At 34.0% G+C, this 115,272-nt stretch overlaps 1 protein-coding gene across 6 annotated transcripts; it reads left to right on the forward strand.

Annotated features, from left to right (window-relative positions):
• Positions 1 to 4,427: 4,427 nt before the first annotated feature.
• Positions 4,428 to 72,955, forward strand: LOC118198548 (putative G protein-coupled receptor Mth-like 2). 6 transcript variants are annotated; one of them, XM_085823819.1, is made up of 3 exons: positions 4,428 to 4,652; positions 11,219 to 14,705; positions 69,959 to 72,955. In XM_085823819.1, exon 3 carries the CDS (start codon positions 70,077 to 70,079, stop codon positions 71,418 to 71,420), a length of 1,344 nt encoding a protein of 447 aa, XP_085679945.1. In that variant the 5' UTR covers positions 4,428 to 4,652; positions 11,219 to 14,705; positions 69,959 to 70,076; the 3' UTR covers positions 71,421 to 72,955. The 6 variants fall into 6 exon arrangements, with proteins under 6 accessions (XP_085679945.1, XP_035226143.1, XP_035226157.1 ...); XM_035370252.2 differs by lacking the exon at positions 11,219 to 14,705 and adding an exon at positions 27,232 to 27,385; XM_035370254.2 differs by lacking the exons at positions 4,428 to 4,652; positions 11,219 to 14,705 and adding exons at positions 23,917 to 24,167; positions 27,232 to 27,385.
• The last annotated feature ends 42,317 nt before the right edge of the window (positions 72,956 to 115,272 follow it).

Raw genomic sequence — 115,272 nt, forward strand, 5'->3', positions numbered from 1 at the left:
TCTTCATTATGCCACCTATGTGTTTCGCCATCAACATTATAACGTCCTTTTCACCTTTTTATTAGTATTTTCATTGAAGAGTAAAGCAATTTTCTCGTGCACTACAAAGTATCACATGACCCTTACAAAATGTAAATAAAGAAAAGCTCATTAACTTTAAATAATACAAAGAAATCAAAGAAAATTCTTTACAGTATTTAAACTAAGAGTCAGCAAGATCATTAATTCAAGGTACGCCGAAGGCAGAGAAATAAATTCATGATATTTCGGTGGTCGGTTAATTGGAATTAACTGACTGAAATTAATTTTAATGTAGACATAATTAAGCAAAGGACAATCAAAACGTAAGTGGAAGAATTTTTGCCGAATGTCGAGATTATAATAGAACAAACAAGAAGACGTCAACTTAAAGCTTTCATGATAAACATTAAAATTCCGATGCCCAGACAAAAATTGCGGAACATTATAGTTGAGCAGTAAGTCCTTATTTTTCAGCCTTTCAGAGATAATAGGAAAAAAAAGCTTTTTGTTTTTTGTTTTTCCCTTATCAGAACTGATATAATTCCTTGTGCAGTTATTTAAGCTTTGAATATTTTTAATGTTTAATTTTGTGATATTTAATCAACATTAATGTTTTTCTGAGTTGCATTCTTGGCAAGCCAGTCAATTCTCTCCTTTTCATATATCCTCACGTTCCCACGACCGAATGTGAAAAACACGGAAATGATTTTTATCTAGTTGATCCTCGAGAGACTTCTGTAGTATATTAACAATAATATCATTACATGACGAGGTATTTTTAGCGATTTCAAAGAAAAGAAAGAATTAGTGGAAATTAAGTAACTGGAAACATGCCTATCCTGACTAAGTATCCATTTAATTATAAAACTAATACATAGAAGTTCAGAAATATATACAGTACTTTCATTCCTATTACGAAACTGGTGATTCTCAATTTTCAACACCATCTTCATAGATGGAACATAAGCAAAACCTACTCTGCCTCCAATTTTACTAGCACACAACACAGAATGAATTTCCATTAATATCCATGCTATCCAAAATTTGTACGGGTTACTAATTCAGAAGTCAAGCAACAAAAATCAGCGTTATATTTTCAAATTTTCACAGGACTCGTTTCGATGGTTTTACCGAACCACCATCCTCAGCTGCAAAAGCGCAAAATTTTGCAAATTAATTTTGAAGAATAACCAAATTATATAATATAAAATGTCATTATACATTTTAAAGAATTTAGACATATATAATGTAGAAATAATTAAGCCAAATTAAAAAAGAATGAGAAAAACACTAAATATAGAATAAACATTAAATAAATTTAGAAAATGTAAAATGTAGACTAAATATAAATATTAAAGATATACTAAAAGTAAATAATAAATGAAATAATATATTAACAATCTTATATTTAATAATCTTTTAACTAATAGTTATGAGAAAATAAGTATTATAATTAATAATAAGAAATTATAATATTTATAAAATGAAATGCAGCAGACAATTCCTTGAAGACACGCAACTCAAACACAAAGAAAATAACAGTCTAAATCTTTATAAGCAAAAGAAATAATTTCCCCGCAGAGAGAAAATTCATCATGCTACGCAATGAGAGGAAATCAAAAGAGTGATATGAAAATTACATGTATTATGCTTTACTGAATGCAACATGCTGAAGAATCGATGAAAAAAATATTTAATTTAAGGCATTGGGAACACACTGTTTTTAAAAAGTCGAACGTTTTTTAAGTTCAAATTGAAATATAAGTATCTTATACTCTGCGGAATGACACGAGTCTGACGTTTCGGAGACAAAAATGTTTTATTTCTAGCAATATTGCCACTTTTCACTTTTAAATCGCAGTTAGTTAATCAAAATTCCTTAAACTCTTATAAAATATGAAATTGGTGGTTCTAAGCGCCAGTATTTTTCTACAAATGAGGAACTTAAATGTATATATGCATACGTAAATACATACATAGTTTTCAGAATTTAGTAATATAGACAATATAGATTCTCCTTTATTTAATAAGAGAAGTTTAGAGATTATTACGATAGTGGTATTCCCATATTTACACAAATACTTTAAATTTCAAGTGTGTGCACCTTCGAATGGTTGTATTCTAAAGTTGAACTCCGCTGAACTACCTTAAATGGGTAGGGAGTTTGGTTTCCTGTAGACAATGGTTCTCAGTATCTAATCCGAAAAGAAAAATGAATTATCTCTTAAAAGCGTGTAAAAATCAAATGATAAATCCCTCCCAAGAAGCTTATTAGCATTGTCACATTTACCAAAAGAAGTGAACTATGGATCTAATTCTAAAGAAAATCATACAAAGATTAAATCAGAATTATTTACGCGTAGCGTTGATTGTTCTTTCCAATTTCACTACATGATAATATTACACGATAAAATTGCTTAGTATTAATACCATTGTTGTGATCCATCCCTCGAAGTACTTCTTTACAAATATGATTAATTATTTTGTTCTGGATCTGGATTGCCATCTCAGACCCAGAGGTCCTGGTTCGAGTCCCGGCGAGGGCATTGCTCAGTTTTCATAGCTTCTGCTTAAAATTACCTAATTACTCTACAATAAAAGTCTAGTAAACAGAAGGTTTTGGTATATTAATAGGCCACAATTAATTGCAAATATTACTTACATTTTACCCTAACCAAAGGTGATATCATAAATGGCTCATTCACAACAAAATGTTTGAAGTTGCTAAAGGTTGTCATGACTGAAGCTTAGGAACAACCCTTATAGGCCAAAACAGAAAAGAAAACCAGTAAAACTGAGATAGGATAGGGGTTGGCACTGATGTGAATTTTATTTCAGTGGGGTATGACTCAGCAAAATAACATGATGTAAGGTCACACTAAAAAAAAAAAAAAAATTGTTCGGCAAAATTCAGTTTAATGAAGAAATGCAGGGTTAAAAACTAATAATAATTAATTTTGTTAAAGAAGCCATGCAATAGGATTTTTTTTATATATAAAATGAAGGAGACCAAAATATATACAGAATTTTTTTTTTACAATTTATTTACAGAATATACAGATGTTTGAACCCAACAAAATATATTTTCTTACCTTCCTTAACAGTTTCAGATAAGCTTATCATAACGTGTTAGTTTAAACATTAAATCTGCGACAGATTTTCTAAGAAAAGGATAAATAAATTGTGCTGGTATTATTTGTTTAGAAGTGACTTTATTAAATTTACTATAGTTGTTATGTGCAATTGAGGTACATTTTCCACTTACTTATTTTTATTGAAAACATTTCTGGAAATAAAGTTGGAAATTGCAATAGACTGTTGTAAATTTCTTGTAAGGGAAGAGTAGTATACAAGTTCTCAAAATGATAACAGTTAGTTTCTAGTTCTTTAATAATGGAAATAATAGAAAAGTTATTATTAATGCTCCAACAAAACTTATGTTATTTTTTTGCAGAGATAAAAATCAAATCATTAACCTTTTCAAACATTTGGGCAAATAAGAAGTCAAAGTGCATTTTATAACTTTCAGTTCCATTGGAAATATATCTGAATTTAAGTAGTGTTTCGTGAAATCTAGGAAGAGCATAGAGAATAGAAAATTTATTGTTTTCAGTAGGAATTGAAATTCTAAGCTTGTGATGAAAAGCTTTAAGCTTGTTTATAATGGAGATATCTTTTTCGGAAGTTTTTGTTTTTAATTATGCTTGAGCTAAAGTAATGGATTGACTGAGTTCTGTAACTACTAGTTGGCTGTAATACGTTTTTCAAATAATACTAAACTTATCACTTGCCTTATCTATTTTCGTGACAGCAAATGTCTGCAGAGCTTGGATTTTGTGTTTAATTTTGTCTCTATTTAATTGCCTGAAAATTTCATCTTATTCATCTGGACCTTTACTTTGTTAAAACTTCTGCTTTCCGTTATATGAATATAGTAGATTAAGTTCTATATTGTTTTGATAATAAATTCATTGAAGTTTTTTTCAATATTATTATTAAGCCGGTGAAAATTTTTAACGTTGTAGACTGACCTTAGTTCCTAATTTCATGAGTTCTCTTCATGAGTAATCCAGTGGCTTAAAATGTTTTGATATTTAAAATTAAAGAGGTTATTGCTAAATTAAATTATAAAGCCAATTCATATATTTTTATCTCTTAATTACTCATTTTTAATTTGGGTCTCTCTACTCTAAAAACAGTAAAAACGTTTTTGAACAGGGTCATTTCTAGATCAATCTGTGTTACAAGGCTTGCATATGACGTGGGTTGATTCGGATTTGATGACGCGACGCTAATTCGGAAGCTGAACTAAAAATTTCGAAAACTGAAACCTTTCTCGTAATGAGCAACCTAAACCAAAACCATCTTTTGCAAGTTTCCCTGTAGATTTCCTGTTAAGAGGCTATTTCCCTCTGCTGTCTTCTTATCGGAACAGTATCAAAAACGTAAAAGTTCTTGAATGGGCACGATTAGAGTACTAAGTAAATTCTAGCTGCAAATTTCAATTGAAATAAAGTTGAATATGTAATCTTACTCAGCTGCCAAGTTTCTTCTTCAATATTAATCTACGTTCTACGCCATCAAACTTTTTTTGCCATCACATATATGTACCCACTCACTTGCCCGGCTCGGTGAGTTCTGTTCTTCTTTTTTTTTTCTTATGTGTTCGTGTTCTTATGTTCTGGTTAAAGTTTTTATGTCTTTAGTTAATCTGCATGCAATAGTTGTAAAATTATCTAAAATGGAAAAGTGTGGAAGCGCTAGCCCTAACGGGGCGGCTATTTGTTTAACATTTGAAACTCTTAGTAGTAGAGTGAATGAAGTCAGGTGGTGTATCAAATTCAGTGTGTTTTCTTTCAATGTGACCAAAAGTTAACTTTAACTTTTTGTTCACTGACAATTTTGCCTTTCTGCCCTTTGGCCTAATTACATGTTTTTGCATAGAAACTTTAATTTTAATTGTAAAAAAAAATTAACTTTTGTAACTGTTTTTAATGATATTTGGTGTTTTAGGCTTTACGGTATTTTACAACTTTAAAGAAGATGTTTCGAATTTTCATGAATTTTTGCCTTGCGACGAAGTGAGGACTAAATTGTTTGAATGTAAAATATCTCTCCAATGAAATAAGTTTAAATGAAATGCAGCCAAAAATATGTATAATTTAATAGGTTGTACAAAGAAGTCACGTGGTGTACAAATCAGATTTTTTATCATTGCATTTAGATATATTTGTATTGCCATTGCTTAATTTTATATATGTCCGTAATAAAAACAAAAATTTAATTTACTATCTTACCGTTCTAAAAATTTACTATTATTATTGTTTGTTAGATATCTTTTTTTTTTTTTTTTTTTTTCAAAATGAATATTTGAATTTTAAAAATGAATATTTTAGATTTTTATTAATTCATTTAAATATGTTTCCATTTTCATCGCTTAATTTTATATATATTCGTAATAATAACAAATGTCAGCATAAATGAAAAAGAATTTCCATCATAAGCTGTTCTACTTTATATGAAAGATAATTATCTTCATAAACTAATGTATGTAGTCTTTTATTAGCATACATTAGTGATATAGGAGATGACAACAGCTGATTTTTATTTATATTTACTTCCTTGTACGAGGTAAAGGATGTATTGTAATCGCAAAAAATTAAGGCTATCATATATCATCTGAAATATCCATTTTGATCATTCCCGAATCCATTCAGACGGTTTTTTATTCTTGAAGTCTGTACGTACGGATAAAATAAAGGACCCGTTTTTCCAAAAGAGATTATAAAATGGATTCAAAAAGGATTTTTTCGTGACGACTGTACGTACGTACGTATGCATGCATGTATGTGAGTATGTATATATATGCATCGCTCACAACTGCGTAACTCAAAACAGATTAGCTGCAGAACGCTGAAATTTTGCATATGGGACGGCTATAACATTTATATATGCACTTCTCTTTTTATTGCAGTAGGCAGTACCAAACATATACTTATAAAATATTAATTTTTTTAATTATTAGAAATTCATATATGAAAGTTAAAAAAATATATAAATCAGCTTTTTAATTCAATTTAGCAATAGGCATTTACTAAATCGTGGAACAACTGCTATTGTTAGTGGTAATAGATGTTCGGGGTAATGATTTCCGCATGCTCAATAACTTTAAATTAGGTGAAATTTAATAGAAAATTCATCTTTTCATTATAATGTGTTAGCAAAATAAATATAATTCTCCTAATGCTTTGCTTCATTATATAGCAACTTTAACAAAGTATTACGAATTGTGACTCTTTATATTCCTCAAATTAAATCATTTAAAGATAAAGAAATGAAGTTCATTAACTTAATACGAAAACTGTTCTTAACTGAATTTATATCTTTTCTTATAACTGAAAGTTCCAGAAACGGGAACTGGGTAAACCTCTATGATTTTACTGCATTTGAAAACTTGAGTTAAAGTTCTGCAGACCCTTCTAGACAGATAGCGAGTTATCGCTACATCTTAAAAAACACACAAAAACAAGTTTAAATAAACATTTTGATTTATTTTTAAGTTGAATTTAAAGGCAGACAAAATGTCACCATTTGTGGTAATTTAATAAGAACAAACAATTAACTTCAAACGTTCACAATGTAGTCTAACTCTACACATTAAACAAAATAAGAATAAGCCGGCTCAGATATTTTACCGGCGCGTATTTAAAATAAGTCTAATGAGAATGCTAAGCCAGAATATCACTTCGATGTCCCGCGCGTTGACTTCTTTAAGCGTGTCTCGGGATATTTCAGTAAATTACGGAGATTTAAACTTTACTCTTTAATAATAGTAGGAAGAGTAAGACTCTGTTGATTTGTTTTTACGATCCTTCCTGTAAAAATAACTGACTAAATGGCCCTAAAACATAAAACATTTGTTTCTATAGCCTACAGGAAAAGGTTATATAGCGTATTGAAATTATTAATAAAATACACCGAAATAAACACCATTTTAATGGTAAGTGCTATATTTCATCAGAAAAAGTAGCAAGTACAATATATATTGCCAAAAAACATTAAAATATGATTTTTTTCCAAAAGAAAGTGCTTTATTCATCGTCGCAGACTAATATTATACTAAGCAAACTGATAAGAAAGCAGTTAAATAGAATTTTAAATTAATACATTTACGTTATATTAATTGCAACCTCATATTTATCAGTATTATATTACTTTATGAGAATCTACGTCTTTACTTTTTAAGTATAATATTAAAAGGTCTGGATAAGGATTGTCTTAAACTATTTTTCTTTACAAAAGTTCTTAAACTATTTTTCTTAATTTACGTATATGAAAATCCCCATATGAACTAAGCTGAATATTTAGAATGCACGTATCTTTGAATAAGACACGATTATTTTTTTCAACATTTAATTTTTTTTTGACATCTTCAAAATTTTGCGAAACATGTTATCAACTAGATGAGATTGCTAGAAGCTCTCTGCTTAAATACAAACGAAGCTATTTTGCATTTTTCTGAGGAATACAGAAAGGAGAATTTAAAGTGAAGGCTTAAGTCATAATAAATGATTAATTAGCATAACATAATTTAAAAATCTATTGATAAGAAAAATGTAGTACCAAATATACCACGAAGTGTTTGTAGAATCGCGAGTTCTCAGGTGTGATATCATTCCACTCTGCTCATTCGTTTACTTTTGAGATAAAAAATAAACACGTAACAAACCTGAAAACTTTATCTCTCTTTCAAATGGTATATCCAATTAATGCCATCTATAATGCAATTCAATGTTGTAATTTATAATATGTTTAATAAATAATGCAATTTAATGTTGTAATTTATAATGTGTTTAATAAATAATGTAAATAAATGTTTGCACCAATAGCGTAAAAGATGTTTTTTTTTTTTTTTTTTTTTTTTTTTACGTTTTTCACTAATAGCATGAAAGATAACACTATACATGGCACATTTCGATGTAAAATAATTGCCTGTGATAGCGAAACAACGAATCTGATATAATTTTAAAGAAGTGATAAAACTAAATAAGCAGTTTCTGTGTATGTTTATCTTGTCTCGGGGTGACTCTGTTTCTGTAGGGTGAAAGTGAAGAATTCTATCCATGGCACTTTCAGTCTTTCGTATTGTTTAAAAGTCCTAATATAAATTTAGTATACTCTAGAAGATTTTGAAGACTTCTCTGCCCCATTGGTTATTTTATTGTAATTAATTTATTTTTAATTTGTCATTTTTACTCTTAATTAGATACTGTTTTCTGTAAAACTGTATCCTATGACTGGTTCAATTTAATGGACATGATATGCAGCTTAGGGTTACAATGGCTGACAGACGCAACTTTGATCCAGAAATAAACTCTTGACGTTTGTCTTTCATGTGGGACAGTATGCTGTAAATGTTCGTGACCGATCTGACCAGATTATAGGATTTATTAGATATTTCGTAATATTTAACCTATTGTAAAAATGGAAAACTTTTAATGAGCTTAAAAATGTAGAGAATATTTCTGGAAATACGCTTAATGATTGAAAACATACCAACAATAAGTTACAGAATATGCTAATTTATTTTTCTTCATTAATTTATATTTTGGACCCTAAAAATTCTGTTGTTATATTAAAAGTTTTAATTGAAACTATCAGTTTTTTTTATCGAGACATCCTTTAGTAAAATGTTAAAAATAATTCTTTAATGTTTGTGGTCGTTACGCTCAGGAAATTTCATGTTGCCATGGCAGTGTTACCAGTATAAAATCCGACGTTCTATAGTATACCTAGGCATCTTATAGAATGCCGAAAACTGGCTTGCCATGTATGAAACGATAAAACACTTCCCACATTACCCAGATATTCTATAGAATGCCAAATGACAATCCGGCAAAATATGAAATAAATCGCCACATTATATAAATTGCCTACGGAAAGTAATGATAATTCGAGCAATATATTGGCAGGTGTAATGAGTGACACAGAGGATAATTTGTATTTAATTGGAGCTTCTGAAAGAATTTTAAAACAACTATATACGAGATCATATCAGTTCATTTTATGTTGAAGAATTGAAGACATTCCTGACCTCGAAATTTCTCTCAAGTACGTTTCAGTTGCTATGTCCAGTTGAAATGCCTAAGGATTCACAAGTGTAATGTGTAAAACAAAGTCCCAAAATATGGAATGTCTGTGTGTGAAAAAAATGATGAAAGGCTTTCAAAATGTCATTCAAGCTTATCATGTGGCAACAAATAGGTTAATTTTTAATTCCTTAATTTTTATATAAAAATTTTGTTTTCCTTAATTACAGAGGCATTCATTTTGTCTCGTACAAGTTTCATTTTTCTTTGTGTATTTTTAATAAAAACAATTTAAGGACACTCATTCGTTATTTTTTCAAAATAACATTTGTATTTTCGAGAAATGAATATCTTTTGAATAATAGCCTTATCATTACCATTATCTTTTTTTCATTATTTGCCTAAAGAGCATTTGTCAGTCAAAATGCCTAGGAATTATATAGAATGTCTAGATAAAGTATGTAATAATTCTCATATTTTGATGTTTTGATTAAATGTCCCAGGCATTCTATAAAATGCCTATGTACTCCATAGAAAGACTGCGTTTCATACTTTGCCGAAAACATAATTTGCGGGGGCAGAATTTCATTATACAAGTAAAATCTCTCTTAAATCAATAGGATCTCACCAATTTCCGATAAGAGATTATTTCGCATAATTGAATATATTCCCAGAACATGCCTGTTCATGTTTTATGATGCCTAGTGTAGAAAATGCAGCCTGTAAAGTCTGTTAGTTGTATTTTTAGATCTGTTGGTCAGTTTTGAATAATTAGTATCAATAATCGTATACATTATTTAAAATTAATAAAACTAAACACATTTTAAAATATACGTATATATTATATATAAATATATCATAAAATATATATCATTCATATATATTATACATATATATCATTTCGCTACGAAATCAAATTTCGTAGAGTGATGACATATAACTTTGACAGTCTCTCTGCTTATGAGACAGTCACCGTAGCTTTAAATATTTGCTGTGTATATTATGAAGCTTCATAACATAAAGTACTGGCATAGATGAACCTTGTTCGGCTAATCTTATGTTACAATATTTCGTCAACTTCCCTCGTAACTCCTGTTTTGGCAATGTGATCATCTTCATTTCCTCCCTCTTCCTCATCTTTTTCCTTTCCTGGTACACTTCCGATTATTTCACATTGACAGAGTGTGGCGGAAAGAAATTTATTATATTCATCCAAGCCTGCATTTCCTCTTCACTAACACTAATCTTCTTCGAACAAGTACCTAAATCCAAAATATTGATCACGGGCCCCGGATGTGTTTTAAAACCAAGACAATCTTCGTCATTCTCATCTCTGAATGTGATCATAGGCTACGATTTATACTAACACAAACGCTCTTTACATCTTTAATGTTCTTTACATCTTTCCAAGCAAGCGCTAAAATTGGGGCCTGTCAGTTTTACTGCTTCGGAAAATCATGCACACTACTTTCTGAGTTCACACATCATATCACGAAAAAGGATTAGTAGTTCATCTTTATATTCTGGATAATTTATTGGATAAGGCTTGCTACGTTGGGCAGGAGAAGTCTAACACAAATGTTTTCCACATCTATGTCTTCCGATCATTAGTCCATTATGTACTGTATTTTTCTTTTAGCCCTAACTTTTGGGTGGATTTAAGTTCAGGCCTTCAAATGTACCATTATTTTGATATTGGCAGTTAGATGTCTGCCGGTTATGAGGGATGTTACTGTACCAATCACAATTAATTCTTATGGAAATAGACTAAAATATTTGCTGTAGGTTGCGGCAATAAAAAAGACAACCCAAAATATAGAGCTATTTGTTTCCCAGAATGCATCTGGTACTCATTTGTTTCATATTATAAGGTATTTCTCCCACTTCCCTAGCGTGCCTTTATGGTGTAACGGTAGCAAGCTGGGCCGGTATCCAGAGTCCGTGGTTCGATTCCCGACGAAGGTGGTTGTTAATTTATCATCTCTCCAGCTTAATAGCTTACTTAATGTCTCTACAATATAATCTATGTATATTTACATTTTGATGAATCATTTCATAATTTATTGATAAATTATGAATTTTATTTAATAATACCTTCATTTTTGCAGGTTTTAATGGTTAAGGACGGATAATTCGCTGCCCTTCCACACAGCTTTCTGATATACTGTGCTTCTGCAAGTTCTATATTTTGTTAATTGACGATTTAGTTTCTGATTAAGTGTAAAAATGAATAATAATTTCATAATAGCATACTCAAACATTCAGCTCTTCACTGAAGTTGCAGCCAAGAAGGATAATGGCTTCATTCATCGCATCATCAGATTCTTCTGAATGTAAAAATATTGAAAGTTTCAGAACTCAACAATTAGAAATAAAGCATTGCAGAAAGATTGAGTCAATAAATCATTGAGAAAAATATCACCCGCCAGCGACCTAGATCTCTTACGCTTCAGTGAGGAATTCTTGAATTGTACACATACCATGATCAAGCCTGACTGTTATGAATTATTAGCTAACGGATGTTTACGTTCCTTTATACTATTTCATAAACTTAAACATTACTGACTATTTAATTATAGTAAATGGAATACTCTTCATATACTCACTATATTCTGATGAAAATTAAAAATGTTTTAGCTGTCAAAAGTTATGTCTCAAAAGTTCTGTCAAAAGTCTTACTAATAATATTAAGAATTTTCTAACAGTGAAGAACTAGTTACCCCAACCTCTGATATTTTAAAATTGTCTATAGGCCAAGAAATAATTACACCAACTTTTAACAGTTTTAAATTTTCAGGCAATCAAGAAATAGTTACATCTACCATCGAGAGCTTAAAATTATTCAGCGGTCAAGAAATAATCATTCCTATCTTTGACAGTTTACAATTTTAAAAGCGATCACGAAATAATTTCATGCATTGGTTTTGCTATTTTAGTAGTTTTCATTCTTCTTCATATCATTATGTTCACATTCCTAAAAAAAATTAAGGAATTTACCGGGGTACTGTTTCTTATCCCTTTGCATTGCTTTGCTGATGGCCTATGGAGGCAGCTTTATCCAATATGGTTTGGCTGACTGATCCGAGTGTTCTGTTGTTGAGATGACGGTGTTTAACTTTTATCTAGCATCGTTCTCTTGGATGGATGTTATATCCTATAATGTGTGGCGACCATTAAGAAAGGCACACCATCTAAATTACGATTTATGATTAACAAATCAAAGGAAGTATGTTTTGCTTTATATTTCATCTTTTGTTGGGGAATCTCTCTACTGATTATGCTAATTGCATTTACTGAAGTCAGAACAAGTGACAATACAGACTGATTTTCTTGATTGAAGTGCAGTGCGAAGACTGTAAAAATAAGCCAGATCTCTGGTTTTGTTTTTTAGGCCAATGAGACAGACTGTTGTTATGGATTTTATGCGACTTTTCCTTGAATTTGCATTTGCTACACAGATTATGTGATACTGTTACGCGATCTGCAGAATTCTGGAAGAGGCTTTTTAAATTTTATCTTTATTACGAAAACAAGGAAGGCCTATGAAAAGGCTGCTCGCAAGAATGATCTTTGCGTTAATGTGAGTCGTAGTGTCTATACAGTATTGATTTCTATAAAAGGTTTAGTAATTGAAAAATAATTAAATACCAGTGTTACTTTGCATATGGATTTAGTAATCTCTGCTAGATTGATACAAGGGAAACCGTGAAAAGATTTAGCACTTACGTTTACTGTAAGTGAGATACGAGATTCACTCTGAAATTTTCTTAATAGAGCTAAATGGCAAATGTTAAATTTACCAAATCTTAGGTGTGTTCAATGTAATCTTCTGCAACATAAATGAACTTTGTATGCGAATTTTTCAAAGATTAAATATCCATTTCTTTAATTGGGGGAAAAATATGCTTTTATAATTTCATCAGTCTCCTCGTCGAAATGAAAACGATGATTACGTAAATTTTGCTTTAGATAACAAAACAGCCAAAGATCTACATAACAATATCATTCACATAGGGTGAATGTTCACTCACTGATGAATTTTGTTCAAGAAATTCAGTTGTCAGTGTTGCTGAAAGAGAAGGTGCATTATCATGAGCCACTTCTTGAAAGATTTCTGGAAGATAGTGGTGGATCATTTAAGTGTAACTATTTTCTATCCCTCTAACTTGATGGCTCTGACCAGTCATTTACTTCTGAAGAAACGGCATACATTACGTTTTTCATTGCTCGTTGTATTTCACAATTGTATGTTAGGTGCCATCTTCAAAGACACATACTTCATTTTCTTGATGAGTTGGAAAGTCAAAAACAGTGTATATATTTTATCATCAGGTTAGGATTTTAGAAAAATGTGTTATGTCGCGAATTTTAATTATATTACTATTTGTTTTAAGTTATCATTATTCTACTATTTCTTTTGTTTGTACCCATGTGTATTCTAATCTGGTAAAAGTGTTTTCTTAAGTTGTTAGGGCTTTACTAAGCTCGTTATTCTTGAGACTGTAGTGTAAACATACAAGAAACGGTTGCAAGAGCCACCTGGTTTATGGCCTTTTACTGACAGTGGAAACAGTTAGGGTGTTGTGTTGTCACTTTCTTTGCTGATGGCCTTTTTACTAATGGCGTTGAAACGTAAATCGTCTTTCTCATACTCACTGCTTTCGCTATGTTATAGTTGCAATTTTGCTTACTTAAAGACAGTAAGCAGTGGGTTGTTGTAAGCTTAGGTAATGTATTTTTCTTATCGCTTAGTTTCTGCTTGTTAGCTGGGGGTTCATCTTACTTCCCACGTTAAGAGTACAGATGGTCAGGACAGCATTGTCCGGATTGCCTTGTTTTTGATTCGTTGTGGGGGTGTAATTTTCTCAGTTTAGATAAAGTAAAATTCTGGGATTGACGTGATTTAATTTAATGTAATTTTGTAAGCCTATGAACTTACGGAGACGGAGAGACCGAGATTTCCTGGGAGGCTGCACCATGTTAGAATTATTTTTCGAGCTAAAAGGAATAGGAGAAAAAGAGTGGGGGCTTGACCCCTTGCGAGTCATGCTCTCTCGAGCGACGTGAACCAGCGGGCTGTCATTATGGTTGTCGCGGATTCTGATTTAAGTGAATTTTGAGCACCCGCGATGTGAAAGAGAAAGAAAGATCGAGGGGCGTTTTGCCCTACTGCGGGCTTCCTGAGCAAGAGGGCTTGAGTTGCGTTTTTTCCCTTTGCTCTAGTGGATGCATTCTTCCCTGCGAGATGTTTAAAAGTTTTGTGTGAGGAAACATTTTTCCGAAACATTCAGCATAAAATGTTGATTCTCCGCTTCGATGATGCAAGTGATCGTGCTAAAAACTGGTGTATGTTCAGCTACCTGCTATTGAATTGAAAAATGATCCTTCTAAATTGGACTATTGATTCCCATCTAATAACAGATAAAGCGATTCCTGGCTGTTTGAAGAATTATTAGACTGTAGTTTCCACTCGTGACTCCTAATAATTTTAGACGCTTCTGAAAGGGTTGTGACAGAAGGAAAAATGGGCTTGGCTCATATCCCTGTGGACTGGACACTAGGGATCCTGCTACCAGGAAAAACTGTCTTCCATCTGTGAGTGAAATTTTTTTAAGATTATTTTCTCTCTTAGTTTTCCCAATGCCATGGTGGAACAGTTACTAATGATTTATCTACCTGCATATATTATCATTACTTATATAAATTAAATATAGCTAGTTAGTAATATTGAGAAGTGATTTATAATTTCAAGTTAAGGCCAGTTTTAGAAGGATTAAAATTTGTTTCACCTATTGAATTTGTGAGTTAGAAAAATGTTAATTTCTAATTAATGAGAACCATTTATTTGGAGAATTAAAAATATGTTACACCTTCTTAATTTGTGAAAAAAAAATTTGTTAATTATTGAAAGCTGTAATTTTGTGTGACATTATGTGTTACTTTTCATAGTAAAATATGTGGTAGGATTACTGATTAGTTATCCAATATTTAGTAATATAATATTATTCTAGAAATCAATAAATGTGTATGTTTAAAATTTAATTGCATTTTATTTTTAGCTTGTGTGTATATTTTTGGGGTGGTTTGTCATGTCTGTGTTTGAGCCGGGAGGCGTTTAAGAAACATGGAGCTTTTATTGAATTTGGATTATTGATTTTCCCTAGAAGGCTTCACAACGCACCCTGTTGTACTAACTCATTACCACTATACGATATGACTTATGACGAATGTGATTTTTTTTTTTTAGTTAGTTTTGCCTGGAACCATGTGTTAAATTGAGTCAAAGTTAAAAGTATTAAGAGTTTAAAACCCCTAAACACCTATAAAAGTAAAAAACACCTATAATTTTCAGTTATTTAACAAATGCGGTGTACACCATTAAGTAATTTTAGGGTTTCTTTACGTTCCGTGTTTTCATAGTCTGTTAATGTATGCGGGACTCAACAACAAACTGATTTTTTCATAGGGAATCCTTCGTGAATACTTTTATGTATAGCTGCGAATCAGATGATATGTGCCTCTGTATCATTTGTCAGATACAGCGATTATCACTGATGAAAATATTTTAGTATCCTCGACACATTTTCTGGAACAGCAGCTGTCAAAGGACATCCTGTATATTTTTCATCAGGGAGAAAATTTTGATCTCTACGAAATTTTGCAAACCATCTAAATACAGTGGCACGTGATGGAGCTTCATTTTCGTTTAATAAATGGAGACGTTAAAGACACGCACTTTCATTTAGGTGCACTTACAAATCATAGAAAATTATAGGGCAATAATGGTCGCGTCATCGCAGATTGCAGATATTGCCACAAATTGTGGTCTGCCGACATAAAAGATTTCAAATTTACATATCTAAGAAATAATTGTTTTTAGCATCTGTTGTCGGCCCTTGTCTGAATAATTTCAGGGATACCTAGGTGTTGTTGGTTTATTTTGAGGTTGGAAGAAAAATCAAGGATGCTCCAGACCTTCCAATTGCTAACAGGATGTGCTTCCAATTATACCAATGAGATAACCCGTGACAAAAATGAAAACATCTTACAAACTTAAAGTTTATTAGCACAAGGTGTGCTGTTAGTCTTTAGCCTCACGTTTTTGCCTATATCACTTCTCGAATAAAAGGATGCAGTCACCGTTATCGCCGTGTATTATTTTTAAAGACATAATGTAGCGAAAATCAAAAAATATATACCAACACTAAAAAATATACACTGGTGTGCAAAAATTAAGAACGAGACGGTTTTTTCAATATCACTTTGTACAAAAGCTTTCCAAATCAACACATTTAATACCGTAAGATCCCCAATACGTAAGGACATGAGTAATGTAAGCAACACTTACTAGAAGAGAAATCAGAGGGATAAAAAGAAGCTTTATTGAAAAAGTAGCATGGAGCGCAATGCGACTGAAGGCCGAAACATCCCTGTGATGGGTGTCCAGCAAGAAACATCCGGTCTTTAATAGGGGATATGATCTCCCCTGACTGCTAGGCAGGTTTCACAGCGTCTGCCCATGCTGAGAATGAGGGTGTCAATGAGTTGTTGAGGCATTGCTGCCCATTCGTCTTGCAGCGCCAATCGAAGCTCCAGAATCGTTACTGGTGGTAAGGTACGAGCTGCCAAGCGTCTGCCTAGAAACTCCCATACATTCTCGATGGGATTGAGATCCGGAGATCGTGCCGGCCAATCCATACGTTCAATATCCTCACTCTCTAAGAGCTGTTCGGCAGCTACTGTACGATGACATGGTGCATTGTCGTCCATGAAAAGGAACTGCGGACCCATAGCGCCTCTAAAAAGACTCACATATGGAAGAAGAATCTCGTTACAATAACGGGTCCCGTTGACTGAACCTGCGTCGAAGATGTGAAGGTCTGTACGACTACCAAGCATGATGCCTCGCCCAAATGAGAACACCGCCACCTCCATACCTGTCCCTTTCAATGATGTTCGAGGGATGATTGCGGCTTCCCCGCTCTCTCCAGATGAGTATGCGATGAGAATCGCTACTCAGACTGAATCTGCTCATCTGTAAAGAGTACTCCTCCCCATTCATTGTCTCTCCAATTCCGGTGTTCCCGGCACCACAGAGAATGCCTTCTCCAATGGGCAGGCGTTAGAGGTACACACCGTACAGAGCGTCGTGCAAACAGACCACCACCGTGCAGTCTTCTGGCCACGGTAAAACGCGATATCGGTCGTCCAGTCGCCTGTTTCGTGTGTCTAGCGATTTCTCCCGCTGTCTGCCGCCTGTTTCTTCTGGCCTGTAAGGCAATATACCGGTCATCTGCGGGTTTGGTTCCTCGTGGACGACCACTACTAAACCCCGAATAGCTGTTCCTGTAGTTTGAAATTGTCTACAAAGTCGTGAAACGATGCTGTGAGCAATTCCGAACTCTGCAGCCACACTTGTCACACTGCGGCCTTCCTCCAACTTCCCAATGATTCGACCTCGGGTAAAAGCATCCAGATGTCGTCTAACAGATTGATTATTCGCCATTTCTCGTTGAGGCAGCAACTCGGTGTGATTTTAAGTGCTATACGGCGTGCAATCTCTTTGCCAGAAATACTGATCTTACACCGACAACATGCTTTATACTACTCAGACACTCCCCCATTACGTCTACCTGCATATCTGCGCTTGTGCTACCGTACATCACCTTACTTAATCTCCTGATTGGTCTTTCTGTCCGCTCTGCCTCTCTGTTCAGCTGACATACTAATTTTTTGACTTAATTTTTGCACACCAGTGTATTTTGAAAATGGTATGATGTTCTTAATATTTTGTGATTTTGCTGTTGAACTTTACGTAGCGAAAGTATCAAGAAAGGAATAGTTAAAAATTGTTTTGTGAGCAAGAAAGAATACATGAGCAGATTGATAAACAGCGAGTTTAGCCAGAGCATAAAAAACGTTAACAAACCCTCTTGTGCGACGCTAAAATCTGAATTTTAAAATCTGGACTTTCTTTTCCTTTTTTCTTTTTTTTTTAAATTATTTCTACGCATATAATGAGAATGTGCATTATTCTTTTTACTTTTTAAATATAAGGTATTTAAACGTTTCCTTTTTAGACTAAAGCTTCATTTTATATTAAATTTAGTATGAACCAACTTATTAATAATTTTATTATAATGCTGGTATCTTACTGTGATATAATACAATCTCCAAAACACTTCGGGTTTTCAGTCTTATTACAGATCGGATCAGTAATTAATAAATTTATTAATTTACTTACTGTTTTCTTTACTACAGCTGATAATAAAAATAAATACACCATTATATTTTGTTTTGAAAATATGTGCTATGTATGTGTGTGTTTTAAATAAATAATATAATAATCAATCGCTGTTTCATTATACTTTTCTGACCTTATTCATAGCAGTTAGTTTATTTAATAGTAATAAGAGAATTCGTTTGTACGATACGGTATGCGAAATGTAATTCATAAATGCACATAGGTATCGCAAAACGTAAGAGGGCTATTGAACTTCTGGTAGTATTTTTTGTTTTTTCAAGTGACCTATACTGCCGACCAATTTACTCTACAAAATAAATAAAATATCGTGAATTTCTTGCGAAACTTTTCAGTTCAAAATTGGATCAAATACAAGTAGTGATGTCAATTTCAGTAGTCCTTGGCTGAAGAATTTGAAATTAATACAAGCAAATGCCTACTGAACATTACGAAACAAATGCGAAATAAAATGCAAATAACAGCTTTCAGATATTCAGCATTATATGAGCGCTAGCAACTCACTGGTCTTCCTCAGTTGCGATACCTATGTGTTCTTAAGAATTATGCTTACAGGAATATTGAAGGTGTGTGAGGGAATAGGTTTTGAAGGGAGAAGGCAAGGGTATTCTAAAATTATAATAATTTTATAATAAGGATTACGGAAAAAAAAAATGGTTAAGAGGCACTGGCATAGAAAATGTAGCAGAATGAATTGCTTTTATAAGCAAATCTCGCTGCTGCAGTTTTCAGCTTTGTTGTTGGCAATAAGTGGAAAGCTTCAGGATTGCAGGAATGAAACAATGACATGCTTTTCAATAGTTCTTATGTAAGAATTATAAGTATTCCCATTCCTTGCGTACCTTCGTGGTGTAGTGGTTCTGTATGCTGGGCCGGTATTCCAAAGGTCCGTGGTTTGATTCCCGGCGAAGGCGGTTGCTTATTTTTCTTCTCTCCGGCTTTTCCAGTTAACCTAATGTCTCTGCAGAATATGGTATATTTATGAACTATTTTTCCAACGATATTATATTGAGTTGACACGTAATAAACAAACAACAAAAATAAGACAGGAAAACAAAGCTAAGCAAATATTGTAACCAGTCTTGGAAACAGTAACTCACCAGACGCATGCGTCATCACCTTGTGTCGCGCCATGTTGTTATAATGACTATAGTATTCTCCACTCCGTCTATTTACAAAAGATGTAGATTTTAAAACAGAGCTGGAAAATTATTTAAAAACTAGCTGAGAAGAACAGGTGTTAGTTAACATTATATAACTGCTGGAGTATGTTTATAGTTTTAGAATTTTTCTCAGTATATATATATATTTAATTTATAAAACACTCACGTTTCATTTTGTATATATACTCTATTTCTGTTTTTAATTCGTATGGCTAGTTTTCAATAAAATGTATTTACTTTTGTCTCTGACTGTGATTTAAACTTAAGCGTTTAATGTATTTTCTTGTTAAATGTCACATTTTAATACTAAGGCTCTAAATTATTTCAAGCTGCATTTTTATTACTATACATTAAAAACAGTGGAAAATCTGAATACCTTTTTTGACACTTTAAAGTTCTAGTATTTCAAACAATAAGTTACCAATGCAGGCTTTTTTAGAAACCATAAGCGCCCCATACGTGTATTAGGGGTAGAGGAAATGCAAGAATATTACTACAGTAAGCTTTACCATTTAATAAAGTGTTCAAGGCTGGAATGACCAGACAGCTAAAAATAAATACACGCCCTTATAGAGCTCATAACAGGTGCGCAGAAGACAAAAGAATATTTATCATTATATATTTTTACGGGTTGAAATAAAAAATAACAACACCCTTCCTCGATGATTAAACCGTTACTTAACTTACTCTGCCTTGATATGCCTTCACTAAATTGACTAACTTTAAAATGTACTTCAAAATATATAGCATAATTCACCACTGTAAGAAATAAAACCATACTGTTTTACATTTTGATTCAAGACGTTTTATACTTTTTACACTTAGACTTTACTTATTTGAAATTTTAGGCATTTACTACATTTAGACCATTGGTAGTTCATAGACCTACCAATAGATGTTAGATCTGTGAGTTAAATATCTGAATAGAAGAGAACTGGTTGTTTTCCCTGGTTTCTGATAAAAAAATATAGCATAAATGCAAAGCCAGGTTTCTTTAAAAAGTCCTCCACTAAAACATCTTCATCGTGTTTTTTACAACAATTAATTCAAAGGAACGTGGTCTAGTTATAAGTAACACAAACACCTAGATGACATATCTTGTTTAATACATCATGAAATTACACTTTTAACATAACCTGAGATTCTGCCTAGAGATCATAAACCGTTTCAACCCTAACGGTTTAGTTAATAGGTCTTCAAGCATTTCTTCAAATGGGAGATATATAAGATCGTAATACTTATCCTTCACAAAATATCTTTTTTCTATATGTTTGGTACGCCCTTGTCTCTGTCTTTCTTTAACATTTTGATACAGTTTTGATTGTCCTTTGAAATAAAGCAAACAGTTTTTTGTCATCGTGGAAATCCTACAAAACTCTTGAAACATTCTTTTCTTCTTTTTCTAGACTTCTTTTCTTCGGTAAGAGTTTTAAATTTTATATCAGTTGATGCGGCCCAAGCGGGATAGTGATTAGCGACGCCGTACCGAAAGGCCCGGAGTCGAATTCCAAAGACAGCAAAGATATTTGTAAATATAGTATTTTTGCCGCATGGGGACACTCCAAATATGCTGGAAACCTTCTCCAGATGTTAATGGTTGGGGAAGAGACGTGAAAGATCTTCGGGACCGTGCCCCCTGAGGTGCACTGCTTCAAAATTGGGGGCGGAACTGAGCGAAGTCATACTGTTACGTGTATAGTGCCCATGGTTCTTGCCAACGACAGACGCCACCTTGCCACAACAAATTTCGTGCGCTTCTCTGATACCGGACAAGCGAGATTAATCACAACAATAACAACATATCAGTTATAAGAAGAATTCTGAAAGTATTTTTCTTCTCTACAATAGCAAATACCGCTATACTCGATTTCATATTATTCATATTACTGCTGATTTCATACTATTCATATTACTGCATTCATATTATATTTGAAAATCCAGTCTACCTTTATATTAAAAGACATTTTCTTTACTATCCTTTTCGGTCTTATATTCCGCTTTGCAGTTTATAACGGTTCTTATACCAGGAGCATTTTCCAATATATGTACGCAGTTAATATTTAAATCATTAATCTCTTCTTACACAGCTTGTTTCCACATTTTTACTGGCAATTGAATAACTTGTATGGCATGCTACGGGGTCCACTGCGTCTTCTAACTGTGTTGTGAATGAAATGATGTTGTACTTATCAGATAATATCATTCTGCTTTACCTAGTAAGTTAGTATTGTTCTATATTTTGAGACTTATCTTTATATCTTGAATTAACTTTAAGAGTATTTACAATTTCGACATCCTTCTGCTTTTCCGTGCAAAATAATTTTCATATATAAAGATCAAATCCTGACTGCTTTCTATAGTGTTGAAATCTATTAACTTTTCATTTTTTCTTTATATCCAACGATGATATAATTTAAAACATGTCATTTCATTTTTTCCCACTTCTCCTTCACTACATGCATATATGCTGGGGTACGAAATGCTTCTATATGTGTTTGTAAGGATTTCATCTGATGCTATTTTTTTATAAGGAGTAACATTATTTTTTTAAAAAGTTAGCAATCTAGTTTGCAGTCAAAGTTCCTTTCCCTCAGTACATGCTTGGAAGAATAATTTCCGTTGATTCTGCTCTTTAATGTACAATTCTTTCTTTCATCGACTTCATTTTGTTGAAGAGAGAAAGCAACAGTTTTTTTATCTATTATGCCATAATCCTTCAGCAGTTTTTCAAAACTTTTATTGACCTATATCCCTTTTTTATCATACTTCGTTTAATGAAGGCTATTTTCCTTTAAAAAATCCTCCACAAAAGCATCCTTTTTGTTGTGTAGATATTTGTCATATTCAAATAACTTAATATAACTTTGCCATATTCAAATAACATAATCTAACGTTAAAACCATAACTAATGGAAAAGATCTAAAATATGCATTCTGATTTTCAATGTATTTAAGAAATGTCGCTTTCTTTTTTCCCATGATTGCTTCTATCACCAGTATTTTGTGTAGCTTTCAACTTATTACTGGTTTTTCCCCAGTGACTTCAAAGTTTTTGCAGACATAAAAATAGAAGTTCAACATGTTAAAAACCCATGTATTCTGTTTTCAATAACTGCATCACAGATGTAACTCTCAATCAAAGTCAGTTCTTCTTCTGATGGACGACAGCATATGTATATGCGCCACTATCTGTTACATTAGAAAATTCACCTCAAAACCATTTTTTCTCTTCTGGCTTGTATCATAACCATAGTAAATGAACAAAGTCGTAAATGAACGATCGTAAATGAACAAGGTCAGTGAGCATTCAAACAATTGTCTTTCCGAAGATGTCAATCAAAGTCAGTTCGTTCGCTGATTCGAAAACCACATACGTAACGCATTCGTACCGCACTAATGAAAACGGAGTTTTACGAGTCAAGGACTCTGACATCACGTCGCTGATCGACCTTGGTCGAAAAGAGTAAACTTTGCACTATAGTAACCTTGGAAGAAAGGGTCGGTACGATCTTGAAGATGCCAAAACATTTTCAGTGATACATTATAGATGAAATGGCACCTTACTCAACAGAAAAATGACGAAAGTTTAAATACAGCCAACCAGTTCGCCAGAAACTGATCTGAGAATAAATGATTTTTGTTCGGTAACATTCCACTTGTAGGATATATGTCTTTGAATAAGAGTAATTTTGCTTTTAAAATTAATCTCAAATGAATAGTTTTTAAAAATTATTTACACTAAACCAAAACCATTGTTTATACTAGACCAAAAACTGTTTATACTAGACTAAAATAATTGTTTATATACTATTAACTATTTATTGACTTTTGTGTACCTCCACTAAATTCCACCTCGAATACAAAGCATAAAGTTTTCTTTTTATATACAAGTATATAGTAAGATGTATAAATGTAAAAATAATTATTTTCATTAAGGTTATTTAGTTAACTTTTTAAATTTGTTAAATGAAGGAATGCAATTAGTTGCATTTAAATCATTGACAGTCACGAATATCTTAAGTATTACCTCGAATTTCCTTTTAGTCACTTCCTCTGTGTATTCATCGGGTTAAAAGAATTAATTCGACCGTATTTCCGAAACGAATCATGAATAATGTTAGTAGCTATATAATAAATAATTTTGCGAAATTTCGCTACGCAAGAGAACCCGCTAACAGTTTCCTAACAGAACTCTGGTTTGACATGAAAAATACCTGTTACACGTGTGTTCATCGTGACTGAACTCCTAAAACGGAACGTTTCGTAATCAAAGTTTTTTTTTTTTTTTCCCGAAAAAGGGAAGAACGCACTGTACTTTTCATCTTTCTTTTGTGAAGAAGTGCTGATGTAACGGAGAAATGTAATTTAATTGCATTATTTTTTGATGATTAAGAAACCCGACTTTGGAATGGGTTATTAGAGCTTGTGAATGAAATTTCATCGGTTGGTTATCAACCAATATCTTGATTTCTTAGAAAAAGAAATCTAACCTCTCATTTAAAAGATGAAATCTAGACCTCTCAGAAAAGGAAAAAATCAATCGGATTAAAGACTAAATTAAAGATAAGTTTTATTATAGGGTATAACTTCTAAAAATTTGTTTTCATAGAAGAAAGGGTTTTTTCCCCAGGAGGTAAGTGTCATTTTATGACATTAATATTTATTCTATTGTTTAAAAGAAGCTTTTTAAGTGTTCAAATCAAATATTGGTCTCTTCTTTATGGGCCAATTTATAGGTCACCTTATGGAGTCTCATTCTTTTGGAAAACATACACTAAGTGAAGATTCTGAAAGACTTGAGCGAATTATTGCTATGTCGGGAATGCAGACATCGTAAGAACGGTGTAAAAGACCCTTTTATTCAGAACTCAAATAACTGAACAGAAGGCATTTCTTGTGCTTACAAAACCAGCCAGTCTTTATGGAGTAACTCAAAAGACTGAACTTCAAATGTAAGCTAACTCTTAATTTGACCAAAGGCTACAGAGAAGTAGTTACGGGTAAGTTGGTTTAAGCCAACAAGTCCAATTTCATTTATACTCAATTCAGTATTCATTCATCAACAATGAATGATTGTTAACATCAGCTCTGACTGGAAACTATCAAAAATTTAAAAGATATAAATTGATTGAAAATGAAGCCAAAGAAACCGCATCAATTGTAACAGATATTAGAGGTGAAGGAGTTTCATAACTGGAAGGAAGAGACGTCAAAGAATTGATCGATAAATGAAGAATGAAGTACTGGATGATCTTATAACATCAGCGGATAATGAAAGCAACGATAACGAAGAGGAAGATAAAGCACCTAGCGCTATTCATCACGAAACTTTTAAGGAGTTGCATTAGTCATTGTCTCACGCAAAAATCGCCAGCTTTTTAAAAAAATAATCTTACCGCGTTCTTATTAAACAATAATAAAAATCATTTTAATTAACATTTGCTTCATTTTCCCCGAGTTTAATAAGAAAGATATTTAAATTTGTTTAAATTATTCATATTTTCTTAATTTGATTTATACTTAATAAATTTCTCTTATAGAAAGCTAATCTTGCGGTATACGCAACGTATAATTGACGTAACCCTAGAGTTCGGCATGGTTATATTGTATATCATTGTAGCATGCTGTTTTTATAAGAAAAAAATTCGAATGCTGTATTGATCTGTTGGTCACTCAGTATAGAAATCAGGGCAAAGTTTTTATGAATTATAATCAGGGATATCAGACTTCCAAGATTTATTATAAATAGTTGGAGGATTGCGCTTCGGAGTGAAGGACATTCGAGATTTTTAAATTAGTGGTTGCGGAAGCAGAAGAGCGTTTTAATTTATACACATAATGAAGGCAAAACTTTCGAAAGCACAGTAAATGTTTTTATAGGCGCTTTCAAATAAAGTCACGTAATTTTTAAGGTTTTCAAGTGTAATTACGTTAACCATCTACATCTTCGCAACAAACTTGCTGCCGAATATACATGCACAATCTACTTTTCGGTACTTTGCGTGCTTTGTAGTCTAATTTTCTTGTTTTGCAATTTTTTTTTTCTGCTTGTGCAAAGTTTTGTTTATCATAGTTTGCTTTACAACGCTGAAGTCTCAGGCTATCTTAGTAGTGAAATAATTTTTTTTTTTAGAATGTTCTGGATTATCTTCCCTCAAATATGACAATTCTAGCTACAAAAAAAATCTGATGTGGGCACCATATGACTTTCTTGTACGGACATTAAATTATACACACTTTTTGCTGCACTTTATTTAATATTATTTTCATAAATTATTCTCACTTAATTAACCAACCTGTCAAGGCAAGTTGAAAATGGCATCAAAAATTGCAAATTTGTTAAAATCCAGATCAATTTTTGTCGTTCGGGAGTCAAACTTCTTGTTATTTTATTTTTTTTTCTTAACGAATATAAAACTTTCCCAAATGTAACCATAAGAAGCTAGAGAGTGCATTAAAAGTCATATTTCGTTATTTGTAGAATTTTTTTTTTTTTTTTTTTTTTTTTTTTTAATTTCTGGAAGTATGTGACTACGATCAACGCTTGCAAAAATAAAGGATGGGTAAGGATTTTTAAGGCCGGTTAATGTATATACGTTTATATACGTTTGGTACTGTCTGTTTCAATAAAAAAAAAAAAAAAAAAAAAAAAAAGAGAGGAGCACAACTAGATATCATAGCAGTTCCATATGGCAAAATTTCAACGTTCTACGACTAATCGTTTTTGAGTTATGCGAGATACATACACACATACATTATTACGTACGTACAGGCGTCACATAAAATTCCGTTCCAATCCATTTTAAAGCTATTTTATAAGCCGTTTTGGGGAAAACGCTCCTTTATTCTGACCGTATGCACAGACGCCATGCTAGAAAATCCGAAGTCGTTCAAACGGACTCGAGAACGGTCAAATTGGTTATTTCTGATGAAATACGGCACCCGAAACTTTTCGAGATTACAATACTTCCTTTACTTCGTACAAGGAAAAACAACAATTTTATTAACGGTACGCACAAAAGATATAAATCAAAATAAAGATAAAGAACAAGCAGGAAATAATCCTCACATAAAACAAGTTATAATATGCAAAAATACACGAATATTTCGCTCCATATTCCGTATAAAACACTGCTTCAAGGAATTCAATAACGTACTGTTAAGCAAAATAACGATGAAAACTTTTTCAAATATTTCTAATAAGTAATAAAGTAATAAAGCGATTTTAAGTCATATCTATTATTAATAATAAATCATTACTGTAATTGTAAAGTGTTTTTGTAATTTCAAAACAACGTAAAAAAAAAAGTACATTAGTGAGCTAAATTTACTTTATATCATTTTTAAATACCTATATTGAGGAAATACATTGACAGTTTTGTTTTTTAATATTATATATTCACATTAACATATGCTATAATCGTGTGCGGCTGGTATTCTAAAACGCGCAAATATTTTTAATGAGAAAATTTCCCTTATTTTGAGAACGGAAAGTTTTAGTCGTGTTAGCTTAATACGTGAAAACTTATATGTGTATATATATCACTGATGTTTATAAATAAGGCCTAATTAGAATCTAAGAGAATGATGAAGAGTATCTCTCAATGGGATTTGAGGCTACTAATACATTAAAATAGTCATAAATAATGCAATGTTGAGTTACTGAGTAACAATGAATTTGTTACATATTTTCATAGGAAATCCTTTGTTAAAGAGATCGGAAGTGTTTATCACGTGACAGGTTTTACCAGTATCGTTGCCAAGAAAAATGGGAGAGAGATACGCAACGCAATTGTGATAAGCAGAAGCTATTTTATGAGGCAAGAAAAGGCATTGATTATTTGCGAAAATGTAAGTTTTTATTGCTTTTTAATGGTTTGATACTGCATCTCCCATAATCTATGATGCTAACTTCAATGAATTTATACATATATAAGTGAAAAAAATCCGTACAACTTACAATGTGTATATATATATAAAAATCTTCCATAAAGTCCTAATCATATTTTACTTTTACTGTATTTCTAGAATAAGTTACATTTTAAATTCTAGATTTTTAGCTGATAGGGAACATTAGCGGAGACATTGGACTGTAGAATCTTTTCTGAAAGAGAATCTAGCATCTAAAGATTTTTAGCAGTAATATTACCTCATGCCAAAAATCTATCAGAAACTAAATATTACGGAATGAATTAAAAAATACAAACTAAAAATCTATACGTACCTATAAAATTCAACTACTGCATTGAAAAACAATAATAACAACAGAGAAAACCTTTTAGCTTTCGTCTTTTAATCCCTATTTTGTTGTTGTTTATAACTGATTTTAATTATATTTTGGAGATTCGGTCGTTTTAACTTAAGGAATCTCTCTCTCTCTCTCTCTTTTTTTTTTTTTTTTTTTTTTTGTTATTGTTTTTTGTTTATTCCTGGTGCTTTTCCTATTGTGTAATGTCCCAGACATCTATTTTGTAGGATTTTAAATAACTGATGAGCTATTTTTATGTTGAACCTCTTCTATCCTTCTTTTTTTTTTCTGCTCCAACAGATAACGCAAATACAACAAGTTCTAAGTTAGTCGTCAGAATCATAGGAAAGAGAGTTGGCTACCTCAAACTACCGTCTGAAACTATTTTGTTGTTGCCTACCTAGCGCTGTTTGATGACTTTGTCTTTGAGAGCGTAGCTAGTTTGTTAGATTTTAAATTTAAAATTCTGATTTGTAAATAATTTGAATCAGCCTTGCTTACTTATTAACGAAATTAGATCGTTGTTAACAACATTAACTTCCGCACGTGCAAGAAACGGAAATTAATTTTGTTAATGTTTCAGTTTTTTATAACTTCACGCTGAAACAGAAATAAAAATTTTAATTATTTATTGTTGTAAATTAATTAGTTTTTTGGGATTAAAAGGAATAATGACTGTGATAATTTGTCCTGTAGGCTAAGACAGTTTAGACTGAGTTTAACATAATAAGTCCAAACTGTTTAACCGAGTTTAACATAATAAGTTCAAACTGACTTTGACCTTTTTGCGAAAAACACGTACGAATTCTTGTTTAACTTTTTTGTGAAATCCCGTATAATGAGAACTACGAGTGTTTACACGTTTAAAGAAATTTTGTTCTGAAAATGGCGGCAAAGTGAAAATTCGTTTATAGATACACCTCTAAAAAATACATATGAATAGGTTTCTCTTAAGAGGCGTCCTCAAAGTCATTCTTTGGGTATGTAGCACTAGACAAGTGACATGCGATGAAGGCGGAAATCAAAGAAAGAAGAAGATATTTAATAGTTTGGCATTCTAGACGATTTTCCAGTCGCAGACTGTTGGCCGTCAGAAGGAAAAACGCTATTTAATTTTCATGCACGTTCTTGTAAGTTTTCTGAAATAGTCTGACGATAGACTTTTCTTGCTCTCCCATATTGTATGATGTCTAAGTTCCCTTGCAGCATGTCTCCCAAATTTGAGTACATAATGGTATGTTATTTTCCCACGTTATTATTACAATAATTATACGAATACGAAAGGTAGACTATATTGTCAATTATTTCCAAACGCTTTCTAAATAGCAGTTTACACTTCATATGAAAAAATATAGAACAAAATATAAATTAGGGATCGCATCATTAATAATTTTTGGTAACAGAAAAATGTCTGAGTGACTAAAACATAATTGCTAAAATATGTACTTTTCAAACGTAAATTAAAAAAATTAAATTACAACAATGGAAAAGGAATATGTATGAAATTACTAGATACTTCCAAATAAACAAATAAATAAAATTATAAAAAATTTTAAACTTTTAAATTACGATAAACTGAAGTTGCAAAAAGGAAACAGAGAATGAAACTTAATGCATGAGTTGGTGAGATCTGTAACTATCTTTAATGTTATTTCATTTGGTTTAAAACAACCACACTGTATATATATATATATATATATATATATATATATATTTTTCTTGTCCAAATATCTTAAGCTAAATAATTCCGTTCCAGTTTTCAAATGATTGAATTAAGATATAAATTTAAAATAGAAAGTGAAAATAGATAATAATGCTGCAGAATGAGTTGCTCAACAATTAATGAATAATACCATATTTCTTCAAGTATTTTCCCCTTAGCGTCAAGTTCTGAAAATTTTTAAAATATTCATATAATTTTCCCCTTTCTCAGTACGTTAGCTTTTATAAATTTTAAAATGGATTCGTACAGGCAATGATTTTTTTCCCCTCAGTAATAAAGGCAAGCCCTCACAAAAAACCTACGAAGGTCACGCCGAACCTTTCCCTTCTAACTGCTGAGTTTTATGGCAGCCTAGTATAAGAAACGACCCATCACAGAAATGACGAAATGATACGAAACACGAAATGACATTCAGTGTGCGATTTCGCTCAGCTGTAAATTCACCTTCTGTAATTATTTATGAAGAATTTGAGGTCTGAGGAGTAGCAAAGACAGCAGTGAGAAAGACCGAAATTCAATTGATAGGGAAGCAGATGTGAAAATATCTTATTAGATACGCTAATTTTAATATTGTTATGTATTCTGTAAAGGTATTTTGGTTTCTTTCAAAGAAGTACTGTCGTGATAACTACCTGCAGTTTATCCACGAACCTTCTCATTCATTTTTACCTAGTTCCAAAATGTAAGAAATTATTACATTCCGCTCAGTGTGATGTCACTGTATAAGGAGATAAGAAGCACATCCATACATCCAATCTGGCAACTGGAAGATAAGCTCAGAAGTTCGAATCCCAGCTAAGGCACAATTTATTTTCTTGTTTATGTGTTGCGGAAATTTTAATTGACTCTACGTAGGCACTCGACTTAAAAATGTGGTGAACGAGAAATCTGTCAGCACATGTGCTTAGTGGATTGATTTGAAATTATCGCATTTCCCCGTGCTTGCGATGTAGGTGGTCAGCACATCTAGTTAACAGAAGATCTGAGGTTCGAATCCAAGGATCTGATAGCAGACTTGACATATTCCCTTTCTTGTTTTAGTGCAGAATACGCCAACAGTACAATCTCTTATGAAAGCAATTACGAAGAACATGGAACCATCTATATTTTAACCGGCAGTGTTGCTGGAGAGCATTGGTTTGCATTTGTTAACGACAAACTTTGACGACAGTGGCACACTGAAAGCCTGTGCCCTTTATTGCTCTGGTACTTTTGAAGCCCAAACTCAAAAGCTTTCCGACCACGGCATGAAAACTCGAACAATAAGGCCAAAAATGCATTTCGGCCTTAAAAACCGCCTTTTCTGCTCAGTGAGTAAAACCTTCACAAGAGATACGGTCTTGTGGGGATAATGGCAATCTTTGAAAACATTTTGTTTTGATACTTACTTTGAAAACAAGAAAATTGTTATAAGAGATAAAAAAATATAACGTATTTAATTTAAAGGTGGCTAACAAGCAATATTGTAAACTGAAATCTCTTCAAATACTATTTTGTCTTATTTCCGGCACCTCTACGTGAGATCACATAAACAAGAATCAAGAAAAGTTCTGCTAGTAATCAAACATATTTTGTATTTCTCTAGAAAATTATTTGATGCGTGTTGTCCTATAACGAAAATGATCAAAATTTGCAATGGTATTATAGTATTTATAAACTAATACTACTTTTCTTCAAATTATTTTCACTATTAACAGGATCAGCAGTTCCAGAATCTTTCATTCTTTCATCCTATATGAAGCGACTCCATTGTAAAAACTAACAGCTATCGATACTCATGGTCTTTTGAATAAGACAGGGCCCAGGCACCTCACGAATATATGGATCGCATCCTACTAAAGTTCAGAATGTATCATTTGTTTGAAATGAAGGTATTAAATTAAATATAACGAGTCTGATAAAAGGTTTGGGAAATTATTTTTGTGTTTTATTATATATGCTTCTTATCCCGCTTCTTGTTTCATAGTGGCGCCATCTATTACGTATTAAATGAACTGTTGCAGCTTGAGTAACAGAAACTATTAAATTCTAGAAACGGAATGTCTGAATCCTGGAACCCTTTGAAATTGAAACAAATCTTTGCGCTTTTTCTTTGTCATTTGATTCTTTCCAGTGTAACCTGAAAATGTTTTAAACATTCTAATTTTAGTTTCACTAAAAACTGTGAGAAATCAATTTAATGAACAAATTCATTAAAAAAGTAATGTGACATTGGACCTGGATCTTCTTGTGCATATTCTGAATGCGTCCTTTGTTTTCCTTCATTGGCTGGATTTTTAATTTAATCATCAATTTTTAATGTTCATCTACTTTTTTTCATTATTAGTCCAAAGGGGCAATTTGCCCAGAATGACTATTAATTTCGTTTTGGCATTTTGCGTCGAAAACTTTAAAAGGCTATATCACTTTTGAAATCGTTGCCATAATTTACTACCGGCATGTCTTAAAGCAATTAATATAATGAAGAATCTGCATAAATGTAAGTATGTTTCTCGCATTGTGATAAAACAACGGTACCTAGAGCCATCAAAATTTGAATAAGGTAATCTTCCATAGAATATGGACATGTGGAAGCTCTAATTTGAATCTGAAATTTGTTTTATTATCGATTTCAGATTTAGTAACACTTCGACGAATTTTTGATTAAAAAAACTATACGATTTCAAAGCGAGCAATGGCAACACCGCAAGAAAAATAAATTTAAAAAAAAAAAAAAAAATTATCTCCAACGCGCGAGACACCGCCTCGGAAATTCTAAAGATATGTTCATTTTAAAATTAATTTGCGATATTGCTGTTGAACTGAATTTGGGGAAAGTGCAGAAGCGCTCACTGCTTGGCGCGTTTTTCAAAATCGCAAACTTGGCGCGCTCTCGCGTCTTGTCTCCTGGATTTGCAACCCCTCCAGAGTGTGTGTGTGTGTGTGTGTGTGATTATGGCAAAGCCTCGAGGGCTATCTGCCTAAGAGGAGGGATGCCTTCGTGGAGGACTTTCTAAGGGAAACTGGCTCGTATACACGTTACACATGGGGAAAACCACGAAAACGACCATGCAGCCAGCCCGTTCGCAGGATTCGAACCTCGGACCGAACTACCAGCGTTCAGCGATTTTACCGCTCGGCCGCTGGTGGGCACGCAACCCCTCCAGAAGACACTACGCAAGGCACGACATTTACAATGGCGAACAGATAAAATATATACAAAACAAAAGTTGAAGCAAAATTTTGAAAACTGAAAATCCTTTAAAAACAGCATAATAATTTTAAAAAACAAGCATGGTTAAGAAAACATGGTAAGCTTCAAAAACTTTAAATCGTTACAAAACCCTGAAGAATTAAAATACATTCATCTGAAAAAAAAAAAAAAAAAAATGGGGAATGTGCAGAATCACCCACTGCTTGACGCGTTTTTAAGAGTTGCACAAACTCGGTATCCATGTACACATGGACCTACTTTCACTTAAAAAGAACATCCCAGAATCGCACAAAAATGGCATTGCTCACACCTTTGACTTTATCCATGTACACATCGACCTATTTTCACTTAAAAAAAATCCCAGAATTGCACAAAAATGGCATTGTGCACTCTTTTGACTTTATCCATGTACACATCGACCTATTTTCACTTAAAAAGTCAAAGAAAATTGATAAAAATCCAATTCTCTTACTCTTGTAAAAAGCGCAAAACAAATAAGTGAGAAATTTTTAAAACTGGAAATCCTTTCAAAATAAATAAATAAATAAAAATAAAAAACTAATAACTTTCAAGACTAAAATCATTTCAAAAACATAGTAAGTTTAAAGAACATAAAATCCTTACAAAACCTTGAAAAATTAATACTTTCACTTCCAAAAAATTTTAAAATAAGAAAATCCAGTCCTGACAAAAACATAATTTTAAAAACTAAAAATAGCTTCAAAAACTTAGTAAGTTTTAAGCACTTAAAATAGTTACAAAACACTGAAAATTTAAAATACTTTCCCTTACCTGAAAAGGGGTAATCCACTCCGCTCAGCCGATGAACGAAAAGTAACGAATTTTCAAAATGTTCTCGAATTATTGTTTAAAATAACTGCCCCTCTACCATCTATTATCTTCTACAACAATCAGAAATTCTAAATTTTAAAATACATACTGAGCACTCGCGAAAATGCTCCGAATTTCGCGCTCAAAAGAAATTTTCAATTTAAAATACATACTAGGCATGCGCGAAAATGCTCTGAAATTCGCCTTCCAGAACGGCAAAATCGACTTGGATACCACATTTGGCGCACTTATCAATCTCGTAAAAAGCGCGAAACACAACGCGTCAAATAAGTGGACGATTCTGCACTTTACCCCTAAATTTTATAGTTTGAATACGTAGAACATGATATTTAATAAATAAAGGTAACACACAAAACATTAAAAAACTCCCCTTTGGACGTAATATAAAATCTGAAACCTTTCACATGTTTTGTCTTTTAATAATTTCAGAAAAACAAAGCAAAAATATTTGGGATAGAGGGGCTACTCGATAGGAGTAGAGTAATTATTAGAATTAAAACTATAGAAATATATTGCAAATACATTGCACACTGCAACTGTCAGTTTTTTGCTATAATCTAACGCTAAACTGCAACGATAATGTACATCTTATTGTTTGTGCTCTGTTACAAGCAAGGAAATCTTATTTTAAAATTGGGGGGGGGGCATTTGAATTCTGTTAATCTTGAAAAAAGATTAAGAAATTCGAAAGCACATTTTTAACCATTCGAATATGTCAAATCTTAAGTGAAGAAAGTTTCAAGTGATCTAATTTAAGTTTCTAAGAAGATTATTTTTATTGATGAATAACTGAAGCATTCTTTGAAAAAGGAATGCGGATTTTGCAATTTCAGGGAACATTTTAAATAATAATTCCCGTAATAAAAAATTCCAACAATATAATAATTGTAATAATTAATCATAATTATTATTATCGCAAAAATTGTATTATCTCAGTACTGTTAATTAATATTATTAGTATAAATATTAAATATATATACACTCTTAGACAAAAAAAAAAAAAAAAACCGGCGCACCAAGAAGGAGTTATCCGAATGGGACGAAAATCGGTAGAAGTGATGTACATGTACAAAAAAACAAATGGTTACAGCTTGAGAAACAATGGATGATTTATTGAAGTGATAGAGCTTCACAAAGTGAAAAAGTCAGTAACGCGTTTGTCCATCTCTGGCCCTTATGCAAACAGTTATTCAGCTTGGTATCGACAGATAGAGGTTACGAATGTCTTCCTGAGGGATACCAGAGTACACGGAATGAAATTCGTAAAGAAGTTATGACATGGAACCGTAATTTCTCCTCTTAAATATCCTGCCAGTTGCGCAGATCAGATACGCTGTAGCGACAACCGTTCATTCATTGGCAGCCAAAATGTAAAATTTTGCATTTTCCGTCGAAACCTGTATGCATATCAATTTGTGTCCAATTTGCTTTATATCTTCTCGGTGCATCGGTTTTTTTTTTTTTTTTTTTTTTTTTTGTTGTTGTTTAAGAGTATATATATATTTACAGGAATTCTAAATAAAAGTAATTATGAGTAAATTAAAAAGCCTATAACCTGCGCTAAAGATGCAAAGTAATAAACCAATAATTTATAATTAGAAAACTTTTTATGTACCATCTCCAAAGAACAGAAATTTAATGAAAACCATGAATTATTTAAAGATATATATATGTAGCTAAATAGATGGACAAATAGATGTATGAGATACTGCATTAATTATAATTATATTATTATTATTATTATTACAATTAATGCGATGATAATAATTCCGATATTAAATATAAATTGCTATAAATCTTTTTGATTGTTGCAGTCTGCAGAGCTTTCTTTTGTTGTGGAAGTACTACACTGGCCAACTGGCACTGGATGATCTATGGTTCGAATTCCAGCAAGGGCATATTTGATTTGTTACATTTCTGGCCCCAGAAAGCCTAACCGAAAATTTCTCCATGCCCTCATGGCCATTAAAATTCTAGCAATCGTGAGAGTGCGACATACTTAATTTCTTGGCTGGAAATTAAGATTCCGTGCTGAGTGTTGACCGCTGTTAACTCTTGAAATAATCATTGCCGCCGTACACTTGTTTTGCTGCCCTAATCGAAACAGTGGTTAGCTTTGCTATCTGCCCTGCTGATGAGCCCAAGTTCGAATTCTGGTGAATCTTAAATATTGTTTAATGTATAGTGTCTTTGCAGCATGAGAGCACTTAAAATACACGGCGAGCCCGAAGTTCTGTCAAGTAGTTTGGTGGTAAGAAAAGATGATTATAGGAACTTGGGTCAGTTCCCCATGGTTATTCCTCTAAATTGGGGCGAACTGGGGTAAAACTTATGTATAAGGTGCCCGCGCTCCTCGCCACCATAAAAATTTCGGTGACGTTTTCGGATGTTACTGGCAGACAAGATAAATCACAACGATACTTGGTCTAATTTAAAAAATTGATGGAAAAATATGAAGGAGGTCACCTTTTACAGGTTGCTGATGGTTATTCTCTTTATTGTAACATTTGTGAGTAACTGTAAAATAAAATATGAAGTTTGTAACCTTTCAACTCGATAAAAGCCGTTTAATTCCGTGGCAAAAACCAACGATTTTTTATTCTCGCAGCGTACTAAAGAGATTTTGCTAGAACAAGTTTTATTGTACATAGTAGTTGGTTGATTGGTAGGAAGACTTAGTCATGTGATATCCGTTAGGGAGCATTCCGCTTACGTAAGACGAAACTCTATCATGTAAAATCAAGGTAATCACCAACGTGAAGAATTAAGTTTTACCTGGTCTCTGAAGGGGAAAAAATGAAACACATACTTGAAGTAAGCGTTCTTTTAATTATAATTTTTTTAACTTCTTTAACAGCCCATTTTAAGCAGCAAATGCTTTCCTATTTAAATTTGCATGCAGTTATCTTAGTGACGTCTTGAAAAATTCATCATGTAGAAATAGAAATGTGCGTATATTGTTTTCTGACTACAATCGAGTCAGTCCCATTTTCCGATTTCAAAACGTTTTCGACAGCAGTTGTGAGTCTTTTCAAATCTGAAATTAAAAACTGTAGAATATTGTACGATAGATTCCCAACCTTTGTTTTCCTTCGAAACCCTTTTTAAAGGATGGTTTCCTTCATCAAATCCCTTATACTTTATTTATACTCTACAACATTCAGCAAATTCATAATATAAATAATTGCGCATATATAACTTAAAGATAATAATTAGGCTAAGAATTGAATAAAAAAATTGAAAGAAAAAGATTTATTAGATTTTATTATTATTATTATTTATGTTTACAGATAGAAACAAGTTTTCAAAAACAAAATTCTAGTTGCACGAAAGTTTGATTTTAATGAATATGAATGCTGCACTTAAGGTACTTCCGCAGTTTCTTTAATGTTTATAAAATTCCTTAAATTAATTCTTAAAACACTTCATTCAAAAATATTCAATTTGTTTCTTATTTTTCTGGTAAATTATTGATTTGACTAAAGCCTGCTTCCACTAGATAAGGAAAATAAAAAATCAACAATGTTGGTTCAATTATAAATTTTATTTTGGGGTATTTCTCTCGTATATGGCTTTTAAGTTTCAAAACATTAGCATACCGTTGTATTTGAGTAAGAATTTGTATGATATAGCTCTACAACACTAAATAATTATCAACTTTTGTAATAATATTTTTGTAATTAACGATGTCTTAATTATGCTGATCGCTTATCGGTCCATATTTTTGGCTTTTGAGTTTTCGTAACAGCTAGGAAGTCAATATGAATCCGCTGAGAACCTTTTCCTAGCACATAGTTTTCAGAACACTATTGGCTGATAGTTCCTTTTCGACGAACTCACTTCATGTTAAACATGGTGAAACTACGAATTTCCTTACAGATGGTCTCTTCCCCGACAAATGAACTCGAGAGCAACTACCAGTATTCAGTGGTCTTAGCCGCTACTAGAGGATTCATGTAAGAGCAACACTTTTTTTGCTCCTTGTCAAATACACGTTTTTAAAAGTAGAGGATGAAAATTTTATCCAATTTATTTTGAGTGCTGATGATTTTGAGTAGATGAAAATATTTATATATTTTCTTTCGAATAATACGAAAAATTCTTCCAAATATTTTTTATTTTTGAAGCAATGATCTCATCCCTATCTGATGCATATATACTTGTTAATTTATCATGATAAAACATGAGAGGGCTATCTTTTTAAAAGAGGTCTACCTTCGTAGAGGACTTTATAAGGGAATCTGGCCTGCATTCACGTTGCACTTTGGAAAAACCTAGAAACCACGCATATATCCTCCCCTTCCCCGCAATTCAAACTTAGGTCGAGAAATCAGTTTTCCACTACCGCTGGTGCATACGAAATAGTTTCCATTGAGAAATCTATGATTAGTGTATCTTGTTCAGGTATCTAATAATTTACCTACCACATTTTTGTAATAGTACTCCAGTTATATATATGACCAAAATAATATATGACCACTAGTAATATAATATAATGACGTAATATTACCTTTGATTAGAAAACTGCTGGCAAAAACGTTTTGCTCATTATTACTGTACCCATTTTAAGTTCAGTTTAATTATTGACCTAATAGTTATATAAAAATAAGCAAAAATAAACAATTACCTTTATTTTGTGGCATTTCAGTGAATGTACAACTAGTACGTATAAGAAATCTGAAACTAAAATTTTCATTTTGTAATTGTCATTTTTGTGCTAATACAGGCCAAAATGGACCAAAACCAAATGTAGAATTAAAAGATTTGTTGTTGTTGCTAATGCTTATTTGTCTGACTTATAGCCAGCCCAAGCCCACAAAATTTCTTGTGGCAAGTAGAGCAAGTTTACGCCGAGGATCTACCACTCCTCTTCCCCTCCCACCCGACTCTCGAGGCGACTTTCGGCTCACCGCATATTTAGAGTGCCCCCATGACCTATACATATACAAACATCCATAACTTCTCCGGGATTCGAACCCAGACTCTTTGGCACTGCTGTCAGCGAAGCTAACCACTAGACCGATTGGGCGGCATTAAACGAGTCAAAATAGTTTTTGTATTATGTGTTTATTCGGTGCTTAACGTATTATCCTGTGGACTGTCAAAGTTGGCTACCAGGGAGCCATAAAAGTTCGCGGAGATACCTCCAAGTGTGCTAATTTTTCCTACGGAATTTTGAAAGAATTAATACCCCTTTATTTAAAAAAACAATTAGTATTCAAACCGCTTCATTTTTGCGGTTTGTAAAAAAAGGCTTTCGCTGATTTCTTCTACTCTATTACGCCCTTTGATTTTAGAGGAAGTTTTGTTTATAACCCCGCAGGTAGTTCTTTCAATCTGTTATTACTTTCTTCAACCAAATTCAGCTGAACCATATCGTGTTCATTAATGTACAATTTTTTATGTTAGTATGTCATAACTTTGAAAACAAACGACTGCTTGCTGTTTTGTAGAAGGTAGATTATTAATTTTTTCAAAATGTAAGGAAAAAATTCAGCAATAACAACTACATTGTCAACTACATTGTGTTATTCAGCAATAACAACTACATTGTCTACATTGTCGTTCATAAAACGAAAATGTGGCTTAGAATCAATCGAATTACATCAAAAGAAAGTGCGGATGTTACGAGTGTGTTACATTATGCTTATACATAACTTAAGCTAAGTCGCACTGCTTGGCGACAGTATCACGTTCGATGGGATAATACATAAGTATCGTTTATTCCCTCAAGCTTTCTTAGATATATATCTACATAATTTTATATACATACATAGGTACTTCATTTCTTTGATAAAAAGTACTAGGTTTGCCTAATATCAGAACATCGACACATATTCGGTTAGCCTGTAGAGGTGTAGTTCCGATGCCAGTTGCACAGGACCATTTCATGTCGATTCCATATCGTACAGATACCGGTACTTCATACAAGCCAGCCACTGTTCGTAAAGACTGAAATCTTCATGAAAATGAGTGTATGTTTATGAAAATTAGTTTCTGACTAGTAAAAAGAAGCTTTCATAAAAATTCAGGAATTTTTCATGCTAGAGCACTACTATGCTAAGTAAAATTTTCATGTACTTCACGTCAGAACACCAAACTAAAACCGGATTTCTAAAGCGATGCTCCGACATAATCTTTACTAAGGTTTCCTTTTACAAGTCAGAAACTGATCTTTATAAGGAGGTGGTCACATTTATGAAGTTTTCTGCTTTTTCGAAGCGTAACCGACTAGCGAAAAAGATCAGTCAACTTTCTGACGAGACCCCGCATGAGAAATCCATGTAATATTCACTAAATTATTTATTTTCAACATTTGTTTTGCAATATCTGTTTGGATTTTACGCACACTTTAGAAAAAGAAGTAAATTAATTAATGTGACGAAGAAATTAGAAAAGGAATTTAAATACAGAGGCTGTTTACACATTTTTTAGAATAATTTCGACAAAGAGTTAAAAAAATTATTTGGGAATAAAATTTTCTGGCAATAGCTTAAAGCATACGTTTTTGCGCTTTAAAAAGAAAATATTCCTGTCCCATAATTCAAAAACATTGTATAATGCATGGAACTAAATTTCTAAATCAAAAGTAAACAACGTTATTAATAGGAAAGAGAAAACGTCAATGATCATTTCTACAAGGAAAAATGACCACGAATTCTCCAAAAATGTACGTACTGTATGTCTATTTATTATTAAGAGTGAAGAAAAAAATGTATAAAACTGGTTTTATCAATGTAAAAAACTGGTTCGAAGAAAGCGGTAAGCGGTTTATGATTGTCGCAAGATTCTTTTATAAAAGAAAATTAAAAATAAGCAGAGTGGGAAAATATTAAAATCAATTCAAGGTACTGTCAAGAGAAAGATTTATTTCCGATATTTATAGAAGAAATTTCTTATCGTTATCCTAATGAATTTCGAAGAGTGAAACTTTAGCAAGTTTCTAATGTTTCTAAAGTTAAATCGGTGGTAAGAACAGAAAATTCGCCTACGTATGAATCATTTACAAAGTCTTTAACTATAACTATAGAAATAATGAATAAAAAATAAACCGAAATTTATAAACAAAAGAAGCTAAAAACATGATGTTCACCAGCTTTTGCTCAGGCATGTGGCTCAACGCAGAACAATTTATAGAACCTGTATAAAACCTGTTTAAAGGTGTGACACCTGCTGAAACATGAGTTTATGTAAATGACTGCAACAAAAATGTCTATTTATTATTAAAAGTGAAGGGGGGGGAAATGCATAAAACTGGTTTTATCAATGTACAAAACTGGTTCGAAGAAAGCAGTAAGCGGTTTATGATTGTCGCTGGATTCTTTTATAAAAGAAAATAAAAAATAAGAAGAGTGGAAAAAATATTAAAATCAACGTACTGTCAAGAGAAAGATTTATTTCCGATATTTATAGAAGAAATTTCTTATCGTTATCCCAATGAATTTCGAAGAGTGAAACTTTATCAAGATAAAGCAAAAGTCATATCTCGAAAATGTCTATTTATTATTAAGAGTGAAGAAAAAAATGTATAAAACTGGTTTTATCAATGTAAAAAACTGGTTCGAAGAAAGCGGTAAGCGGTTTATGATTGTCGCAAGATTCTTTTATAAAAGAAAATTAAAAATAAGCAGAGTGGGAAAATATTAAAATCAATTCAACGTACTGTCAAGAGAAAGATTTATTTCCGATATTTATAGAAGAAATTTCTTATCGTTATCCTAATGAATTTCGAAGAGTGAAACTTTAGCAAGATAAAGCAAAAGTCATATCTCTACATTCCTTGAAAAAAAAAATGAAGCCAGGTATTGCGAGGGTACCTTTTCGACGTATTCCTGTGAAGTTCCTAGAACATTTCACTTATTTACGATGGAGCCGCTGGTCTCTTGAGAAGCTTGAAAAGAGATTGGAGCCATTGATATCTTGAAAAGCTTTCTAATCGCAAACCGAAAAACCCTTCTAGCATGGAAATCACGATACATACTTATAGTCTAGAAAAAAGGCTATCAAATCGACATTTTAAGATACAGTCTTTACATTTTAAGCATTTAAATAGCCCCGAAATCGTTTTAAAAATGTGCAGACACCCTCTATACTGAGGATACACGGAAACTTATTTCTTTATATTATGTTGCAGTAAAACACAATTTTGATTAGTTCTACTCCACGTTCTCATTAACACGATTAGCACTTACGAATAAGATGACTCTCAAATATATACGTATGTTGAGGTAAAAAACCTCAATGAAAAACCTTTGTGCAAGTTCTTTTACCAGTTTTGTTATTTTTAGGCAATTAATTTTCAGAATTCATCATATTCTTTTCCTACTCTTTTTCTTAAAAATAAATTAAATAAAATTCTAGCAAAACGCGTGCGACCTCTTTTTCATTTTGTTTCGCCAGTCTCTCCTGGGACGTCAGCATATCGGCTGAAAATTCCCACTGTTGAAATTGTTCATAATGCAAAGCCTATTAATGCGATGCTTAGAACAAAGTGTTTGTCAAATACATATACATCCTAAATATTTTTTCAGAGTGCATTTATAAGTTAGCCCAGAAACGCAGTCAACGAGCGTCTGATTGAGAATGGATGCTATAAAATTATTTGTTAGATTGTATTTTAAATTTAAAATGTAAATATTTAAATCATTTGCACCTGCTATTGTTTATGAATTATACTTTGAATTTAAATTTATGCGTACAATTTCTGTTGCTGCATATATTTCGAAAAAAAATTGTACATTTCAGTTGTATTAACTCTTACTTTGTACACCTTCTTTAATATATCTGGTATTTCGATACATGATGGGACCGTGAAAATAGACGAATAATAGAAAACTTTCCAGTGCTATTAAATACGGTAATCCAGTGATCTCAAAGTCCACCAGCGACCGAGGAGTTAAGTCGCTGAACGCTGTTAGTTCCAACCTGGGTTCGATCCAGGGGACCTAGCTGGCTGCATGGGCGTTTTCGTGGTTTTGCCCATCTGTAACGTTTATACGAGTCAGTTTCCCTTAGAGAGTCCTCCCCGAAGGCATCACTTCCCTAAGTCCATGCGTGCTTTGACATAATTAAATAAACTTAATCAGAAACCAGTGGTCTTAAATTCAAATTGCATGCAGGCACAATGCGTGTTCTGAAAACAGTTGATGCGCCTGAATCATAAAGAAAATAGGTATTTTTTTAATAATTTATTTTTTCAACTGAAAAAAAAATTACTGCATATTTTTCAAAGCATGTATGAATTGTTATAATAATGACACAAAGAAAAAATTTTAATTTATACTTACTTTCGGTCTGAAGTCTAAAGATTGGTATTTGGAAGATTGGTATTTCTGTTGGCTACACTTTGTAATTCAAATATACTAGATATTAAATTTTCAGGCTGAAATTTATTTAAATAATTCTAATACATTGAAGCAACCATTAAATAACTTACTTAAATTAAAAATAAACGATTTACAAAAACTTTCCAAGCCGGGCAAAATTTAAGATCAAATAATGACTAACTATTTTCTTTCTTTTATTTGCTGTATTTTTCTGAGGCGCATACAGAAGAAATACAGGGTTTGTCCTCGAAGTAACGAGTCCCAATTGACTGTGAAGCGGCTGTACAGCGCCGAGCGGTACTACCGGTGAAAAAGGAGTGGGAGGGTCCTTAAGCATTCCAGCGGTACGGGGCTTAGCTTATTCCAGCGGTACCGGGTTTCGTGCTCTCGGCAAGCCAGAAAGTGCTGCGGCGTGAACCACTGTGTAGTGACCTTGTCGTACTTACGATGGAAAAAATGTTTAGCAGTGTTAGAGCAAACGTTAGAACAGGGTCACCGTAGTCCGAAAGAAGCTCTAAGGGTCATGGAAATTGCATCCTGACAATCAGCCCTCTCACAACCCCTTTGTTGTGACGTTCTACCTGACCCGGATTGACGTAGCAACGGTTCTCCACTCACCTTACAGTCCTGACTTAGCCCCGGCGGAGTTCTTTTTATTCCCTTGATTGAAACGGGTGCTTAAAGGACATCATCTGGGCACTGTGGAGAACATCCAAGCAACCACGACGGCTGTTCTAACGGACATCCCGGCCTAGGACTTTCAAAAGGCATATACAGCATGGGCATAGCGCTGGCTAAAGTGTATGATGCGGAATGTATGTTTTTCGAGGAATATTAAGTTTTTGTATGTGTACGATCAATAAATTGTGAGAAAAAAAAATGAGGCTCGTTACTTTACGGACAAACTCTGTATATATTTGAAGGTAAATAACTATAAACATCTTTATTTCTTAACATCCAGTTGCAAAAACACACTGTGTTTCAGTTTTGATAAAGCTTGTAATCGTGATGAAAATTACTAGGAAGAATTTTCATATCGAATTGTAGATACTCATCGGCAATCATTTCTTAGACTTATTAATTTTCAACTTTGGTAAAGAACTGATCACACATAAATGTTCTGCCAAAGAAAGCGATTATTTTTATTGCAAAAAATCGGTATTCATCTTTCGACAAGTGCGAATAAAAATAAATCAGATTTATAGCTTGAATATCTTTGAATAAGATACACTATGTAAATTAAATATGTAGACTTTTTGGGGAGTTACTCGAGTTAATTTTTAGCAATGAAAATAATGTAAAATTGAATGTAAACTGAATCCTTTAAATCTTAAACTTTTTCTTTAAGTTCAAATTCTTATCATAATTAAGGCTACGTAATTTACAGGAAATGCATCCTCGGGCTGTATAAAATAGAGGGCAGGAAGTTTGAAACCACTGCGTAATCGACAATAAAAATCCATTTTAGCATTGCATGATATGGACAAAATAACCGTTGGGTTCCATTACAGCTGAGTTCATTTGATATGATGGTACAAGAAGTAAATCTTGTGGTGCAGTTTCCTTTACTAGTATGTGAAATTTTACATATTACTTGGTAAATTGCTCTTATGAACGTGATATCCTAGGATTACTTAATCTTATGTAATAACTTTTAACAGAAATCCGGTTTTCCTATAGCTATTTTTGACAGTGTAAGATTCAATTCTGAGTAAGGTAACTAAACACAAGAATTTATGATTTTATTTACATTTATTTCTAGTTACCATATATTCCTGAGTAGGACGTGCAATTTTAATACCAAAAAAAAAAAAAAAAAAAAAAAAAAAAAGATGGAAATTTACGAATATGCGTTATACGCCGGACGTAAAATGATACGTTTAAAAATAAGGAAAAGAAAAGCATACAAAAATTAGATTACTACATGTATTTAAATTTTGTTTACTTAAAAAAGAGTATACACTAATGAATTTAAAATTTTCGTTATCGGATAATTTTTAATGAACGTAGCATTTCGTTTACGAAAAGCATATTAATTATTGTGTTTTCATTCATTCAGAGAAAACATTTGACACCTAATTCCTCGAATTCATTCGGGACGAAAGAACATTCTTATCGTAAACCGTTTTTCCACACCCTAAAATAACATTCTTGTGCACACCTGCATTGAAAAGAGACCCACTCTCTATGCAGAATTACTCCTTCAAGCATTTCTCTCAAACACATATTGTTCTCTTTATCGCTTGTCAATTCAATACACCATTGTTCGAAACTCTGAGAAAAATCTTCCAATGAATGACTTCGAATGATAAGAAAGTGGGACATATATCTTTCTGGTTCCTCCTTAAAGAAAAGGGTGCGCGTTATATGGCAAATATATCTAAAAATTAAAAAATGTAGTTTGAAATTATAGGGTGCGTTATACGCCGGAATATACCGTACCTATTATTTTCCGTACAAAGTAGTACTATTTTTCCTTCCATTTAAGCGGGCCGATAACAGATTGTTGCATAAACGAATTTTCAGTGCTAATTAGTCAAATTTTTAACTTCCACTGGCCGACCATTTCTCATTTTTCATTTAACCATAACGTAACATCACCGAAAACATTATCCAGGGAGTACCGTACTGGGTAGACTGATAATAGATCTATAAGAAGGGGATAAACAAACATACACGCTTTGTCTAGGATCCGAATCCAGGCTCCTTACTTACTATGGCAGCCGGGACTGTTAGCCACCAAACAGAGTGGCAGTTCGCCTCAATTGAATTAATCTGATGCACAGACGAAGGCAACCTTCTACAGCGCTGATTTGTGAAAGTCATCAGCTAAGTTGTTCCCATACACGAGAAGGGCATATTTCGCTTTCAGTTCTTAATATGTTTATTTTATACGAGTGGTCGAAAATTCGGTATCGGCCGATTTAAAAGAAGGTTATCATATTTTTTTCAAAAACATTGCTCGTATTTTGCAGTAAAAGTGGTAGAATTTCGAATAATTTTCTGATGACTGATTTGCAAAGTTTGCTATTTCCTAAAAGGAAAAAAAAAGAAGGGGGGAAAAAAAAAAAAAAAAAAAAAAAGAAAGAAAAGATTCGAAGAAATTCCACAAGTTTGAATTAACTTTTTGTAGTGGCGCCATCTGTCGTCAATGAAATGAAATTCATGGAGATATGCAAGTAAAGTTGCCTGCCTTGTTATGTGACTGCGAATTAAAAATATCATATCATCAGTTTAATGAAAAGCATGCTTTATTTGATAGAAATTATACTTAACTTATCAATAACATCTAGATATAATACTCGATAGATACTGTAGGAAGAATATACTTCTTACAATAGCAATTATTTTGGTAGATTTTTCTGGTTTCATATTTTGCATAAGATCCGTTACTATATGTCTCTGTCTTTCTTTGAATCCTGTAATCATAAAATATAAATTATATTATTATAATTTTATATCATATATTTTATATTATTGTGTATTTCTAAGTAAGAATTATTTTGGCTTAAAATATTTAAATTATTTTCAAGTAATGCTGCTATGCATTTCAATTCCTTAATTGAAATGTATAACGGTTACGAAATAAATTTTCTTAATAAAACATAAACAACAATATGTAACATAGAGTGAACAATTTAATATGTAGAATTAAAAAAATATACTTTATGAAAAAATACTTTTGATTTTTTTTTAAAAAAAATTATTGATTAGTTAATTTTTTTAACATATAAAAGAGAATGCTGTTAGAAATCGGTTGTTTTATAATTAATCAATTAGCAGAGTCATTAAAGCTAAAAAAATAATTCCAGTTATTCTATGAAATGATATTGATTGAGATTTTATTGATATTTAGCTCCAGATTTCTAATGCACGATTAGGTAATTTTCATTTCTAACAAGTGAAATTAAATGCACTTTACATGAGCCTGCCTTCATTTTCATTCTAGAATAATATAATTCTTTTTGATAAACTAATCGTATATTAATTAATTTTAAAAACTAGCTGTAGCAATTTTCTTCTATTATAAGCCTACCCATAACCAAGCAATAAGATGGCTGAACAATGGCTGTTTAACCAGGACTGAAATCATGGCGAACCAGCGGGCAGGTGTACCTCGAATAAAAGCTAGTTTCCTGTAAAAAGTTCTCCACGAAGGCATCCCTTTCTTTAGTCGGATATTCTTCGCATGTTTTCCTCTAGCCTAAATAATGTAATCACATCTGCCATTATAATTTATTGTCAGATATACGGATTTTTAAGTACTAATGAAAAGTAAAGTTAAGTAAAATGCTTCTTTTGGTTTACACATCTGACTGTGAATAGGGCATACAAAAGAAACAACATGACATAAGAAACAGCGTTCATTAACCATAATAATGCCAAAAATTTTCTTAAAAATTATCATTCGGATATAATATAAAATAAATATTGTTGCGTTTTTCTTTTCTGACATCAGTTGTTACGTTATTTTCTTCTTTCACGTTCGTACGGGGTTTGTAGATTTGGAGTGAATAACGACGACACTTGATGAAGTATCGAAACACACTTTATTTACCAATATTAATCACATAGCTCCAAAATCACTTTTACAGTTGTCAAACTGTTATAAAGACGCTGACACGTTCAGCGCTACAGCCTTAACACTGTCAGGCAATAACGGTGGAGACAGCTTCACTGCAAAGCACCCGAGTACAGCTCCCAACTCTTCGGTTCAATCGTTCTGGGAACTCCCACGTACTCTCGAGACTCTCCACGCGAAGCACTCGACGATACACAAGAGTATAACTCTCAGCACAGTCTAAAACAAAACTCGACGATGCACTAATTCGCTATGCACTAAAAGACTCTCTCGATGCACTCGACGACCAACTCGGCGCTAGACTTCGAGACACTCGCTCAATGATTGACTATCAGCTTGCTAGACGAGGCACACACACTAACTGACTGTGGACCAGCAATGATAGCTCTGTCCATGGTATGTCGCCAATTTTGTCTCCAAATGGTCGATTTCTCGCCAAATGTGGTAACCCTGCCTTTCCTTTCCCCTTTATGGCAACCCTAAAACTGCTTTCCGGGGAAGCCATCTCACCCCGGCCTGTACATTTCGTAACACTGTGTTTTAAATTTCAATACTTAAATACAAAAGTATTAAAAAACGAAATAAAGATTGAAATTAATGTGAAATACATTTATTGTACTTAGTGCGTAGACTTTGAACTTATTTACTTTGAATTAATTGATTTTGAACTGCCTAGGGTTTTAATCATAATTTGAAAGTTAAATTAAGAATTTGTTTTCACATATATTGTCAGTACTCTGGAGGCTGACTATTTGCCAATTCGCGTAGAAAATTAGTTAAAAAGTTAAAAATTTAAATTTCTAGCAATCGTAAAGCTTGCCTAATCACGTGAATGACGATGAGTAATTGCGTAACGTAACGTCAGTAATGATGAAAAAATTTTGGAAAGATTAATCTAAAAATATTTCTAAAATTTATAGAAAAGGTGGGGAAGAACTGTTTACTTCTGATTTTAGCTTAACATATGAAAACTATTGACAATTCAGGGTTCGAATTCCGGTTTCCGGGTTCCATATATGTTTGTAAGCGTATACTGTCTCTACGGCATGAGGGCACTCTAAATATGCGACGAGCCGGGAGTCCTCTCCAGAGGCTGCAAAGTAGTACTGTCCCCTGTATGGTGACCAGGACTCTTGCAACGACAAGCGGAATCTTGCCTCTTGCCATGATGAAGGTCGTGGGTTTGCTCTGATTTCAAACGATTGAAGTTAATCACAACATATGAAAACTAGTTTTTTCGCCCTATAAAAATGAATATTTTTTGAATGAAAAATATTTATTCGTAGTTATTTTCAAGTAATGATAGCTTATATAAGGTGTATCTCTCATATCGAGTTCAGACAACAGATCTCACCGCTAAAACGCTCAGTCATAGTAATCAGATCGTGTCTCAGCAACTGTAAGGTAATTGAGATTTTTTCTGAGTAGAATGGCAACAACATCTTTTAGGTTTTACAGCACGTGCTTATTCTTCCGGTTTGAGTCTTATCCTGTAATGAATGCAGTAATACATGTTTTCAAGACGTGGGGTCATCATTGCTGTCTCTTTTTTTCAGTTTCAGCCTATCAAACCATAAACATAAATGTTGGTGTAAATGTAGTTGCCTAAGAGTATAACAATGTATTTAGATACTCACTAAAATATCATAGGTTTTTTTTTGATTGATTATTTGGAAACGAAAAACATGTAAAACTCTCTGCCTTCTGCAATCTGGAGGGATGCCTCCGTGAAGGTCTTTCTAAGGGAGGGGACTGGTGTTCATTCATTTGAGCATTTGAACGAAATATGGATGAAAGAAACGCCATACTCTTCATGTTTAACACTAGAAGCGCCAGAGCAGTCATTTTGACTGCTTTCGTCATTTGACCTTGGATTCCTTAAAAACCCTTTATCTTAAGAAATCACAAATTTTGGTATTTTCCTAAAATATGTCAAAAATTATTGGTACCAAATATAAATCGAATGAAATTAAAATTAACGGAGATATTATTAGTTATACTTAAAAGCGCCACGAACAGTCATAATGACTGCTAATAATACTGGGTAGATTTATATGGTATTCTCGCTTAGAAAATATTTTTCTTGGAAAAACAATGGAGTTTATGCAAGAGGAGCATATGGTTGCAATGATATGAATTATGATTTCTTGTGGAATAATACATGGAGTCCTTCTTTTTTCCGAGAAACAATGTCTCGCAATCGTTTTCGAGACATTATGAAATATCTAAGACTTGACTTGAAGTCAACTAGGACTCAACGTTTAGAAAGTGATAAGTTTGCACTTTTTTTCGATATTTAGAATAAATTTATACAGAACTGTGCGATTTCCTATAAACCAGGAGAAAATCTAGTTGTGGATGAGCAGTTATTTCCATCCAAAGCCAGGTGTAAGTTTATACAGTACATGCTGAATAAACCTGATAAATTCGGTATCAAATTTTGGATGTTAGTCGATGTAGACTCGAAGTATATGCGCAATGTTTTTCCATATCTTGGAAAACATACATCGAGAAGTGAAACTGAAAGTCTTCCTGAAAATGTAGTAATGCGTCTTCTAAGCCATTATCTGAATTCAGGTCGAAATTTGACAACGGACAATTATTTTTCCTCACTATCATTAGTTAGAAGACTTAAAATGAAAGACACAAGATTTGTCGGCACAGTAAGAAGACATCGACAAGAAATTCCGCATGAAGTAAGGAAATCCCGGCTATTTGAAACAGTTTTGCTAAAAAATAGTGAAACTACGCTCACAGTCTATCAGGGAAAAAGGAATAAAAAATGTCCTACTACTAAGTACCTTACATCCAAAAGTGTAAATATAGACTCTCAAAATAAGAAAAAGCTTCCAGAAACAGTAGAGTTCTACAACAAAACCAAATGTGGAGTTGATATCGTTGACAAGATGACACGTAAATATTCTGTTCGGGCTACTTCACGTAGATAGCCTGTGCATGTTTTCTATAGTATGCTGGATTTAGCAGGGACGAATGCCTACATTATCTACCATAAATTGAGTGATAAAAATATTACAAAGCACGACTTCCTATTTCAATTAGCAGACGAATTAAGAGAGCTTTATTTAAACAGAAGAAAAACCGCAAAATTGCCCCAGGAAATTTCCAAATCTAGCAATAGACTCTCGAAGAAAAGACATCAATGCCAGATTGGACTTTGTAAGAGCAACAAAACAAGTGATGTGTGTAAAAAATGTTCATATTATGTGTGTGAAAAATGCACTTCCAATATTGAAAAAGTTGTGTTTTGTAAAAATTGCGAAAAGCTGTAAAATGTGTTTCATTAAGGGTAGGCTGAAATTTATAATAAAATATCCTCTATTTTTTATTAAAATAATCTGTTATTCTTTAAATTTCTTCAACAACTGTAATTAATATTCTTAAAAGCATTATAAAGCATTTACATTTGAATATATACATTAATTCGTTGAGCAGTCAATTTGACTGCCGTTGGCGCTTCTAGTTAGGGAGAAAGCTTGGCGCTTCTAGTGTTAAATTGGCGTTTTGAATGAGATCATTGAAATTATATTGAAAAGAAGAAATACGTCAGTCTCTTTTAGACAGTATCCGTTTTAATGAATTCTTCTTTGGCAATAACCATCTGACGATAAATATTCCTGTACGAACTTCGACGGGCTATAAATCTTATGATTACAGTTTGCTTCCTATTAAAAGCTCTTTACAGATTCATCTTTATGGGAAACAGCAATCTGAAAAGGATTTTACAAATGAAAAGTCTCACAGATCGTCAATCAATGATCAGCTAATTTTACAAATACAGTAGTTATGAAGTATTAGTACTCTAAAATATATAGCTTCATCCTGAGCAACACTTTAGACAATTATATTATAATGTTAAGAATAACACAGACGTTTGTAGCTTTTTATGTATGAGGGAGCTCTTTTAGATCTTATTTTAATGATAAATATCTACATGTTGCTTAAATGTAAGTGTTTTTTTTTTCCTTCTTTCTTTCTTTCTTTTAATCGCTGCACACTTGTTTCTTAAACATTAGTGAGCAATGGTTCTACTCATCGTTCGTTAAAGCTATCTCATCACTGAGAGCATCGCCAAAACTGAATTCCAGGAAGTGGGGTAGATCGATATTATACTTGTGGAGGTATTCACGTACAGAAACAAATAAGCCTTATGCGGGATTCGGACTAGCATTCTGGAGTTTTAACTAGAAATCAACCTCCGCTAACAACCATACGGCAGAGTAACCAGACGTATATATAACAACTTCTTTTATGTAGGCATGGAACCCTCGAATCGAGCTAAAAAAAGAAAGAAAGACAAAGCTCAGTATGCTTACTTTATTCTTAAATATTATAGAGTGATCGGTGTAGTGTTTAGTTCTTCTGGCTGCTATATCTTTCGTTGGGTTCGAGTCCCGAAGAAAGGCTAGATGCTGGTAAATGTATAATGTCTGTGGGGCATGGGGCACACAAAATACACGCCAAGCCAAAACTCCTCTCAAATGGTTTCATGATAGGAAAAGAGGGGCAGGAATACATCGGAGTGTATTACAACACTTCTAGCAGGACAACTTCCGATCTAAGGCTAATGCCAAACGGAATTGAGTTCGCCAGCGACGAACCACGATGTAACAACGCCACAGCCAAGGCGCAGACACGACAGCACCAGTGCGGTCCCTGCCAAGCCTGAACCATCCTGAAAATAAACTCGGATTCTAGTAATGTGAAGAGTGATTATATACCCTCGTGGTTGAGACTGCCTAGGTACAGATCCTAGCCAGTACTTCCCAGGAATTCTCCTGAGTCAACCCCAGGGGGAGAAGAAAGAAGTACAGGGGGTGCGAAAACATTGCCATGGGCAAAACTGGTATTGCCCCATTGCACTAACCATCTATGGAAGTGCACCCTGACGGGGCAAGCTAAAGCCATGCTGGGGCATTTGTTTATATTCCAGCATTCATAATGTTTACATATTAATGGTGCATAATTTGCATTACAGACAATATTGACATAAGATATGCTTTACAAGGGAACTTTGCAGTTGCAGGAATAAATACAATAAGTTATTTACAGATGGTATATGCATATTTCTTTTGTGTTTCGGTTTGGAACTTTGTTGGTGGGGGGAGTGATTATGGTATGTGGGTCGTTGTTTGTAGTGTCCTCCATCAGAAGGGCAAAGATGGCCAGAGTTGTACTCTCACCCGTTTGATGCTCAAGACGACTGACATAATCTTGGTAAAAATGAAATTAGTGGCCTTCTTCTTGTTAAAGACATTTGGGATCAACCACAGTAAAAACTTATATATTATGGATGAGTCATTCGAATCTTCGAATGTTGGGAAACTCGAAATTTGGCGCTCATTTTATCACTCGAATACTTCCGAGTCATAAAAGTAACGTGAATTTTGCACGTTCCATTGGCTTGTATCACTAATATCCCCCTGTAGGATTTCCTTTGTGGAGAAAATGTTTAATATTTCATATGTAGTATATTTGCCATAGTAACGCTTAAAATCATCTCCCACCCACCTTACATGTTTTTATTTAAAAACATTGCAAGAATGTGTGAATTGTAATTCGAGTATATTTCCTCAAATTTTCAGAAAATGAACCTCAGCATTCAAGAATTTCAATTAAGTATGAATTATTATTGCACGTATTAACCCTCTGCACTCCGAGAGGTTTCTAATAGGATATTTATCTAATCGATTGTTAATATGATATCTGCAGGGACTACGGAATAAACTTACCTTTGTGTAAATCTCTAATAAATCAGACTGGATCGCAGTTAAAGTAATAAACAGAGGAACGTTCTTCCACACAACATTTATTCACGAACACCAAAGACGAACTGATACATGTACATAATTGACATCACAGTTTCTTTTACAAACACTACCGCCATCTATTGGCGATCTATGGATACACAATCCTAAACTTAACACTCCCCCCCCATGCATCCGTAACGGATGCATCAATTTTATTGAACTTCAAGATTATAAAGCCTTTCAATTGGTCTTCTAACAACACCCTTATCCAACTGAATCTCACAAGATCTAATTCTATCATCTCTTCCATGAAATAATTCCTTAATCCTACCTATCTTCCAGTTACAGTGTTTCACATTATCTTCTCGTACAAGTACAACATCATTAATTTTAAACACGGGAGAATTCTTTGGAGGTTTTGAAAACATGACTGATCTTAATTCTAACAAATATTCTTTATAAAACCTTTTCCAAAAATGTTCTAATATTAATTGCCTATGCTTCCATCTTTTAATCAACTGAGATCTTGTAGATTCTAGTTTAGATTCAGGTGAAGGCAAAACAGTCAATCTAGATCCAGTTATAAAATGAGATGGTGAAAGAGGATCAGGTTCATTTGGTTCATTGTATACATACGTTATAGGTCTAGAATTAATAACAGCTTCAACTTCAACTAAAACAGTATACAGTTCTTCATAATATAAAGAAGCTTTACCTAAGATACGTTTTAAACAAGTTTTCACAGATCTTACCAAACGTTCCCAGAATCCGCCCCACCAAGGAGCACCTTCTACAATAAACTTCCATTCAAACCCATTTTTACCAAGGGAATTTAGAACCTTTTCATCTTTACATAATTTATACAAATATTTTAATTCACGATCAGCAGTCTTAAAGGTTTTAGCATTATCAGAATATATAACTCTACAAATACCCCTACGTGCAAAAAATCTACGTAAGGCTTGAATGAAACACTCTGCACTTAAATTTGATAACAATTCTAAATGGACTCCTCGAGTCACTGCACAGGTAAACAATGACTTTTGTACCATCTTTTAAATACAAAGGGCCAGCGAAATCTATGCCACTTACCTCAAATGGTTGAGCTTTCTCCACTCGGTCAGCTGGAAGAGGAGCCGATATCTCGTGTCCAGCTTTAGCATTATATTTTTTACAAAATCTACAATCATGTAACACAGATTTTACAAAACGTCTAGCTTTTAAAATCCAAAATTTCCCTCTTACTTGCACTAAAGTTTCATTTACACCACTATGAAGTACCTTTTCATGACAATTCAAAATAATTAAACGAGTAAAATAATTATTTGGTAATATTATAGGCTGAATTTCATCGACATCTAATGATGATTTTACTAATCTACTTCCAACTCTTAAACAACCCTTTTCATCCATTATTGGATTTAACCCAAACAATTTGGAATTATGAGACAATGGTTTTTTACATTTAACATCATTCAACTCTTCAAAAAAATACTCACCTTGTGATAAGATAATCCAATAACACATAGCATTACATATTTCATTTTTGGTCACAGGACCAATTACTCTATTCTGTGACTTTAAATTATTAATGAATCTAAATACATATGACGTGACTCTTAAAAGTTTACCTAAGTCACTAAAGTTTTCTATTTTTAACACAGGTTGTAAAGGTTGAACACTGCTAGTAACTTGAATCACAACTCTTTCTTCAGCACTATCTACTATGTTACAATGCTCGTTCACTTTAGGCCAATTGATTTCATCTTGATGAAGCCATGGAGGTCCATGCCACCACACTTGATCTACTACAAGATCACTCAGTTTAACACCACGTGTGATTTTATCGGCTGGATTATCTGAGCCAGGACAATGATGCCACATGCTCGGGGATGTTTTGTCTTGAATTTCAGACACTCGATTTTGTACGAATGTTTTCCATCGCCGTGGTGAGTTCTTTATCCAATGAAGCACAATAAGAGAATCTGTCCATAAATGAATCTTAGCTTGAGTAAAATGCACACGGACTGTAGTTACAAGTCTTGCACCTAACACTGCTGCCATGAGCTCGAGTCTTGGTAAAGATAATTTTTTCAGGGGAGCCACTCTGCTCTTGGCTATCACTAAACTTGTTCCACAATATTTTAAGCTACGGAATTTCACGTACACTGCTGCTCCGTAAGCACTTTGAGATGAATCACAAAAACAATGTAGTTCCAGTGTTTCAGGCGTTTCATCAACATCACGAAAATACCACCGAGGTATCTGGATATTAGGTTGATCACATAGTTGCCTATACCATTTATTCCACTTGTCTTGCAATTCTGGTGGGATAATTTCATCCCAATCAACACCTTTCAGCCATAAATCCTGAAACAGAACTTTTGCTTGAATAACATATGGAGCAAGAAACCCAACAGGATCGAAGATTTTTGAAGCAGCTTTTAAAACACAACGTTTTGTTTGGTCATTTGACTGGATGAAATCAATAACGTCTTGTGCATTAAAACAGAAGATATCCTTAATTGTATCCCATTGAAGTCCAAGAATCTTTGAGGGGGAATCACAGTCAGGCAATTTAAAACTAACGAAGTTGTCACTTGATTTATACTGGTTTTTTACAGTATCCGAATTAGAATTCCATTTGGTCAAAGTCATTGATGCCTTTTTCATTATATCATTGTGTGTGGTGTCTCTCTTCATGAGTCATAAATTCAAAGATCGTTTCGTTTCAGGAGTCAAGGTTGGGAGAGCATTAGAATTTCAAATCAAAATTTCAAGAGTTCACGGAACATAGAAATAACATTTATTAACGATAAACTTATATTACTTCCGCTTATAGCGGCCATGAAACATAATCAAGCATCAAATATATATGACATGCGTCATTCTTCATGTTCAAGCGTCAAGTGATATATTTTTCATCGGCGCGCATCAAGAGCGCCACCTATCTACCAAAAAGACGGAACATACTCCGCCCCGATGAACATTGGTTCATTACAAGATTATTATAAAAATCTTCAATTTTAGATTCAAACAAGTTTTCCAAAGTTCAACAGTATATCATATAAAATAAAAATGTATAATGACAAATTTAAATTGAATAACAACATTAAATTTAGCACAAATTTTACAAATAAAACATACTTACAATCTCTAGAAGGAAAACAAAATAATGAAACTGCTAAATTACCATAATCCACAATTGTGGTCCATTCTATGAATCTGAAACATAATTGAATTAATAATAATAATAAAGACACAAATTATGAATATACAATTAATGGTTTTTTTTTAGAGTCTTATTCACTCAATGGTAAGCGGGAAAGTTTATGTATAGGACGCTTCATTTCGCCCAATAAAGTTTTTAGTTTCACAACACGAACTTTTTCATCAGCACCAGGATATAGTTCAATTACTCGTCCAAGTCGCCACTTTAATGGAGGCAAATTTTCGTCCTTTATCAAGACTAAGTCATTGAGGGCTAAATTTGGTTTATCCCTCAACCATTTGGTACGCCCTTGTAATTGTGAAAGATAATCTCTAGACCAACGCTTCCAAAAGCTCTGGAAAATTTGCTGTGTCAATTTCCATCTTTCAGCAGGGGTTAGCTTATTATTTGTAAGATCAGGTTCAGGAATTGCTGTTAATGTAGTCTCAATTAGGAAATGTCCAGGTGTTAAAGGATTAAAATCTTCAGGGTCAGATGAGATGGAAACTATTGGCCTGGAATTCAAACACGCCTCGATTTGTGTAATTAAGGTGTGAAATTCTTCGTATGTCAGAACCTGGGTTCCAATAGTCCGCTTTAAGTGAATCTTCATTTGTTTCACTCCAGCCTCCCAAAGGCCTCCAAAGTGAGGGGCAGCAGGAGGATTGAAGATCCATTGAATATTTTCACCGCTCAGGTAGTTTTGAAATGCTTCTTCAGAGGAAAGTGTAGCTTTGTATCTTCTTAATTCTCGATCAGCCCCAACAAAGTTGGTTCCTCTATCTGAAAAGATTTTCTTGGGTTTTCCTCTGCGTGACACAAATCTTTTCAGAGATGCTAGGAATGCTTCAGTTGTTAGATCACTGACCACTTCTAGGTGAATGGCCTTTGTGGTGAAGCATATGTAAAGGCAAACGTAACATTTATATCTCGTTCCTCCTCTTCCTTTCCTAGCTTTAATTAAAAAGGGGCCTGCAAAATCTAGTCCTGTATTCGAGAATGTTCTATCCGGCAATACGCGAGAAGCAGGTAGGTCGCCCATTATCTGACTGGATGTGCTTGTTCGATTTTTAAAACATTTTATACATTTCCAAATTATTTTTCTTACAATTTCTCGGCCATTAACGATCCAATATTTCTGTCGCAGAGCAGATAATGTTAATGTGGCTCCTCCGTGAAGGTTCACTTCGTGAAAGTGTTTGACTATCAATTCAGTAACTTGGTGAATTTTGGGAAGAATGATTGGATACTTTGTGTTTTCTGAAAGATTCGAGTTACAGAGTCTACCACCGACTCTAAGGATTTCTTCTGTATCAAGAAAAGGATTTAATTTCAGGATTTTACTGCTGAGATTCAATTTCTTCCCAGCTTTCAAAAGTCTAATTTCTTCTCTAAATTCGGAATTTTGCATGATTTTAAAAATCAAATTGCTTTCCATATCCAATTCTTGAACTGTTAAAAAACCCTTGAGTTTTACAGATGTAGGTTTAATATTGTGGCAGAATCTTAAACACCATGCAGTTACGCGTTTCAATTTTTTCCAGGATGAAAACCTGGATATCAATTCAAATTCAACCTCTTGGCTAATAACAGAATATACAGTAGTTTGACGCTGTTCTACCTGTACCTCTTCCACCATAGGCTCAATCAAAGGATCAAAAGATGATGAAGGTACATTTTTCTCTTTTAACCACACTGGTCCATTGAACCAAAGTTTATTTTCCACTAGATCAGAAGCTCTTAATCCACGTGAAACTATGTCAGCCGGATTGTCATTTCCCTTACAGTATTTCCATTGCGAAGTTGATACAACATCTTGTATTTCACGTACACGATTAGCAACAAAGGGTTTCCATTTATCAGCGGTACTCCTGATCCAGTGAAGAACAATTTTAGAGTCACTAAAACAAAATACATTATCTTCTTGGATATTAAATAATTCCCTTAAATATTTAACTATTCTTGCGGCAATAATGGCTCCCATAAGTTCTAAACGAGGCAAGGTTAATTTTTTAAGTGGGGATACACGGCTCTTTGAAAGAACAAAAGACGTACAGCAAGAATCAGGATCACCAAAATATGCAACAGCTCCATATCCCTTGAGGCTGGCGTCACAAAAGACAAAAAGCTCTATTTTATCGAAATTTACACATTCATCATTTAATATGTATTTTCTAGGAATACACAAGTTGAGAATAACTTCAAGTTCAAAGTACCAAGTTTTAAATTTTTCACTCAAGTAACTGGGCAAAATTGTGTCCCAATCAATACCCAATTCCCATAACTCTTGTAATAAGAATTTTATTCTGATAACAAAGAGTGCAATGAATCCAACTGGATCATAAATTTTTGCCACAATCTGTAATACCTTTCGATTTGTAACGTGTTTCCAGTCAACTGGTTGTAAAAGTTCTTGTACATCTAATTTCAATGTGTCCTCATCCAAATCCCAAATTATTCCCAGCACCTTTAACGTTTTCTTATCCAAATTATCTTCCTTATTAATTAAACCAATATCTTGCCAATGATTTTTTAAAGATACGGAATTTGATTCAAATTTTCTTAAGTTCATACCAGCGTCTTGAAGAATTTTAACTGCATCAGTTGATAATGAGAAAACTTCTTCAACGGAGTCTGCTACATGGATAAGGTCATCAACATATAGGGACTTATTTAACATGTCAACAGCTTTGCTATATTTCTTTTCATAACCCTTAATATGATGTTTGATAGTGGCGGACAAAATAAACGGACTTGTTGTCATTCCAAACGGCACTCGGCACATTCGGAAAACCTTAAAGCCTAAACTATTGTCACTATTGTCGTAAGAATGATCAAACCATAAGAACCTTAAAAAATTTCTATCTTCACTATCAATTTGAATTTGGTGAAAAGCCTTCTCTATGTCTGCACAAAATGCAACTTTATGTACGCGAAATTTTAAAATTATATCCAACAAGTTAGGATTTAAATTAGGGCCTGATATCAAACATTCATTTAACGATTTAGCTCCTTCAGACTTAGAAGAGGCATCATAAACTATTCTTATTCTTGTTGTTACTTTTCCTTCACGTATAACGGGCCTACGAGGCATATAATAACAGTTAGGTTCATTTTCAACAAACTTACATTGTTCAACAATCCCCCTTTCAACTTGTTCTCTAATTATATTATCATATTCATTATACAGGAAATCATTTCCCTTTAATTTATGCTTAAGTCCTAGAAATCGTTGTTTAGCAACGAAAAAATTATCAGCGAGTTGTGATTTATTGTCCTTCCAAAAGAGTTTTGTTTCGTACCTGCCGTTATTAAATTTTAAACTGTCGTTAAAATGCTTAATAGTATCCAAATCAGTTTCCGAAAATGTTTTGTTTTCATTTTCAATTCCTATCGAATCCAATTTCCAAAATGACTGCAAATCAAATGTGTTTCCTTCAACGGCAGATAAAAACAACGCATTAATTCGAGTATTATTATTTTTTACTTTACACATCACTGTGTATCCAAATATGGTCGGTACTATAAACAAACCATCATTTATCATTGAATTACTTCCTGTTTGTATATACCAGAAATGCTCCGCGCCAAGCAGAATATTTATGTTCTCATTAACGGGACTTGTATCCGAAAGTTCCAAGCCCTTTTTAGTCATAAATTCTTTAATGTTTTGACATGTTGATGGCGCCTGGAATTCTATTGATGATATTAATTCTATCCCTATAGCTCCTACAACAAGGCAGCGATCATCGTTTTTATTTTTTATTTTTAGACTATATACATCAAATTCTTGCGAGTTACCGCGCTGATTTCCAAACGAATAAATTGTTAGAAATTCTTTTCTAATGACTTGCAATTCTAAATCGCGCGCTAACTTGTGGGTGATGAAGTTTCGTTCACTACCTGAATCAATTAATAATCTTACGATTCTCGATTTATTTTTGCTTTGAGCAATAACAGAACATGTCTGTAAAAGCAGACTATTTTCAGGTTTTAGAGTGTTAGAGTGGGAAGTAGATAATAAAGTTTTATTTTGCGTATCTGCGGATTTAACATCTTCCATTTCTTTCGATTTCAAACGGCAGAAAAGTTTATTATGATTTTTGTCGTTACAATTTTCGCATGGTTGTATTTTTGAATGACAAAACGACCGCAAATGTGATCTCAGAAAGCATCTGTAACAGCGACCTTCATGTTTTAATTTCTTTCGTTTTTGTTCGTCGGAAAATTTCAAACATCCGGCAGATGTATGTTCGTTTGATTTGCAGAATATGCAAAACATTTTTACCGATGTGTTAAAAGCAGAAGCTTGTGATTTGACTTTATAATTTTTGAACCCTTGTTTAGAATTAACCCCTGTGTATTTATTACCTTTTGAGCTATTAATCAAAATACTTGCTTCTCGGCATTCAGTTTCTATTTTAATGAACTCTATTAATTCACTTACTTCTATATTTTGGTTAGATGTTCTTTTTCTATGGAATTCAAGAGCTAAATCTTCAGGTAACAATTTAAGAATTATTGGGTTCAATAACTGTCCGTATGAACCGCTAGTAACATCTAAACTACTTAAATTTCTAACGCAGATTTGTAACTGATCATAGAGCTTTCTTTGATTATAGAGCTTTCTTAACTCAAAAACATTTGAAGAACTTTTAACTGGTTCTAACTGTAACAACATCTGCATGAATTTTGATATAATAACATCTTTACGACCAAACCTCTCTTCTAAACTTTTAATGCATAGATCATAGTTTTCTTCAGATAAAGCATAACCAGAAACACAATTATATGCTGAACCAGATAATAAACTTTTCAAATATGTAAACTTATCTATTTTAGATAAACTTGGATTAGAATGAATAATAGCATTATCATAAGAATTAAAGAATTCGAGCCATTTACTGGGATCACCAGCAAATTTTTCAATATTTAATTTAGGTAACTTTACTGAAGCACTACTTGTAACAACATTATTACCATTCAGAGCACTACTAATACCATTATTAGTTGTAATTATACTTCTTTCAACAACTTCATTACTGTTAATTTTCTTTACTTTACTAACAATCTTAGCTTTAAACGTTATAATTTTTTCATCATACTCTTCACATACAAGTAGTTCGTTATCATATTCTTTTTCATCAATTATGAGAGCATCGATCTTTGAGTCAAGAGTTTTAAGTTTCTCATGGTATTCAATTAACAATTCATATGATGAATTTAAATCTTCTAGATGTTCTTTACTTAATTCTTCCGATAATAATTTCTCAAGTTTATTTAGAAGTGTAGTAACTTTACTACGTACAATAGCACGTTTCTTTTTCTCTTTTGCTAAATCATCCATTATGTTTCGTTTTCAAAGATCGATATCAAGAACAAATAAATCAAATTTCTTACCTTTCAAAAGGTAATTCCCCTTGTCGCGGGTTTCAGACACCAGAAAAATGTATGGTGTCTCTCTTCATGAGTCATAAATTCAAAGATCGTTTCGTTTCAGGAGTCAAGGTTGGGAGAGCATTAGAATTTCAAATCAAAATTTCAAGAGTTCACGGAACATAGAAATAACATTTATTAACGATAAACTTATATTACTTCCGCTTATAGCGGCCATGAAACATAATCAAGCATCAAATATATATGACATGCGTCATTCTTCATGTTCAAGCGTCAAGTGATATATTTTTCATCGGCGCGCATCAAGAGCGCCACCTATCTACCAAAAAGACGGAACACATTGGCTTCATGATATATCTGTATAGCTTCCTCCTCCGTATCTGATCCACAAATAAAATCGTCAACATACATGAAGTTTTCTAACATTTCTACAGTTCTGGGATGGATGTCTTCAAATTTCTTTATATGATGCTTAATGCAAGCGCTCAGCAAAAATGGACTTGATTTTGCTCCAAACATTACACGACACATCCGATAAACTTGAATTCTCGGATTGCTCAAACTTGAATTCTCATCAATCCACTATGATTATGAATTGTATTTTCGAACTGGTTCCAAAAGTCTAACCATTTACACGAATCTCCGTAATAAGTTCCGATTTGCAGACGTGGTAACTTCACTGGTTTTGTTTCAACTGGAAGTGCAACATTAGCCGTTTCGTTCTGATGAACTGTTCTAGAAGATTCCGAATTCTTCTTCAAAAATCGTTGCATTCTTCCTCTCCATATAACAGTTTTATCCTGGTATTCTTGACTTAAGGTAACTTCATTTTCAATCTCCTCCGAAGTTACTTTCGTTTCTATTTCTGAATCTAAACTTTTCAGTTCATTGATTTTCTCAATTAACTGTTCATATAAATCCTCGATTATCTCAATTTTCTCATTTAGCGGAATATTATTTGCTAAATTCGATTCGACTTTGCTTATCAGTTTCGTAGTTAATTGTCTAACAACCGATCGTTTCTTTTTCGAATGTTCAAGAACGCCCTCCATTTTCGAAATATTCAGTCTGTCGATTTTCTGGTTCGTAATAATCCCGGTTTGCAGGCACCATAAACAAAATATGTGTAAATCTCTAATAAATCAGACTGGATCGCAGTTAAAGTAATAAACAGAGGAGCGTTCTTCCACACAACATTTATTCACGAACACCAAAGACGAACTGATACATATACATAATTGACATCACAGTTTCTTTTTACAAACAAACACTACCGCCATCTATTGGCGATCTATGGATACACAATCCTAAACTTAACAACCTTAAACTGTCGCCGCAGCAGCAGCAGCAGAGTTAACAGATTATCCTTCAGTGTCGCCTCAGTGACAGCCTCAGTGACGTAGTGCAAAGGGTTAAATTTATTTGTATAATCTTAATAAATACAGGTGTACTTTTATGCCCTGGGAGCCGCTGTCCTACGACGTCTCCCGCTTTTATTTCACGTGCACGGAATCTTATCTCGTGCTTTCAACAGTGGTTCAGAAACTCACTACGTCCTTCACGGCATCAGCGCCTGGAAGTGAGCCTTCGTGGGAATCGAGAGGCTTTACCAAAGAATATGGAGGGGTTCAATTCAAATTCTTTGGATTTCTTGCGTAGGGAAGAGATTAAAAAAAAAAAAAAAAAAAAAAAAAAAAAAAAAAACAGCATTTATACGTCTCTGCAGGGCGCAGCAACAGCGCTGGCCCGAGCTGCTCGCATGTGTGCTGAGGAAGTCTTCGACTGGCAACTTTGCCTTCAGAAGACCATGGAGGTAGGAAGTAATAAGAGTTAGAGAATTCTTACCTCCATGGAGAAGACGAAGGGATTCTATTCATTAAATATAGATTTCAAATATCGCTTTAATTAAAAACATTTAACACTAAGCAAAAACCTTTTTCCTCTTTATTGTTTTTTTCACTAGCCATCTAAAATACACTCACTTGAAATAATTATAAAATGAAAAAAATCTATATACATTGATTTTAATGAGTTCAGCTAGTGCGATTTCATGAAAATATTTAATACTTGCAATAATAAAACAGGTGTTGCTTTTTGGATTATTAGCACGACTCCACCTAGGCAAGACAACTGCATTTAAAGGATAATCTGTTAACTCTGCTGCTGCTGCTGCGGCGACAGTTTAAGGTTGTTAAGTTTAGGATTGTGTATCCATAGATCGCCAATAGATGGCGGTAGTGTTTGTTTGTAAAAAGAAACTGTGATGTCAATTATGTATATGTATCAGTTCGTCTTTGGTGTTCGTGAATAAATGTTGTGTGGAAGAACGCTCCTCTGTTTATTACTTTAACTGCGATCCAGTCTGATTTATTTAAAACTTTCAGATTACAATGTAATGCATCAAAGAAAGGCTTGTTTTTAAAAAAGCTGTAAAAGGCGATAAAAATATTTAAAAGAAAATAGGATTCTGCTTCATTTGCATACCATATGGTGTTAGGTCTTTTGTAATCAATTATAAATTTAAAAATAAAAATTGGAATGTTCACAAAAGTTATTAATTATGCAAATCACTAATTAAATGCATGCCGTTAGAAAAATCTCTCTTATAAATTCAAAAGGAAGAAAAGATGACACTGCAAATGTTTATAAAATTTATATTTAGCCATCTCATGGATTATATGCATGTTTTATTTAACTCAAACGGATACATTATTAAGAAATTTTAAAAAGTCCTTAAAAGTTATGTTTATTGCTTTTAAATAACTTAGTTTTTTTTTTAATCGGTAACCGACAGATCAAATCTGAAAGGTAAATTTCTTAAGTTTTGAAGAATAGCCGCTTACGGGCGAATGAAAGATAAAATCCTTTTATTTTTAACAGTACCAACACATTCCCATTAAATCGCTGAGTTTGTTATTAATGAAATCCATTAAGCTCACGCAAAACATAAAAGATATTTAAAAAGAAAAAGTCGAAATTCAGAATTTGGAACTTATAGTGCACATAGTACTTTATGAGTACTGTATGTGTTCAAAATTTGATGGCTCTAAATACCCCAAGTTTTCCACAAATTCGAGGAACGGAAGTAGGTACTGATTCTTCATTATTTAACATCAGAAATTCTTATGTGAAGGATTTGATGAATCCGAGAATATTTTGTGATTAGGATTTGAGAAAATTTGGATTTGTTCTATTTGTATTATTATGCCATTATTTTCTGCGGTCGAAAATTAATTGTTAAGGGAAAAGAATGATAATATTATTGCGATGCTATTTCTAAAGCCTTGGCTGATTTCCGAAGAAAGCATAGTCTCAATGTTGATTTTTATCACCACTATTCAACATGCATATCATGACTAATTCTGTGATAAATATCATTGGGAAAAAGCTTTCGCAAAATTACCGCTGATAGCTCGGCTCAGCTTCCGCCACCGGATGTCCCTTCTGGCACTAGTTACTACGTTTTATTTATTTTGCCGAGAAAGATATTATCTGTATTTACTACAGTTTACAACAAAGAGCTGGAATAGCTCGTGAAATCACTTCGGTTTATGTTATATTGTCTCGGGTGAATGTTAATTGATTGCGAAATAAAAAAAAAACATTAATAAGTAATTATTCATATAGATAACTTCAGTTTTAAAGCTATTGCAAAAAAACAAATTTATGACATTATTGTTTTTATTTTATTTATTTATTTGTGCCTTGGGAAAATTTCCTGATCAATTTAATTGTTGTTACCGATTTAGGGAAATCCTGGATTACTCATTTCGACTGTATTAAACCTGTAACATACATTTCGATTATATGTTAGTCCATTGTACACAAATATCCGATTAAGTTTTAAGGATTTTTTTCCCTTTCTCACCGTTTACCTTTGTGGTGTAACTCGAAAGAACGTAGTACTAGTCTTCGGAAGGTCCGGAATTGGAGTCTCAACGGAGGCATCGCTGTATTTTCACGTTGTGATTGAGCGAAAAATAACACCTTTAATTAATCTCACAAATAGTCATTTCTAAAAGCAGTGCCCTTCGGCAAGCCTAAGATTTTTAATTTTATCTTTCAAATTTAATTAATCTGTTATTGCTTAACAAACTGAGAGATCTGAACACAATAAAACTACTTGATAATTTAAAACTTTATTTTATTTCTTTAATAATACCGTTAGCTCCAATTTAACCATGAGTGGACGAACCCTATTGCTGAATAACCAGGAATGTAAAAAAAGTGTTAGTTATTCCGATACAATGTAAAAATTACTATCCTAAACTTTCAGAATAAAGCAAAGCTATCTTCCGAAAATGCAGAAAGGAAAAGAAACATATATAGGGGACAACAGCAATGATGAGGATAATATCATATAATTTTAGAGCTAATTTTTGTCCATTATAGTACTTAATTTAATTACACGTAATCTAAAACCCATAAATAGTGTGCGATAAAAGAATAAATTAAGAAAAGTAATTAAATAAAATGTGAAGGATTTCAGACCTAACGGTCGTCCAAAAGAGTTTGTCAAGGCTTTTTTTACTCTCTCGCTGAACTCGCAGTCTACTAGTCTGCTCTTGCACTCACCTTGCAAACCCATTTTATTTATTTATTCATTCATTCATTTATTTTTTGTCTTTTTAGCTTTAATTGGAAATATCATTTTCTTCGTACTTATCCCATATACAACATATGCATACAGTAGTTCAACAACATACATACATATAGCAACAACATATACAACGCCATATACATGTAGTTCAACAACAAAATTACAAAATTTTTAAAAGCTGCATAGCAGCATATGTTTAGATATCCCTGTACAGTGTTAAATGTTGGCATACATTTTTATAATTTATCAGTCTTTTTTTAGTTTATCACATCAATATGCAGTTTTCTTAATAAGATGACCAAGAAAAAGCTTTTTTAGTACTAACTTTCATTGTGTTAACGTTATTTATTATATTTTACGTGTACGTAAGCCAAATAAAATGCAATTCACCAGAAAATTATCTATTAAGAACTCTATCCTAGAGAATAAAAACGTTTTCTTTGTTCAATTTTGATAATTTTTCAGTTTTGTATCCCAAAATTCGAATTGGTTTACTTAAAGGATTTTCTGTGAAAATATATCTGTTTTGGAGTAGATATAGACAATGAATATTTAATTATAGTAATTTTTTATAATACGTTTTTCATTCTAATTTTCTTTTAACTGTATTGATTGCTTCAGTGTTGAAATAAGAGTTAATTGATCTATTAAGATTGATTAGCATAATTTTGATTCAGATATAAGTTTTTGATGTTTGTCTTAGAGCTGGATAGCACACATATATCGCTAGGCTAGCTTATGATTATTGAAGGAGTGAAAGCAACAAGCAGCAGAGTATAAATTTGCAGCGTAAATTTGCAGGAATAGTTTCGAAGATTTAAATATAGAACCTACTTCTTCAGCTACAGAAGTGCAAATAACGAAAGAGAAGCCAGTGATAAGATAACAACGAGACGAAGGAAATCAAACTATTGGAGTCATCAATTGATGAAAAATGAAAGCAACTATGAAATAATTTTCTTAAAATCTGAGGGTAAAAACAGATTGGAATCGGGGCTGTTAACTAGAACCAAAAGTATTTTTATGAATGCGAAACGCCTCTAATTACAAAATCTGATTCGCCAACAGAAGATATTTTTTAACAATGGCTGCAAAAAATCAAAAATGTGTTTTTTTCTTTCTGATCAACAAAACTAGAAAACAGAAGATTTATGTGTTTCTTCTTTCCTAACATATGAATCATGTTCCTTAGCGCGAAATTTTAAGGCTCTCTCAGTTTTACGAATGTGAATTGAAACTCATTGGCAAGGAATCCTCTGTATATATAGCTCAGGAGTTCATACCCGGAATGGGTTTCTCAGTTATGGAAATGCGTATTTTATTGACAGAAGGGAAAACGACCTTCGATATCATATGATATCATAGACCATGATATCATACCTTGTAAACAATAATCTCGTTCTCTAGTGTATGTTGTCTTTGTGTATGTGATTAGCATGTCCAACTAGTTCTTAAGGGATCCGTGTTTCGAATCCCAGTGGGAGCACAGATGTTTAGCCACGCTGTTTCGTACCAAAATGTCTTTACTCTCTACACTGGCTCCCAGAAGAAAATGTAAGAAATTTTCTCCTTCCCCACATATACTTTCGAAGTGTAAGTGGTGAGAAGGTAGTAAACTCGCAGTTATGCTTTAGTTTTGTTTCAACATATTTTTCCTGTCATTCTCTTCAAGCTCTACAGATTTTCCAGGACGAGCTTCGTCTCGTAGGCTGCAGCTTCCGGTTCAGAATTTCTGGAACTACCATTAACATTAGAATTCATTTATAATCAAAGTGCATAATAGTGCATTAATATTTCTGTTACTAATTATTTAAATGAACTCAAAATGAAATTAAATGAAAGCAAAATGAGACGAATACGCTCTTTTGTCACTTTTATTACAGTTTGAAAAATAATTGTTAAAACTGGACTGTACTCTTCAGAATTTACCCTAATCATAAGATCAAGGTAACATTACTACTTGCTTTAACGGCAAGTTGATGAAGGTAGATAATCCTATCTGCCTCCGACGTTTCATGCCACTGAAAAAAAGTATTATTTTACATTTATATAATAAGTTCTACAATGTAATAAGCTCAATATTATAACAGATAATTGTGTGTGTGTGTTTATGGCAAAGCCTCGAGGGCTATCTGCCTAAGAGGAGGGATGCCTTCGTGGAGGACTTTCTAAGGGAAACTGGCTCGTATACACGTTACACATGGGGAAAACCACGAAAACGTCCATGCAGCCAGCCCGTTCGCGGGATTCGAACCTCGGACCGAACTACCAGTGTTCAGCGACTTTACCGCTCGGCCGCTGGTGGGCCCAAACAGATAATTGATATATATATAATATCATACCTAATATATATATAATATATTAGGTATAATAATCTTCAATATTGCAAGCTCTGTAAAATTTATTGTTTGTATCCAAAAAAATACCGTTGACAGAATTTCATAAATGAAGTGATTTTAGAGGGACCTTAATTTAGCATAAATATTTCTTAGAAAAAGACTATGTTTAGACATTCTCTTGTCATGTTCATAAAAATATGACAAGAATGTTCATGTTTAGGCTAGATACTGATATGTCAGATTTAAGAAGAAAAAAAATATTGCTTGCTACGGTATCAAAATTAGTAATCATATACCAAAGAATAGGTTTTTGTAAACTTCTAACGTAGAATAATGCTTATGGTTTTGTGATATTCCAAAAAAAATCATATTTTGTAATAATGTTGTTAGTGAAAATGTGGTAAAATGTTTTGCCGTAGTAGAAAGAGTCGCGCAATACGAATCAAAAATTTAATTTTTCGTGAATAGTTTGTAGACGTTACTTTAAGTTCCTAACAGTTATTTTAAGTTTAAACCTGCTTTACTGTCTATTCTCGTTTCGTATCTACTATTCCTTACCAGAATGAGTTTTTAGTATCGCGCTTTATGCAAACGAATTAGAAGGAGTATTTAAAGGAAGTTCGACTTACTTCGAGAGAGAGTGCTTAGGAGTCCTTAGTGACGCGTGTTTGCCTTCTGGCTACTTCATTTTTGAACGCTAGGCCGCATTGTACATGCCTGTTGAGAATCTCTGACTAGGTTAATTTAAGGGCCAACTACTTTATTTGTGTCTAGCTTTGGCTAAGTCTATTTAGTTTAGTATTAGATTAGTTTATTATTTTCTTATCCTGATTTAAAAGGCCAAATGGAGGCTTTCCTATAAGCCCGAGAACGGACCATCTGTTATTATATCTTTGACTGAATAAAAGAGTATATTAACCCTTCTCAAGTCTCTGTAGTAACTACTTGAACTCGGCGATAATTCGCTACTTAGTTCACTAGGTTCCTCGACAAGTTAAATAGTATATTTGTTATATCTTTTTAGCTGTAAAAGAAAAATTCAATATAATTAAAATTATTTGTTTCACAGAATATCTAAGCTAGTTATTTCTTCATATAATTTATTTCTATGTTTAGTATCAGATATTAGTTCATTTATAAATATGTGTCACATTAGTGCTTACAATATTTTCGTTTATTTTACAGGTGACGGAAGATGGATAATTTAATGTATATATACACAATTATCAGTCTGAGATTATAGTGCTCCTGCAAGTGTAATAATTTGTTGCTCAATTTATTTAGTACCTGCATCAGTGTAAAAATGAGTAAAAGACTCTTATTAATATACGCTGCCCTTCAGCTGTCATTGGCATTAACAGCCAATGAGGATAATTCCTTGATTCATCGTGTCATACGAGCAACATCAAATTCTTCTAAATATATCCACATTGATAGTAGACATTTGCCTACTGAGACTGAGGAAAGTGAAGTCAATCTTTGCAGAAATGAAGTCTCCACAGAAACTTTGACTCAAGTCGAGACTAAATATCGCAAGCGATCTGCGAATATTAGAAACTTTATAACCACAACAACGGCATCTCCAGACAGCGACATAGATCTCTCACGCTTTAGTGAGGAATTCCTGAATTGTTCTCACAGCATGGTAGAACCAGAATGCTATGAAATATTATCTAATGGATCAGTTTACGTACCTTTATACTTCAGAACCTTTAACACAACGGATTACTTCATAGGAGAGGATAGAGTTCTCTTTATCTGCCCAGACTTTTTTCCCACTGTCGTTGAGAATTCAAAGTTTACGAGTGGTTTAGAATTAGTCACCGTAATTGGTCTTGCTATTTCAGCAGTGTTTATCGTTCTTCATATCATTATGTTCATATTCCTCAAAAAATTAAGAAATTTGCCAGGATACTGTTTGTTATCTCTTTGCGTTGCATTGCTGATGGCTTATACAGGGAGTTTTCTACAGTATAGCTTGGGTGGGCGAATCGAGTGTACTTGGATTGGGATCATAATGTTTTATTTCTACCTGGCATCATTCTTTTGGATGAATGTTATGTCTTACGATGTATGGAGATCACTGAGAATGGCAACTTCCAAGTTACGTCTCATGACAGACAGACCCAAAGTAGTACGTTTTGCTTTATATTCTGCCTTCTCTTGGGGAACCCCTTTACTGATACTGTTAATTGCATTTATTGTGGACAGAACAACTGAGAATCCCGAATATAGACTCATTTTCTCAGATGAGTGCTGGTTTCGTTATAAACAGGCTCTTTCTGTTTACTTTGCCCTTCCTTTTTTAATTCTTCTGTTTCTGAATATTATATTTTATATATCGAGTTTCTGTATGATCAGCAGTGCCAGTATGAAGACCGCTGAGAACAAATCAGATCTTTGGTTTCATTTCTTAGTATCTATGAGACTGGCTGTTGCTATGGGTCTCATGTGGATTTTTGCCGTGATAGCAGTTGCTACGGAGGCTACATTTCTGTGGTACTTTTATGCTATTTGTGGTACTCTACAAGGGGTTTTTATATTTTTTAGCTTTACTTTTACTGAGAAAACAAGAAAGGAATGCAAGAAGACTATTCAAAAAAAGAAGAGTTCAGTTTCGCGGACCCAAACATCTAGCCAGTTCTAATTCTGATGAAAGTTTTCTGTAACTGTGAGCCTCAAAATGTTTACATATCTATGTAACTTTACATCTAAATTATTAATAATAACTACCGATGTAGTGTAATGAAAAGCAACGATATACTTTGGTACTGGTATTTACCATAAATGAAATCTTCTGGAATTTCGAACTGCACGACAAAGAGAATATACCCTGACGTACAAATTATCATAAAAAGTAGACCTGAAATTTCGTTTGCTTTAAACAGGTCACGGCAGAGAAACAGGAGATTTTTAAAATGTTATCAAGAGTTTCTGGTTAGCTTTATTTACTTAAAAAACACGAGAAAATACAGTAAACATTAAAGCACTTAGTTTTCAAACTGAAAAACAAAAATAAAAAAAAATCTTTATTTTTCCAAATAAATAAATTAATTAAATAGCGTCTTTTAGATGTCCACCATCCCTCATTACATGTTCCACAGGAATACTCCCAATAAAGAAAATTTTGCCTGTTAACATATCCTGATAAATGGAAATGTATTTCATCAGTAAATTGTTAACAAGATTCTGGTTTCCATTAATCGACTGCAGAATTTCTGGCAAAACTGAAGTCTGTTTCTGTTGTTCTGCCTGCCTTAGAGCCTGAACAATTTGAATCTTGTAAGCGTGGAAATGAAGATCTGTCTATAAGATACGTCGAACGTTGTGATCTAAAAATGACAATGCTCAGAACGGCGTAGACTACGTTTCATGGCCTCTCTCACTGCCGCTATGTTCTCGGTCGTAAGAACTTCTCTTATTTACTGTCGAACCAGAGTACTCAAAGTTCGTTACCCAGTTCTTGATGGCATAGACTGATGGAACAGCATTATTACGAAGAATCTTAAACTCCCTTTGAAATTCACGCTGAGCGACATCGTAATTGTTGCCGTTTTTATAAAATGCATTTACAGCATAAGCGCGTTGAATTCCTACCCACTGCTTTATTGTTATTAAAAATGCTTTAAAGGTTTTTGCAAGTTGGTGCAGAATCGTCCTCTCCACTCCAGTCAAACAAAACAAGCGCTGTTGCCAAATCGTCCGATTCACTTCCGCACCTTGTGTAATTTACCTGTTTCGATGTATTTGTAAAACATACTAGCACGATTGTCTTCAAATGCATATTTCACGAGATAAGTACAACATTTCTTTCTAAAAACATTCTAAACTAGCATAGAATGCAGATTTTAATACATATCAGGACATAGAATGTTTTCTTTAAAACTGAAGAGAATATTTAATGATGTTATGTAGACTACTGTAGTATATCTTTACATTTTATAAGATTTCAGCATACTTTTATTTAAAAAAAAAAAGTGTTCAGTGTTATATAAATATTTCATTTCTATTTTTAGCACTTGTTTTCAGTACTTAATAAATTATATCTGTTTTCCTATGGATATGGTTGAAATAAATATTCTTTTCTTATTTCTTGTTAAATGTCATATATCAGTATTATTCCTAGGTTGCGAAATGTTTAATGGTGTATTTTAATATTATATATTAAACATTGGAAACTTTTATATGTTTTCTTTTTATTCAAAAATAATCGTATATTTAAACAAAAAACTATGATTCAGAGAAGTTTTGCAGGAGTTTAAATTCCTGACGAATTCAGGAATAATTATTTTCCTTTTTTGAGTTAGAAGCTGTATATAATTTTTTAAAATATTTGTTAATATTTAATTTTCAAACTGATACCATCTCAAAAAAAAGTTTATAAAATTTAAACAAAAATTACAGTTTATTATTTAACACGACACAAGCAATTCGCTGTTGTAAAGATGTAATTAATTTCAATTGTTTTAAACAAATGCAAACAACAATATTGAGAAGTAGATACTTAACATGGGAATTTTTTATCCTGAAACTGTTAGCAGTGGATGGTTACTTAAATGAATATTTACATCGTTTGTGTAATAATTAACAGTGCTGTAACTGAATTTGATCCGAAATTTAAAGTAATCGGAATTTATTAAAAATGGCTTCTTTTTGAGTACATTAATTCCAAAGTAATATATATATATATATATATAATTCAAGGATTGTCAAAGGTTCTTGCTAGTATTCAAAGATTTCCGATTCATAAACTGGAGATATCATTTAGCATAATATAAACATAACTGCTTTCCATGAATCCTTCCTTACCAAAATTTGACTGATGTGTAGAATTAATTTAATGGTCTGCAAAATTATTAGCTTGCTTTTTTTTCATTTATGTGTTATAAACAAAATGTTGTTCAGAGGCCGATATTTAGAGTAAAGAAGCCATCGTAGGACAACACACTTTATTTACATGAATAATGAATAAAGATATCACACAGGAAATCATATTGAGTATCACACAGCAAATAACATATCAGCATCTCCCTATGCTCGAAGCTCGAATGACGGATGTGTCGGTAGAAGAGACAGCTGCGCCATCATAATTAATACGCATGCGCATAAGAAAAAACGTTCGCTCGCCTCTACCCAACACACCCCTCCTGCGAGCAACATTTTTTTTCAATACAAAAATGAAATACAAACAATATATAACATATTACATTAAGAAATTAAGGAAATTACTTTCAATGTATACATTAATTTTTCTTCATTGACACTCTTAGTAAGAAAATCTGCAATCATATTATCAGATGCTAACTGTACCAGCCCAAGTTTTTCTAATTCATTTTTTATTTTCATATACCAATTTCTACCGGATTGAGGCAACCCATAAATACTTTTCTTCAATTTACATACTTTACCTTCTCCAATCAGTTTTTCATAACCAGGTGGAGGAGTCATATACACATCCTCGTTTAAGTCACTGTGCAAGTACGCTGTTTTTACATCATAAAATTTAACAGTCAAGTTTAATTTAGCTGAAAGTGCAAGCAATAATCTAAAACATTCAATGTTAACTACTGGTGAATATGATTCGGTATAATCCTTATTTTTTATTTGATTAAACCCAGCCGCTACTAATCGCGCTTTATATTTTACTTCCCCAGAGTCTCCTTCCTTCAAAGTATACACCCACTTACTTTTTACTAATTTTGTTTTTTCAGGCCTCTCTACTATTTCCCACACTTCGTGTTTATGTAATGAATCTAATTCATTTTCCATTGCGGATTTCCAGTCATACCAATTCGCACTTTGTTTCGCTTCTGAAAAATCATTCGGAACATTACTGATTACACTTGACGCTAGTTGTTTTGATTTGAGCCTCTCGGATCGTCTTAATGGTATTTCATTTCCATATTTATTACTTTTTTCATAGCTATCAGATGTTTGAACTTCATTCCCCCTGTCATCACCCCCGCTACAACGGCTTATGTCGGCGATTTCGAAATTCGATGAGTCATCATATTCGCTTGCTTGGGTTTTTTCCGTAACAACCAATTCGAGGTGTGGTTTTTGATCTACTTCGTTTCCCTTTCTTTCTAATTCTTCAATATCCCAAGTTTCTAAGGTTTTATTTTTTCCCATATAATTACTACCCTTTAAAGATTCGTTAAATTTAACTGATCGTTCTTCAATTATTTTGTTACTTGCTATATCATAAATATGATATCCTTTTCTTTCTCTAGCATATCCTAACATTATCCTTCTTTTCCCTCGTATGTCAAATTTGTTTCGCATTACTTTCGGAATGTGAAAGTATGCCACACATCCAAACCTTTTTAGATAGTTTAATTTGGGTTTTTTACCAGTCCAAATTTCTAAAGGAATTTTTTCTTTTCCTTTCCGGGGTGTTAAATTTGATACTTGAGTACTAAAATTAATTGCTTCAGCCCAGAATTTTACCGGAAGCTCACTCTCATGTAGTAATGTCCTAGCCCTTTCTAAAAGAACTCTGTTTGCCCGTTCAGCTTTCCCATTACTCTCACTGTTATATGGAATTGTTTTTTTCATGAAAAATACCTGAATTAGCAAGATAATTATATAATTGTTGATTTACAAATTCTAAACCATAGTCTGTTCTCAAACGTTTAATTCTTTTACCAGTTAAATTTTCATACTTAGCTTTAAATTTACAAAATGCGTCAAACACTTCACTTTTACTTTTAAGAAAATAAGTAAAATACATTCCAGAAAAATCATCCACTAAGATCATAAAATATTTAGACCCACCAATTGATTCAGTTTGAACAGGGCCACATAGATCCGAATGAATTAATTCTAAAATTTCTGAACTCTGATTAATGTCAATATTTGGATGACTTTTTCTAGTTATTTTACTTATGTCACAAGTTTCACACTTAAAATCACTTACATGATTAATATCAATGTATTCTTTCATTTTAAGCATATATTTTGGATTTAAATGGCACAATCTACTATGCCAAAGTTCATTACCAGTACAATCATTAGCAATGCAAGATTCAGAATTATAACATGGTTCTAAATTAACTTCAAGCCTACCGTTATTCTTAAATGCTTTAAAAAGTAATTCATTACACCTACTAAAAACTAATACAGAATTATTCCTTGATTCAATTTTACATCCTTTATCCATTAAGGCAGTGAGTGACAATAAGTTATTTTTTAAATCAGGAATATAACTAACATTATTAATAGTTAAATTAATAAAACTAGAATTCTTGGTATTTATAGCTTTTGCTTTAACAGTACTAATACCTTCTGAATATATTTTTGAGTGTTTACCTGCCTGGTAAATTTCCCTCACCTCTGGTGTAATATTCTGAAACCAAAAGAAGTCTTTTGCCATGTGTCCGGTTGCACCACTATCCACCAACCAAATTTTATCACATTCATCATTTTTTTCACGCGTAAGTTGAAGAGCAAAATCACTTTCTCTTTCATCAGAACGAGATGAAACGTTCACACTTGTAGGTTGTAACTTCATTCTTTCCTTGTTACCTTTGGATAACTCACTTTTTGGATTCTTGTTTCTGTAATAGCAGTCCTTCGCGATGTGACCGGGCCGTCGGCAAATGTAACAAATTCTTGGCTTATAGTTTTTATTCCTTCTTGATATGAAAGCCTCTGCGTTGTTTCCATCAGGTCGTTTCCCATTCGTTGAATTGTGAACGGACTCTTCCTCACGGAGTATTTCGAGTACTTCATCAATTGTTTTTTCACGCTGAGTTTTTACAATTTCCCTAATTCGAGAGAATTTTCCACGAAGTCCACGGACTGTGTAAAACACCAGTTCCCGAGGAGATACATCTAGTCATAGCAATTGAGACTTAGTTGCTATTCCTCTCGCTCTAGCGATATAATCATTAGCCGACTCATGCAACTTCATTTCTAAATTTTTTAACTCATTACCAGCATCTATTTTTCGATCTTCGGCTTGTCCCGTAAATGTTGACTTTATTTTTTCCCAAAGAATTTTTGCATTATCTTCTGTGGAGAACTGAAGCGCCTGTTGATCCGATAGTGAAAGTTTTATATATGCTACGGCGTCAGCGTTTTTCTCATTCCACAATCTTTCATCTTTCTCGTCTAAATTTTCTGGTTTTACTGTTGAAATTACCGAGTCAAGTCTTTTCAGTGATAAGGCAGCTTTAATTTTCAAAGACCAAATAAAATAGTTCTCTCCAGTTAATTCGGGAACATTCCACTTCTCCATTTTTGGCTTCCACTAAGCCAGTTTCGGTTTCGACTTGGTCTCTTACATCCAATTCTTCTTGACAAAACTACGGAGCTGCTACCATTTGTTGTTCAGAGGCCGATATTTCGAGTAAAGAAGCCATCGTAGAACAACACACTTTATTTACATGAATAATGAATAAAGATATCACACAGGAAATCATATTGAGTATCACACAGCAAATAACATATCAGCATCTCCCTACGCTCGAAGCTCGAATGACGGATGTGTCGGTAGAAGAGACAGCTGCGCCATCATAATTAATACGCATGCGCTTAAGAAAAAACGTTCGCTCGCCTCTACCCAACACAAAATAAATGAAGCAAGGAATAAACTGATAATCCACATTTTCCAATTTAAACAGAGAGCAGCACGAAGTTGACATCTGAATAGCGAGATTTTATCTGCATGTCTTTATTTATAGGCAGATTTCTTTCAACGATATCCAAAAAAAAAAAAAAAAAAAACTCCAGGAACATTTACATGCTAATCTTGAAGACGGCAGCCTGGAAGCTTGCTCTAGATTTACCTAAAGAGGAAGAGCGCTGCTTAGAAATATTGAAACAATTAAAATTAAGTACGAGTAGAATATGAGCATATAGTAATTTAATTATTTTAGTCTTTTACGAAAGTTTTGGATTTCTTTGAGGTGGTTTACGAATATTTAGTGCTTTTTAACATTATTAGGCAGTATTACTGTATATATAAAGACAGTCAGCAGAGTCCGATTTGTAAAGCTGAGCGGCCGAGACAGAATTTCCTTATTGCCCTTCATCCACTAATTATTTTTGGTATTGTAAATAGGTACCATTTATATTCAGCACTGCAGATAAATATCATAAGCAAATTGTAATAATAAATGGTTGCCAAATGTAATAATAGAAGTGTGTGGTCTAAAAGAAAATATGGAATTAAGAGTAACTTATCCCCAAAGGATGACACTTCAATTAATGTGAATTACGAGAAATTTATTATATCTTGACATCGTGAAATTTTAAATTAATACTAGTATAAATCAAGAAAACATATCCAGACAGAAGACAATAGACAGCAAACTACTGCAGCAGTAAGAATCAGTCCTAACATTTTGAGTCCTAGCCTTTCGTGCACAAAATGCGTAAAGTTCCAATCTAAAAAATCTCAGTTCATCTTCGTTACACAAAGTTACATGATAACAAAATTCAGTTTTTATAGCGAAAGACTTTGACTTGAATTATCATTCCAGTATATTTTTGTGGAAACACAAGGCCAATTCTAGCATCAAGACGCAACACGTGCACGGAAATTCCTTTCGAGAACGTGTCAAGTCGTAAAACATCATTCATTTACAGCAGAAGTCAGCATCTAGATCAATTTTAGTTGAATCTTCATATCACTTACTATTATTTTTTTTTTTGACAAAATGCATTCTCTTGAAACTATATGGAGATGGTCGTCAGAAAGGCACGAAAAAGAACAAATTGCAGACACGCATCATCCCCGGTGAGGACGGACAGAAGCCCGCCCTACACCTTCGGAGTCTAGCAGCAGCAGAGGGAAAAAACCGTTTGTAGCCGAAACGCAGTCACATGGACCTCCGACCTAAGGTTCTACACCAATCAGAGTTATATGTCCATGCGACGGACAAGAATCTACCATCCGCCGCCAGCGGCATTCACTGAATCAATGATAGTAATATTACAATGCTAAATACAATAATTGTTACATAATAATCCGATGAAAAATAAATATACGATCAATTACTAATTACATTGTCATAGATCCTATCCACAACATGGATAGGATCTATGTTGTGGAGAGTGGAACTTATATATTAATCAGTTTTTAAACCAGTTTTTATTTTTCTGGGGGAAGAAACGAAAACAAACCAAAAGAAAAACTGTTTGAAATTGAGGAATCTAAAGAATTTCTTACAGATTTTATTACAAAAATAAAACCTGAATGATGCAATTAAATTATTTTCAATTTATAGTCAAATACGTGGCCACGCCATTACCCATAAAACAGCTTCGCCTGTATAGTAAGCAACAAAAGAAAAAGAATTATACATTACCTCTCGTTCAGAACTTTAATTATCCCATTTATTTATTCATCAAAAGTAAGCATAAGTAAGATTTTTACGCATTGCTTTTGAAACTGCAGGCATCTTTGCCATAAGAAAATTCTAATTTGTATGTGCTCAGAATTTAGTGATAATTCTCTCGTGCATTTTATACATTCAATGAAACATATGTGAATTCATTTGTATCCGTTTAACTGCATATAAACTGTGCACATTAACAGCTCAAAAATTCACGAATTTGTTTAAGGGTTGCAGATATCTCGTAGTAGCCAAACGTAATGCATAAAATGCTGTGCAAATTTTGCTGTTAAATAACACCGTTACAAAAGACACTTGTGTCATTTTAATGGTACTTTTCCTTTATGCATTTGTTACGCATTTTAGCGGGTTTCTTAACTATAAACAGTATCTGGTTATAAAAATAACTTATAGATACAAGGCCCGGCACACCTGCTCTATCTGCCGTTGCGCGAATTAGGTCCAGACCATTCACATCACTGGAAAAAGATGCGAATTTAGGTATCGGTATGTCGGAACTTCTCTTTGAACTCTGCATATTCAGCTGCATGAATGAAATGAATGCCTTTATCGTGAAACCTAATATCGTTCCATGAACGAATACATTTGCCACTACAATCTTCTTGCTTTCATGTTTTGGGCTTCAGAAAGTCCCAGCGAAGAGTGACCTTATGTGCTTCAAAATTCAATGTTATCCTTTCAGTGAGCCACATTTTGACAGAGTGCTCTTGTTTTCACAGACCTCCTCATGTAACCCTTGAGCATTTAATCCCAATTCCAATCTTCAGCAGCAATCCCTCCATCTGAAATCGATCATATAACTCCGTTTCTAACTTAACTCTATTTTTCACTGGTGGGAATGCTTTCAACAGAGCTTATTTAAAAGCTTCATAAGAAAATCTTGGTGTAACAATGGGACCTAACAACGCCTTTGCAATAAATCTGTGCTAGCTTTAAATATTGTTTCTTTAAAACTAATGCAGCTAATACTATTACGCGCTGTTCCGGCGCATACAAAACATTGCGTCTAAATCTTTTCTAGAAATTGCAGTACCGTAATTGTTCCATCTGCCTCCATTCACACAAGGGCTTTTCACCTACAAGCACTCACAAGAAAGCGAGTTTCGTTGTTACTCAACTACACTTTGGTACGTCACCAAAATTGATTTAAGGATCTTTCCTAAATGTTCTAACTTTCTATCTATATGCCGCCTCAATATAAGAGCCAACTAATTACAGCAAGGCAAACACACACTGATATTCGGTTGACAGTTTTACTGAGCCAGCAACACAAATTTAGATATCGTAACTTTATATCTGTGCAATCATGTGCAATGAATCTGTTAAAATACCTTCCCAGATTGGCTTAAGCCCTGTTAGACTTATATACTGAACAGACTTAATGACTATTAGACCTTAAGCCACAAAAACCTATTACCATCTTCTTCTGAACGAAGCCTCAAATACAATTTCCTTAACTGTCGCATGAATACATATATTAACCATCCAAATTCTTCTAATGCATCATTTCCCTGCCTAGGAAATGGTAGTGATGCTGACTGTCGTATCGATGGGTACGGGTTCTAATTACGGAGAAGGCACGAATGTTTGTAAGCGTATAGTATCTGTGCGGCAAGACGAACTCAACATACGTAGTGAGTTGAAAGTCCTCTTATGAGGTTTGTGGTAAGGGAAGAGGGATGGAAGACCCTCGGACCGTCTACTCGGGATATTCTCCCGGATAAAGGAGAGAAAAAAAATCGAGGCTTAACTGCATAGTTAGTGCGTTAGAACTATACTTATACTACCATTGGTGAAATTCAGGTGTTTCGCCTACTTCAACCTCTACCTTGTCTTTTATTTTATTTTCACAACTATTTACTGTACCAAATTAAATTGTACGCAAAATTACATTTTTTGCAATTGCAATAACTTTTACGGATCTACTATTTATTCTATCTCACCGCTTGTGAGGTTTAGATTAAATATATTCAATGCAAACTGCCAGTCACCTGGCTTTAAAAACACAACCTTCCTTCAAAAATGCTTTAATTTAAAACTCTTTAAATTACCTTGATAGAACTTATAAGTTTTCATTAAAATTGTTACAGCGAGTTAAACTTTCTATCCATCTCTGCGCTGAGTGTGTTTACCCATTTTTTGAACGATTTTGATAAAGAACTTGAAAAAAGCAAATGTTATGGAAAACATTTCTGGCAACAGTTTATTATTTGAAATGAGAGATGTCGTCTGCTACTTGTATAAAGTAGCAATGTTTATATTACTAAATTTATTCTTTTTTTCAAAATGTCGCATGTAAACAAGCTGCGACTTAAACGATATGTTTTTGAACTTTCCTCATTGAAATAATCTCATTCCATAATTAAAAAATGTTGTGAAATGCATGGTATTACAGTTTAGAAATACAAAATAAGTAACATTATTAATCGGAAAGGGAAAAACCGTCTATCATTTCCTATATAGCAAGAGGACTCCAAATGAATACTTGAAAAAGGTACGTTTTCTTTTAAGTTAAATCGTAGGTAACAAGAGAAAATCCGCCCCCCGATGCAGAAGCCAGTTACAGAGTTATTTATATATATCTCCAGCAACAATTAATGAAATAATAAATTAGGATTTAGAGATCAAAATTTTTTAAAAATTCAGTGTTCATTAGCTTTTGCTGGAGCATATGGTTCAACGCAGAACAATTTGTAGAACCCTGCATGACAACTATTTAGCTGGAAATAAATGGAAATAAATTGTGATTCTTGCAGGAACACTGGTTTACCTAAATGACACTGACAAAAAGACGTCTATTTACTGTCAAAAACGAAAAAAAAAGTGTACAAACCTGGATCTGTCAATGGATCCGTCTGAATCTGGAAGAAAGTTTTTATGATTATCGCAGGATTCTCTTACAGTGGAAAATTAAAAATAAGAAAAGTTAAAAAGATTGTTAAAATCACTCAATATACTATCAAGAGAGAGTTTTATGTCCGATATTTACAGAAAAAATTCCTTTTCTTGGACTTTCAAAGAGAGAAATTTGATCAAGACAAAGCAACGAGTCATACTTCGAAAGTTACTCTTCTAACTTTACAGTAGAATTTCTTGCCATTCAAACTACATAAATTTTGGAATGAAAGAATCTCGTGGTGAATGAGGCAAATAGAAAAGATGTAAATTAAATAATATTTCATTAGTTTAACTTAAGCATAAATGCCCCAAATTCACTTTGATTTGACTTGAAATAATTAGACAGCCTTTTGAGAAAAAAATCTTATTAACTGTAAGATATTAGAATTTAATTGCCCCTAAGGACATTCGTTATGATTCGGCGATTGTCCCTTATCTCGTCAAATTATGCACATTTTATTTCAGACGGGAGTATAACCACTAGCGAAAAGTTAGATGGATCTACGCGCATGTAATAGGGAAGTGTAAGTTCTCGTGAAAAAAATTATTGCGGAAATGCAGACAGGCTAATGTGAAGCAGTGTTTTGCACCGTTTAAAAATGCTACTTCGTGCAATCCCTTATACATGAGAAATATCAAGTAAAAAGTTGAATAAAGCTATGCTACTATAATATCTTTGCTAAAATAGGGTTCTGTGAAAGCTAGAGTATTGAAGAACTGTTCGTAAGGAACGCCGAGTTCTTCTGCGTAAGTAACAACGCAGGAGAAGGATTAAATTACCTTTTTGTTTCAACTCAAAATATATTTGCAGATGGCCTCTCTTGAGTGTTCAAGAAGCTTTTACTTGAGCTTTAAATAATAGAAAATTGAAAACTAAACTAATGCTAGTTGAATTTAAGCTTCAAAATCGAAATGTTAAAGTGTTCTACGATTCCTATGATATCCACTGTAAAACAAGACACCTAGAAATTGCTTAAATTCACTTTCAGTGACACTAAAAGAATAATTGTTTACTTGCTTTACATACTGGTTAGTCTCTACAACTATATCGAAGATCCTCTAGACCTGTTAGAAATTGTCTTTCCATTTTAGAAACACTGATCTTTCAAAAACAATTAAAATGTCCACTCAAGTAATAAACAGGGAATTAACTGATCTACTGAGAAAAATATACTGGGGATTATTTCTCCCAAAAGAATAAGCGCTTATGCAATTCTACAGAAATATTTCATCTGACGTCGCAGATTTGAATACCCACAAGGAAACCATTAGGGTCTAAGGTCAAAAAGAAATTTCCAGGCTAATTTCTACTTCGAATGTTTATATATTTTATACAAAAGTAACACCTGCTACTACTATAACATTACATAGATGAATCTTGCTTAGGATCTCAGAAAACCCTACTTAGGAGGCTTTGTGACATTTTGCTTTTGTAATATAATACAAAAGGTACCCCAAAAAAATTCCAGAATAATCTATTACCGAATCCTTCCATATGTCTCTGTAATGTTACTGTATAAATAGTTATTGTTCAAAATTGGTTTGAAGGAATGCGATCCATGAATTGTAGTGATGAGCGAAAGAAAGTTGGGGATTGGACCCTTGTCCTGTTTACAGGACACATTTAAAATGCAAACAAAATACCTTAAAAAGATAATTTTTTTCGTGGATATTTATATTTCCATAAATAGTATTATAAATCTACTATCAGAAATGTATACATCTGTTTAGAAAAAATATAGATTTTAATCCTAAATAACGGTTCAAAAATAAATCGTTTTAAAGGGTTATTTTTAGTCATTTTTTTTAATGAAAGTAATTTTGACAGACCATTTTTTTCAGCCTACATATGAAACTTATGTCTATTTTAAGGGTATTATGCCAGAGTCTATCTATTCGTTTACCTTTCTTTACAATTTAAGGAAATTTGATTGGGTTGTCCTATATTTAAGACAGCTGTACAATATAGGTTAATATTTATTATTTCTCAACTTTTTGAATTTTTTTAATTCTAGAACTTTATTGGGAGTTCTATCGGGAAAGGAGGTTTTAGCGAATCTCAAAACTGCAGATGAAAGAAATCAGATCTGGAAGTTACCGTTTGATTGAGTTGCTTTTCCCGATTCCACCGCTCATTCTATTCTTTCTTCCTTTTCGCTCCTTCCTTGCTAACGAATCACTCATTGTTTCCGATGTTTTCTATCAAGGTTACATCGGAAACAGAGAGTGATTCAGGAGCGGTTAGCAAGGAAGGAGCGAAAATGTTAGTGAGCGGTCAGTCATAAAAAGAACTGATTCAGTTCAGTGAGCGGTTTGATCCGATCCAATAAGCGGTTTTGGATAATTCTAACCCTGACTGTATTTAAAACAGCAGCATTAAATTTTCTGTGATATGTAGTATATTAATTTTTACTCTCTATCTGTTGTATCTCTTTGCAGTTTGTGTTTTATTTGTTAAACAAATCATAAATTTCTCAAAGTTTATTATAGGTTTTTTATTTACAACACATAGTCAATATTTCTTTTTTTCAGTTAAATAGCTACTGTTTAAAAATATGATATGTATTTAAGCAAATCAGATCTTAATTCTTAATTCTCGTGAGCAGTTTTTGCCTAATCTAAAGCTATTCAGCCAAGGAAGATGCTTCAATGACAGCATTAAAATTAGGCTAGAAAACATTCTGAGGCAAATGACTGAAAGGACTAGAAAGAGAGACATATTATAGATTCTACATTTCTATTAAGTAAAACCACGAAATTGGGAATAAAGCAGATATAAAGGTAACAGAGGGACACAGTATACTCAGCTTACTGCTGAAGAGCAATAGCAATCAAAAAGGGAGAAGGAAAAAGAATAGGATAAAGGAAGAAAAGCAAATGTTTTTAGAGAATGTAAAAGCTTGCAACAAAAAAAAAAAAAAAAAAAAAAAAAAAAAAGTAAGTAACTAACGCAAGTGGTTGTTAAGAAAATCCTGGAGCACTAGAAAGTATTTGAAGAACTGGTTAAGATGTAAAATCGAAATCAAGCTGTTGCTTTTAGAGTCATCAATACGTTCAGTGACAAGTCATTAATCATTTTAGAAAGACGTAAAATAAATAAACGACTCGCCATCTGATAGACCATTTTCAAATCTCCTTCTCCAAAGCGACTGAAACAAGCAATTAATGACAGCAGAACCAAAACATAAAATAAAGTAAAAAAAATTGATTTTTTTAAATAATTTGTTATTGCTTCTTTCTATACAAAGACCATGTAAATACAGATTTTATAAATACAATTAATAATTTCTGCGTAAATGCACACCGCTTTATTTCTTTCTAAAATTTCTAAATATGGGAACGGATTGAATAATTTTTCATAAGGTAAATTGAAAAAAATGCGTTTCGAGGTAACCGTGGACGAGAACGAATAAAGTTCGTAAGTCAAGGTACCACTGTATTTGTGAATATGCAACAGACATAGATACATGTTTGAACCTGAGCCCACACTTTTGACAAAACGCTCAGTGCAACAATCATAAATAAATAAATAAGTTTTATATTGTAAGTAGCATAAAAGCTAAATGCTAAACGTCCTGTCTGTAAGTAAAAGCTAGATAACGCTATGGAAGGTTTTTAGATCGATTCAACTTTATGGAATTTTCATTCTTTCAAGGTAAGAAAAAACATTAAACGTTTTAATTATTATAAGAAGAGTATCTTCAAACTAATGTTTCATAGTTGGAAGGAAGGCATAATATTTCCCTATAGTCAGGAATATCTTAGCATTACATGTTTTGGTTGGTATAAGGTAAATAGCCTGAAAAGCTCAGTAATTTTAGCTTCAGAGCTAAAATTCTTCCTATAAATCTGTTATAACATATAGGTATCTATTTTATAACGTTTAATATCTGATGCATTTTATTTCACATCATTAAAGAAATGTGTACCACAGAGCATATAAGAACTTCTGATGTCATTTATGTAACCGACACTCGTTGTAATGATCGCTAATTATAGCGAAAATTCCATTTCAATGGTATAAGGAGTCCCCAGTTGAGGATGTACATTAAATCTACTTTCCCTATAGGGACTACTTGTTCTAATATTTTTTCCATGAGGACATAAAGGGTTGCTATTATGACCGTCAACTATACATTTTTTTAGTGACTCATTCAGCTATTTGTTTCTCAGTATTTTGTTTTTGAATCCATCAAGGTAGAAAGCGTAATTTTCAGGATAGAAAGACATTTTATGCTTTTCCAACATGCCGTCACGGCATACAGAATAATCTTACTATGAGCATTGGCTAATTCAGGATTTCATATAAAATTAAACATCTCTATAATTTTTAAACACCATTAGAAGAATTTGACTCTTGTCAGAACAACAAAGTTTTCATTTAAAACTTATTTTTTAAAATGTCAGAATAGTTTGCTTCTCATTTAATTATAGTATTACGTTAATTAAAACCCACGATACTGTCACGAAAAACATTCATGGAAGTGGGTAAACATGACTAACAACTTTCATATTATTTTTACTTTGAAATTAAAATTAAACATATTTGCCTTATTTTAAACATTATTTACTTTACTTTAAATACTGATATATACATTATATACTAAGGTATACTTAAATTCTGATAAGTAAGTATGTAAGGAATTGAATCATGAGAGAAAAGGAATTTTCTCTTTGACTCATTTTTCTGTTGATGGAAGTGGAATTATAAAAATCAATCCACCTAACCAGCATATTCAGCCCTCAGATTTCGAGCAAAGAACAAACAAATAACACTCAGAGATTGGAGTAAATGTCTACTGCAATGGATTGGGTAAAAAGGAAGAGCTCCATTTTACAGTTATGTATAAAAATGCTATGAAATCTTCATATAACCAGCAACATGTTCAATCATCTTAAAGTTAAGCACATGGCATTATAAAGACGACAAATTTTAGTCGTTAATAAACGACTTCCAGATGACACCTTCATTTTCACTCTAAAGGAGCTTCTGCTAATTCCAGTTTTTGCAAAGGGATCATAACAGGTTTGAATTGAAAGCGAAGGAATGACGTTACTTGTAAATTAGACAACTATTTTTGCAAATTTGTTGCGTTTATTATCTACATAGCACGTTTCGCATGTATCTGTTCAGATCAAAGTATGTTTCTTTCTGATCAAAAAAGCTTATAGCATGTCATTTTGATTTCAAACCAGTTATTTTATGTTAATACCCTTTCCTATCAAGTCTCGTTTCATTTCTCTACTAGAATGTAAATTTCCAGCACGCGCGATATTCAAACTACGTAGAAAGAAGGAATTATTTAAAAGTGGGGAAGGTTTTGGAGGGTGAAATTAGAATGTGTTCTTCCCCTTGCTTGAAGGCCACATTGCTAACTTTGATTCTCTCGATTAGAATTCTGCGGCGTTGAGTTATTCTTGCCATTACGTTTATTTACTCTGACTTCACTCAGAGCTAACTTGCGTACTAGCTATACTGTAAAGCCGTCAGGATATACTTAAATTTCATTAATTTTAGTTTATCCATTATCTTTGATTTAAAGCCGAACGTGTTGGATTCTATAAGCACGAATTGGTGCTGTCTGTTGAGCTTTATCTGGATTAATAAAAGAGTTCTTTATTCTCTTTCCTTGTCTCTGTGGTACTTACAAAGACACCGTGAAAAGTCACCAGTTGCCTTTTAGAGTTCTGGTCTAATTGTGAGCTACCGAAGAAAACCAGATCTTACAAACTTATTGAAATAAGATATTTTAAGAAGCAATATTTCAATATATCTCTCTCCAAGAGTTAGTCGCAGATTTTTGTTCTCCTTTAAAAATATACCAAATGCGTTAACGCTTCAGAATTTTAATCATATCATAGCTTTTAATTAAAATTACTTCCAAAAATAAATTGTATTCATGCCGTGGAAGAACTGTAGTAGAATAATGAGGAGATGTACGTAGGTAAGTCAGAAAGGTAGTTGCTGCCATTTGTAAAAACTTTCTTTTAAAGGCTATTTTGATGAAACTCTCTGGCAACAATTGAGACATTTAGCTGTATCGTGTGGCATAGCGACTTTTACGAGGCAATCTTAGTTTGTCTGATAATCAGTCGTAAGCATGTCTGGACAGACGCAAGTGGCGTCCAAATTGGAAATGCGTGCAGTGGTTCGCTTTTTGTAGGCGAAAACGTGTAACGGCTGTGAAATTTATCGGCAGTTGTATGAAGTTTATGGTTAAAGTGTATCGTCAAGCTATCGCGAAATTGTGCGACATGTTTAAGAACCGACATATAAATACTGACGACCCTGAGCGCGATGGAAGATCATCAACTGCCACAAATTCTGAATGTCTTCTCGAGGGAATGAATGCATTCTTGCAAACAGACGCATAACAATATCCGAAATCTCTAATGAACTGGATATTTCTCATGGAAATTTCATAATTTCATGGAAATTTCATATTTCATTGGGCATAAAATTTCTGCCGATCAGCTTCAGTTTCATAAAGTTTGTGCTCGATGGGTGCCCTGTCTACTGACGGAGGAACATAAAGGGAAGCGTTTTGAAATTGCGTTGAAATTTCTGCAGTGTTACCAAAAGGAAGGAAATCAGTTTTTAGACAAAATTGTGACCGGAGATGAGTCTTGGATTCACCACTTCTCACCTGAAACGACACGCAGCTCCCCTAAGTGCAAACATTCCTCTTCCCAGACATACACACGAAAAAAATGTCGAACTGTTCCATCTGCAAGAAACGGGATGCTGAAGCTGTTTTCGGCAGGTTGTGTTGTGTATTTAATTATGGCAAAGCACACTAGGGCTATCTGCCTAAGGGGAAGAATGCCTTCGGGGAGGACTTTCTAAGGGAAACTGGCTCGTATACACGTTGCACATGGGGAAAACCACGAAAACACCCATGCAGCCAGCCCGTTCGCGGGATTCGAAGATCGGACCGAACTACCAGTGTTCGGCGACTTTACCGCTCGGCCGCTGGTGGGCCCCGCTGTCTTCGGCAGAGAAGGTTTGCTGCATACCGAGTTCATGCCGAAGGGTGCCACAATTAATGCATCTTTTTATTGTGAAACACTAAAACGATTGCAAAAATCACTTAAAAATCGACGGCCAGGTAAACTGTCGAAATGCATTGTGCTCCTGCGTGACAGTGAAAGACCGCATGAAGCAAAACAAACGTGGGAACTTCTGAAAAAGTTTAGGTGGGAAGTCTAGAATCATCCTTTTTATAGCTCGCACCTTGCAACGTAATTTGTTTTTGGTCCCACAGAAATAGAACTTTTAAAGCGATGATATCACTGGGGTGACGAGGGGAAAACGGCAATCCAAGAATGGTTATTGGGCATAGGACGGGATTTCTTTGCAGAAGGCATCGACAAACTTGTACCATGCCTTGAAAAATGCTTAAATAATGGAGGTAATTACATTGAAAAGTAGATTTTGAATGGAAATTTAAGATAAAATAAAGTTATTGTAAAATTTCTCTCCTGTTTTGATCTCTAAAGCAGTGCAACTAACTTTTTGACTGACCTTCGTATTTACGGGCAGAAAATATGAAAACTCAACAGTCCCTCGCCAAGATTCGAACATTGAACATCCCAATTGCTAATTGGACGTGTTTTCAATTATACCATGAAAACACGCGGCAGAAAATGAGAAAATTCCTTACATTCTCTCCCAGTTGAAGGGTTACTGGGAAGGAAAGGATCCCTTCCCCAAATCCAAGTTTTTACTACATTGATTATTTTCTACTCTTTATTAGTTCAGGCGCCATTTTTAGAGTCTATTAGAATTTCTTTGAAGACATAAAAAAAGTATCAGTGGTGGCTTCAATGGGATTCGAACTACACCACGAAGACATGCGGCTAGGAAGAAGAAAATTCCTTATATTTGGTGCCACTTGTAGAGTCTATACAGATTTTTGAAGCAGGAAAATTCGAAACATTTTGAAGCAGGAAACAGTCCAATTTCACTTACAGAAAGTCGAAAATTAGAAATTTTGTATTTGACATAATTTTTTCAACTGATAGTTTTGAATGTGGCGAAACGCATACAGTTTTTAATGAAATTCAATAAAATTAAGAATTGTTAACTAATTTCCCTCATAGAAAGCCGACATAAAATATGGCACGTAATCAAAAGCGTAACTTTCCCAAAACCTGTCTTATTTGACTCACATCATAAATTAGAAACTTGGATCTACAACTAAATATACAAGAAATGCGTGCAGTCGTTTTGAAATATCTAAAATGGATGAAAGATTTATTGCCAAAAATGTTGTAATACTCTAGCTAAAATAGACTTCTTTGGCAGCTAGAATACTGATAGAACTATGTAGCGACTATTCGCTGAGTTCTTGTGCGTAAGTAAACACTCGAAAGGATTAAATACTCTTTTATTCCAACTAAAAATAGCTTTACAGATGGCCCCTCTTGGACGTACAAAATGCCTCCACTTAGGCTTTAACTCAATAGAAAATACAAAACTAGACTAATGCTAGATAACTTTAATCAGCCGAAGCTACACAGATTCAAACTTGTATAGTTGGCCCTTAATTAAGAAACACTGGCGTATACTATAGCAGGCACGTATTGAGTGCGGCCGTAAAATAGCAAGCTTTAACTTGTAACGTTGCGCGCCTCCAACTTGCACGCAACCAAGAGGTGACTGTGAAAACTGGATAAAATACAGAGTCTTGTGAAGGGTTTAAGTCCCTTTTTATTCAACGTAAAAATTACAATTGCGTGCTCTTGACGCTCACAGACTGCGCCAACTCGGCGGTCAAATAAAAATAATAACCTGAAAAGAAACTAAAGACAAGACTCTAACTACGAGGCTCTCTAAAATAACTAACTCACCGCGTTTTACAATACCGCTGCTAATTCAGCAGACTTGAAGCTCACTTGAACGATTAACACTACTTCCCGCCAAGCACATAGGCCGAAACGCGGGGTTCTTCAATTTCTCGCTAACTACCTCCGCGCTAGTGAAGTAAGAATATCACACACCGAACTTGTTTCCCTTCTATTTAAATCATAATACTTCCGCTGATAATTTGAATCCTTGCGCGTTCTACTAAAATTTACATATTCTGGCATTGGCAGTTCCAGGGGAAAGTAAGGCTTGACAGGAAAGATAGTTTAAACTTAAAATAAATGTTAGTTAAAATAAATATAAACCCTACATTTGCCGTTGCCAGAATTTGGAAAACTTAGAAGCAGGTCCTACAAACGACCTGTTGTAAGTTTCTCTAATTCTGAACTAACTGGCGAGAACCTCGTTTACACAAAAAAAATCTTATGTAACAAATTGTATACTAAAATTCTGTTGATCGTTATAAAGCTCTCTTCTTACAGCAACTTTTCCTGGACTTCATCAATCAATCTTGGTCTTTCCTTCCAGCATCTGGAAGGAATAAGTATCAGTATCTTTCTAAATACATTATAATTTACACTTTCTTGACACAATAAATTTTTGTTTTTAAACGATTCGTTTTTCTTAGTTATTGCTTACTTCACATTCATTCAATTTTTCAAGCATTAATTTAACTTTACCCTGGCTCTCCACCGTGTGTGGTGTCAAACGGGAATATTCGTGTTTTAGTCTTACAACACTTCTCCTAACCAGCATGATTTGTTAGAGTTCAACGACCAAATAGACACACCTTACTCGACATTCTACAACTCAATGAGCTACTTTAATATTCTTAAAAATTCAAATGTAGGTGGAGAACCCTACAAAACACATTCATTCTAACTTCCCCCTCATTCATCTTTAAACTTGCAGGCTTTCGCTCTAAAGCATGACTTTATCTACAATTTAATACTTAAATTTTGACTTCATTGCTTTTAAGCATTCACTTTTAGCATCTACAATTTTATGCTTCTAGACTAAATTCTACTTTTACATAACATTCAAGTATTTACGTACATTTACAAAATTTTAATGCATATGATTTTTACAATTTACCATAAAATGAATAAGAGACAATAAATTTTTACTTTACTCATTCTTCGCCAAGCTGGCGGCACTGAAACTAAAATTCTTATTAGTACAAGAATACGAAGTTATTTTTATCTTCGGCCAAATTTTGGCTTTAACATAACAGAATTAGTCTTTCGACCAACAGAAAATGCTTGTTTTTAGCTTTTACACTTCAAGAAAATAATACTTTTGCCTTAGCTAAATAAAGTAAAACAAACTAAGTCTCAACCGAGACATATTGACTTTCGTCAAAACATAGAACTTCGTACTTATGCATAACATTTCGGAACAAAAGAGAAAAAAAAAATTATAGAAGGTTTTAACTTATCTTTGAGTTTTCGATGCTTGAAACTCCGTCATTCGTTTTTGGCAAAATTGGTCCCAAGTTAGAGGTTTCATGGATGTTAATCTTCTCCTTACTGCCCTCCGAGTGTCGTCCACATTACTTTTTCTTTTGCGTCCTCTACATGCTGGCCTCTTGGCGGAGTAACCGTCTGGTGGTTGGCATTTCCGTTTTTCCCTGGGACGGCTGGTCTTGACGTCCTCCGGTCTGGAGTCCTTCTTGAATTTCTTCTGTTCCTCGTATTTTTGTGCCTCCTGTTGCCGTTTCAGTTTCCGGAACGGCGGCCTTGCTGGCACCTGACTCTGTGGCCGTGTGCGCGTTCTCCTTGATGTATAATTTTTCCTGCAATCCTTTGTAGGTGGTGTTTTTCTCTTTACCACGGTTTCTTTACCCGGTGCATCTGTATTTTTGTTTTTCTTAAACGCTGGAGTCTGAAATTTATTTTTTCTTTTTGATACCGACGTCCGGGTTGTAGAAGGGCTAGGTCTCTCTTCAGTTCTCTGTTTCTTGGGTGGTGGAATAGTTGTTATCTCTGGACCTTCTATTTCGTTTAGACTTGAGTCCTGCAAGAAACTTTTAAGGATTTCAAAATCATTTGGATTATAGTATTTTTTCACCTGGTCGGGACTTGCTTTACAGATTTCCCCTCTCTCGTTCTTAAGATATAATACTACTCCTTTGATTTCCTGAATTGCATAGGGGCTTTCAAACTTTGGAGCTAGCTTTGCCGTAAAATTGTCTGGGGCACTTGATAAAGAAAATTTCCGCTTCAATACTTTATCCCCAACTTTAAAATCTGCTTCACGGCGTTTTCTATCATAATATATTTTCTGCCTATTTCTTGCCGTATCCGAGCTTTTAAGCGCCTGATCAATCAGCTTTTGCACATCTTTTTGTTTAAACTCCTGCTCTCTTTGTTGCACAAAGAATAATTTATCTAAAGGCGTAATTAACTTTCTGCCTAAAAATAATTCTGCTGGAGTTTTTCCCGTAGTATCATGATTTGCCGTTCTTAAAGCATAAGCTAATTCATTTATGTAGCCATCCCAGCGCTTGTGATGTGTGCTCACGTAACTGCGAATTATTTTTACTATGTTTTTATTAACTCTTTCTGCTATGTTAGCCTGTGGTCTATACGGAACCATTTTGATATGGCGTATGCCAAGTCCATTGCATATGTTTTCAAATATTTGACTAATGAATTGTTTTCCGTTATCGCTAATAACTTTTATCGGTGCACCGTATTTTAAAATGTATCTGTGTAAGAATGCATCTGCGACTGTTTTGGCTGACGCGCGTTTAAGTGGAACAATTTCTGTCCATTTTGAAAAATGATCTACTATTACTAAAAGAAAACGATTTTTATTTAACTCGCTCTGGGGGAAGGGACCAAGAAGATCTATGCCTAAAATTTCATTCGGAAATGTAGCGCAAATGCTATTTAAGTACCCGGCCGGGCTGTAATTAATATCATTTATTAACTGACATTGATTGCAGGACCTGACATACGCCGTTACTATTTTGTATAATTGCGGGAAATATACCGCCTCGCGTACCCTTTTTAAAGTCTTTCTGACCCCTAAATGGCCGGCTGTTTTTGCTTCGTGTAATTCCTTCAAAATGCTTAACCGAAGCGAGGCTGGGATGACTGGTTTATACTCAAGATTTTCGTTTGTTGTTTTCGTATAGAATAATAAATTATCTATTATTTCATAGTTTTTTGCTCTATTTCTTATCGCATCGATATCTGTATGCTCAAAGCTTTCGGGGTCTTTCAAATAAGCATAGATATTTCCAAATTCAGGATCAGCTTTCAGTTCAGTAATAACCGTATCTCTAGAATCTAAAATTTTTGAAGTCAACACAGCGCATTTAAGTTCATTTCCTTCATCGTCCAGTTTTATACGAGAAAGTGCGTCAGCTACATTGTTTTCCTTACCCGGTTTATATTTTATTGTGATATTATATTCTTGGAGTTTTAAAGCCCATCTTATTAACCTGGGCGTTAGGTTTTTTCCCCGAGTAAAGTCTACCAACAGCCGCATGATCCAAAAAGACTGTTACTGGCGATTTGCCCGAAATAAACTCGAAATTTGTGTACAGCCATTAATACGGCTAATGTTTCTCTTTCTGTAGCTGTATAATTCCTTTGTGTCTGATTCAGTGTTTTACTAAAAAATGCCAGAGGATGGTTATTTTGCATAAGAACCGCACCCACCGCATAGTCTGACGCATCTGCTGCAATTTCCAGGTTTCCGTCCCCCTCCGGGAATTTTAAAACAGGGGCATTAATGAGCGCTTCTTTTAATCTTTCAAATGCTGTGTTAGCTTCCGCTGTCCACGTAAATTTACCCCTTTTTCTTTTGATTACTAAGAGTGGTTCAACAATATTAGCGAAATCTTTTATGAAAGATCGATAGTAAGAACATAACCCAAGGAAGGAAAAAAGTTTCTTGGCGGTGTTGGGCGGTGGGAAATTCTTAATAGCTTTTATTTTTGAATCTTGCGTTTCTATACCCTTTTGCGAAATTTTATAACCGAGATATTTAAGTTCTTTAGTTGCGAACTTGCATTTTGAGGCGTTAATTGTAAGACCGGCCTCTTTTAATAATTTAAAAACTTGTTCTAGATCATTAATGTGTTGTTCCAACGTACTACTCGTTATAATTATATCATCTAGATAAATTAAAGTTGATTTTCCTAGGACAGGCTTTAGAACAATGTCCATAGCTCTCTGGAATGTTGATGGGGCCCCACACAACCCAAAAGGCATGCGTAAAAATGCATAAGTGCCCGATTTTGTTATAAACGCAGTTTTATGTATATCTTCGGGTCTCATAGCTATTTGATAGTAGCCAGACGTTAAGTCCAAAGTAGACATATATCTTGTCGATTTGATCTGTCTAATGATCTCGTCTATAACCGGCAAAGGGTAAACTGGAAATTTGGTAATACTATTTAGTTTTCTGTAATCAATAGCAAACCTCCAAGCCCTTTTATCCGAAGGAGGAAACTCGTTCTTTTTCCTACATAGTACGACTGGACTCGCGTACTCACTATTTATGGGCGTTATTATTTTATTCTTTAACATCTCCTGAATATGTTCTTCGATGATTACGTCTTTTTGTTTGTCAAACCGATAAGGTTTAGTCCTACAAGGTTTTTCGGCATTTAATTGAATCTTGTGCGTAACTATTTGGCAGTTTCCTGGTTTTTCTGAAAATAAATGAGAAAAATTACTCACCACTTGCTGTATTGCTTTCCTTTCATGGTCATTCAGATGGCTAAGATCCAATTGCGGTGTCACCACAGCTTCCACCACCCTCTGGTCCATCTCCAACACCACGGAACTATCTTGAAAATTTAATTTGGCCCTCGCGGCCCTTAAAAACTCCATACCTAAAATAAGAGAATGTTGCAGATCTTTCACCACAAAAATTAATACTTTGAGACTTTCCTCTTTTACCTGTAAGTTTAATGATAATTTCCCGATGCAGTGACATGTTTTTCCTTGCGCCGCTATAATTTCCATATTTTTGGTTTTAAATAATCGTACCCTATAAAAATTCTTTTTGAAGAAATTTTCACTCATAAAATTTCCTTCTGCTCCTGTATCGATGAGGGCTTCTACTGGTACATCGCCAACCAGGACTTGTATAATTGGTAGCTGTGAGTTTTTTACGATGACCGTATTTAAATGTCTATTTGAGGGTTTTTTTAAAACTTCCGGGGTCTGGACCCTCCCTTTCACAGGCCCCTCTAGTCGTTTAAAGCTTTCCTTTCAATCTGTGTCTTCTGGGTACGCGGATCTTTATTTTCAAGTTTTCTTTTTGGGCCTTGACCTTCGAGTTTCGATGAGTTAGCTTGATAGCTCTTTCCCCCATAAGAGCGATTTCTATTTCTGGTTTCCTCATTTGAAGATTTCCTTCGGGTACTTTGAAAATACGTTGCCCCTCTCGCTTTTTCCGCTATTCTGCGGTTTTGAAACTTCACCGCCAATTCGAAGAGTTCCTGCAATGTGCTTGGGTTTCTAATTTCAAAGTAGTCTTGAACAGCAGGTAGCAATCTTGGTAATATTATTTCAATAATCTCCGCATCGGGTTTCTTTCCATACAGCATACTCCTTAGCTTGATTTTTCGTAGAATAAAGTCCGTCAATTCTGCTATATCCCGTTGATAGAAACTATATAGTTCGGCTTCCAGCCGTGCGCGATCTTTCACTATGGGGAAGGCCTTTACTAACGATTTTTTGAAATTTTCAAATGTATATGTCTGGCTTCCAAATTCCCCTAATAAAAATTTGCCTATATTTTTCCACCATAGCGCAGCCTGTCCTCTTAGTGCTGATGTGGCGATGGCAACTTTTTGTCTTTCAGGAACAAGGTAGAGCTGAAAGTGGTTTTCTAGACCTTCTAGAAATACCGCCACCGAATTTTTTCCGTCGAAATGGACGTTTGGCTTGATTGACGCTCTCAAAGCCTGGACCAGGTATCCAAATCCTTCCAACTGAGTTGTCATTTCTTGGTGTTGTCCAGCGGCTTCCATCCAATTTTCGGCCATTTCAGTTCGATAAGTGTTCGGACGCCAATGTAACGTTGCGCGCCTCCAACTTGCACGCAGGCAAGAGGTGACTGTGAAAACTGGATAAAATACAGAGTCTTGTGAAGGGTTTAAGTCCCTTTTTATTCAACGTAAAAATTACAATTGCGTGCTCTTGACGCTCACAGACTGCGCCAACTCGGCGGTCAAATAAAAATAATAACCTGAAAAGAAACTAAAGACAAGACTCTAACTACGAGGCTCTCTAAAATAACTAACTCACCGCGTTTTACAATACCGCTGCTAATTCAGCAGACTTGAAGCTCACTTGAACGATTAACACTACTTCCCGCCAAGCACATAGGCCGAAACGCGGGGTTCTTCAATTTCTCGCTAACTACCTCCGCGCTAGTGAAGTAAGAATATCACACACCGAACTTGTTTCCCTTCTATTTAAATCATAATACTTCCGCTGATAATTTGAATCCTTGCGCGTTCTACTAAAATTTACATATTCTGGCATTGGCAGTTCCAGGGGAAAGTAAGGCTTGACAGGAAAGATAGTTTAAACTTAAAATAAATGTTAGTTAAAATAAATATAAACCCTACATTTGCCGTTGCCAGAATTTGGAAAACTTAGAAGCAGGTCCTACAAACGACCTGTTGTAAGTTTCTCTAATTCTGAACTAACTGGCGAGAACCTCGTTTACACAAAAAAAATCTTATGTAACAAATTGTATACTAAAATTCTGTTGATCGTTATAAAGCTCTCTTCTTACAGCAACTTTTCCTGGACTTCATCAATCAATCTTGGTCTTTCCTTCCAGCATCTGGAAGGAATAAGTATCAGTATCTTTCTAAATACATTATAATTTACACTTTCTTGACACAATAAATTTTTGTTTTTAAACGATTCGTTTTTCTTAGTTATTGCTTACTTCACATTCATTCAATTTTTCAAGCATTAATTTAACTTTACCCTGGCTCTCCACCGTGTGTGGTGTCAAACGGGAATATTCGTGTTTTAGTCTTACAACACTTCTCCTAACCAGCATGATTTGTTAGAGTTCAACGACCAAATAGACACACCTTACTCGACATTCTACAACTCAATGAGCTACTTTAATATTCTTAAAAATTCAAATGTAGGTGGAGAACCCTACAAAACACATTCATTCTAACTTCCCCCTCATTCATCTTTAAACTTGCAGGCTTTCGCTCTAAAGCATGACTTTATCTACAATTTAATACTTAAATTTTGACTTCATTGCTTTTAAGCATTCACTTTTAGCATCTACAATTTTATGCTTCTAGACTAAATTCTACTTTTACATAACATTCAAGTATTTACGTACATTTACAAAATTTTAATGCATATGATTTTTACAATTTACCATAAAATGAATAAGAGACAATAAATTTTTACTTTACTCATTCTTCGCCAAGCTGGCGGCACTGAAACTAAAATTCTTATTAGTACAAGAATACGAAGTTATTTTTATCTTCGGCCAAATTTTGGCTTTAACATAACAGAATTAGTCTTTCGACCAACAGAAAATGCTTGTTTTTAGCTTTTACACTTCAAGAAAATAATACTTTTGCCTTAGCTAAATAAAGTAAAACAAACTAAGTCTCAACCGAGACATATTGACTTTCGTCAAAACATAGAACTTCGTACTTATGCATAACATTTCGGAACAAAAGAGAAAAAAAAATTTATAGAAGGTTTTAACTTATCTTTGAGTTTTCGATGCTTGAAACTCCGTCATTCGTTTTTGGCAAAATTGGTCCCAAGTTAGAGGTTTCATGGATGTTAATCTTCTCCTTACTGCCCTCCGAGTGTCGTCCACATTACTTTTTCTTTTGCGTCCTCTACATGCTGGCCTCTTGGCGGAGTAACCGTCTGGTGGTTGGCATTTCCGTTTTTCCCTGGGACGGCTGGTCTTGACGTCCTCCGGTCTGGAGTCCTTCTTGAATTTCTTCTGTTCCTCGTATTTTTGTGCCTCCTGTTGCCGTTTCAGTTTCCGGAACGGCGGCCTTGCTGGCACCTGACTCTGTGGCCGTGTGCGCGTTCTCCTTGATGTATAATTTTTCCTGCAATCCTTTGTAGGTGGTGTTTTTCTCTTTACCACGGTTTCTTTACCCGGTGCATCTGTATTTTTGTTTTTCTTAAACGCTGGAGTTTGAAATTTATTTTTTCTTTTTGATACCGACGTCCGGGTTGTAGAAGAGCTAGGTCTCTCTTCAGTTCTTCTCTGTTTCTTGGGTGGTGGAATAGTTGTTATCTCTGGACCTTCTATTTCGTTTAGACTTGAGTCCTGCAAGAAACTTTTAAGGATTTCAAAATCATTTGGATTATAGTATTTTTTCACCTGGTCGGGACTTGCTTTACAGATTTCCCCTCTCTCGTTCTTAAGATATAATACTACTCCTTTGATTTCCTGAATTGCATAGGGGCTTTCAAACTTTGGAGCTAGCTTTGCCGTAAAATTGTCTGGGGCACTTGATAAAGAAAATTTCCGCTTCAATACTTTATCCCCAACTTTAAAATCTGCTTCACGGCGTTTTCTATCATAATATATTTTCTGCCTATTTCTTGCCGTATCCGAGCTTTTAAGCGCCTGATCAATCAGCTTTTGCACATCTTTTTGTTTAAACTCCTGCTCTCTTTGTTGCACAAAGAATAATTTATCTAAAGGCGTAATTAACTTTCTGCCTAAAAATAATTCTGCTGGAGTTTTTCCCGTAGTATCATGATTTGCCGTTCTTAAAGCATAAGCTAATTCATTTATGTAGCCATCCCAGCGCTTGTGATGTGTGCTCACGTAACTGCGAATTATTTTTACTATGTTTTTATTAACTCTTTCTGCTATGTTAGCCTGTGGTCTATACGGAACCATTTTGATATGGCGTATGCCAAGTCCATTGCATATGTTTTCAAATATTTGACTAATGAATTGTTTTCCGTTATCGCTAATAACTTTTATCGGTGCACCGTATTTTAAAATGTATCTGTGTAAGAATGCATCTGCGACTGTTTTGGCTGACGCGCGTTTAAGTGGAACAATTTCTGTCCATTTTGAAAAATGATCTACTATTACTAAAAGAAAACGATTTTTATTTAACTCGCTCTGGGGGAAGGGACCAAGAAGATCTATGCCTAAAATTTCATTCGGAAATGTAGCGCAAATGCTATTTAAGTACCCGGCCGGGCTGTAATTAATATCATTTATTAACTGACATTGATTGCAGGACCTGACATACGCCGTTACTATTTTGTATAATTGCGGGAAATATACCGCCTCGCGTACCCTTTTTAAAGTCTTTCTGACCCCTAAATGGCCGGCTGTTTTTGCTTCGTGTAATTCCTTCAAAATGCTTAACCGAAGCGAGGCTGGGATGACTGGTTTATACTCAAGATTTTCGTTTGTTGTTTTCGTATAGAATAATAAATTATCTATTATTTCATAGTTTTTTGCTCTATTTCTTATCGCATCGATATCTGTATGCTCAAAGCTTTCGGGGTCTTTCAAATAAGCATAGATATTTCCAAATTCAGGATCAGCTTTCAGTTCAGTAATAACCGTATCTCTAGAATCTAAAATTTTTGAAGTCAACACAGCGCATTTAAGTTCATTTCCTTCATCGTCCAGTTTTATACGAGAAAGTGCGTCAGCTACATTGTTTTCCTTACCCGGTTTATATTTTATTGTGATATTATATTCTTGGAGTTTTAAAGCCCATCTTATTAACCTGGGCGTTAGGTTTTTTCCCCGAGTAAAGTCTACCAACAGCCGCATGATCCAAAAAGACTGTTACTGGCGATTTGCCCGAAATAAACTCGAAATTTGTGTACAGCCATTAATACGGCTAATGTTTCTCTTTCTGTAGCTGTATAATTCCTTTGTGTCTGATTCAGTGTTTTACTAAAAAATGCCAGAGGATGGTTATTTTGCATAAGAACCGCACCCACCGCATAGTCTGACGCATCTGCTGCAATTTCCAGGTTTCCGTCCCCCTCCGGGAATTTTAAAACAGGGGCATTAATGAGCGCTTCTTTTAATCTTTCAAATGCTGTGTTAGCTTCCGCTGTCCACGTAAATTTACCCCTTTTTCTTTTGATTACTAAGAGTGGTTCAACAATATTAGCGAAATCTTTTATGAAAGATCGATAGTAAGAACATAACCCAAGGAAGGAAAAAAGTTTCTTGGCGGTGTTGGGCGGTGGGAAATTCTTAATAGCTTTTATTTTTGAATCTTGCGTTTCTATACCCTTTTGCGAAATTTTATAACCGAGATATTTAAGTTCTTTAGTTGCGAACTTGCATTTTGAGGCGTTAATTGTAAGACCGGCCTCTTTTAATAATTTAAAAACTTGTTCTAGATCATTAATGTGTTGTTCCAACGTACTACTCGTTATAATTATATCATCTAGATAAATTAAAGTTGATTTTCCTAGGACAGGCTTTAGAACAATGTCCATAGCTCTCTGGAATGTTGATGGGGCCCCACACAACCCAAAAGGCATGCGTAAAAATGCATAAGTGCCCGATTTTGTTATAAACGCAGTTTTATGTATATCTTCGGGTCTCATAGCTATTTGATAGTAGCCAGACGTTAAGTCCAAAGTAGACATATATCTTGTCGATTTGATCTGTCTAATGATCTCGTCTATAACCGGCAAAGGGTAAACTGGAAATTTGGTAATACTATTTAGTTTTCTGTAATCAATAGCAAACCTCCAAGCCCTTTTATCCGAAGGAGGAAACTCGTTCTTTTTCCTACATAGTACGACTGGACTCGCGTACTCACTATTTATGGGCGTTATTATTTTATTCTTTAACATCTCCTGAATATGTTCTTCGATGATTACGTCTTTTTGTTTGTCAAACCGATAAGGTTTAGTCCTACAAGGTTTTTCGGCATTTAATTGAATCTTGTGCGTAACTATTTGGCAGTTTCCTGGTTTTTCTGAAAATAAATGAGAAAAATTACTCACCACTTGCTGTATTGCTTTCCTTTCATGGTCATTCAGATGGCTAAGATCCAATTGCGGTGTCACCACAGCTTCCACCACCCTCTGGTCCATCTCCAACACCACGGAACTATCTTGAAAATTTAATTTGGCCCTCGCGGCCCTTAAAAACTCCATACCTAAAATAAGAGAATGTTGCAGATCTTTCACCACAAAAATTAATACTTTGAGACTTTCCTCTTTTACCTGTAAGTTTAATGATAATTTCCCGATGCAGTGACATGTTTTTCCTTGCGCCGCTATAATTTCCATATTTTTGGTTTTAAATAATCGTACCCTATAAAAATTCTTTTTGAAGAAATTTTCACTCATAAAATTTCCTTCTGCTCCTGTATCGATGAGGGCTTCTACTGGTACATCGCCAACCAGGACTTGTATAATTGGTAGCTGTGAGTTTTTTACGATGACCGTATTTAAATGTCTATTTGAGGGTTTTTTTAAAACTTCCGGGGTCTGGACCCTCCCTTTCACAGGCCCCTCTAGTCGTTTAAAGCTTTCCTTTCAATCTGTGTCTTCTGGGTACGCGGATCTTTATTTTCAAGTTTTCTTTTTGGGCCTTGACCTTCGAGTTTCGATGAGTTAGCTTGATAGCTCTTTCCCCCATAAGAGCGATTTCTATTTCTGGTTTCCTCATTTGAAGATTTCCTTCGGGTACTTTGAAAATACGTTGCCCCTCTCGCTTTTTCCGCTATTCTGCGGTTTTGAAACTTCACCGCCAATTCGAAGAGTTCCTGCAATGTGCTTGGGTTTCTAATTTCAAAGTAGTCTTGAACAGCAGGTAGCAATCTTGGTAATATTATTTCAATAATCTCCGCATCGGGTTTCTTTCCATAAAGCATACTCCTTAGCTTGATTTTTCGTAGAATAAAGTCCGTCAATTCTGCTATATCCCGTTGATAGAAACTATATAGTTCGGCTTCCAGCCGTGCGCGATCTTTCACTATGGGGAAGGCCTTTACTAACGATTTTTTGAAATTTTCAAATGTATATGTCTGGCTTCCAAATTCCCCTAATAAAAATTTGCCTATATTTTTCCACCATAGCGCAGCCTGTCCTCTTAGTGCTGATGTGGCGATGGCAACTTTTTGTCTTTCAGGAACAAGGTAGAGCTGAAAGTGGTTTTCTAGACCTTCTAGAAATACCGCCACCGAATTTTTTCCGTCGAAATGGACGTTTGGCTTGATTGACGCTCTCAAAGCCTGGACCAGGTATCCAAATCCTTCCAACTGAGTTGTCATTTCTTGGTGTTGTCCAGCGGCTTCCATCCAATTTTCGGCCATTTCAGTTCGATAAGTGTTCGGACGCCAATGTAACGTTGCGCGCCTCCAACTTGCACGCAGGCAAGAGGTGACTGTGAAAACTGGATAAAATACAGAGTCTTGTGAAGGGTTTAAGTCCCTTTTTATTCAACGTAAAAATTACAATTGCGTGCTCTTGACGCTCACAGACTGCGCCAACTCGGCGGTCAAATAAAAATAATAACCTGAAAAGAAACTAAAGACAAGACTCTAACTACGAGGCTCTCTAAAATAACTAACTCACCGCGTTTTACAATACCGCTGCTAATTCAGCAGACTTGAAGCTCACTTGAACGATTAACACTACTTCCCGCCAAGCACATAGGCCGAAACGCGGGGTTCTTCAATTTCTCGCTAACTACCTCCGCGCTAGTGAAGTAAGAATATCACACACCGAACTTGTTTCCCTTCTATTTAAATCATAATACTTCCGCTGATAATTTGAATCCTTGCGCGTTCTACTAAAATTTACATATTCTGGCATTGGCAGTTCCAGGGGAAAGTAAGGCTTGACAGGAAAGATAGTTTAAACTTAAAATAAATGTTAGTTAAAATAAATATAAACCCTACATTTGCCGTTGCCAGAATTTGGAAAACTTAGAAGCAGGTCCTACAAACGACCTGTTGTAAGTTTCTCTAATTCTGAACTAACTGGCGAGAACCTCGTTTACACAAAAAAAATCTTATGTAACAAATTGTATACTAAAATTCTGTTGATCGTTATAAAGCTCTCTTCTTACAGCAACTTTTCCTGGACTTCATCAATCAATCTTGGTCTTTCCTTCCAGCATCTGGAAGGAATAAGTATCAGTATCTTTCTAAATACATTATAATTTACACTTTCTTGACACAATAAATTTTTGTTTTTAAACGATTCGTTTTTCTTAGTTATTGCTTACTTCACATTCATTCAATTTTTCAAGCATTAATTTAACTTTACCCTGGCTCTCCACCGTGTGTGGTGTCAAACGGGAATATTCGTGTTTTAGTCTTACAACACTTCTCCTAACCAGCATGATTTGTTAGAGTTCAACGACCAAATAGACACACCTTACTCGACATTCTACAACTCAATGAGCTACTTTAATATTCTTAAAAATTCAAATGTAGGTGGAGAACCCTACAAAACACATTCATTCTAACTTCCCCCTCATTCATCTTTAAACTTGCAGGCTTTCGCTCTAAAGCATGACTTTATCTACAATTTAATACTTAAATTTTGACTTCATTGCTTTTAAGCATTCACTTTTAGCATCTACAATTTTATGCTTCTAGACTAAATTCTACTTTTACATAACATTCAAGTATTTACGTACATTTACAAAATTTTAATGCATATGATTTTTACAATTTACCATAAAATGAATAAGAGACAATAAATTTTTACTTTACTCATTCTTCGCCAAGCTGGCGGCACTGAAACTAAAATTCTTATTAGTACAAGAATACGAAGTTATTTTTATCTTCGGCCAAATTTTGGCTTTAACATAACAGAATTAGTCTTTCGACCAACAGAAAATGCTTGTTTTTAGCTTTTACACTTCAAGAAAATAATACTTTTGCCTTAGCTAAATAAAGTAAAACAAACTAAGTCTCAACCGAGACATATTGACTTTCGTCAAAACATAGAACTTCGTACTTATGCATAACATTTCGGAACAAAAGAGAAAAAAAAATTTATAGAAGGTTTTAACTTATCTTTGAGTTTTCGATGCTTGAAACTCCGTCATTCGTTTTTGGCAAAATTGGTCCCAAGTTAGAGGTTTCATGGATGTTAATCTTCTCCTTACTGCCCTCCGAGTGTCGTCCACATTACTTTTTCTTTTGCGTCCTCTACATGCTGGCCTCTTGGCGGAGTAACCGTCTGGTGGTTGGCATTTCCGTTTTTCCCTGGGACGGCTGGTCTTGACGTCCTCCGGTCTGGAGTCCTTCTTGAATTTCTTCTGTTCCTCGTATTTTTGTGCCTCCTGTTGCCGTTTCAGTTTCCGGAACGGCGGCCTTGCTGGCACCTGACTCTGTGGCCGTGTGCGCGTTCTCCTTGATGTATAATTTTTCCTGCAATCCTTTGTAGGTGGTGTTTTTCTCTTTACCACGGTTTCTTTACCCGGTGCATCTGTATTTTTGTTTTTCTTAAACGCTGGAGTTTGAAATTTATTTTTTCTTTTTGATACCGACGTCCGGGTTGTAGAAGAGCTAGGTCTCTCTTCAGTTCTTCTCTGTTTCTTGGGTGGTGGAATAGTTGTTATCTCTGGACCTTCTATTTCGTTTAGACTTGAGTCCTGCAAGAAACTTTTAAGGATTTCAAAATCATTTGGATTATAGTATTTTTTCACCTGGTCGGGACTTGCTTTACAGATTTCCCCTCTCTCGTTCTTAAGATATAATACTACTCCTTTGATTTCCTGAATTGCATAGGGGCTTTCAAACTTTGGAGCTAGCTTTGCCGTAAAATTGTCTGGGGCACTTGATAAAGAAAATTTCCGCTTCAATACTTTATCCCCAACTTTAAAATCTGCTTCACGGCGTTTTCTATCATAATATATTTTCTGCCTATTTCTTGCCGTATCCGAGCTTTTAAGCGCCTGATCAATCAGCTTTTGCACATCTTTTTGTTTAAACTCCTGCTCTCTTTGTTGCACAAAGAATAATTTATCTAAAGGCGTAATTAACTTTCTGCCTAAAAATAATTCTGCTGGAGTTTTTCCCGTAGTATCATGATTTGCCGTTCTTAAAGCATAAGCTAATTCATTTATGTAGCCATCCCAGCGCTTGTGATGTGTGCTCACGTAACTGCGAATTATTTTTACTATGTTTTTATTAACTCTTTCTGCTATGTTAGCCTGTGGTCTATACGGAACCATTTTGATATGGCGTATGCCAAGTCCATTGCATATGTTTTCAAATATTTGACTAATGAATTGTTTTCCGTTATCGCTAATGACTTTTATCGGTGCACCGTATTTTAAAATGTATCTGTGTAAGAATGCATCTGCGACTGTTTTGGCTGACGCGCGTTTAAGTGGAACAATTTCTGTCCATTTTGAAAAATGATCTACTATTACTAAAAGAAAACGATTTTTATTTAACTCGCTCTGGGGGAAGGGACCAAGAAGATCTATGCCTAAAATTTCATTCGGAAATGTAGCGCAAATGCTATTTAAGTACCCGGCCGGGCTGTAATTAATATCATTTATTAACTGACATTGATTGCAGGACCTGACATACGCCGTTACTATTTTGTATAATTGCGGGAAATATACCGCCTCGCGTACCCTTTTTAAAGTCTTTCTGACCCCTAAATGGCCGGCTGTTTTTGCTTCGTGTAATTCCTTCAAAATGCTTAACCGAAGCGAGGCTGGGATGACTGGTTTATACTCAAGATTTTCGTTTGTTGTTTTCGTATAGAATAATAAATTATCTATTATTTCATAGTTTTTTGCTCTATTTCTTATCGCATCGATATCTGTATGCTCAAAGCTTTCGGGGTCTTTCAAATAAGCATAGATATTTCCAAATTCAGGATCAGCTTTCAGTTCAGTAATAACCGTATCTCTAGAATCTAAAATTTTTGAAGTCAACACAGCGCATTTAAGTTCATTTCCTTCATCGTCCAGTTTTATACGAGAAAGTGCGTCAGCTACATTGTTTTCCTTACCCGGTTTATATTTTATTGTGATATTATATTCTTGGAGTTTTAAAGCCCATCTTATTAACCTGGGCGTTAGGTTTTTTCCCCGAGTAAAGTCTACCAATAGCCGCATGATCCGAAAAGACTGTTACTGGCGATTTGCCGAAATAAACTCGAAATTTGTGTGCAGCCATTAATACGGCTAATGTTTCTCTTTCTGTAGCTGTATAATTCCTTTGTGTCTGATTCAATGTTTTACTAAAAAATGCCAGAGGATGGTTATTTTGCATAAGAACCGCACCCACCGCATAGTCTGACGCATCTGCTGCAATTTCCAGGTTTCCGTCCCCCTCCGGGAATTTTAAAACAGGGGCATTAATGAGCGCTTCTTTTAATCTTTCAAATGCTGTGTTAGCTTCCGCTGTCCACGTAAATTTACCCCTTTTTCTTTTGATTACTAAGAGTGGTTCAACAATATTAGCGAAATCTTTTATGAAAGATCGATAGTAAGAACATAACCCAAGGAAGGAAAAAAGTTTCTTGGCGGTGTTGGGCGGTGGGAAATTCTTAATAGCTTTTATTTTTGAATCTTGCGTTTCTATACCCTTTTGCGAAATTTTATAACCGAGATATTTAAGTTCTTTAGTTGCGAACTTGCATTTTGAGGCGTTAATTGTAAGACCGGCCTCTTTTAATAATTTAAAAACTTGTTCTAGATCATTAATGTGTTGTTCCGACGTACTACTCGTTATAATTATATCATCTAGATAAATTAAAGTTGATTTTCCTAGGACAGGCTTTAGAACAATGTCCATAGCTCTCTGGAATGTTGATGGGGCCCCACACAACCCAAAAGGCATGCGTAAAAATGCATAAGTGCCCGATTTTGTTATAAACGCAGTTTTATGTATATCTTCGGGTCTCATAGCTATTTGATAGTAGCCAGACGTTAAGTCCAAAGTAGACATATATCTTGTCGATTTGATCTGTCTAATGATCTCGTCTATAACCGGCAAAGGGTAAACTGGAAATTTGGTAATACTATTTAATTTTCTGTAATCAATAGCAAACCTCCAAGCCCTTTTATCCGAAGGAGGAAACTCGTTCTTTTTCCTACATAGTACGACTGGACTCGCGTACTCACTATTTATGGGCGTTATTATTTTATTCTTTAACATCTCCTGAATATGTTCTTCGATGATTACGTCTTTTTGTTTGTCATACCGATAAGGTTTAGTCCTACAAGGTTTTTCGGCATTTAATTGAATCTTGTGCGTAACTATTTGGCAGTTTCCTGGTTTTTCTGAAAATAAATGAGAAAAATTACTCACCACTTGCTGTATTGCTTTCCTTTCATGGTCATTCAGATGGCTAAGATCCAATTGCGGTGTCACCACAGGTTCCACCACCCTCTGGTCCATCTCCAACACCACGGAACTATCTTGAAAATTTAATTTGGCCCTCGCGGCCCTTAAAAACTCCATACCTAAAATAAGAGAATGTTGCAGATCTTTCACCACAAAAATTAATACTTTGAGACTTTCCTCTTTTACCTGTAAGTTTAATGATAATTTCCCGATGCAGTGACATGTTTTTCCTTGCGCCGCTATAATTTCCATATTTTTGGTTTTAAATAATCGTACCCTATAAAAATTCTTTTTGAAGAAATTTTCACTCATAAAATTTCCTTCTGCTCCTGTATCGATGAGGGCTTCTACTGGTACATCGCCAACCAGGACTTGTATAATTGGTAGCTGTGAGTTTTTTACGATGACCGTATTTAAATGTCTATTTGAGGGTTTTTTTAAACTTCCGGGGTCTGGACCCTCCCTTTCACAGGCCCCTCTAGTCGTTTAAAGCTTTCCTTTCAATCTGTGTCTTCTGGGTACGCGGATCTTTATTTTCAAGTTTTCTTTTTGGGCCTTGACCTTCGAGTTTCGATGAGTTAGCTTGATAGCTCTTTCCCCCATAAGAGCGATTTCTATTTCTGGTTTCCTCATTTGAAGAGTTCCTTCGGGTACTTTGAAAATACGTTGCCCCTCTCGCTTTTTCCGCTATTCTGCGATTTTGAAACTTCACCGCCAATTCGAAGAGTTCCTGCAATGTGCTTGGGTTTCTAATTTCAAAGTAGTCTTGAACAGCAGGTAGCAATCTTGGTAATATTATTTCAATAATCTCCGCATCGGGTTTCTTTCCATACAGCATATCCGTTAGCTTGATTTTTCGTAGAATAAAGTCCGTCAATTCTGCTATATCCCGTTGATAGAAACTATATAGTTCGGCTTCCAGCCGTGCGCGATCTTTCACTATGGGGAAGGCCTTTACTAACGATTTTTTGAAATTTTCAAATGTATATGTCTGGCTTCCAAATTCCCCTAATAAAAATTTGCCTATATTTTTCCACCATAGCGCAGCCTGTCCTCTTAGTGCTGATGTGGCGATGGCAACTTTTTGTCTTTCAGGAACAAGGTAGAGCTGAAAGTGGTTTTCTAGACCTTCTAGAAATACCGCCACCGAATTTTTTCCGTCGAAATGGACGTTTGGCTTGATTGACGCTCTCAAAGCCTGGACCAGGTATCCAAATCCTTCCAACTGAGTTGTCATTTCTTGGTGTTGTCCAGCGGCTTCCATCCAATTTTCGGCCATTTCAGTTCGATAAGTGTTCGGACGCCAATGTAACGTTGCGCGCCTCCAACTTGCACGCAGGCAAGAGGTGACTGTGAAAACTGGATAAAATACAGAGTCTTGTGAAGGGTTTAAGTCCCTTTTTATTCAACGTAAAAATTACAATTGCGTGCTCTTGACGCTCACAGACTGCGCCAACTCGGCGGTCAAATAAAAATAATAACCTGAAAAGAAACTAAAGACAAGACTCTAACTACGAGGCTCTCTAAAATAACTAACTCACCGCGTTTTACAATACCGCTGCTAATTCAGCAGACTTGAAGCTCACTTGAACGATTAACACTACTTCCCGCCAAGCACATAGGCCGAAACGCGGGGTTCTTCAATTTCTCGCTAACTACCTCCGCGCTAGTGAAGTAAGAATATCACACACCGAACTTGTTTCCCTTCTATTTAAATCATAATACTTCCGCTGATAATTTGAATCCTTGCGCGTTCTACTAAAATTTACATATTCTGGCATTAACAGTTCCAGGGGAAAGTAAGGCTTGACAGGAAAGATAGTTTAAACTTAAAATAAATGTTTGTTAAAATAAATATAAACCCTACAAACTAATAGCAACAAAGTGGCTGAAATACAGAACACGCTTCTTACTTCAGTAATCCAGACTTCAGCTTAAATACTTGTTTCTATCTTATTTGCATATTTCTGGAAGGAAAACGTAGGTAAGAAATTAAGAAGCTAAAGAAAGACTTGTTCAAAAATAAAAATAACTATTAACAAAATAAAATAAACCCCTACAAAGTATGTAGCAACTGCCATCAGCAGATATACGTGTGGGAAAGGTAACTACTATATTTTATTTCAGTTTTAACTTAGTAACGAAATCACTCAGAATTACTTTCAAAAGTGACATAAGGTTATACTTAGTATAATACAGGAACTTTAGTCCTATAATCTTGCTAGAGAAGTAGAGAGTTATCGCCATGTTTAAAATATTGAGTCATTCGAAAGCTTCGGCAGTCTTTCAAATCGAAAAGCGTTTTCTATTAATAATTTTGCTACTCAAAATACGAAGTAGCCTAGATTGAAGTGGATGTTTAAATATAGTCCGTTGTTTTAGCATTTACTGTGACATAGATTTTTTTTTTTTCAAAATAGCTCTATGAATGGAGAACTCGAAAGTTGATTTTTGTCGCATTTTTATTTTAAAAATAGGAAAAAATATTTTCAGAAAAGAAAAAAAAAAGGAAGGCTACTCAACTATCAGAAAAAATTGTGCTATATATAGAGAAAGTGCTCTTTTTATAATAATATAAAGAACAACATAGTTAGAAGGTTGCTTGAGAAATTTCATCTCGAATGAAATAAGAATGCTTGAGAAATTCCATCTCGGATGAAATGAGAATGCTTCAGAAGTTCCATCTCGAATGTGGTGCACTCTCCAGAAAAACGTCCTATGAAGCAAAGGACGTAATAAAAGAACCTGCAACTGAAAATCCAAGCTATCCAAGTCCAGAAACTATCAGGCAGAATAAAGATTTTAAAATTTACATACATGATCATCTGAAGACGACCGGGTACGTAAGCTGCTATGACATATGGGTATCCGATAGTGTAACACAACAGAATATGCTTGCGATTAGAAATGCAATAATGTTACAAAAAATAGATCATAGAGTAAGCTAAGAAAACTTCCTTTTGTAACATCGAGAGGGTGGCTGCATTCCAAAAATGTAATGCATTTTGTACTTAGAGAATATAAAGGAAATGTTCATTATGAATGTTTGCCATCAGATGAAGCTATACTTTGGAAGACATTCTATTCCCAAATGGCAGTTTTAAAAGTACAAATTGAAGTAATGGATCTAGAAATGACCAATGACCAATCTTTGAGGTATGGTCTTCTAGCATGATGATGTCTCACATTTCTAGCCTCACATTTAGACGAATGCCAAACAAAACATTATTGAGTATGGCTGACACCCCATATTCACTAGAGCATGCCTTTTCGAATTTCCTCTCTTCAAGTCACTTCAGAATTCTCTGAACGGCCTAGAGTTCACTTTGCTCCTATGTCAAACATAGGTCGATAATTTCTTTACGAATAAACCTAATGACTGTTTTTCAGAAAAGGTATTTTCCAGCTGTCTGTTATATGGCAAAAAGTCGTTAAATAAAATAGTGCTTATGTAATTCAGTGAAAGTTTCTTATATTTGTGTATCGCTCTGTTTATATTTATTACAAAAGAAAACGCAGAATGTTTAGAATAACCCAATAGTTGGTCTTCAACAACTTTTTATTGCACTGAACTTGGTAGCAAAACAGATCCCGGTTCTGGCTACAAAAAGCCACTGCTTTTGACAATACAAACTAAATTAGAACAGTCAAATCATCTTAATTAGTAGTGTAAAACTGCACAGTTAAATACTACAAGCTAGCTCAAATAATCTAACGGTGCATCAGATTAAAGAATTGGCCGCTAGCGCATCTAAGGCCGAAATAATTCCATTTAGCTGGAGCTGGCAGAAATCTAACCTACAACGCGAAAGTCAAGAGCTATAGATCCAAACACTACAAACTAATTTGTAGTGTTTGATTTGTAGTGTTTTAAATACACTACAAACTAATTTGCATTCTAGTGAGTAATACTGAAAGAAGAAGTCAAGTAAGGATCAAAATCATAACTTGCTAATTTAAAAATAAGAAACTACGGAATACTACAATAAATTATAATAATTAGGTAAATTTTTTCTACCATCGTTATATATATTGTGATTCAGAAATAAAAAAAAAATATTAAAGTAAATGCTTTCATTTTAAAATAAACAAGTTTTATTTTACCAAAGCATGCTAATTTTTAAAACGGTGAATTTATTTTTCAAAGTTTTCTTAATTTTACAACTGTTTATCAAAACATTTTAATGTTGAAAAAAGAAAATTTTATTTTACCAAAATCTAGGAATCTACAAGTGCATCAATTTCTATTAATCTCTGATTTTAACAATTATTTTTCATAGCTGACAGACGATGGTAACTCTTTTCGAACTTCTGCTTCGTAACGAATTCATTATGTCTTGTACGTAAATTAAATGAAAAAAGACCGATAAAAATCTTTCTTTTTGGTACGATTATAGACAATTATGGGTCAGAAACATCTTCAAAAAACATAACTACGCACAAACATAAATACATCAAATTTTCGTTAATTCTGCATTTTTCTCACAATGTAATATTTACATCATGGCACTTCCGTGTAATTACGCAAATTATGCAACTTTTCAAACACAGAACTTAAAACGAATTTCAAGGAAAACTGAAAAAGCACATTTCAAAGAAAATTACAATCACCATTATATGTCTCTTAATTTTTACTGTGAAGAGGAAGTTATTCGAATCTAACTGTTAGGTAATGAGATGGTAATTTGAAACTAACAACCATACATAAAAAATATAAAATAAAGTATAGATAAATTAACCACAAGAATAAATTTAAGGAAACCATATAAGAGAAAGCTAACTTTAGACTCACGGAAATTTGTTACGCCTTCTAAAATTATCGAACTTGCGGAGGTTATTTTCATCGTTACACACAAATCTCTTTTTTTACCCTTATATAATTATATGTTGCATATCTAGGCTTTCAAATAAGTAATTTTTTAAACTGTCAACAATGTGAAAAGATTTTTTCCTGACTACATGTTTAACTATAGTTTTATCTTTATTAAAAAGGAAAATGCACCGTTAAAGCTGCTATTTTATTTCATCAGCACAGGCAAAAATATTAATAGTTTATCAGCTTTTCAAACTATAATCAAACCCACAGTTAATTATGCTCAAGCGATTAGTTAAATTTCATTGAATTGGAGCATGTCTTTTTAATTCAAATCTAAGCTAGTTTTATATATATGTGTGTGCGTGTGTATTTAATTATTGATTTTCTACTTATGATTATCTCCTAGGAAAGAAAATGTAAAACTATTGTAAGCTAACTAAGCTACTAACTAAGCTAACTAACTAAGCTTTATACGCGCCTCGTCAACTTAATGACACTACGCGGCTAGTACTACCCAACTCAATCCCCCGATATTATGCACGAGGCGGGCTACCCAGCAAAAAGCCACCTTGGAGATGGTCGTACACTCCAACTCAGGTCCTGGTGCCCACATCACCAGGAACGACAGCTTCAAAAAGATCTCCATCTGCAAAGCAGGCCCACCGCTACACTCGTCCGTACCAGCGATCAGAGACCACGATGAGGTGGGCTAAATACCTGAGCTATGACTGGTCGTCAGTGATGCTACCCACCAGTACTAAACGGACTATCCCTCTCTCCAGACCTTACACGGAATACCAAGGACAGCGGTGACTGGACGCTCAATGGCCCAGGCGCTATTTGGCTACCGATGCCCTAGTTACGGGGATTTACGACACCCGACCCGTGAAGAGTGGAGATAAGCCCCACCCGACGGATCATCGGGAACCGCCAGGCTCGTAATTGTTATACCCCCGTGGCCGAGACTGCCTAGGTACAGATCCTAGCCAGTACTTCGCAGAGTACTCTACGTCGACCCCCGGGTAAGCTGGAACTAAGAAATCTTAATACTTAAGAGGAGTGTGTTAAAACTATTAAACATTTCCAATAAACTTAAAAGACGTTTAAAATTTGTAATGGGATGGATTAAAATCGTACATTTTAAAAAAGAAAAAGAATAGTACCTGTATAAAGATTAAATAAAACATTACATACATAGAAAAGCAAAAAATTACTACTGATTTTCCGGAAAAAGATTGACTTATTTTCAAAGCGAATTAACCCTCCCCCAGAACTTCCGTGATAATTTGGATATGATGGTGTTTCGCCTCCCTCGTATATTTGAAGGAAGTCAACTAATATATACAATTTGTATTTATATATATAGAGAGAGAGAGCGAGATAATATTTATTATATAAATATATATACAACAGTATGTGTTTGTGATATAAGTTGATGATTTAGAAAACAGCAGCGAAAATACTTAAGATGACTTAAAGGAGGAGAAAAGCTTTCGGAAGCGGCCATTGTGTTCAACACAATTTTATTTCTTCATAGAGCAAGATTTAATACGCATAAATAGATTTACATAATCATCATTTATAAGCGTGCTATGCAGTCGTCAATTTCGTGCAGCTCAGAATTTCACAGTAATGGAAAATAGCTAGTAGATGCTAAGCTACACGTTGCCAGCAGGAAGGCGAAGTAGAAAAAAAGGGCTGCGCTATAATAGCAGTGATACCTGTAGATTTGATTCTTTGTTTAAATTCTGGATCTGCTATTGGATAGCAATGCAGAGCGATTACGTAAGCAAACATGAAACAGAAAGTCGCTGTCTAGGAAAGATATTATAAACAATTTAGAGCCGAAACGGGAGGTACATAAGTTAAAATGAGGGATTACGGGGATATTGCTAATTAATTTATAATTTTGAATTACCAAATTTTTTATCTTACATATGCATATTACAAAATGCAAAATGTATGTTGATATTTTCTGGTCATTAGTTTTTTTATATACATTATTAAGCAGGTGAGCTACAAAACTGTTAATTAAAAAAAAACTTTGACATTACTCGACTTCGTTTTAGTACTTTAACGTTGTTATTGGATATTGTTTTATCAATAAAGATGACGTAGTTGATAGAGAGTCTTTCTATTGCAAACGATCAGTATGGCAACTCAAAAACAGGATTCCCGTTTTTGATACTTAACCAGTGCCGAGCTACTCCGAACTGATCTTAAGAGTCTTCA

This window comes from Stegodyphus dumicola, chromosome 9 (assembly GCF_044657685.1).
Source record: "Stegodyphus dumicola isolate Sdum_Otavi_A_Nest chromosome 9, ASM4465768v1".
NCBI classification, from domain to species: Eukaryota; Metazoa; Arthropoda; class Arachnida; order Araneae; family Eresidae; genus Stegodyphus; species Stegodyphus dumicola.

Coding starts and splice junctions, on each gene's coding strand:
- LOC118198548 (XM_085823819.1), top strand. CDS start 70,077: ATGAGTAAAAGACTCTTATTAATATACGCTGCCCTTCAGCTGTCATTG.